We start from the raw sequence: 144,179 nt of genomic DNA, 5'->3' as shown, positions 1-144,179 counted from the left end.
CTCCTCAGCTGGTAGGCATCCAGCCCTCTCCTGGCTGTCCCTGGTGCCTTCAGAGATCTCCTGATGCTGGTGACAAGGTCATTTATGAATGCTCATTATGCTCAACCCTCTGCACAGATTCTCCAGGAAATACAAGCAGACTATGAGCATGATCGTAGTATATTTATACATTAGTTATTCTTTTAACCTTGGTCACCAGCAGTCTCCTGATCTGTAAGCACTGATCCTATTTATACACTGGCCCTCATGCTAATCGGTGCTGTACTGACCCAGCTGCCCTCCTTACTGGAGATAATGATTAGATAATCTAACTTGTCATCTTGCTTCCTGCTTTTAAGACTCAGAAAAGTATTTAAACACTGGCAGCTGGAAGGGCAGGCATAGTTGTCACCCTCACTGATGCTTTAAGAACCAGTTTTCTAGGAAACCCAAGAAATCCAAATCATTTCTTCCCTATTTGTTTTCTGCTGAGCAATAGCTGACATGGGTTACGCTCAGTGGAGAAGAAAGGTAACTCCTGAGACTGTAAAGTCACCTCTGGACCAAATTCAATTCTTGATGTCCATGGAAAAACATTTCCAGCCTGGACTGCACATGACCCTGCCCTGCACTAAAGTGACCCATGTGTAAAGGAGCCTGGGATTGCACTGGTTGCTTAGAAAAAGCTGATATGGAAATAATATAGAAAACCTTGTGGAACTGATTGAAATCATCCTCTTTGGAGGTAAGGCTATCTTCCCTGCTAGGGAAAAGTTATCTTCCATAACAAGTAGTTACTCCTGTCATTTTTTGCACCATTCACAGTTCTCCTTCCTTCCCCAGCAAAACATTGACCCACCCTTGAAGAGTAGCTCATCCTGTGCATGGAGAAGGAAGAGGTTCTGAGGCAAAAAGAAGCAGAAGACCTAGTCCTGGTGTTTGAGGAAGCCAAATTACAGCTCCCCAAACATCACTCATCTGTCAGTTTCCAACACTTTGCCATCACAGCCTGAAAGTTCACTTATCTGATGGAAAACATAAGAATGTAATCTGTACCTAGCTGCGTAGGCACAGATTAATTTAGAGCACACATGGCCTTTATAAAGAAAAGGATAGCCAAATGCAATTCAGTGGATGTATTTCTATTAAAACTCATGTGCCTGCAACTGTCTGGGTTAGAACATGCACAGGCTGACTGTCATTCCACTCCAAATGAGGTCATTTGAAATGGTACAACAAACATTACTAATGCTGCTGCATCATGCTGGGCTGTCAGACAGATCCCAGGGCTTTAATGCAACGCTATATATATATTTATACAGTTGCCCATGCTTCTTTAATTAAGAGATGCAAATGCTAGTCAGAGACAAAGCAGAAAATGCCAACACAGGCAGATCATGCTTCTGTTCACATTGAGGCGTTCACTGCTGACAAGATACAGCTGCATCAGCTGTTTCTTTCGGGGTTGTGTTTGGCTCTGTTAAATCCGATTGATTAACAGTAAATTGTCTGGAGTGATGTCATTTTCCAGGGGAGACAGAGGGGTAAGGTTGGAGGCTTGGGGCTATACCTGTGCTGCTGGACCTGGGCGGGGGGCTGTACTCAAGGCATGAATCCACTGCCTGGACTGGAAAAACTCACCATCACAGACAGAGGTTTGGAAAAGCCGCCTGGCATGGGACAGTCTGGAGGCAGCTGTCCCTGCTTGGGTCAAAAATTCCTGGCCCTGCAGCTGGGGGGAGATGAGGGTATGAGGGGCGTGAATGTAATATCCTTTCCAAAGCACAGCGTGGACATGCAGGATGGGGATACAACAAGCAGCCTGGATGAAACATGCTTCAGAGTGGCTGACCCTGATCTCCCTGCCTTCTCTTGGCTGGGTATGCGTGGTCATCTGCAGCATGTAGCAATGGGAAATGTCCAAGTTTTGGATGGCAAGGGGCTCGTATTTTCACTGCATGCTGTGAAAATGGGAAATAAAGGAAGAACTGAACTGCAACACCTTGGCAGGACATCCAGAAGCCTACCTGCAGGAAGGCTCGACCCTGATGCTGATGCTGAGCATCTCTGAGCCTGAAGAGGATTGGGAGCCACCATAGCTCTCCGGAAAAATCCCTGTTTCAGAGGCAATTAGGCTAGCAGTGCTTGTGTTGGCCCCGTTCAGATCATTGTAAAGAGGTGGCAGAATTACCTCAGCAACTAAAAAACCTTTGTCAGCGTACGCTGCCTCTACAGGTCTGCGTTTCCTGGGAGGGTGGGAGGTGAGGGTGGGGTAATGGGTGGTCAGCAGCCCTCGCTCCCGCCCCTCCACTGCAGAGTGGCCATCTGGGTCCCTCTCTGCAGCCCCTCGCTGAGGCTCAGACCATGGCACACCGTGTCCCTGTCCACAGCAGGTCATATCTCTCCCAGTCTGTGCTGGGAGGCATTGCTCTCCCAGCAATGGCAGTGTCCTCTGGTGTAGGCAGATCCTGCAGGTGCGGTGCCCCGATGTGCAGCAGTGGCTTGATGGACAAGTTGGAGGTTGATGTAAGATGACCTGGTTAACCTTTAGGAGATTCCCAGTGCTCCCATTTACTAGAACTTTCCCCAGAAAAATGCCTTCATGCCATTAGGAGCAGAATCACTGAGGAGCAGAGTGGCCAAGGGCAGCGACCGATTGCAAGACTGTGCACATACTTCACAGTACAGAAGTACATCACAGGGAAAAAAACCCCACATGTAAACAACTTGAAAGCTCAGAGGAGTCTACTTTAATCCTTGACAAAAAATAAAACTATTGCCTATCACAATCCTCCTTTGGCTCTGAAGTAGGATCTGGAGTGAGACCTTCACTATTAAAAACACCATCCCCCCATCCCTTGGCCTAGAAGGTTCACCTCTCTCACCGCTGCAGGATGCTCATATTCTTCTGTATGACACAGTTTAAAACCGAAAGACTAAATAGTCATGCTTCTACTTTCTCAGGGCCGTGTCTTTGTGGTAGTTAAAATAAATGTTGCTGATTACCTACAGAAGCGCTTCTTCTACCAAAACCACAGTGCAAGAGAATGGTGTTTTAACCAGAAGTCTAGTGTAGACAAGCCCTCGGTGTGAAGGCTTAAACCAGGATTCAACCCTGGTTGAATTTCCAGCCAGACTGAGATTTTTCACTCCTTTATTTTTCTTGTCAAATGTGTAAACCCTGCAGTTAATAAGCTTGCTTCTCCAGTCTCAGAGAACTCAGTGTTATCCTCTTGAAAGAGTCAAATCCTGAAGTGTTCATTTGTACTAAAACCCCTGTCAGTTTTACTTTGAAGCAATAGCACTGGGATAACGTTTGGTACCCAGGAGAAGACTAGGAGAAGAGACATTCTTCTGCCAAATTTAAAGTTTATCAGAATTGCTATGATACAGATTTAGAACAGAATGAAACTTTTTGGAAGATTCTGATATATTTAGCTTTGGCAAACTGTGCTGTTTTGAGCTGCCTGTTATTCCCCAAAGAATCCTGAAAGTAAAAGAGAAAATTGTTTCCAAATAAGAATAATTATAGCTTGCATAACACAGTCTTGCATTCAGTTACAAAGTCAAAGAAACCAATCAGGGCATCTCACTTGTACAAACAAGGTCTTAAATTGCAGAGAGGAATGTTTCACGATACCCCGAGTTTCACAAAATACCCGGCTTCATTTTGTTCTAAGTTTGAAGGTTCAAAAGATTCACAAAACCTAAACAATTCTCATACTTTTCCCCAGTCCCTTTTGCCAAAGCTCTGCCTGAAAGTGAATTGTGAAAGTTTTGGATAGAGAAAATACAGGTAAAATCATCAGAGTTTTGTCCTTGCATTTATCTGTGTTTACTACAAAGTCTTTAATAAGTAAATAGTTTTGTACTTTTTCTGCACTTGTTTCTTTCCTCTCTTTATTTATCTCATCTTTTTTTAGGCTCCACATGCTTTGGGGCATGGGTGCCCATGCTCCAAGCTTTTTTTTTCCTGAATAGCATCTGGTGAGATGGGGATCTCCGATTCTCTTGGTGCAACTGCAACACCCTGAATAAACAATAAAATAATAACCAATTCAGCAGTAGTTAGCTCTTTAGGGCAGGACACTAGAATACAGCCCATCCTAAATAACTCTGTCTAGACATGTTTTGTGAATAGGGCCTAATATGATAATTCTGGGGAATTTTCTTTCTCAAAGCAAAGGCTTGCGGAGCAATGCCCTCCTACTCTAAAGCGTATCTGCCAACACCCTGGGACGCTGTACTGCGGTGGCAATTATTGAAAAGACAGAATAGACTTGCAGTAGAGCCAGCAAATTCCATCCTGTTGAGAAGGAGGAGTGGCAGTCTTGGTAAGAGCCGGATCCAGATAAGCAGAACGGTTGCTTTTCAATAGCTGGCACCCGTGGACTGGTGCACTGTTACTCTACACTGGCACATATTAAACCCCAGCTGCCTGCAAAGGTTTTTCTAATGATGGCGATCAAAGACGTCCTTGCCTGAAGTTTTGCAGTCAGGCCGGCCAGGAGCCCGGGGCAGTGTGTGCGGTTAGGGGTGAAATGCATTGCAGGTCCTTCTTCTGCAGATCTGAGGTATGGTGTGATGTGACGACAGATCTGACAGCAGTTTCTGTGCTTATCCACACTCTGGGATACCTGGAGGATCTGCCTATTTAGAAACCAATTCACCATTTTTAGGTAACTGAACATCCCTGGGGAAAACCGTAGTTTCACCTCTCCAGACCTCACCTCCAGTTATTTTCAAGTAGGAGAATATCAAGATAGTTTCTCAGGTGCTGCCATTTCAAGGAAGGAGAAACGTTGGGTTCTTGCATAGTCTTGTTGGAATCCTGTAACGCAACCTACCATAAAGATAATCTGATCTGGTTTAAAAACAACTTCTATTTTTGCAGTGGTGATGAACCCACCTGTTGTGTCCACGGAACAAGCACTGAGTGACCTGCAAATCCCAGAGCCATTTGCAAGGCAGGAGAAATTTCCATTTACCTTTTTTTCTTCCTTTCTGCAAAGGTCAGAGACCGCAAGGGGTCACGACCATGCTATTCCTTCCACATTGGAAAGCCAACATAGGGATCAGATTCATCTTACTGATGCAGATACCCAGCATAGGTGTCTGGACAGAGGTGTCTCCCCGTGATTTGGGAGCCCAATGGAGATTTAGTTAAAATAGGTAACAGAATCTAGGCAGGGATCCAGCTAGTCATATGTAGGTGCCTGATATAGAGTGAGTTGTGTCACTTTCCAGACTACTGACCACGTTGACTAGATGTTTGATACAGTTATCTAAATACAGATGTGTAGCGGATAAATTGTGTGCTAGAAGTGTTGGCTTCACTGGCTGTGGAAGGAACCTAACCCTGGTGTTTTTTATGCAGAAGACATGTAGGGGTGGTTGGTTTGATGAGCTCCATCACAGTGAGAAGGGTGACAGCTCAGTCTCTATAGAGCAAGCAGCCACTACTGCATTATTTTGACAAACATACAGAAGGACAGACAGAGAGATGTTTGTCCCTCTCTTCAGATTATGATAGCAAGAGGTTAAGCTTCATTCTGAGTCATTCTCTGCCAGCCTTGTGTTTCTGTGTGCAACTTAGATAATTAGGGATAAATACCTCAGTTTTCTTGCCTGTTCCCTCTTCCTCCAAATGCAAGAAAAAAAATGCGTTTTGAACATCCCCGTGGAATGTTTTCAAGAGACAAAGTGAGTTTGGGCAGGGAACTCTTCACTGCCAGTGTTGTCATTTTCAGATAGTTTTATGAATTCCTGCAGTTTGCGTTTATTTCTGGAGGAAGGTGTTAAGGCACTGATCTGTTCCAACATGAGTAAGACCCAGGCCCTGTAGACACAGGTGACACAGTGTGCAGTACTCTTCATGATTTTCCCTGAAGCTCTGGTCACCACCAACACATCTCTGCTGCCTGCTGGGACATGGGGGTCCCATGCATCCACGCAGCTTCAGTGTGACACCAACAGCATGAGACCATGGCCCGGGCAACTGAAGGACCAGGACTGTGGAGCATACAGCACCTCCCTACAGGATCTTAAACCATCCACAGTCCTTCCCAGACAGAAGGAGCTTTCTGGGCACAAGCTGGATAGGTGGGGAAACCCAAAAGAGAGGATGACCCCTTGGAAGCGAATGCCTTGCTGGCCCACCCGGCCACATTTTTGGCTTTTGTATTTACAAGCTGTCTTAAAACTGAAAGCAAAACAACAGTGTGAACCCTACAGAAAACCCTCCTAACAGGGAGTGTATTGGTGAAGACCACTTAAAGGCAGAATCACAGAATCTTCATGGTTGGAAAGGACCCTTAAGATCATCGAGTCCAACCAAACAACCTACAACTAGGCCTTGGCTACAGCCAGGAGTGCCAATAAGGAATAATGTGAGACAAGCCCTAGGCAATCATTTTCCATTACCATTTTCTGCCCTGGAAGCATTTTACACTGAAAGTTTCCTTAATTGCAATGTACTCTGTGTTTGGAGCTGAAAACGGGAATTTATTTTGTTTGGGGGCCATGGCTCAGTTTGAGAATAAATTGCCTTTGAGTGGACACAGGAAAGGAGCAGGGTACATCGTGTCCTTCTGAGTTACCCCTCAGCTTCCAGGCCAGACTCAGGCAAGAACAATAAACAAGACCAAGCCCTGGTGCCCCTCCTGCACAAATTCCCATGGCACGTGATGCTCTCACGCGGTTCCTACCTGAGACTGGAGAGCTTCGGAGTGAGTTACAATGGCTTTAGTCAGTGCCTCCCTTCTGCCCTGCGCTGCTTGATCTTATCTGACTACACGAACGATGACGAAAAATCTTTTCTTGCAGAGGGGAAAGCATCAGAGATGTTAGGAAATGTGTTCCTGGCACTTCCGCCACTCCGTGGTGGGTGGAACGATTTAAAAACACAAGTGCTTTCCCTCTCTTACCTGGCTCCTCTCTTCACAAGGAACATAAACCTTGCTGGAGGGGATCAAAAAGTCTCTGAGCTGGAAATGCCTGAGTGTTTTGCAGACTCGTGGTTCCTTCGAAATTGTCTCCATGCTTGGGCCCTGGCCCTACTCATCTGTCAGCAGGACAAAACACATGTCTGCCGGCTTTTCCCACAAGCACAGTGAAGGTCGCTTCCCTCTCCCTGGCCTCAACTTGTTTCGGGTCAGATGAAAAGCTACTTAAGCTTGATGCTGCCTTTTTAATGCATAGGTGTGGGTTGGTTCCCAGGGAGCAATCACTTTGCCTCTGCGTTCTTGGCAGGGGATAAGGAAAGAGAGGGAGGCACACACTGGAGAGGGGCAATCAGCTCTGCAGGCATCTCTCTATTTACAAATTAGGAACATCTCAGCTAGGCAGGGTGAATCAGAGACTAAGGCAAGAGCTGCAATTATTTCACAGTAAATCTAACTTTCTCTTGGTCTTTGTAAGGCCCGTGACACAGACACATTAATGGAAACAGCCTCATTTTTGAAGCATGACAAAATCCTAGGTTTTGCCAGCTCCATCTCCAGTTTCTGTCTGTCAGGATGCTGGACGGCTGAGGTGAATCCTTCCATCCCAATGGCTTTGGGGTGCTGCAGACTGTTTAAACTAAACTTGGCAGGGAGGTAAAGGCTGCAAAAGTACTAAACCCAAGGATTTTAATGAAAATAGGTAGCCAGAACGAAGACAGAGAACCTAATAATGTTCCCATTGAGGGAAGACCTGTGCCGTGAATTCAGTCCTTACAAGGCACTAAAGAATTTAAATTAAAACCTGAGGTAGAGGAAAAGCCATACTAGAGCTCACAGACACTGAAAGTCCAACCACCAGCTTAAAATCAACAAATCCAGGCAGGTTCTGTCACCCAGGAAGAGCTTGTTTAGCCCTGATTAGAAAAAAAGGGATTTAGAAATAATAAATAAACTTTCTGTTCTTACCCCACCCATCTTAGGATCTACTAGAGGCTGAGATGTTCTTGTGTTTTCATAGATGCCTTTCACAATAACCTAAAGGCTTTGGGCTGCAGCTGCTCAGTCTTGCGGAAACATTGCTGGCGCATTTGTGATGATAAACACGGTATTATTAAAATGACTTTCTGTGGTTTGCCTACCCATAAATAATAAGAAGGTGTTGTGCTTACACAATGATTAATTTTTAGACCCCTTCGAGGAAGAAATATGCAACCTTATGGCTTCTACAAGTTTGGGGAAATGAAGAAGTCTGTATCTGTTCTTCTTTTGGAGAGAATGCATGAAAACTTGCTAGAAACACGTCTGGAAGAGTATGCTGAAGGAATTTATGGAGTCCTGAAGATGAAGCAAGATCACTTTACAGAGGAGGTTTTAGCCCATCTAAACTAAAAAGATCTGCAGGACTTCACCAGTGGATGGAAAGGAGAAGAAGCAAAACAGCACAGGGACCATGGTAGGAGAAAAGGTGGTCTTCTAGATCTAGACACTGAAGCTGCAGGCTAGTAAAGTCATTTAACAGGCAGTTTTACAAGGCATATCTGGGATTTAAAGAAGAGCCTCAGCTTTCCCATCGAAAAGGAGAAAGTAAAACAACTTTTGGAGAAGACTGGTGGTCTTAGGGCTGGATGCAACAATGCTATGGAAAGGTGCAAACATTTCTATGTTCAACTATGTTACATCACGCGGTGCGAAAGGGGATTACAGCTCCCTTGGTAAATGTCTGGTAAATGAAGTCTTTGGAGAAGTGGGCAATGCTCCCAGTCCTGGCATTTATTTCATTCTTTCCACCCCTGCTGATTCATCTCCTTTGTCCACCTAGCAGTCCCCTTCTGGATGAGGCTGCTGTGAGAAGGGACCAGCACAACGATCAAACCTCTTCTCTGGGCCCGCCTGTCTGGAAGGGGACATTGCTGAGGGTGTAGCTCCATCTACTGCCATAAAGGGAAATGTCAGTCCTCCACTACCATCTGTTTTGGGCCTTTCTGCTGATGTGTTAACTAAACAAATTGAATTCAGCATTGAAATGACTCGTTCACCTTTTTTTTCTTAAAAAAAAATATAAAAAAAATCAAAAAACAACAACAACAACAAAAAAAAACACACCAAAAATAATACTGAGCCAATTATCATTTCTGGACATTCAAAATGCCAGTGAAAAGGTTTCTGGGAAAGAAGAAAATAACAATACACAAACTCCTTTTGGTGCCCACATCTCCAACTCACCCTAGAAAAGCCATTTTACCTGTCGTATTTATCCAAAAATTGAAGAAAGTTCTGGAAAATCTGGCCCAAAGCACTGTAGCCTAACCTTACAGAAGAAATTTAAGATGGTTTGGTCATGGTCAGTGGGATGGGTTAGCTTTCAGTGGGTTAGTTTTCACCTGGTTTCTATCACTGAAAAGGTAAGGACTTAGTATAAAATACCATTTTGGTTCTCCTTGTAGACAATATGGAGAAGATGACAACTCCAGAGGGCATTTTGTCCTCCTAGTCTTGGATGCCTGGCTTAGGGTTTCATGGCTGTCCCTCTCTCCAAAGAGACATAGTGGTGGAAGCAGGAGCAAGAGATATCCAGAGATGGAAACAAGACCTTTTCTTTTTAACTGTGATAGTGGAAACAACTCACAAAGGACAATGCCATTGGAAAGCAAATATGGATTGGGTCTCTTCCCCTTAGACACAGTCTTTTGGACCTGGGTGTGAGAAAAGAGCTCTTGGGTTACCCAAGTAGAGCTGTGAGGGTCTGGAGAAGGGCAAAAGCTGCAGGCAGTGGGTCATGAGCAATGGGGCAGTGCTGGCGGGCAGAGTGTGCTGGATATAGATTGTCACAGCATTAATCTTGCCAAGAAAGCCAGCTGCATCTCTAAAGGCCCAAAACCCCCTATGACATGTCCCTGGTAGCATGATGCTGCCCTACATCTTGGTGCAAGTTCTCCATCATTTGACGTACTCCAGGAAGGGATCGGCAGAGATGGATCAGTTGCAGGGTGAAGTTCTTTGACTTGTTTTTTGGTTTGTTTTTTTTTTTGGTTGTTTCCTTTTCTTTATTTTCTTTTCAAATCTGAGAATCATTCTAATCTTTATCAAGGGCTAATTAATATCAGAGCTGTTATTAGTGACGCAAAGCCAGTGAGAGCAGAGGAGCTTCCAACAGTCCAGGAGAAAAATCTTGCCCAAGGATGTAATGCGGGGGATTTTGCTTCTAACACTGAAACAGGTTCTTGTCTGATTAAAAAAAACCTAGCTGGTATTTATTTGGCTGGCCCCTCATTTTCCAGCTCCTTTTTGCACTAGAAAAGGTGTTGCTGTACCCCAATAATGGTTTCATATCGCACCTGGAGCAACTTCCAGGAGATGCAAACAAGCTTTGAAAAAGGATTATTCAGAGGTAGGACAAGGAGCATGTGATCCAGGTGTGGCTGTAAGAAGTTCTTCTGAGGGTAAAATACTAAAGACCTGATGGAAATCTAAGCCTTTATCCTGCATCCTCTAAAATATGTGGAAAAAGAAGACCACAGATTTCAGCATCACTGGGACTCCTGAGGGACACATGCTATGGTCCCATTTGGATTCAGCGGTGGTCACTGGTAATACTTGTATTGATTACAACAAAAGCAGAAGCCAGTCTAATTTTGCAGAATCCAGGGACAGTCCATTGGTCACCAGAGACAATGACAGCCTTTCTGTTGACTTCACTGGGCTCAGGGTACGGCTATGAAAGCTGGTCTTGTGTTGCACAGAAAGGGAAGGGCTTCGGGACTGCATAGCTCCAGGGATTAGTAATAAACAAAGAGCCTTTAACTTCTAGGTCATTGCTCTGAACCCCTGCCAAGCTGCTGGTGAGTGAATGCTATTACCATTTGTACAGCAGCAGCTGATGAATGAGTTGGTCAGTTCTCGGTGTGGTCCTGGACAGAAAATATCCGTATCATTGCAGAGTCAGTCTTCTGTGCCTTCCTTTAAGAATCAAGAGGACTTGTGAGATAGACCATTTTGCTGCTGGCAGTATTCCCAGATGTACGGTATCTGCTGACAGGGAACACAGCAGCGCTTGACCTTTGAGGAAAGATGCCTCAACTTATTTGGCTGGCCGTTGATGTGGCTGGGACAACATATTCTTGCTTAGCAACCGGCCCACAGGTTTCAATTGGTGATAAAGCAGATTAAATGAGCAGCTGTAAGGACCTGAATTTCTGATCAATCCGTGTTGACAGCCGTGTCTCCTCCTGGATGATCCCTGTTGCTCTCTGTCTCTACACCAGCAAGTCTTGATCAACCAGAGCTGTGTGTCCGTCCTTGCAGGGCTAGGTGAGTCCTGGCTCCGTAGGACGCTAGGGAGAAGGCCAGCTCTATAGCTGATGGCCTTTGGGCTGGTAGTCATTTTTCCCTGCTCAGAGACATTGTGTACCTCCATGCTTTAGCCCTGTTTCATAGGATCATCAGATAATTCCTTCTGGCTTGTAGCCCAGTCATTGGATAATTCAGGCTTGTAGCCCACTCAGCCTCTTCACTGGGAAGGATTGGACATAGTGGTAGGACATGAAGTGCAATCATGCTATCGAGATGAATCACAGCCAGGCAGTTAGGCTGCTAATGAATTACTTTTTGGCAAGTGGAAGTTCAAATGTGTGCTTTTGCCACCTCTTTTCTACTGGTTTCAATCCCATCCAGGGTTTGCCCTTGCTGGTATCATCTGATCTGTGGCACTAATAGGTGAGCAAGATGGGGCACGCATAGAAAGGAGGCATGACCATCACAACTTGGGACTCAAACACCCAGTGCCTTATCTGCAGCACTATATGGCTTGAGGGTCTCACCCTTTGGCGTCAGCTTTCCTGTAACGCCAGGACCTGACCCAAATGCCATGATATGGGAGACTTCCAAGCGTATTACGATCCTCCCCATCTGTCTCTGACAAGCTAAAGTGGTACAAGTAGGTAACCCAGAAAAGCAGATGCTCTCTCAGACACCAGAAGTTCTCAGATTTGGTGTGATTTGTACCCCAACAGCTTTCCTTGGCCTACTTTTTCCTTTCTAAAAGCCAGTCTCCTGCTTAACAGTTTAAAAAAAAATCCAGAGCTTAGGATAAGTGAGCTGTGTGGGTCTCCCTGTGAAGGGCTTTTCTCACCACATCCCCACTCATGCTATATTGATTTTAAAAGTGTGGGATGTCACAGAAATAGGCACAGAAAGGAGGATGCTTGTGTGACAGTGGAAAAGTACCAAGTAATTGCAAGCAGCCTTTTCAGGAGGGGAAGGTCTCTCCAAACAAGCGACCATGAAGACAAACCAGCATAAAGAAGTAGACTGGCTATTACCAAAAGTCAAGGTAATTGCAGGGAAGGTGTAGCTAAGTAGAGGTATAAAGAAGGATAAGGATTAGACCATAGTATTCAAGGTCCATGCACTGAATTGGTGGACATCTGAGCCAAACTGCAATTTTCTGCTGCTTGGTTTATTCAGCTCCAAGCCCTGTTGGGGGTGACTTGATACACTGTCAAATTGCAAGCGATTCTCAGAGCCTAGCCTAAAATTATAGGCAATTCCAGAGAAGAACCGACTTTAGTAATGTGACTCTGTGCCTTATAGGAGAAGACCCGGAGTGGAGACTTCCAGGAATGGCATCAAGCCAGCTTGCGGGGGCTGAGAGGAGAAGACTGGTTTGGTTCATGTTGCTGTACAAATATCAATAACAGCTTGACAGTCTTCCCAGCATCACTGACACCTACCTGGACTGGAATTCAGATGCTACCAGGATGGCAACTAGAGGCACCTCTACTGACTCAATGGCATGGCCATGCGAGAGGGAAAACATTCAGGTTTTAAAAGGCAAAAAACCCAACGCCTGAGAAAACATCAAAGCCACATGTCTGCAAGCCGCAGCTCCCAGTCCTGCCACAGCAAAGCTCCCATGAGGGTGGGAAAGACGCAGATGTAAATGATCTACTCTGCACTGGGAAGACAAGAAATTCAAAGTGGGAAAGGCCTAATGCAGTGCTAGTCACTGCGACCCTCAGAGTCCAAAAACACAGATCAACCCTCTCCCTCCTGGTGAAAAGAGCATTTGCATTATGCTTTTTAAATGTGTCTCCCCAACGAGGAGAGAAATCTCCCTTTAGCCTCATTTTCTTCAGAAAGACGCTTACGCAATGCTGCACGTCCCACGAAGCACCATTGAACCATTTGGCTGTTTTTAATCGTACTCAGCAGAGAGGGAGACATCTCCTAGGAGCTTACATTCCCATGGATTTTGCAAGCAAGTGGCTGGGTAGAAAGAAGAATCTCTAAGGGCTTGTAAGAGCCTCTAATGAGGGGAAGGCAAAGTCAGCAGACAGAAAGAAGCCCCGTTCAAGAGCAATGGACACAGATCTGTGGTTCCAAAATCTCTCAGTCAGGAGCCCACGGGGTTTAGACGCAGAAGTCAGGCAAGGAAGGTTTTCGAGTCTATGAGGAATCAGATTCCTGTATTTTCATTAAATTTTTTTAGCCTGGCACATCTTTTTCCTAGTCACTCTCACATAATCCCATGACTCTGGGAGCAGCAAGTGGCCTGCTCCATCTCCCTGGCAGGTCATATCTCCTTTGCCTGTGCTCTTTTTGATGTTGGTTCAGCTTTGTCCAGTGGCTCAAGTCTCACATACATCAGCCATTAGATTTTCCTTAGAAAGGGGCAAAGAGCTGGCCTGGGAATTTACCTGGGAATTTGCATTGCACCCACGGTGAATTGAGAAGACTTTCCCAGATGCTGACCGCTGTGGGAACACTGCAGACACAGCAGATCTGAATTTGGTTACAGTATAATCCCGGGCAGTGCATTTTCTGTTGCTAGTTTTTGCTCAGCTCATATTGCACTTGCCATCTGGCACTTTCTGCATGGACTAATGAGGACTTTGCTGGGCATCATGGCATTAACCCAGCTCATCTAGGCAAGGAATGGTAGGCATCGTTTCCTACGGAGGCTTATCACAGGAGATAACCGCAGCGGTCATTGTCCCCTGAGGAATTTTCTCCCCTGGATGAGATTAAAGACGAATCCTTGATAAATAAATCATGGCATTTTTGCTCACAGCTCTCATGCAACGTGGGTTTAATCCTGCTCATTTGAGCCAGGCTACCAGAAATACATCTTAACTTGTCCTTCTCAGTAACCCAGAGACTTCTTGGCAAGCTTCATCAAGACAGAATCCAAAGTGGGCTTGTTTTGAACACCCTAAGTAGGAACAGTGTAAAGCTACATGCAAGGCTGGCTATCGGTGGATGGCAGCACCATCTTGTGTTCATTTCTGGAGAAGGTACAGAGACTGTTTTCATCACTGAACAGACTACAGATTCTCAATCTCCTTGGCAGCTCTCTTGGGAAAAATAATAACTATTGGCAAACCCTGGACGGACACAAGGCAGAGGAATAAAGTCTAGGCCAGGCTCCAAGCCTCCATCACACCCAGGGGCTCCAGCCAGCACTTTTCTTTTATTTGCACATCAGAATTGATTAAAGGTGTGTGCCGATCATATTCTGAGGGGTGCTTCAGTTTCATTCTCGTTCCTACCACATATGCTCTGGCAAGTCACTAGAACCACCCTTTAAAATCAGGTGTATGAGAATTTTTCCCACCTTGTAAAGTTCCAGTGCATAGAAACTTTGCATTATCTAGTCTGATGGGCTATAGCTGGACTTGATCATTACATGTTATTAAATCTAACCAGTAATTCCCTCCCAGAAACAGCTCTTGGAACAATAACAGACAGTTTCAGCCTGTTTTAAAAGAGACTTTGTACAAAAAAGCTTTTACTCCAGCCCATTGATATGGTACAATGGGGTTAATTAATGACTCCTAATATTTCACATTTCCATATTTGAATAGATCTCCCAAGCCTCTTCCCCCAAGTTTGTAACCTTTGTGTGTCTCCTGCCTCCAGGTTCCCCATAGGTAGGATCAAGTCTCGCTCATTTGCAGAACAGCACCAAGACGCATCACTTTTGCTGCACCAAATCGCATTGTAGGTATCTCTATATGATGATGGATTGGTGACAGAGAAACGGAGGGACTGAGACGTGTGCAGGAAAACAGGAGAACACAAGGAGGGAGCAGAGACCGAGCACCTCCTTGGTGTGTGAGATTTCACCTATCTGGTCAAAGAGGTTCCCAATATCACCTAAGCGTTTTGATCACCAGGCTGTCAGAGAAAAGGACTTAGGAGAAATGGTAGTAGGAAAGACGAATTCACCTGAATCATGGAGAAAGAGTGCATCATTTTCTAGGTGCCTGGAAAAAGTCTGCAGGAGAGCAGTTTGCAAGGCTCTTTTGGGTATGTCCATGTAACACACTGTCTGCTGGTGTGAAGCAATGGGATCATGGCACAGCTCTACACCAGCTGGGCAGGGCTCACTACAAGGTCCTGAGCCTTTAGGCCCTGCTCAAAGGCACCTTCCCAGGTTCAGCCTAGTGCTGGGACTCTGTTTCCCCATCCCCTGGCCTCACAGACCAGTATCTTTTGCGTTGGAAAAGCACCTCCATGAGAAAGCCAAGGATGTACCAGCTGGTCAGAAATGTGGGGCACTGCCAGATAAAATCTTCTTCAGTGAACCTATATGTATGAAAAAATTACTCCTAGCAACTTTTGTACATGCTATGTAATTTGTGTACATTCTACATCATTCTACATAATTTCTACCATGCTGATGCCTGGGTTTGGACCTAGACCTGCACTAGACATTTACAAGAGAAACCAGGTGACGTTTGGCCAGATTTGAAGCAGTGACAGATTTTCTGCTGATTACAAAATACTTATGTCATAACTGTTGTTTGTGAAAACTGCAAGATTAGAGACCATGTTTTGAAACAGTGATAAGAATAAGACCACGTACTATTATTTTGTTTGTTATGTGATCTGTTTTGAGGCATAACTAGGAATTCCCACGGTGGACCAGGTCCGTCTGGACATACCTACACCAGTATATACGCTCCATGTATACCTATGTAGATAGAAACTGGTCAAGTGCGCTGGGAACACTGCTGGATACTGTCCATGTTTGTGAAATGTTAGAACGTTCCCTGGCACAGATTTGGCCTTTTTCTACTAAGAGTGGCCCCCGAACCATTCCCACATTTGACAATTAGTCCAGTCCGGGGACCTTTCCCAGCTCGCAGTTTGCTCACAGCCTTGTTTTGGCGGCTGGCAGGTCAGTTACACGGAGCCAAGCCACGACATGTAGGGTGGTCCTCGTCCTCACGAGCATCCCCTGGCATACTTAGATCATTAGTGCGGATGGTTTTAACCCCAGTGCACTGGAAAGATGGGAAGTTTTACAATCCAGATGGAAAACAGGAGAGGAGACATTGATACAGGAACAGGGAAAATGCAAAAAGTAGCAGCCCTGTTTTGGGAGTGACCTTGTATCCACTCTCATTTCTTTGCATAATTTCAGACTTTCTAAACCGCCTCATTCTTTGTCCAGAAATATTATCCTCTGAGAAACCTGTGATTCCTAATCAACCTTTTCTAATGCAATCTCATTTCACCACCGCATCTGTACAAGTGAAGTGTATGTATATAACAGACTCGGCCACCTTTAGTACTCAGGAATCATGATTCCAGGCATAAAAATACCCCAGATTTACTACATCATAGCAATTACTGTCAAATAAGTACTGTGAATATTCACTCTAATTTCCAGACACACTCACAACTGATATTCTTTTGTGTTTACCTGCCATGCATATTTTAGCAAATGAGCTTGCTGGCAGAAAATTCCACTCAAACAGGTAATTAAAACAACTCATTAGGAAAGCAGGTTTCAAATTTGCCAGCCCAAAATACAGCTTGCTGGAAGTATGCTCTAAGTGTAACAGTCACCCAGGTGAGCACAATAAAGAATGCTGTGACCTACCTCAATTGGGCTCACAGTCTCACAAGGATGGCCAGCCAGCAATCACAAATCACCAAGCTTGGTCACTCAGAGCAACTAAATATCCCCTTAACTTCCTTGTTTTCTCAGCAAAACACTTTGCTAAAAAGCTTTCGCAGAAGGTCACAAAATTAGAGCTATTTCCAACCAAATGTTACCAGATCACAATTCATGTGATCTACGCCTACAGTCAGCCTGAGGTTGTGACAGCTGGGAAGTGTTCCTTGTGGAAGAACTACAAATGATTGAAGGGAATTAGGCAATAAATGACCACCAGCTGTGATTCAAGTTTGAAGAAAATTGCCTATCTGCTGATTCCAAGAACACAAAAGCAGGTAAAGAAACCATTTGAGAAGACCATTCGTCACACGTTCTCTGTCCACATTAGAGCAATTTGGTAAGGACCAGCTTCTTTCACAAAAGCTCTCCTCTTCCCTTTTCAGTATTCTGTGAACCTTTGAGGCTCTCATTGGACAAAGGCAGGGATATGGAGTAATGTGGCAATAAAAATGTGCTTACCGACTTGCCAGCCCATATTTGCTAACCGTCCAGCTGGTTGCTGCAAAGCAAAACTTGGAATAGCTGAGCTCTTACTGACTTTGTCATGAGTGGGCACGTTTTGGTGCGCTGTGTCCATACTAAGAAATTAAACTGCAAAAAACCTTCCTGGGCACTGGACTGCAATGGTTTGTTTACTAGAAAGATTTTTTTTTTTTAGAATTTTTTAAACCCTTGCTGGCTGGTTTTCCTCCAGACAACTTCCATCATCCAAAACTTAACATGGGGCAAAGGACAATTCCAAAGTCAGTTTTGATGGAACCTTTCTTGAGGGTGGATGGGCTGAGCTTGATGAAGGTGGCCAGATTGTTGCATGGGAACTCAGGACCGAAGGAAGGGCCCTGATCATGGTGACTTTCCTTTCCTTCTGTCTATTAATTTTGTTTTAAATAGCCCCAGAAGTTGAATAGAGCACAAAGAAAATTATAAGGTGAGAAGAAATTAGAAAACAGGATTGTACACCTTATTAAGCTAGAAAAGGAGGAGGAAAATGAAGACTGAAATCCTTCCTCTGCTCCAATTGGTTTCAATATGATATCTGGGGTTATCATATCTGGGGTTATGATATCAAGGGTATTCCCTTGTCTGTGCAGTCTGTCAGACTTGTGTTTTAGGTGGCCTTAATCACTTATCAGTGCTTTCACACTGGAGGTATAGTAGTCGTGTTGATAGAATTAGATCACAGTGTTTGACTTTAGGAGGTGTGTAATTATCCAAGTGAATGAAGTTAGGCTTGGGATCAGAGTGCTGTCCTGAACTGGAGTCATAGTCCCTGCAAGTCATCACGGCTTTAAGTCACGTGTCTAACTGGGATTTTCCTATTTCTCTCTGCCTTGCATGGGAGCTGCTACGGGTTGTGCTAGAAGGAGAGACAAAAAGCAATAAGTTGTTGAAGCTTCATCTTGCAGTTTTATTCTGATAAAGAAGAAAAATAGTTCTAGGAATAAACTGAAAAAAAAAATACTCCCTCCCCCTTGTGAATCAGAGAGAAACAGCCTTGAGGGAAAGGACATGACTTGTTTCCTTGGGGAGGTGCGACAGGAGCACAAGTGAAAGATGAGTCAAGACATGCTGGTTTCCTGTGGGTGCCTCCCTTGAACCACCAGGGTCTGCTGGACTTGGCCTGTCTCCTCACATCGTTTTAAGCACACGTATTGCCTTCTCATCAAAGGACTCTATCTGGACATCCCAACCTTATGTGTCAGTTGTAACCACATCAATGACCAAGGAGCTCCTTCTTCCCCAAATAGATGGTTTTGTGAAACCCTCTGGGATAGGAAAAGTGCGATCACAATAGTGTTATACTGGAATTAGGCTAATTTGACATCACAGGCAAAGATCACTCACCACCCCTGTCCCTGACACTATCTGTCGGCCCCTTCTTTCCTTTGTCAGGAAAGCACTGACACAGCAGTGTTTTGAGGAGATGAAGATGACTGTAGATGGGTATTTTCTATGCAAAGGGATTAAAGAAACAGCTATTTAGAGCCAGTGCAGCAGCACCAAATACGGTTGAGATTAAATTAGTGTCCTTGAAGGCTTTCTCTGAAATTGTGCTGGAAATGGATTGATTATGAGTCAGCTCTGTCTTGGAGAGCGTTCTTTCATGCCATTGTTTCATTTTGAACTTGTCTGTTCTTTTTGAGTCTGACTCAGCTATACACAAGGGTGATCTACTTGCAATGTGTTTTGTGTTTTTCTGTTTCAGAGAAAAAGTATCTCCATACTATAAAAAAAAAAAAAAAAGGCTGGTGCCATTGCCATGTGACTAAGTAGTTGTAGTTACAAGCAAGAGGAGTTCTGAGAGGAGAGGACATTTCTCTGGCACACAAGAATTAGAAAGTTTGTAAGAAGTTTTGTGCAAGACCAGACTTCAGAGCTGCAGGAACCTTCCGCTGCCTACAAGCTCAGAGTGACAATGACAAATTCTCTGCAATTTTAGCTTGTTTAATACTTCTTTTGATTTCATTCTGGTCTCAATCTGAGGAGAACAACTTCAGGAGAAACAAAATCCATAGACAAAAGTACACCTGTACCAAGTCTCAAACCACCATCCACCAGAACACTATGGGGAAGCCTAAAGTGGGCATGGACATGAGTCTTGGATTTAGGTTTACCTCTGTGCTCGCGCAGGGCTGTAAATAAAACAAAGTTTTTAATAGCTGAACCCTGGGAATTCATTATATGAAGATATAGCGCATCCACTACATCTAACTTTCACTTAAAGGAATATAAACATCTCAATATCCTAAAAACCAAAGCCATGAGATACAGTCTGATACCTAAATTCTACCTAATTCCATGAAACTCATCTTTCTGACTGGATAGCATCTCTGAAGACTTTAAAACACCACTGTGAAACACTAGCCACATGGGCTGAGGGGGATTTTAAGCTAATTCTGGCTTGAGTGACTTTGATCCTGTTTTTACCTGGGAGCCTGGGTATTTAAATGATTCGGTGATGGGATTTTGTGGGTCACAGGCTCTTCCATTGTCTAAGCACTGCTGGAAACACAACTGCAACAAGCCAGCCATGCATGTGGAAGGCAAGAGACACATGAGAAGGAACGTGATTCACAAGAAGTCAGATGGCAGTTTGAGCCCTCATTACATTTCCTTGATTGGGTTAAAATCTGGCTGTGCTCTTTTGTACATCCATAACGGGTCTGTCCTCTTGCTTTTCCATCACTGCACATGGCTTTTGCTGGTCTTTGATTTTCTCTGCATCTCCAGAATTTGTTTACAGACATCCACATTTAATGAGATTAATAGAAAATACTGAATAATTCATTTGAACAAATAATTGAACTGCAATGACCTTTATGTTAATAAAAGTGCCCCTTTCCTCTGTGCAAACACTTTAGCCTTCGCAAAGCAGGGAATTCACTGCATCTGTTGAATTCACAAGTGGTTTTTTTTTGTTTCAGTTTGCTTTGTTTTAAATAACTGCCCAATAGCTGGAACCAGCATTGTGTTCCTCCTGCTGACTCACTGGTTTCCAAAAGCTCTGCAACGAGTGTGACATCTTTAAACACCACAGAATATACTGTTTTATACTGTTTTCTTTCAACTGGACATAATCTGCAATGATTCAACTTACGCGAAAGAACCATGTGGATAGAAGTATCCCAACTGAACACGCCATCCTCCACACCTCCAGCCTCTGTGCCTTGCACCTGATGCACTATGCCATTAAAATACTATTTACTATGGCAACCCATAAAAAGACTTTGTCTTTGCTTCAAAAATCATGTAAGGAATGCAGAATTTGTCTGAGGCAAAATAGTCCATGATCACTGAAGTGAGAAATTCCAATTCTTGACTCTACTAGGATATAAAGCATATTGATACTAACTATAAAGTACTTATATAGGATACCCTGTACAGAATAGCACATTGCTTGGAGTTATAAAGAGAGTAAGGCCAAAAATCCATACATTAAAAAGTTCCTAAATCACTGCTAGGTAAAAGGTATCGAGATCTGAACCTTGTGGAAGGATGGGAATTCAGAGAAAGTAGAGGTTAATTGTGTGATTCTGCCATTTACTCTCTAATTTAGGACAAGCCTCTCCGTTGTGGTCAACATCAGTTCCTCGTCTGTAAAATGAGGACAGTATCATGTCATTTTTTTATGCACTTAGACCAAGCTCTTCAGGAAAGAGGTAATTTTTCATCCATGCATCTAAAGAGTTGAACACAAGAGGGCTTTTCTTCTGGGTGAGATTTCTAGATAGTGCTGCAAAATAAATAATCTGTGAGTGTTGTGTTTATGTGCAAAACCTTTTTATTTGCTTTTTTGAGACTGTTTGAGTGTTTGCTTGTAAAAGTGTCTGCGGAAAGTTAAGTTGTCAGGAGAATTGTTGAGAATAAATATTCATGAGAATACTCTCACTGCAAAGCTTTTGTGGCCATCTGTAAAAGCTTTTTTATTATTCAAACAATGCTGAGCTTTTTGCAGATAATTTGCCAACAAAAAAAAAAGTAAAGGTTTTTTTTTTCTCCTTTTTTTTTTTTTCTAAGAGACAGCTGATGCTGCAGTGGCACAGTCATCATCGCTGGTGTGTGATTTAATATCCAATATGTGGCACAAATAGCCAGGAAGGAATAATGAGAACACTACTGTCCTGCTATCAGAGAGACAAAAATATGTTTACACCAACTATTTTGAATAAAGAACAAATTAGTAAAACTACCACCTGTTTGCGAATAATTAAGGCAAACAAACAAACAAAAGATTCTCGGTTTATCAAATAACTTGTTTATAGTGGCAATTCCCTTTAATGTTGATGTGATGCCTTAATGATATTACACAGCATCCTTCTGCTCAAAAGGAAAATTCTTCATTGTGGGGATTTCCTTCTTTTTTTTTTTTTTTGATGTGAATCAGGAGTAACATGACTTAAACAACTTTTCTTTTATTAGTCTTCTTTTCATCTGATATTTGTGGTTTTCATCCCCATATTCACAGAGCATGTCCAAAGTGCTATGACTCTATACTCACCACACCTCCTTTTTAAAAAAGGCTTGACATCTCTTTTTTTATAGGAAAGTAAGCGTGCAGAGGTAATATTTGCCCTTTGCTAAGATCACCCTGGAAATCTCTGGCAAATATGGGATGGGGAATTTTACCTAAATCCCTCCCATATTGTTATTGTCACAAACCCATCTTTTCTGTTATCTTTATCTTCCTTCTTTAGAATCATAGAATCACAGAATCTTCATGGTTGGAAAGGACCTTTGAGATCATCGAGTCCAACCATACACACACAGGCAAAAAAACCCAAAAACCAAAAAACAAAAAAACCAACCTACAATCTCTGTCACTAGAGCATGCCCTGAAGTGAGAAATCTAGACGTTTCTTAAATACCTCTAGGGATGGTGACTCAACCCCCCCCCGGGCAGGCTGTTCCAGTGCCTGACCAGTAAAGTATTTCTTTACTGTTTTTTTTTACTTTACTAAATTTCAGTAAAGTAATTCTTCCTAGTACCTAATCTAAACCTCCTACTTTATGCTTGGAGATGAAAGGGAGGAAAAATTGGGAGAATCCCTCTGTTCTTAGGCTGTTTCCCTGCACAAGGACTTCTCACCATGGTTGGAGAGATGTTTGTGCATCATGAGGACTATCAAACTGACCCAGCTATGAGTTTTCTTATTTTATTTTTCCTATCCCACAAGTTAAAAAAATGACTAAAACATTTGGTGTGCTGTTGAAGTCCATACTATCCTTCAACAGTGAGTTCCACAAGTTAGTTATTCATTGCATGCAAAGTAATTTCAGAAAATGTAATTGTTTTTATCTTTTTTTCTTTTTTCTTTTTTTTTTTTTTTTTTTTGCTTATGAGAGCGTGTAGGAATTTTTGCTTCACTGCCCTGATCTGTATTCCAGCCTGTCCATATCTCACATTCCTAGGTTGTGGCTTCTGCTGAAAGTCCTGGTGTCAGATATTTACCTCTGCATTGTAAATCTGCTTGAAAAGATAGTCTTTGGGATCTCTTACTTTTTCTTTCAACGGGGATTTTTCCAGAGCACCTTGAATCTGTAAGAAATTTCGGCTGAAAACATCTCAGCAGAATCTGTTTATGGTATTTCAGCTTCTTTGAAACCAGTTGTTGAAAACTTTCAAAATGTCAGAGGAGCAAAAAAGGGATTTTCCTCCCAGCTCATCGCATCAAGGTGGGAAGAAAACAGGGAGCTACCTCGTGGCGCCCAACCCCACATCGTGGATGAAAAGCAAGGCTCAGCACAAATGGCTCAGATAGATAGTTCACTAATTAGGGGAGCCCCGTACGCTTTGAATCCCTGCTCTGGCCAGGCAGTTGTCTCTGGGGTGATGAAGGCAGCATGATCCCAATGTATTTCCTTCTGCAGCAGCTGTGATGAACACTTGAGGGAAACAATGTCCTTCTGGAGGTGGCATCTCCAGCATTTCAGGGGAAAGGGCCAGTCCTGCCTCAGTGTGGGTGCCCGGGTGCGTCTGCATGGGTGCGTGTCCTTGTCCACCTGCTTGCGAGTCTGTGGACGTGGCTGTGCTGATGAACCGACTCTTGGTTGTGGGTTGAGGTGGAGCTAAAACAGGTTAATGTGGAAACAACAGGGAATTGATCCCCAGGAAAACTTTGCCTTCTCCCACATGAATAGTTTGCAAGACCCCCTTTTACTAAAAAGACCCTGTTCTCCAGCTTGAGCTATCCTTGTAATTTTGAACACTCCTCACGGACTTACTCTGTCTCTGCTGCAGACCTTGTCCTGCTTCTGATTGATCGGCACAGACGTAAATCAGGAAAGCATTGCATTTACACCAGTGGTAATAGCCCAAACTCAATATAATTTTTCTTTCTCCAAATCTCCTCTTTGTTGCCTAACCTTAAAATTTTAATCTATCTTTTTACCTATCACGATCATTCAGAGTCATGACCATTTGGAGTAGCCAGGTACTGTGTGGTTAGTAGATGGAGGGACAGATGGGTTTTGAGCATGGACTTCACAATACTCTCAGTTCAGAAGGACTTTGTACGTCTCAAACCTGAGCCAAAATCAATAAGGGTACATTTCATCCATGGCTTTATACCATGCCCTGCTTTAGACCCCAATTTGAACGTCACACACAACAGAGAGAGTTTGGGCCCAGGCTCTGAATTTATGACAAAAAATAAATTTCCCTCTCTACTCGGAACAAATCTGGCTTGCACTCTGCAGCTCCTGTCCTCCTGCTCACTCCCCCTCATCAATTCTCTTTTCCCTTTCACACATCAGCTGCAAACATCTCATTTGGCTGGGATGTTGAAGGCAGGCTCATCTCTAGCAGTTCCAGACTGTTAATTCAATCAGCTCTTATATCAGCACTAACATAAGTAAGTGAAAAAGGCTTTTGAATTTCATCACCTTGTTAAAAACTCGGATAGATTTCTGGGAAGGATTATTTGATTTGCTTCACTAGGTTTTATAAAGGTTTGTACACAGCGTTTAAACTATTATTATTTACTTTTAACAAGCTATTTATGCCCTACTCTCAACTGCATAATCAATACTGCTCTCCCATCTGTTCAGAGATCCTGACATCAGCAAATTTCAATTCTCCGCTGACTGAGTAAAAAGGAAGGAATAATTTAAACACGGTGAGTGAATGAAAGAAAAAGAGCATGAGAGAGACCAATATGAACTAAATCTCCATGTCCAAAGATGGCCAGGCATTCAGGAATTGTGGATCCAACTCTTACACTTGCTGAGGACATTGCTGAGAGCATTGAAGGAAGATGCTGTGCCTTGGAATAGGTTGAAGTGACTTCTATACCTGACAAGAATAATATTTTGATAGCCATTAAAGCTGCTTGAATGAGTTTTCTTTCAAATTAATTTATTGAGACTTCTGGAGGTTTTTTGGCTTTTCCCTTGAGCAGTCCAAGGGGCTTCACCTGGGCATTTCCAGCTGCATGGCTGGCACAAAAGTAACTTCTGAAATCGTTTTGGCTAAATGAAGACACCCCTCTGTATGGTGAAAGGTGAGAGGAGCATGAACACCTTCATGTGCAGAGGGATGCAGAAGCACAGATGGGTGATACAAAGGGAAGGGTCCCAGTCCATTGCTGTCCCGCCATTGTCAAGGCCTCAGGAGATACCCAAAATGATGGGCACCAAAAGATTCTGGCTTAATTTAAAGTGGTGTAAATACAGAATAACAACACTGAGGTTTTCGGAGGAGGTCACTTGAAGATGGGCTGATTTCTCATTATTCAGAGATTGCAGGCCTAAGAAACGAGAGATTGGGGTGATATCCTCAGCCTGTTGGCGTTATCACCAAAAACATAGCCAGAGGTAGCACAGACATCACAGCACCTGGGTTTACTTCACAGCATTTTTAGCGCTTGCTATCTAGCTAATAAATACTTAGCACTCCAGGGGGAGACTCAGTCAACCCACATAAGAAGGATGCGGACCCATTGGAGAAAGTCCAGAGGAAAGTCCGTGAAGATAATCAGAGGGCTGGAGCACCTCTGCTATGAAGGCAGGCTGAGAGAGTTGGGGTTGTTCAGCCTGGAGAAGAGAAGGCTCCGGGGAGACCTTAGAGCTCCTTCCAGTACCTAAAGGGGGCTACAGGAAGGATGGGGAGGGACTCTTTATCAGGGAGTGGAGCGATAGGACGAGGCGTAATGGTTTTAAACTGAAAGAGGGGAGATTTAGATTAGATATTAGGAAGAAATTCTTTACTGTGAGGATGGTGAGACACCAAAATAGGAGACACCACAGCCCGGAGAAGCTGTGGCTGCCCCATCCCTGGAGGTGTTCAAGGCCAGGCTTGATGGGGCTTTGAGCAACCTGGTCTAGTGGGAGGTGTCCCTGCCCAGGGCAGGGGGGTTGGAACGAGATGGACTTTAAGATCCTTCCAACCTAAACCGTTCTGATTCTATGGACAGTAAAGTCCATGCTGACACTCTGCTGCCTCTACAGCTTACAGTTTCATTAGTGCAGGTTGTGATCTTCATGTTCTGATCTCACCTGGAAGGGGATTCTTCTCTCCTAACTCAAAGTAACTCGACTTTAGATGCCTACATGGGAGACAGCTCTCCTGGCCCTGTGATAGTCAATGGAGACCTCGTCAAAACAGCTGATGAGGTTTAGGGTACTAATTATGCGTGTATCTACTTAAAGATGAATTAACTTGTGTTATAAGTTTCTCTGAGAGTAATAATTAGTCCTTAGTGACTATGGAGGGAGCAGAGGTTGTACTTATTCAGGTACAAACATCATATATACTCTCTCATCTACATGCTCTTGTACATGTATAAATCACAGGTTTGATTTCTATGACACTTATTTTCATGTTACCTGGACTGCAAGCGTGTCACAGGCACAGACAGTATTGTTTGAGTCTTGGTGTTTGAAAGTTTTTTAGCATCTGTTAGTCTTGCAGGCATCTGGAGAGTGTTTTGTTCAACTTGTTTGTTAATCCCCCACTTGGGATGGGATGAACTTCCCTCTGCATTTGCCTCCACTTGCTAGACTAGACCCCAGCATTCCAATAACTTAAATCAGATGAGTCAGATGAGAGAAATATGGCTTGTGCTATCATGGAAAATATATTCCAAGGACCTAACATTAAACTCAGGTCTACAGACCCTGAAGAAAAGGGATCTTCACCATATTAAGCAAGGTTTGCATTGCCTGCAGTCACGCTCAAATAAAACCTCTTTCCAGACTGCTCTTCCACCATTCTGTTTTGGTGTCTTGCCAAGGGCACTCAATATCAGCAGTCTCAATTGAAGAAACACAAAATTAAGCCAAATCTCTAATAAAAGGAAGTGGCAGATGTTTGGGTCTGATTCCCCAGTGTAAATTGGACCTCATACTATGGACACTAAGAGTTATACCCGTGGTAAGGCATGGTAGAAAGCTGCCTCCATCTGAATGCTTAGTTAGTTCTTCCAATACTGAAGAACTTGATCATAGTTTCACAGCTATTCAGAGTCAGTGTTTGGTTGAGCACTGACGGCAAAGAAGAAATGTATATTTCAGAGAGCTACACCATAGCAATCAGAATTTATTATTTCTTTATAGCAAGAACAAATGCATCATTTCTCTTTGCAGTCTCAGCCTGCATCTTGAACTTTCCTAGTCACCTCCTCAGCTATGTCTAGACCCAGATTTTTTGCAGACTTTGGGTGCAGGATTTCTTGTTCTCCCATGTGCTCTTGTGCTGTTAAAGAACCACGTCATAGTTCCCAAGGGGTCCATCAAAGACCCTCCATTTGGAATATGGAAGGTGCTTCAAGGTGGTTGCTGCTGCCAAAAATAGTGGCATGAGTTGATACAGCTGTCGCCCTTTAGTGGTTAGTCCACATAAGCCTGTGAAAGCGTTGCTGCTTTTCAGCTAAGGCATATAATTGAAATCTTAAGGCAAAGGCTCATATTAGCAAGTTAAAGCCCTGCTTTTGGCCCAAAGATGGCTGGTTTCCAGCCAAATCTGCTGTGGTCTTTTGTGGAGCCTTCCTATTTATTCCTTTCTTTTCAGTCCACCCAAAGAAGGAGAAGCAAGTGTATGACTTGGTGTGGAGACGGCCCAGCACAAAGAAACAGCTAACGTTCTTCTTCCCATCTGAATTCCAGTGTCACCGGATCTCCTGAAGAACTAAAATGCATTATTAAGTCTCAACACCATCTTTCCAAGCAAGGTCACTTTGTGTCACTGCTGACTGCTACCTCACTGTCTCAAAAATGCCACTGTGGTTTGGGAGTTATTATCCTTATGATAACAGCATGCTCCATTTTCCCCATTTATCAGGTTTTTTTACTCTTTTCATTGTGCCTAGTATGACCATAGCCGAGTTGATTTGCTAGGTGTATTATTGTTTCTTTTGAATGCAGGTTGCTATTTTGTCCCTTTTTCTCCACTAGTTTGGCCCCACGACATTTTTGGGGAAGGAGGGAGGCAATGAGTGGTTATATCTCAAAGAATTTCACCCTAGTGGAAAATACCAGTGATTTAAAATAAATATACTCTCTGAGATATCACATTACCCTGCCGAGCTCATGTACAGCAGAGATAAAATGAGTTTTTTTTTTCTTTCCCCACCAGCTGAATGGAATATCAAAGTACACAATTTAAAGTAACTGTTAGAAAAAAGGTTATACACAATCCTATCAACAGAAAGGAGCTGAAAATTAAATGGAAATGATTACTGGAGAACTCATTTCCTTTGCTACTGGGAGGCTAACAATAATAACAAAAAAGTATTCAGAAGTGAAAGCTGAGATTCTTCCTTTGATGTCTGAATATCTTCTGTTTATGTTCCTTTAAAATAAAGGGCCACATCATAAATTAAATGTGATGCTTAATTTTTATTTTCTCTCCACTCAAACAGCATGCTTTCCTCCAGGTGATTATTAAAATAATGATTCACCTCTCCAGCTGCTGTATACTGGCAGGTTTTTGTCCAGGCAGTGGATTAGCATGTGTTGAGTGATAGCTGGGTCCCAGACAGACAGAATCCAGTTGCCTCTTGGAACAGAGATTAAGGGGTTTTTAATTTAACATGTGAAAATGTAGAATGAGAAAGAGTCTGTGCCCTTAAGCATTCCTGTAGGATCGTCTTAACTGAGCATTTCCTGTGATACTCAACTTATGTAGCCAAGCTTTCAACCCGCTTGAGCTTTGGAGGCAACATCATTGCTTTGATGAGAAATCTCAGCCTAAGTGATTGACCATACTCCGGGGTGCTACATATCAGTTACGGTGGGGCTCTGGATGGCTTTAATGACCAGTGCATCACTCTACCCACCACCCTTGGGTACAGTTGCAGGTTGAGTTGCACTGAAGCTGGAGAGCCCAAGCACACCCACCATATTAGGATGGACCCAGGCTCTGTTCTGGGAAGCCACATATGGGCAGAGCCTTGCTAGATCCCAACCCACCAGTGGCTGTCCCAGGACCTTACCAAATACTCCTAAAAGGTCTTCAGCTTCTTTACGGCAACAGACTGTGGGAAATGTCTGTGGTTTAGTAGCTGGGGGTTTCTAAGCTAAGCTGCAGGCAGACTACAACCGGGCTATATCCAGCCACACAGACAGATAGGCAGGAGCTTTTTGTTTTTGAAGTTATTAAGACCTATACCATGAGCCTGGTCTTCAACTGGAGTGCAGAATAGAAAAAAACAAATGTCACCCGTATTTTCAAGGAGGGCAAGAAGGAGGCTAAGGGGTCTACAGGCTGGTAAGCCTCACCTCCATCCCTGAGAAGCTGAGGGAGAAAATCCTCTGGGAAGCAATTTCCAAACTTGTTATGGGTAAGAAGGTGATTAGGAGTAGTCAGCACGGATTTATGGAGGGGTTATCACATCTGACCAACTTGCATAAAAGAGTTCTACAATGAAATTATTAGCTCGGTGAAAGAATGGAGAGCAGCTGATGTTGTTTATCTTGAGTTTAGCAAAGCTTTCAACATAGTCCATAATAGTCTTATAGACAAAGTGATGAAGTCTAGACTAGCTAGGTGGACAGTGAGGTGGACTGACCCCTTGACCGTTCCTAGCTCTAGTTACCAAGCCAGGATGCCACAACAGAGACCCGAGTACTGTGACACTCACAGCATAGTCATGCAGCACCAGTCCTGGGAGAACCAAGCCTCATTCACAGCCGGCTGAGGCAATTTTTACATTCTCCTTATTTATACAATGGCACTACTATATCTACATGAGAGTAAGGGCCCACGGAACCCCAAAGTGATGCACAAGGTGAGGCACAAACACACACAGGGCAGCACTTGCCTACTTTTCTAGAAAGTGGAGGGAGAGAAAGTTCAGTGGACAGCTCTGATTATGTGTCTTAGAATGGGATGAATCACTCTTAGACCCTTTCCACTGATAATAGAGGAAATATAGATGATCGCTTTGGATGCAGCTAGTTCAATTTTTATGAACTTTAAAGATTACATACTTTTAGACAATACTGGTTACTTGAGCTTGAATTCCATCCCATGAGCCTCTGTTCTGAACAACTTAAAGCAAAAGAGTATGAACTACATCCATTCAGAGGAAGAAAAGTCAAAGCCTAGCAAGATAGCTTGCACCAGGCCACAGGAGGTATGTACAGTAGAACTTGGAAATGAATCTAGGTCAACAAAGACTCAGTAGCACCTTAACCACAGGATCATCTTTACCATAAGACATGTCTCTCTGCAAAGTTGTGTTGAATATTTATAGTTCAACCCCACTGAGAGATCAGCTCAGCGAGGCCTTGTTGACCATCTCAAAAGAAGTTAAGGGTTTGCAATGATCTTCTGCACCATTTTCATGGAGGTAGACAAAGATTTCTGGCAGAGCTTTGCTTTGGATTTTTGACTCACCAGATCCTCAGATTCAAAATTAAACTGAATGTCCTTGTGGAGACTGAGAGCAAAGACAGTTGTCAAAAGATGATAAATACTGTGCTTTGTGCCTCTCTGGTTATTGCTGCTTTAGTGTGGGAGAACAGAAGATGCTTTTTCTTTGTTTCACTTTCCTTTTATTTTTCAATTATATCATATCCCTGTGTATATAAACATTAAGCTAATATAAAGGACAAAGGACTCCATCGCGCCTTTTACCAAACAGTAGAATAGACCCCATGATGTCAGGTACAGTCACCAGTGCCAGTTACAGAAGTGCCAGAAATACATTAATTCCTGCATTTCACCAGCTCGGCATGTGCTGTCTTGGCTGCTGTGATACAGCAAAGACAACAATTCTTAGTAAGGAAGGTAGAAAAGCTTCCTGTGGTCTGCGCTGAGACCTCTGCTGGCTTCAAAACACCGCAAGGCACGCTTTGGGGCACATATTGATTATGATCTTAGCTGCTGTAGGTGATACACTAGGCTAAGCTGCCATATCTTGGAATGAGAGAGCAGTTTAGGTCCCAGCTGTGATCTCTTGCTTGGGTTTTAGGTGTCTAAGGTACAGATCCAATAGCAAAGGCAGGATCAGACCTACTTGGAGGACACACTATTTGGAACTGTACTGTCAGACAGGGATTTTTGGTGATACCTTTCCACTGCAAGACGTGCCTGGTAACCACTGGGCAAAGTTGCCTTTCCTTTCTGCATGGGCGGCAAAGACAATGTAGGGGTGCAGGATGGAGCTTGGTTTTCCCTGTGGGAGAGGGACTGGAACACCTCTCTTATGAAGAAAGGCTGAGGGATTTGGGTCTCTTCAGTCTGGAAAAAAGACGACTGAGGGGGGATCTTACCAACGCTTATAAATACTTAAAGGGTGGGTGTCAGGAGGATGGGGCCAGGCTCTTTTCAGGGGTGCCCAGTGACAGGACAAGGGGTAACGGGCACAAACTTGAACATAGGAAGTTCCACCTAAACATGAGGAGGAACTTCTTTACCCTGAGGACGGCAGAGCATCGGCACAGGTTTCCCAGAGAGGTGGTGGAGTCTCCGTCTCTGGAGACATTCCAAACCCTCCTGGACGCGTTCCTGTGCAACCTGCTCTAGGTGACGCTGCTCTGGCAGAGGGGTTGGACTAGATGATCTCCAGAGGTCCCTTCCAACCCCTACCATTCCATGATTCTGTGATTCTGTGTTTCTGTGAGGCAACCATACCCCTGGGCTGCAGGCTGAGGAGCTGTGAGACCAACCAACCTCCTCTAGAAAGCAACTTGGGATGTTTTTGCAGGAGGGCTGAAATCAGGGCTGTCATTCACTTGTGACTCCCACTCATAGAATCATAGAATCATACAATCATTTAGGTTGGAAAAGACCCTTGGGGTCATCGAGTCCAACCATCAACTCCACTCTACAAAGTTCTCCCTTACACCATATCCCGTAACACCACATCTAAACGAGTCTTAAACACATCCAGGAATGGTGACTCTGACCACTCTTTCCGTGAAGAATTTTTTCCTAATGTCCAGCCTAAACCTACCCTGCTGCAGCTTGAAGCCATTCCCTCTTGTTCTATCGCTAATTACCTGTGAGAAGAGACCAGCACCAACCTCTCTACAATGTCCTTTCAAGTAGTTGTAGAGAGCGATGAGGTCTCCCCTCAGCCTTCTCTTCCTCAAACTAAACAGTCCCAGCTCCTTCAATCGCTCCTCATAAGATTTATTCTCCAGGCCCTTCACCAGCTTCGTTGCCCTCCTCTGCACTCGCTCCAGCACCTCGATATCTCTCTATCAAGGTTTGGTTTGGTGAATGCCAACGAGTAGGAATTTGTGCATTTGTTGAGTGAAGCAGCCAGACTGGAGAAAGAGCAGTTGGGTGGTGAGGACTCCCAAAACTTGAGCTGAAGCAGGTGGTGCTGCAGGTCAGACCCTGATGCTTGCAGATGCCATGCTCCTACAGCAGTGTTGTGATCCCACGGGGCTCTAGAACAGGATTGGGCCACCAGCGAATGAATAACCAAACCTGGCAAGCCCCATCTACTATGTCATAAAATGAACATTTTGTGGAGGAGGGTAAAAAAAGATGGGTATGGAGGCACCAGGTTTAGTCAAGGCAAATGGGCATCTCTCTGAGTATCTGGGCTGGTGCTCATTTCCGTGCGGGTGTTTGGCTTTCAGCCCTCACCAACTCCTATCTCTCAATCGCTGCCACCACAGGAAAACGTTTGCTGCTTACCACGTCACTCTTCACACACCACAGGCACAGCTGGGAGGGTTTTCAGGCTGTGGCATTCGTGAGACACACGGCGCACACGTTCGTGGTGGCTCGTACCCACCTCTCCCTGGCTCCCTCCCCCCATCCTCAATGGGTTTCTTTGTTTTTTAAGCCGAAGATACCTTGCAGTGAGAAGCAGGCAATTCTTGTGGTTTGCATCAAAAGCCCAACAGTAAGCCTAACACCATCTCTGCTTTAGCAGTTACTCTTCCATTTGTCTGCTTTAGCTATACGGGACCACAACTGGAGTGCAGAGGGCCCTGCCTCTGGTCAGAGAGATGTTAAACCCTGTTGCTCTTCAGTTACTTAACCACAAGGGGTGATTCAGCACCCGACTTCCTTAGTCTACACTCTTCTTGTGTCCCTGCATTGGTGTCAAACACAAACCACTGTGCCGTTGCAAAGAAAACACCCCTTAACAGTCATTTAGAGTGGGATAATGCCAATCTTCAAATGATTAGAAATGCAGTCTCCAGTCTGGATGAGGCCATCCAGGCTCCATCCATAGCATGTGGAGAGTCGGGCCCTCCCAGGACTCATCTGCTCCAGCCCCATTCAGGTGTCAAAGGAAGGTGACCTCAATCGCCTTCTAATAGTAACGACCTCTGCACATCTGTCTCTGTGACCCCTTTGAGATAACAGACCCCATTTACAGCCATGTCAGCTCCTGGTGGTGAAAAGGAACATTTTACTTTCTTGGATACCTTTGCATAGCACCAAATCCTTTTCTTTAGATACTGGTCTGTGGAGTAGTTAGTTGTGCAAATGCTTGCTGATCCTGTGTATTTATGGGTTGAAATTCACATGGGGAACATCCCCTAGAAAGCGCAAAGCCATTTTAATGGCTTTTTCTAAGCACCTCTGTTCTTTGCCCCCATTTAATCACTTCAATGCCCATTTTCCCATTGTACACAACATTTTATTAAACTGTACAAACAGCACTGGCATTTAAAAAAATTCATGCTAACCACTCCAATTAAACATGATGAGCAGCTGCACAAACTGTGAGCACAGATGCCCCCTGCGTTTCATACAGCACAAACAAGGATTTCATGAGAGTCACTGGACTGAAAACTTTTTCAGGGCGCTCCGCTTTTCTCATCGACATTAGCACTTCTGCTCTTGGTCCTGCAGGATTCGGTGCCTGCAGTAACGGCCAGCGTTATCCCAGCACTGCATGCAAGGCTGCGCTCGTTCTGTTGGGAGGTCCCAGTTGACAACCTGGTCCAGCAGAGCCAGAAAGGCACCTCTGAAGGCAATCTAATTTTGGGATGACTCACCCTCTAGAGCTTCTTTTCTCTGGGGACTGGAGGGGTTGATGCAATGAAGCTCCAAATGTATACACTTCAGTTAGAGCCTAACACCAACTTGGGTGACTGCCTAAGTCTAAGCTATTCCAGAATCCCCTATTTGGGCTTTGACTTAATTTTGAGCCAGCATTTAACTGGCATCTCAGTGACAAGCAGTAACCAGGAGGTTGTATCTCAGTAACAAGCAGTAACCAGGAGGTTGTACTTCTCTCCAACCTCAGAAAACAGTGCATCTTTATTTAAAATGATCTCACCACGAAAGGATCACAGAAAAGACTTTTTTTTAACCCATCTACATTTCCACAGACTGCAAAGGGATAGAACACACAGCAAAATGTCACGAGGTGAAGGAGACCTCACCTGATGTGCTGTCCTGCCCTGTGACTGTTGGGTGCAGCATGTTGACCTATGTCCACCATGCATGCCAAAGAAAGTATATCAGCCTTTGCAAGGACTGATTACAACCTTTCAAGTAAAATATGACAATGCTGTGACTGGAAGGCCAGTTTTATGATGCTTAAACAATGGCTGGAGTAAACCTCTTCCACCTTTCTCATGCAGTTTTAGGATGCGTGTGCGAGGACAGTTAAAGCTTTAGAACAGGGGTTCTTGAGGCTTTCTGCTGGTCTGCAACTTCCCATCCTTCCTGCTCAAGTGCTAAGTGTAAACCACTGGTTTTCTGTATTGATCTTGACACCGTGGCAACAATCCTCCTTCGGGTTTGAGTCCTTAGCTCCAGTGCCTGTGTTTGAGATGTACGAACGCTGGAATGGGCACCTGCAAAGTCTCTTTGTCCCAGTTCCAAAATTGAATCCTACCTCCTGTGAACATTATTTTTAAAGTGTGTAGGGAGTTAAATTGCTTCTTCAAAACTCCTGAGCACACATGCGCAATTCTGCACATGAACGAGTGGAGGTCACCTAAGCATCCAGCCTGAAGTCTTCCCAGATGTCCCCAGGCCTTGAGCAAACCACTTGTCCTTCAGAAGGAGGTGGGCTAGGTGAGAATTGCAGAAATGGGCACTAACGTCACCAGAAGCTCAAATATACTTGTGTTTTTTCTTACATAGAAACCAGAGGCACGGTACAAACTTTCATCAAGGTGTTTTTCTGGAGGGTTCTTGATAACAATAACCATACACAGTCTTCAGTTGGCAAAGTGTTACTCAAACCATTACAGAGAATTCCTTCAGTAAGGCAGACCTCAGGAAAATATTTTCTCCATTTTAGGGTTCACGAAAGAAAAGTTGCTGAACATATTTTGGTCCATGCTGTTAATCAGTGCTCTGTCGGCACAGGACAGTCTAGGTTTTTCATTTAGAAATTCCTTGTCGAAGTTGCTACAGTCACTCGGAGATTTCTTCAAGAAAAGGAAAAAAAAATACATCAAACCACTAATATTCTGTTCTTCATGATAACACTACTGGCCCTATCAGGCTCAGCTCAACCAGTTGGGAACAAGCTCAGCTCAGCCAGGGAACCCACAATGCATCTGTTCTGGCTTTTTGCACAATGATTACTTACTCCAGCCCAAACGATGCACAGTAACATGTCAAACTGCAGTGAAGTTCTGTCTGAGCTCTTAATATCCACCAACCAGTGCTAATTGCTTGCTTATTACCATCCTATCGAAGTAGTAATGGGAATAAATATTATGTAGAAGGCACTGAGCCTGTGGTCCATGGATTCTGCCAGGCAGGGATGTTACAGCTTTGTAACACAGAGGACTGGATCCATCAATTAAATAAAACTTGTGAAGGACTGTAAAATGGAAGTATGATGCACTTACCAAATTAAATTATATTATTGTTATTAATAGGACTTTAATCATTTAATAGGACTGTTAGTAACAGTCAGGACTATCCTGACTTAGCCAACCACCCGGTTACCTGAACTGCTTGTCCTTCCTTATCTTCTGCAGTGCAATGAGAGATAATCACTACAGAATGGGTTGCACTTACGTGGTTAAGGGAAAGTGTTTTAAGTTCCGTCCAGACCCCTGCTATGGTAACTGAGAAAGTGATGAGTAATTTATGGTTTCTCAGGTGTGGGCATGCCAGACCTGGGCTTATAGCCATCAGAAAGGAGTAGTCATGATGACCAAGCCAGGCAGCCCAACCGATAGAGGTGCATAGTTCACAATTATCTTTACAATGACTGGATGCTGAGACAGATCCAGACTGTAGATGGTTCCAGCTGCTTGTATCTGGTGTACACAACATACCAGAGAGCCCGTGAACAATTTAATCTGCATTTGGACATTTAAGTAAGAGTAAACACTTTCCATTCTGACTGCCCAACACCAAAGTCCTCCATCTACTTTCAGACGGAGAAGTTGCATGTGCTGAGCAAGTCCAGAAGATAACCCTAAAAGTTTGAGGGTGTTATGAAATCCTTAACTTGGTGCCTAAAACTGTTAGTTCCAACATGAAGTAGACGTTTATCCACCTTTAAAGTGCTGACTCTGTGAATCTAAACAGGCTTTGAGGTCTCTGACATTAAAGACCCATGTCTGAAGATTTTGGACAGTGCCCCTAAATAAATGGGTTTACAGCATTACTGTGGGTCCTGGCTTTGATTTATTGATAGCTGAAGGGTTTAAATAATTAGGGAATGAATGATTCAGGAACAGAAAGACATGAGATGGGTGGAAATGAAAGAAGATGCATCCTTACCACCCTCGGTTTGAAAGGAGGCTCCATCCTTCTTTCTTCTAAAGCCTCCCAGTTTATTTCTCTGAAAAAGGCATGCTGGCGGATGTTCCCTCTTGCTCCCAGTCTTCTTTCAGGTTCTCTCACAAAAAGCTAGAATGTTGAAGAAAGATAAATGCCTTAGTCTTTTATCAATAACAGTATATTCATTAGGACAGTCCTGCCAGATATGGTCTCAGACTTCAAACTCAAGCGTGGTTGGTGAGAGTGTGAAGACTCTTCTAAATTACAACACTTCTGAGTGGGGAACCAGTTTGCATTCTTAGCCTAATAGGCCAAAACTGAGAGACCTTGACCATGTTTTTCCTTTGCAGGACAGAGAGGACAAATTGATACAGCAGCAACAACATACGTGTCTGAGCATGCGAATATGTAACTACACGGGTGAAATATTTGGATCACACTTGGAAGCTTTTGTCTGGACAATTTCTTGTTACCAGGAGTTTTTTTACCGTTGAAATATAAGCATAATTTATGAAAATACTAGCCTAGCCTATGAGGAGTTGCATTCGTCTCCTATACCTTTGGACAACTGCAGTGTCTGTATTTGACCCTTTGTAATTCATAGAATAATAGAATCATAGAATCATAGAATGGTTTGGGTTGGAAGGGACCTTAAAGATCATCTAGTTCCAATCCCTATGCCATGGGCAGGGACACCTCCCACTAGACCAGGTCGCTCAAAGCCTCATCCAGCCTGGTCTAATTAATAGATAAAAATAGACATCTTAGGTGCAAAGGCATAAAGATGATTACTATCTCTAGTCCTGACAGAAGTACAGGCTGTTTGTGCAGAAAGATGGCAGCATATGTCCCAGAAATAGACATTCAAAATCTGTTTACTATAGTATGTCTTCCCGAACAACTGCTTTTGATTGTTTTCATTATTATCATTTTATCATGATACCTAAATATCTGAGCACTGTTGCGCACAGCACACGTGCCAAAATAATCTCCTGTTCTCCATTGTTTTTGCAGAGGAATGCTGTATGCTGTCCTGTCGTTTTGTAAATGCAAAAGTCAAGGTAGGGACTGTCAGTCAAATATGACCAAAATCCTGTGATGAACAAGTTATGTTACATCAGCCTCTGTACGTGCTCCCTGACCATGCTTCATCTCGAGTTAAAATGCCTAGTTCACGTTCAACATCAGTCCACAGCCCAACTAAGGGGAGGCAACTTGTCAGACTGGTTGTGACTTCATTGCATTTTTATCTTGCAATTCCAGAATAATTTGCATCCCAAACCAGAAATGCTACAATGCTAAATGACATGGGGCTGAGAAGGAGGCAATGATAAACTTGGTGTATTGATGGAAGGGAACCTAAAAGACAAGGAGGATGTCCATTAGAGGGAAACAGAAGAGTGCTCCACTCACAAAGGACACTGTGTAGGAGATTAAAAGGGCCAAAAAATCCAGATGATATGGTGTTACTGATTTCAGTGGGCTCTGCCACTTCAGGACACAGCTCAGCCTTTGTTAACCTGCTCTTTAGCTTAGTGCAAAGATGTAAAATATACTCTCATGAAAATCAAGCTGAACACCAAAGCAGTCTACCTGATGTCCTCATACCTCGGAGGCACCAGAACTGCTTCAAACCCACAATTTCCAAGGAAGTCACTGTAACCCTTAGTTTGAAGCCTGGCAGAATATCTTTTTCAGGAGTTAACATGCCTTACACCTAAAAGACTGCTCTGCAAATAAACTGATCTCTGCTGGTATCTGATATCCTGCGATCCTATTTACTAGATGTGAGGAGCCATCATCGAAGCTCAGGAGAAAGAAGACACAAAGATGGCCTTATGACTTAGGTCAGGTGTTCTTTGGGGTCCACAGACAAGAAAGTGACTCTTTCTGGTCCTAACAGACTACATTTGTTTCTCTGAACAACATCTGAAGATGTACAAATCAAAGATGACAGTTCTGGCAAAGAGACTTTCGTTTGATGCGTGGTAATTCTTACCTTCACCAAAATGTCCTTTGCATCCTTGTCAAGCCAGCGAGGGTAGAACGGGTTATCCATACGGATAGACTGGAAAAGCTCCTCTTCGTCTTGGCCATGGAAAGGCGATTGGCCAATAAGCATCTCATACAGGAGGACACCAAAGGACCACCAGTCAACAGAGGTGTTGTACTTCTGCCCCAGCAATATCTGCCCAAAGGGAGGAGTGACAAAGACAGATGCAAAATGTCTGACGTGAGTATTTCAACTTCAGAAGGGTGGCCAGACCCTGACCTTTCAACTGCTGCTTTGCACTGAGAGGGATAGCAGAGGTGCTTGCCAAGGGCTCCAAGTCACAGCCACACCTGGATGCCCAAACAGCCCTTCACACTACAGCTAACAGGTTGCAAGTAACCCTTCAGTTATTTGAACAAATCTGTGGCTACCAGAGAGATCTCAAACATAAAAAGGGAGGCAAGTCATCTTTTGCCTCTTCTCCAAGTTATCCCAAGGGTTCAAATCAGGCTTGTGAAGTCCAGGAAGACAAATGGTTAAGCATTAGCATTTGGGGACTGATTTAACTCACACAAGCTGGATTTTAAAATTACAGGTGTTGCAGTGTAAGGGTACTTTAGGACTATCAGTCCATAGAAATTGTGTGAATGTCTCCCAGCAACATGAGAGAAGTGGTTGCTGATCTGTCCTCTTAAGACCAACTGAGTTATAGACAGAGGAACAGGAATTTGTCTTGTGCCTTTCTGTGTCAACTATAAAGTGAAGGCTACATCCAATGTGTGGGGGCCAGGGCGGGGTGGCTGGTGTGACGACCTCCCCTATGAAAGGATGTGGCCTTTTCTTCCCCTACAAACTTGGCCAGACACTATCAAGTTCTCACACATCCCCTCCGCGGAAGAAAAATTAATCTCCCTTGCCTTTAGATATCTGTCATAGAGATACCAAGAGCTGAACCAGTTACTGTTAGCTCCTTTTATAGTCAAGGAAGAGAAATAGTCCAATTTTAGACATCCAGCTAAATATCTACTTGCTGTAAAATACAACCTCCTATTTTTCTCCTTTGGTTATCAAGAAGCATAGACAACTTGCTCACATACAAATATTTACATTGCAGATGGTACATGTGATGACTATGATGTCTAGGATACTTATCAGGATTTTAGAGCTGGAGAGGGGAATCGTTCATTTTAAGGCACAATCTTTACTCTTGAGCCCACAGCTTGGTTGCAACATGATACCCTATACTATAGGTATGGTGTAGGTATCAATGACAAGCCCTGGAGAAAACAACTCCAGAAAAAGGGAAAACAACTACCCAGATCAGTACATGTGAAACTGCCAATAGTTGAAAAATTATGATTTAGAGAGGTGATCTTTACCACTGGCTCAGAGGTACAGTGGAAGTGGGTGAGTAATTTCTTGACTGTTTTCATACATTGTCTTCATTGCTTGGGCCCAGATTCATCTTATTGCCTAAAAGTTATGTGTCTTATTAATTTAGTTATCCAGAGTCTCTCTATAGTCAATGGATGGAAAACACTAATTTAACTGATTTAGATAGGAAGGGATGAATTATCTTCTGGGATGCTTGTCCTTCTACAACACTATAAAATGCCATCTAATGCTTCATTTTTAGGTTAATTTTCTCACATTAGGTGAGAAGTATCTCCCTCTGATGTACCTGTACCATCGAGCAACACAGAACCTTAATATCAGAAGTCTAAACCCAAGCTGATGTAGAGTCCTCATGACTAACACAGCTGTCTCCAAAATCATCGAAAGAGGAGACTCAAAAATTACAAAAAAAGCTATTTGAATATAAGATGCAATATATACAATGTGTTTCACTCAGAACAACAACAAAAAAAAAGAATCAGCAATGTCTTCTGGATCACTTATAAACAAAATCATCCCAACCTTTCCTCCTGAAAAGACACATTATTTTTATAAGGCTTTACCTTTTAAAGTATAAAATGCCTGGAAATTGAAATTAAATGTTTTGTGGCAGTCAAAGAAAAGATTTATTAGCTTTGCAATTCTCTGGAAAAAAATAAATAAACTCAGCAATTTCATTTCAGGTTAAGTCCTTTTTTTTTTTTGGCAAATATTTTCTGAAATTAAAAAATTGCTTGTCTACTGACCTCAAGCCCCGTTATTTGCACGGTTGTAGCCAAGGTGCTGGGTCTGTAACAAATTACAGTGCTACCAGCTGCATTGAAATACTGACAAAAAGTCCAGTGCTTCTGCCTCTGGCGGGAGAGGTGATCCATAAACTCTAGCAGTGCTTTCAATTTAGAGGTAAAATGTTTTATATGCACTCATTGAATCTCTAAAATAAATGACGGTGCAGAAATAAAACTCTGAGCTATTTCAGCCTTTCTCTTTTCTATGAAGTAAAATCACAGATAATGGATTATCACTTGGGTCTCTTTTTTTTTTAGGATCAGAAAATATCTTTTTTCGTTGTTGTTAAAATAAAAGCATATTGAAATGTAATAAAAGACAATTACAGCTTGATTGCAGAGCACACTTACACCTGCTCTTAGGCAATACAAATCCAACTGATTTGAAGAGACCAGCCTTTGTGTCAGCAGTGGTGTAACAGAGATCAGAATCGGGCCCTTGGTGCACAGTAAAAGATCAATGAATTATAGTGGAGGGGCAAAAACCAAAAGCTTTAAAAGCTATTTGGAAAGTACCAATATCCATCATGAAAACACTAAAATCAGGAAATGGGATCCTGAAAGGCAAATCAATGGATTTCAGAGTGATGTTGGACATGATGCATGGACGACTCGTAGTCTCTGCTCTGAGCTGTAAAATGTTTTCTTTGTCCCCAATTTGCCACCTAATTAGTCAAAGTCTCTCCATAGTAAGATCTATCATTGCGTGAAGTCACCAGATTAAAGGAGCTTTCTCTTTTCTGGAGGGATCTAGTCCAAAATATCTAAATTTAGTAGAAAAAAAAAAGAAAAAAGGAAAAAGTTTCTGTCTGGGAAAAAAACGGTAAGAAATAAGGGGAAGGGCAAAAGCTCTTGCTATGGGCAAGCTGAAGTCTGGTGTCTGTGACCACCCAGTTTTATTGCATGGGTTCATGGAGGCCAGGTTCAGCTTTTCTCCATCAAGTATCAGTAGATATCAACTGCAGAAGGAGAAGAGGAACTGTTGGTATATTTTTTCATGGAGCTTGGAGACTGTCTCCATGCAAGCCCCAGCCTTCCTCAGTCAAGGGGACAGAACAGGACCTTAACGTGAGCTATAAGCTCTGCTTTGCCCTTGTTAACTCAAGCACAGCCTCCCCCTATACAACTCCATCATCTCTAATTTCAAAGCCTCTCTCACCAGGAGGCAATTTGTGGAGGCGTGTCCTCCAGGGATGGATTCATGCAGTGACATGAGGTGCTCTCGCACTGTACACAGCCAAAGCAGAGAAGCAGGTTGTCCAGAGCCCACAGTTAGCAGGTCGGCTCCCAGTTGTCCTGTAGACAGCAACACCTCTCCTCTGACTGCTGGCATTTAGAGGGGAAAAATCGGGATGCATGGCCACTCTCATGTTTATGTCTCCCAGCATCTCCATCCCTTTCACAAGCAGCTATTTGTTGTTTTTTACATCTAGACAGACCTTCATGCCTGTGCTCAGTTTTCAGGTTATGCCTCTGATGGCAGAGCCTTTTCAGAGCATATAGTGCCTTTTACAGCTCTGGGAGGACGCTCGTGATGCAGGCTGCGTTTGCAGCCTGCTAAGAATCTATATGAGTAAGAGAGAAGTCAAAACTTATGGGTACCATCCCTATTCAAGCATCAGAGGACATCCCAAAGGGAAAGTGAACTCAAATTTCTGCTGTATTGTGGACCCAGCCTCTCTTCTCTATATAAAAGTCATCAATGAGGAGGGAGAATCAGCTCCACGTGGGCATTTTGTCCCACCTGTCTCTGTTTTGTCTCTTAGGTTGTGTTGAACACCGTCCCTTAAAAGTGGCCATAGCTCCCCACTAGCTATTAAGGAGATCATTCAGACATGGAAGCCTACTTGTAATTATCTAGGGAACATGCTTCCCATTCCTCGTGCTGTTTCTGTCCCTGAATTGCAGGACCTACCTCTCGGAGCTTCTTCTGCCATGACTCAAACTGGATTAATGGTAAGCATTCTGTTTCTTGGTTAAGCCAAGCACCACTTGCTTCCCAGGCCCATTTGCACAAAAAATTAATTAGCCACAAAAATATGCAATGCCCAAATTAATTAGCCACAAAAATATGCAATGCCAGACAGGAACGTAGACTCCGAGTCAAACTGAAATCCAGTTTCTAGGCTGGAACTGCTCAAAGCAGGTTATTACTCTTTGCACCCTCCACCACTGACCAACAGTTATGTCTTAAGACATGTTCTCTGTCCCACAGCAGCTTGTTGTTCTCCCTGGATGACACACCTACCTCAGGAGCAATATAGTCAGGAGTCCCACAGAAAGTGCTTGTCTTTGCATCTCCAAACATGTTTTCCTTGCACATCCCAAAGTCAGCAATTTTGATGTGCCCCTCATTGTCCAAGAGGACGTTGTCTAGCTTCAAGTCTCTGCGGAGGAAGAGAAGGAAACCCCTCCTTTAAAGTGTTACAGAGCCACACACGTTATTTTAACAGGTCATGCTTATTAACTTGCTATTTGCATCTATGCAGTGCCTACATGTGCCTACAAAGAAAGGCTGCGGGCTGAATGAGGAGCTGCTCTCTTGGACTTCAATATCCCTCTTCTTCATTCCTCCTGGTGCAGCACAGATTCATTTGCTGGAGAAGACTACAGAAGACATCTTCTAAAAGCTGCCTCCTTTGAGGCTGCAGAGTAGTGAAGCTAAAAAGGGCATTGTGCCAGCTGGAGCTTCTGCCCTAACACAGCTTGGAGAAGGTGAGCAAGACGGGACCAGCTAATGCTCACTTTCTCCTTCCCTGGGAGTCTCTGTACTTTCTCTGAAGCTGCTGCCAGATCTCCCTCCCAGTGCAGGTTCTACAAATGTTGGAAGAGGTAAGGACCCGCAAGCCCTGAATGGCTTGCAGAGGGTCAGAATAATCCCAGACATCAGCAGAACACCCACCACCTTCCACTGTTGGGCTGCGCTACCTGAGCCCTGGGGATTTACAAAGCCCTTCGCACACAACTGCCAAGCTGTTGTCAGAGGTTTCAGCCTCTGAGATACTGTGGGATGAAAAAAAAGCCCGGAGAGAAAAAAAGAAAGAAATGCAGAGAGAAGGAAATAAAAGCGAGTGAGCTGGTGAATCACGGCCATTGACAGAGAACAAAGAGGTCGTCACGTGGGAACAACCTTTGAAAGAGGAGAAAAGCATGTAAAAAAAGAAAAAAAAGGCAGAAAGGAAGGAAAGCTGGCATGGCTTCTACGTTAATTTTTTTATATCTTACCTAAAAGTTCGGCTTTTCATTGAAATAATGACTCAAAGAGATGTTTGGAACAGTGATGTTACACTTCACCTGGGATGGAGGTAGAATTTGGGTTACCTGGTCTCAGAGCACCCACGTTCCTGCACGGCCTGTCCCGTGCTATCAACCCAGATGCAACATTTACTTGTGCCTACAGCTGAGGATACAACTGGTCCTTTCCAGCCTCTGCTGATTCGCAGCCTACACACATTTTCCACATCTCAAGCAAGAGTCCTAACCAAGAGGCTGCTACAGAGCTACCCTCCTGATGAGAACTGCTTTACAATGTGGGTTTTTTTTTTTCAGAAACGGCTTTTGACTCCCTCAAAGAAGATAATTTCTAATGAGTGATGCTCCTGAGATGATCACCTACAATCGCAGGGAAGATGGCTGTTCAGCCTCCCTCTCTGTACAAAGCTCCTCGTCTTTCTTCAGCCGGGTCCCAGTCAGGGTGGGAGACATCGTAGTGGCTACACAGAAAATTGTTGTCATGGGGCAACTGTTCATTGCTGCTAGAATATGGCCCAAGAAAAAGTGGGAGTCATCAATCAAAAAGAAATGTAGAGACAACCGAGACATTTGCCTTCCAAGCGGCAGACACTCGTGTTGTCACAATTTCCAGCTGGAATGACTTATTTTAGTTACACCATTGAGATCAATCTCTGGCTGCCAACACTGCTTTTATTCATCTGGTAGATCGAAGCAAAACAAAAAACCCATCACCTACAGTTCACTTTCATTATTTTGATGAGTCTCAAACTCATTGGCTCCAGGAATTGGAGTTTCTGCCAAAAAAACGCCTCGGCTCATTCATTAGAATTTAAGCCAACATTTCCAAATGTGGCTGCATGAGACAGAACAGCTGGATTCATTATTCTTACGACATCGCAAGTGATGTAGTTTCAAAAATGATTCCTATTCACTTTCCTAAGTGCTTAGTTAGCTCTGACTGCGATACTGATGGCCGTGAGTTCTCAACTGACCTCGTTGTCATTGTCTCCAATGAAAAAAGGAAGAAGGAGTAGGACTGGTTAAATCTCTTCTCTCAAAACTTGATACCCAAAGCAATGCCGCACTGATTCCTGGGAATGAGCTATTTTTCCCTATCACCATGCTACCCAATGTCTAGTTATCCCACTATGCCCATGTTTCCCAAGGCTCCAGACTCCAAACACCTCTCTCCTTTCATGACGAAACAGGTCCCAAGCCCTGACATATCACTGGTGTAGCAATTCCAAATAAAAATGTGAATTATAAACAAAATGTCAGCATTAACAGTCTTGCCACAAACTCACGATGTCCTGCAGATATTTTTAATCAACTCTTCTGAGAAGCCTGAGTAAAAATGACAGACGTGGCTAAGTGTTTTGGGCACTTCAGAAAATGTTTCCTTTCAGTCATCCAGAACAATAATTAGACCCAGAAACTTGCTGAGAGCCCAGAGATCATCTTCGCTTAATGCCGTTGATATTGATCTCATGTTTATGCAAACACCATCATTGGTCAATAAAGACTATAAATGGCTCCCACATGAGTACTGATAATGAATAATAAGGCGAGTTTATATGAATCAAAGCTTGAGTTTTAATGGGAGAGTGGATTGCAAACAAGCCATTCACTTTTAGCATTTGTTCTAATGTTCATACTACATGACAAACATTGAAATAAGCTCATTTTGGTTTCCGCAAACACCATTGCTTTAGTGAGCGTTCTCATTTGTTTGTGATAAGCTATTTGCTTCCTGCTTTTACAGAAGGCTGCAATGTAGTAACTCACTTCTGACATAAAGAGGAGCTGGACTAAAGTTCCTCAGAAATTCAGTTCCTCCTTTTGGCCATGGGAAAGCAGAATGTGGCGTGATTTTTGCAGCCCTTCTTGCTCCCAACTTGTTTCTGTCCTTTCATATAGGTCTGAAGCACATCACTTGTGCATTAGATCAAAGCATCCATGTATAACTTTGAAGCTCCTAGGGAAGTGAAGAGGAAGCTGCAGTGGGCAATTTTGCAGCAGAGGACTTCTCCTCACGATTTCATAGATTGATGCATTGTGGACTAAGTAACTTTGGGAGAGGAGTCTTCTGTCTGAGTGCAGCTGCCTGCAGTGTCCCACCTATTCACCACCAGCTCCCTGCGGAGCCCACTGGTAGAAACGGGCACTTCTCATACACACTCTAACACAGGTTTGATGAACGTTAAAAAGCCCACTCCTCTCTACTTACTACAAGAAAATCTTGGGTGGCTAGCTCAGACTCATGGTGGTATGTGAGATGAATCACAGAATCACGAATGGTAGGGTTTAGAAGGGACCTTCGGAGATCATCTCGTCCAACCCCCCTGATGAAGCAGGGTCACCTGGAGAAGGTTGGACAGGAACGCGTCCCAGTGGGTTTTGAATGTCTCCAGAGATGGAGACTCGACAACTCTCTGGGCAGCCTGTGCCAGTGCTCTGGCACCCTCAATGTAAAGAAGTTTTTCCTTATGTTCAGATAGAATTTCCCTTTTTCCAGTTTGTGCCTGTTGCCCCTTGTCCTGTCACTGGCTACCACTGAAAAGAGTCTGGCCCCATCCTCTTCACACCCACCCTTTGATGAATCCTGTCTAACCACAGAGCTGTGCACAGCAGACCTGTTAATAACCCCAAAAATAAGGTATATCACTGTCTCCCTCCTGTTGTTTCTTGAGCTGAGCTTGTCACCACTGTCCCAGGGTAACCAGCACAGCAGATATACCAAATTTCTCATGGCTAGCTTGACCTTATACATGACAAGGAAAGCTTAAACTGGGTGCCTAAGCTGGGTGCTATATGAGTGACCCAGTGTAAATGCATCAATGGGCTTGTTTTAATGTTAACTGAAATAGTACTGGATTCTCAAAAAAGGCTCAAAACTGCCTTTTCTACACTATCTCTTTGAAATAAACCAGCCAGACTCTGTAAAAAGGAAATCTGCATAGAAATGTAATACCAGTAAGTACATCCAAGCAACAGTCTCTCAGTTACCGTCAATGCTTGCAGGGAAAGCAGAAAAGGTTTAGCATATTAGACATTAAAGAGTAAAATTACCTGTATATTATGCCCTTTGAATGGAGGAACTGGAGCCCACATATGATTTCAGCAGCGTAAAACCTGAGTGACAGAAAGCACAAGTTAGAACGGATGCTTCCCAACAGGCGCTTTCAACTAGACCCAAAACAATGGAAACTTTGTCTCCACAGGAGCCAAAATTTCATTAAGCTCCCAGAAGGCTTGGAGTGTCTCCAGGAGGCTTGGGGTAACAGGGTTTTACAGGTAACTGATGGATGATGTGAGATCCTCGAAAGCATGCCACGTGGCTAACAGCCCAACTCCCACTGAAACCGCTTTGTGAAAACAGTAGGGATTTGGAGTCTAGTCATCTTCAGGGATTTAGAAGCCACACTGCGTGGCTAGCTGCCTTTTTTTTTATACATAACTGACTCTGAGGACATGTCCTTCAGTGCCTAAGGATGTCTCCAGATCAGCTGTGGAGCAAAAAAAACACCACCCAGCTCCTACTGCCTACCCTGCCTTACCTCAAGATATGGTCCCTGTTGCAAAGAAGGCAGACGGGGCGGTATCTACCCCTTATTTAGATATTTAAAGTAAATCAATGATTTAGAGTGATGAACCAGACTGCAAACTGCAAATTACTGCAAAAGAGCAGCAATAATTTGCCATGTTAATGTTAATGACAGGACCAGAGGAAATGGGCTGAAGCTGCGGCAGGGGAGGTTTAGATTAGATATTAGGAAGAATTACTTTACTGAAAGAGTGGTCAGGCACTGGAACAGCCTGCCCAGGGAGTTGGTTGAGACACCATCCCTAGAGGTATTTAAGAAACGTCTAGATTTGGCACTTCAGGGCATGCTCTAGTGGCAGAGATTGTAGGGGTTTGGGGTTTTTTGGTTGGGTTTTTTTGGGGTTTTTTTTGTTTGTTTGTTTGTTGGGTTTTTTGGGGGTTTTTTGGGGTGTATGGTTGGACGCGATGATCTCAAAGGTCCTTTCCAACCATGAAGATTCTATGATTCTATGTGCAGTAGCTGCTGCACAAATGGTGGAGCGGTCCCAGCAATGGCACAGGCAGGTGGGCATCTGGGTTTGGGGAACACGGCCTGTCTCCTTGGCTTGTCAAACAGACCTCTTCACTGCTCACATTTATGACTTGCTTTTGAAAGACGTGAACTAGTTAGCGGCTGGAGTCTTTTCGAGTTTGAGATCTTTGTTCTCAACACAGCTGTGCCTAAAGGACACCTTCACCCTGCTGCAATGAAGCAGCATAAGGCTGAAGCCATTGCACGATGATAGTGCCCTCCCAGAAGGGAATGTAAGTATTGTACAGCTCTGCTGCCTCAGTCTTCAATGCGTTGCCCCTTAATTCTGAACATCCAAAGGCTTTTGAAAAAATCATCAAATTAAACACTGATTTAAAAGTGGGTTTGTTGGGTTTTTTTATTTTTAAATTATTAAATAGAAATTAATTCCTATAGTGGCTTCAATATTGACTTTTAAATACCTTTTGCTTGCAGAAGGATTAAAAGCACATTTCATTTATTCTAATTCTTCTATTTACTTTAATCAAAGCTTAAAATAATTTTTTAATTTTCTGTTGGTGTATTAATTTTTTGTTTAAATTTACATTTTTCACTTTTGATAGGTTTTAGCTCTTTTTTCCCCACCTTGAACCTTAAAGGGGAAAATCCCATTACTTCTAACAAACAACAGCTTCACCTTTGATCACTGGATTGGGAACCTCAGCTCAAGCAGGTCCTGCAGCTTGGCTACAGGCCACCCAGTGCTGTAAAGAACAAGATATTTGGTTTCACAGATGGCTGAAAATGCATCTATGGGATTTCTTTGATGGTGGTTAATCTGGGGTGGATGGGTTGGGTCCACAATGTCATTATTGATGCCTTCAATTATGGGCTGAGCAAGAACCCAATAAGTACAACAAAGAGAAACCCCAGGGCTGCTGTAATTCACAGCACACACCTATAGGTTGCTTTAAAAATGACCCTTATCCATGGGCCAGGTAAATAAGGTCTTAGGCATGCTTGGGGGTCTTGGATCTCAGGTGGATTGGATGGTCCTTCTGAAGCCCCTCTCTGTTTGAGGGTTTGCAGTCCTGGGAAAGGGACTGATAAAGCGAGCGGGGCAGCCTAAGGGACAGCTTCTACCTAGCTCAACTCTTGGCTCTGAACAAATGTTGGAGGGACTATGCTGAGTTCAGTGCAAAATACAGGAGCCAGGTCACAGGCTAGAAGGAGGTCCCCGGTTTGCAGGCTACAGGAAAAGCCTGCAAGCAGATGCAACGCTGCACAGGGTGTAGTAGCATCTGTAACACTTCCAGACAGAAATAACTTCCCTGGTTGACCAAGAATACAAAACAAGGTCACGTCTGACTGAAATCAGATGTGTGGATGGGCTCTAAAAAGCCTTCTGTGAGACGGGAAAGAGGACAGGGAGAGGAAGTGACTTGCTCCAAGTCCATCATTGAGTCAGGGTGACGACCTGCCTGTTTTGTTCAGTTTGGAGAGAGCTGGGATAGAGAGTGATTCTGCTTCCAGCACAAGCACTGTCTCCACTTTGCAGCTGGGTAAGCTGCAGACAGGTCAAATGATTTGCCCAAGGTTTCCTCTACAGGACAGTAGCAGAACTGGGAATAAAATCAGGACCCTTGGTGTCTACAGCTGCTGCTTTTGCTTTGACCATGTGTGCATCCTGCAAGCCAAAAGGTAATAGTAACTTCTTACGTTGCTCTGGGAAGGTCGAACTTATGACAACTCTGGATATGGAACATGAGGTCTCCTCCATTGAGGTATTCCATCACAAAAAAGAGGTTCTCCTAGAGAATGAGACAAGATGACAATAAGGGGTGGGGAAGGGTGAGATAAAAGTGAAAAAAACCAAAAACAACAAAAAACAAAAAAACCCCAGCCCACCCAGAAAACACTCAAAAAGAGGAAGGAAAAGATTACAGTGAGGGTTTTGGAAAGAAAGCAGTTTCTTTTTCAGATTCCTCATTTCTCCTCTTTGTTCTCTAAGCCTGTACTCGCCCTCCCTGCTCTGATTTGTATAAACAGCATTAGCAAACATTGCAAATCCACTTAATAACCAGCTGGTGCCATTGATTTTTACCAGCAGACCTCAAGGCTCACTCGAAGGGGATGAGTAACTCTACAGTGCCTATACAACAGAAGCACAGATGGACAAGCTTCCTGGGGGAATAGTGGAAGAGGCGGAAGTAAATCCCAGGTCTCTTCTGTTTTCCAACCCAGTGCATTATCCATCCAGTGGAGTCATCTCAAGCTGGTGTTACCTGCATTCCTCCACACCTTCTGTGGAGGCACGTGGGTCTGACTTTTTCAAGTTATCAGAGACACTGGTCAGAGGCAGCAATCCCTTTTGAGCACATGCTTGATTTTAAGCCTGAAAGCTGCTCTATTAAACAAGGCAAGACAAAACTTCCTAGCAGGAAGATTCATGAATTAATCATCTTTCTGGTTGCCCGTTGCGTGCTTGCATATCAGAGAAGCCTGGAAGAAAGATGCAGTCCTTGACCCCAGTTGCACGCAACTGTCAGTGATTCGACCAGGTCAGGGGAAAACTCTCCTGCTGATAGGGAGGAAGGATGGGGGGACTCTCTCTACTGAATAAAGGGCAGATCCAATGACCAACGTTTCTTTTCCAATCCTTGATGTACCCTTGCTGTTCATGAGCCATAGCTTCCCCATCAGGCCCCCAACAGAAGCTGGAGGCTGATTCAGACCAATCCCTTCCACATTGAATTGCACCTACAAAGCAGGAGGAATGACTTTTTCTGGAAGAAGAGTATCTGTGCAATAAGTTATGCTCCCAGTTTAAACTTCCGTTTCAGGGATCTCAGCTTTTGTGCATAAATGCATTGATAAAATGAAATGGATGTAGTATTATTTTTTTCTCAAAAGCCTCTCTCTGTTCTGTGTGCATCTGAAGTTAGTCATCCCTATTCTACGCTAAAATTTATTAATATCTTCCCTTTGTTGTGTATCGCTGATTTTTTTTTTGGGGGGGGGAGGGGAAATAGAGTTCTTTTCACTTATATTTTTAACAGTTAAAGACGGTCTTTATCCATAAGATCTAATGTTAGCATCTCTGGCAGCAAGCCAAAAGCTGGCTATTTAAAAAAACCCAAGTGTTTGTTCCTTTCAAATAACAGCTGTCTGCTCTAATTTGTGCAATTTCTTTAGCCAGATCCTTTTAATTGCAGTACTCTTTTTTAAATGGATGTCTGTCTGGAAACCCCACCTGTCATCCGAGAAGCACAGGGCCAGATCTGGCCTCCCAGGGAACAAATACAAATTTTGCCAATAAACCAAACGGGTGCAGGTTTTCAGTTTGAAGGTCTTGCATCTGTAGAGGTCTGTGCATATAAGTCAGTTTAAGCAAGTAAAAAGGCCAAATAGAGATGGGCAATTTAGTACAGAAATGCATAAATCTTGGAAGCAATGGGAGCTCAGGAGCCTGTTCAAGAAAAGACTTGAACAGATGCTCTTTGTAAAGTTACACGGGGCTACCAAGATGATGAGGGGGCTGGAACACCTCTCTTATGAAGAAAGACTGAAGGATTTGGGTCTCTTTGGTCTGGAAAAAAGACGACTGAGGGGGGTCTTATCAATGCTTATAAATACTTAAAGGGTGGGTGTCAGGAGGATGGGGCCAGGCTCTTTTCAGGGGTGCCCAGTGACAGGACAAGGGGTAACGAGCACAAACTTGAACATAGGAAGTTCCACCTAAACATGAGGAGGAACTTCTTTGCTGTGAGGGTGGCAGAGCACTGGCACAGGCTGCCCAGAGAGGTGGTGGAGTCTCCGTCTCTGGAGACATTCAAAACCTGCCTGGATGCGCCTGGATGCCTTCCAACTCTGACGATTCTGTCATTCTGTGGAGGTGATGAGGTTTAGCCAACAACAGACCAGTAGCCACATGGATCACGCTGGGACAGAAGAAACCTCACGGGTCTTCAAATGGGCCAGATTCAGCTTCAGTGTTTCCTTCTCTCGGGAAGGAGAAAACCCCTGGGTTTCTCTGGGAAGTCCACTGAGTTTGGCTACACCTTATCACATTGGGGGCTTTGGCAGCACCCTTCTGCCATCTGAGGAAAGAAAAGCTGGGCTACCTCTCCGATTGACATCCAAAGATCATTATATGAACTCTGTTGCTCGACTGTCTAAAGCTATGAAGCTGAAGGCTACAAACTTGACTTAGGCATGATTAACACTGAAGTTCATGGTCTACCATGTTCTATAGAGTGGTACATAAACACTACTGAAAAGAAAGATGGCATCACTTGGACTTTTCTGCTCTGAGACTTCGACATTCCCCTTGCTTCTTACGAAGGTCAGTTGTCTGGAATGGCTCATGGAGAAAAAATGCTCGAGATCGGCCCTAAGTATGTCATTATGAGTAGTGAGATATAATCGAGCAGTACAAGCTGCAACAAATTATTTGAGACAGCTTCCTAAACCTGAGATCTACAGAGCCATAGAACATGTTAAAAATGGGAAGTGGCAAAACCCATACTTGAAACCACCAAAAATTCAACAGTGTGCTTGAGGTTAAAGGGTTAGAACGGCACAGAGGACGTGTTTGCAGACAGGCTCCGACCTACACTTCCTCTTTTCCTGGGAAAGTTATTTGATGGCTCTTGTCTGCTACTGCCAGGCTCTGAAGTCTGTCAGCACCCGGAGCAGGTGAGAGTGCATTAAGTGGGTATTTCTCAAGATGTGGCAGCTGGGATGGCATGACTTTATCATGCCCTTATCTCCTGCAATGGTCCTAGCTCAGGGATGCTAAGAAAACAATCAGGAACGCTGTTCCTCATTGCTGAGACCTACACATCTCTGAACAGGCTTGGGAAGAGCCCCTCACCTTCACTATGAGAGCATCCTTGGGTAGAAATGCTCAAGTCAGACTTCTGGTTATGGTTCCAGACTTGCACAAGAGAACAAAATCACACAGAACCACAGAATGGCAGGAGTTGGAAGGGACCTTCGGAAATCATTCAGTCCAACCCCACTGCTGAAGCAGGTTCACCTAGAGCAGGTTGGATAGGAACGCATCCAGGCGGGTATTGAATATCTCCAGAGAAGGAGATTCTACTACCTCTCTGGGCAGCCTGTTCCAGTGCTCTGGTCTTATAGCAGAGTTTGGGGCCATCTTTTACAACCACAGAGCTTAAGGACTGTAAAGGCATTTCCTGCACTCAGTGATGGACACTGCCCCAGGTCAGCTGGCACTAGTTGTCTTGAGGACATCCATATGTCAGCCATTCCCTAGTTCTAGGTCATCTTCCAGGGGCCGTCTCCATTGTAACAGAGGAAAAACGACAAACCCCTCTGCAGGAGGACAAAACAATGCTTCTACGGGAGGCAGAACTGTGCAGCTTGATGTTGTACAACACGCAGTTAGACACACACGGGTGTGCATCCTGCACACAAAATAGCATGGTTCCCTAGTCAACTCAATCCTGCCAGGTGCTGAAAGACTTGGTTACTGCAAGAACTCCATTTCTTGCCCCATCAGTCCCTCTGTGGTTGTGCTGAGCTGAGCTCCCCTCTGCAGAGCCACCTGCTCTCTCTGCCTCTCCAGGATGTGGCAGGGATGGAGTTAAACCAACCTGCTTCTGTTCTGCATGCAACTGCTGTGAGAATGAATAGTCACTATCAGAGATGCTTTCAACTTTATAAACAATGAGTATAAAGCAGCCAGCATTTAAATTGATCTTTTGAAGGTACATCCTATAACAGGCTCTTAAAATCCTCAAACCAGCTGGAAGTCCTCCAGAACACTTTTCTGCAGAGATTTTCAGATTTTGTTTTCTTTGCATTTGAAAGCACTTGCATACATACAAATACATAATTTAACACCATTTACCAAATAGCAAAAATTCTTCTTCCAAGGGCTTCCAGGAGGATAAGTATCGGAATAATTAATGCTACAGGACAGTGTGGCTTTACCCTTATTTAGAGCAGTTGCCCGAGCAAATACCGGAACATCTCTCTTATGAAGAAAGGCTGAGGGATTTGAGACTTTTTAGTCTGGAAAAAAGACGACTGAGGGGGGTCTTATCAATGCTTATAAATACTTAAAGGGTGGGTGTCAGGAGGATGGGGCCAGGCTCTTTTCAGGGGTGCCCGACAACAGGACAAGGGGTAACGGGCACAAACTTGAACATAGGAAGTTCCACCTAAACATGAGGAGGAACTTCTTTCCTGTGAGGGTGGCAGAGCCCTGGCACAGGCTGCCCAGAGAGGTGGTGGAGTCTCCTTCTCTGGAGACATTTCCAAACCCGCCTGGACGCGTTCCTGTGCCACCTGCTCTGGGTGACCCTGCTCTGGCAGGGGGTTGGACTAGATGATCTCCAGAGGTCCCTTCCAACCCCTGTCGTTCTGTGATTCTGTGAAATGGCTTCACTTGGAGAAGGCTCCTTAATACATATTAAGTGACCTAACCCCACTGCATGCCCATTGAACTACGTTGGCCCTTGCCAAGAGAAAGGTTTGACACCGTGCGATTCCTGCAGCTGATGCTTGCCTCACATTTTCACGCAGCTGAGCCCAGCCCAGTCTGCGTGCTCATGCGTGCTCATCATCCATCTATTTTATTTCATGGGATAGATGGGAGCCAAAGGCCTCAGCCCTTCTCCACCACATCACCGAGTGTTGCAGTCCTATCACAGCATCCCATCCAGTGGGAAAGAAAGCAATACACGGTCCCCTTCCCTGTGTCTACTCCCAATGAGAAACAGCTAATGCAGGCTCACTCCTTTCTAGTAGGTGACCGTAGGAGGTACTAACATTGCTATTTGCACCACCTGGGGACTAGCAAAGACAATTTGTTACAGATTAAAGCAGCCTCAGGTTTAATTTAGTTCTCTGGTCTATCTTCTGGAGATGGCAGCATTTCTTACAGCTGTCAAATAATTCAGTCTGGTCCCTGATCTCATGATTTATTTTTTTGTTCTAATCTTTGCACTGTCAGCATTTTTGACTGCATGTTAAACTGCTCATTTAGGATGCTTACCTTTGTGTGCCCATCTACTTGGTACAAAGCATATGAATATATTTATACGCATATATAAAAATATATATGTATACATAAAGGGGCAGACATGGCTGGCAATAGCTCCTTTCACTTGAGTTCTGGGATCCCAGGAGCCTTGTTCACAGCTCACAGCAGACAAAGTACGTCACTCACAGAAGTAAAATGAGTTAATGTCAGCCCCGTCATGCAAGAGAAAGTGGCTTTCCCTATCACTACTGGGTGGGACCTCAGAAAGAAACTAATTTTCTCAAGGCTGGATAAAAATTTCTGTGAAAATTTGGAAATAAAAAAAATCACCAGACCAAAAACCAATCAAGAAGTAGTCAAATTTGTGAAACTTAAATATTTCATCAGCTGAAAAATAGGGGCAAAAAAGTAATGCATTTATTTGAAAAAGTCAGCTTTTTCAGGACAAAGAACTGAGCAGATACACTGCAGAGTTTTTAAAATCTCAGGCAAAGCTGAATGTGTTTTGGGCCAATTTTCCTCAGAGCTGGACAACAGGAAGGCAATTAGAACATGTGTATTTAACATGTCGATCACCCATCACTTAAAAAAACCCCACGCTTGTGAGCTGGGCCCCTCTTTTCCTTGCCAATACACTCCACCTGTTCACACCACATGGGCTGACACCACCTAGAAGTGTCTTGTAAAGACTTCATATTTTTGATGTTATAATTACAGCTGTTCACACCTTCTCTGGCAGAATCTTGTTGCAATCCCAAAGCTCTGCTGAGATGCTGCCGTTTCTAGTGAACCATGTTGAAATCTGGGCCAGGATTGAATGAGACCCTGCCAATTTTCCAGCCTGCTGCTTGCAAGAGGGAAAATCCTCAAAGCCTCCCTAAGCTTCCCAATTCTTCCTCAGCTTTCCCATCAGATGATTCACATATTTTTTGGCCAACTAGCTTTGAATCAGATGTTTCCAAGATGACCTATGCCCACAAAAATAGGCCAGGTTGGATGGGGCTTTGAGCAACCTGGTTTAATGGAAGGTGTCCCTGCCCATGGCAGGGGGGTTGGAACTAGATAACCTTTAAGGCCCCTTCCAACTCTAACCATTCTATGATTCTATGATTCTAGATTATGTCTCCCAAATGGCTGAACACCAAGGCATGGGATGGTTTGTACATGGGAAAAATCACCGTGATGCCTTGAACTCTCTTCCTTAGCCTTCCTTCCTGGTCAATGCCAAAAACAGGGTACTGGCTACAGAGATATCTGGTCTGACCTCATAGAACATCTCATCTTATGACAAGATTTTTATTGCGCTTTTAGTTTAGTCCACCCACAGTTTTCTTGAGCTTCAGTGGTTCAGCAGTGCTCGACGTCAAGGCTTGCAACGTCACCTCCCTGCAGGATGACTTCTCCTGCAATGCATCAGCATCCTGCAGCTGCGCTGTGGTCAGAGAGGATTCTGCATTGCCTGGGGAGGACGTGGGCCTGATCCAGGCTGCTTAGAAGGTCCATGGCGCAGCTAAGAAATGGAGCTGAACATTGGACGTGTGTGAAACCCGCATGCGCCAACCCACATGCTGTGATTCAGGTCAAATAATTCCACCCTGTCCCTCTAATGGCAAGACAAAGACAGAAGAAAAGTGAAACTTCCTTTGGAAAATTTTGCAGGAATTGCAATTTCCTCCAAGGAGAAAATGTAATGAGAAATATCCCAAAAATACTCATGGAAAACAATTCAGAACCTAGGAATTTTTAAATTAGGGTCACACTTCTTATTTACAATCCTTTTCTCCCTCCTGCCAGTGTAAGAGATTTTAAAGTCAGTATTAAGCACATTAAAGGAACAGAGCATGTGAAAATGGCTCACCACCAGGACTTTGAAAAGTTATAATACATTAGTAAAGCAGAAAAGAAACAGTTATATAGCATTTGCTTTTAAATTGCAATAAAGATTACTTCTCTTTTGGGTTGAGGTAGTCTTCTGTGTTGCTATTTTGTGCTACAAACCAAAATGCCTCAAGACTTAATTTGCATTTAGGTAAAGGGTGTGAATAAAAACTTGGTCAATGAAGTAAAGAAACAGTTAGAATCAAAAGCCACTTTCAGAAAGGGAAAGCCTACTCTTATCACAGAACACCAGTGAAATGCAAAAAGAATAAAACATAAGCACTGGAATGCTATTCACTGTTTTAGCATTACTAATTTGGGGATTTCACAGAATTATGAACATGTTTTTCCTCCTCTTTAACATAACAGTGTCCCTTTAAATCTAATAAAACAGAATAGCTCTCTGAGCTTGTTGTTAAAATACACGCCATATAATTATCTCTGCTGAATATCTGGATACAAAGATTACTGCAGTAAAATAAAACAGTCAAGTTCAAAAACAGGTTGGGGAAAAAAACCCACCATGCATTTGAATTTATTCTCATGTAGCAAAACACGACGAGTTTTGAAAGCACAGATCATTCAGCCTCTGCAGGAATAAAAAGGAGCATTAGGTGCCTGGTGCCTACAAAAACCTGTCTGAAGGGCTGTCAAGCTTTATATATTTCAGCATTCACTGATTACCTGGGTTGAGGCCAAGAAGAAACTCATCCCAGAGCTCAGAGAACTGTCAACAAATTATATGACTTTTTTTTTCCCTCTGGAGACATGGGGACTACTGAGGTTCTTGTTTCAGTGTAGGAATATTCCTGTTTTTACTGTCCTTTGCAGAGGCATTCAGTACCTGAAGCAACTCAGAAATCTTGCAAGCCAAAGCATTAGAGATTCGGAAAGCCATTGACACACGCATTTCTGTTTGAAACTACTTATCTATCCAGCGATGCCTTAAAAAAAAAAAATGAAAAAAAATCAATTTTTCAATTGAAAATTCAAGTTCGCAATATTAAAGTCCAAAGAGGGACTACACAGCAGTGCCCTGGCTTCTAACACGATTGCTCTAAAAGATATTACAACTGAACCACGCTGTCCTTTGAGCCGTGAAAGACTGTCCACAGCTTGTCACAGCTCTCCTGCTCTGAATGACTTTCACGCGTTGAGTGATTGCTGCTTGGCTTGCAAAGGTCAGAGGAGAAAACCATAAGCTCGAAATCAATCACAGCCCAGAGCGGCTTTGGCCTGGGCAGGCCCGTCCCAGCTTCTCTGTCTCTGTACTTGAGGGCAAAATGGAGAGATCAAATAACTTTAAAGTGGCAGTGCTGTCTTGGCATGAAGATGCTTTCTGTATGTCAAGAGGACAATAATCTGATGCTGCCCATAGGACAGTGTAGGAAACGATCACTTGGGTTTTTGAGCCTGGCACCCATGTTTTTTTCATGCCTTTCCTCTCCAGGCAAGGATCCATTCCCAGGACATGTTGTCCTCACCAACAGTCCTGAAGGGGTTAAACGTGAATGCCTGGGCTTAGTGTCACACCGCCTATGGCAGGTCCCAGACATTCCCTATTATAAATTTAATGTCTTTAAACAGGTGCCGCATCCCACGGGTGGCTGATATATACCTCAGAGGTTATATTTGTTTCTCCTGACCCTGAAGAAGCACCAAGCTTCTTGCTGAGCAGGTTCCAACCTCACACCGAGCTGTAGTTTGTACCACTAAATCATAGAATCATAGAATGGTTTCAGTTGGAAGGGACTTTAAAAAGCATTTAGTTCCAACCCCCCTGCCCTGGGCAGGGACACCTCCCACTAGACCAGGCTGCTCAAAGCCCCATCCAGCCTGGCCTTGAACACCTCCAGGGATGGGGCAGCCACAGCTTCTCTGGGCAGCCTGCTCCAGTGCCTCACCACCCTCAGAGTAAAGAATTCCTTCCTAATATCTAATCTAAATTGCTTAAAATGGTTACCCCTCATCCTATCACTACACTCCCTCATAAAATCCCTCTCCAGCTTTCTTATAGGCCCCCGTCAGACACTGGAAAGCCACTATATGGTCTCCCCAGAGCATTCTCTTCTCCTGGCTGAACAACCCCAACTCTCTCAGCCTGTCCTCACAGCAGAGGTGCTCCAGACCTCTGATCACCTTTGTGGCCTCCTCTGGACGCACTCCAACAGGTCCGTGTCCTTCTTACGCTGGGGGCCCCAGAGCTGGACTCAGCACTGCAGGTGGGGTCTCATGAGAGCAGAGTAGAGGGGGCAGAATCACCTCCCTTAACCTGTTGGCCACGCTGCTTTTGATGCAGCCCAGGATGCAGAGGACTGAGCAGGGATTGGGAGCATCTTAACAAACAGCCTTGAGAGAGCGATGTTCCTCTGAACTTGAGCTCTGGGATAGCAAACGTCTCTCAGGAGTGACTTGGGTAGGTTGGACAGACAAGACAATCTCTCAAATTTCCTTCCACCATTTTTTCTATGCCTTGTGTGTGCTTTAGTGTTAAGATGATTGGTTGTGACTGGAGAAAAGGCTCTGGAAAGCTAATCAGTTAGTGGTTTGTTGCCATGTAGGACCATGAAGATATATACATTATTTAAATGTCACTTCAATTTTGGTTTGGAGTCCTAAGCAGGATTTTTGGGTAAAGATGCTTTGTGCTGCTCCTCTGAACAGCAGCCTTCACCACTAGTGGTCCTGAAAAAATCAGGAAGAGTCTGATGCAATTTAACAGTAACTGGGGGAAAGGAAGGTTTGTAAAGTGAGTGACATCATGTTTATTCTTTTTAAGCAGAATTTCTTGAGCCAGCTCTGATCCAGGCTAGTCACTGCAGCATACCCCTTCACGGTCCAAGAGGTTCAGATAACACCAGTGTGGGCAAATCTGCACCGTGACTTTTGCGCATCCTCAGCCCAGGGTACCAGGATGCAGATTTTAATAGTGGTGCATAGTCACCTCAATCAGTCTTGGATGCCGTAATCCTCAAATGCACCCTTACGTTAACGTGGGGAAGTCAGATGAAATTTCTGGAGCCACTTCCCAAGTGGTTAACCTGAAGATCCTATCCTTTAGCACCACCTCATGTCCAAGCTATTCCCTAACATCTAGCAGACTTAAACACTTCACCAAGTATCCGTATCTCAGCAAAGCATCCTCACCCTACGAAGGAAGTTGACAGATCCTTGTCTTACCTTGGTCTGGAACGTACAGAAGACATGAGTCAGGAATGGGTGCTCCCAAGCTAAGGAGAGGACTCTCTTCTCCACCATCGTACATTCAACGTCATCATCCATCAGCACCACATCCTTCTTCAGGGCTTTCACAGCAAAATACTGGTCTGTGCTCTTCAGCTCTGCGAGGAACACCTAGGGTGGAAACAGCTGCTCAGAAAGAGCAATGGTCTCCTCCCAGAGCTGGCCACACAGCCACACAAGGATGGGAGCTGACCTCTGGGGAATTCACTAGGGTAAACCTTAAAAAAGCTGATGTTTAAGGCACAATTCTGCCACTTTGTAGACTTCTAGTTTGTTCCCCACACCTGAAATAGTTTTATGAAGCTGAACCTTGGGAAAGGACGAGAAGGTCCCGGTGGTTACAAGAGCAGGGGCTACAGGCCATACAGACAGGACGTGTCAGAGACCCAAACATTTCTGACAACAGAAACCATCTTTATGCAAATGCTTACAAGATACATTTCCTGTTTTATGACTTTAAATAACAAAGCACCGAATATTGCTTTGTCAACATGTGAAATGCAAATGCCCTGCACCAGATCCTCAGCAGGTGTAAACTGATGTCCACCAGTAGTTAGACTGATCTATATCAGATGTGACTTTCTCCCCTTCCTCCCAGTTAACATGAGACCTGAGCAGACAGGCTGCTTCGGCAGAACTTCTTCTCTGAGAAGAGCAAAACACATCCCAGAGGAGTTAGGAACTCTGCCTGGTTTTACGGGCAGGGAAAACGAGACAGAGAGCAGCAGAGAAGGGTTTTTTAGAGACCGCAGAGCAAAGAATTCTCTGCTGGAAGGCAGTGCCAGTCCTGATCTTTACGCTAACAGCCTGTTGACACTGTTTCCCATAGACTGAATAAATACGTAAGATTCATCAAAGAGGTCTTTGAAGTTCTCTACCAGACACTATTTACTGAGTAAGCTCAGACATGTTTTAGCCTTGACAAAGGTTTTATTTACCCTTTTGGCTACTGCTGCCTTTCACTTTGTAGCACTAGACAGAGAGTAGACTCCCTCTGTCTCTGCAGTGGATGACCAGAAATGCTAACAGTCCTGATGCTGCAGGCACCCTTTTTGCCCTTGTTTTTGTGCAGGGCACTGCCCTCCTGGGAAAACTGGGGAACGTGGTATATCTGGGACTTGTGCTGTGACTTCCAAGGTGCAGGTAGGCAAAACTAGACCTCATGCAGAGGGGGCTTCCTCATGGGTCTGGCCCTCGAGCTCCCAGAGCTGGAGAGACACCTCAGGCACTGAGATCTGCACACCCTGTCCCCTTTATGGGGAAGTGAATCTTGCTCCAAGCAAATAAGGGCGTCAGGAGCAACACCTACACAGGAAACTTGTGGGCGAGGTTTGTTGCCGAAGGGCATGAAATAGCCCATCTTCTTCACACCCACATGGTGCACTGCAGAGAGATGTAGATGTTTGCAAGCTTGGAGAGTCCATGTTAACCCAGGGGGCTGAAGCAAGGTATAGAATCTGCTTCCATGGGGTACTGAAGACTTGAGTAGACAAGCCCCTGAGCAACCTTATCTGATTAGACCTGTTTTGAGCAGCAGTTTGGATTAGAATCATAGAGTCATAGAATTGCCTAGGTTGGAAGGGACCTTTCAGATCATCTAGTCCAACCATCAACCTAACTCTGACAAAAACCATCACTAAACCATATCTCTAAGCACTACATCTACCTGTATTTTAAATACCTTCAGGGATGGTGCCTCAACCACTTCCCTGGGCAGCCTCTTCCAATGCTTAATAACCCTTTCAGCGTAAAAATTTTTCCTAATATCCAGTCTAAACCTCCCCTGGCACAACTTGAGGCCATTTCCTCTTGTTCTATCACCTGCTGCTTGGGAGAAGAGACTGACCCCCATCCCTCTACACCCTCCTTTCAGGTAGTTGTAGAGAGCAAGAAGGTCCCCCCTCAGCCTCCTTTTCTCCAGGATGAACAATCCCAGCTCCCTCAGCTGTTCCTCATAAGACTTATTCTCCAGACCCCTCACCAGCTTCATTGCCCTAATGATTAGATGACCTCCAGAGATCTCTTCCTTCCTATGTAAATGTTTTTATGATATCTACGCTCTTGAGTCCAGGTTAGTCTGGGGTGTAGAGTTTGGGGTATTTTGGCTTAGCTCTAACTCGGATGTCTCAGCTGTGCTTCCCAGGCAAAGTGTAGACACGCCAAGTGTTTTCAAGTTTTGGAAAGCCAACACAGCAAATATTTCACCAGTTTAAGAATTGGCTGCAGCAATTGCTCCAGCTCACTTAACAGGCAAAAAGCAGCCCTTTCTTTAAGGCACAGTTTCCACCTTGGAAAGGTTTGGGATCTGAGCAATGTGATACATAATGATAGTCATTCTCCTTCTTGGCTGTGAAAACACAATGGTGAGTTCCTCTGAAATTGCTTCATGCAGCTCTGCGCTGGCACTGAGTAACACGAATCCCCTTCCAGGGGACATCTGCAAGAAGGAGGAACAATCCACAATTCATCAAGATTAATGAATCCACTGAAAACAGGTGGTTCTTGTTTCAAAAGTACAAATTCTTGGCTGCTGCAAAATTTGCTTTACGCTCCAGCACAGATCGGAGCTGGGAAAGAGCAGTTAACGTTCCCAGCTGGGGACCTGCTGCTCTAGACAGGGGAGGTGATCCACACTCAACTTTTCAGCTAATGCTTCCGCCTCCCTCTGAGCTTGCTCAGGAGTAGCTGCATGAAGGGGGACAGCACAGAGATCTTTCCCACCAGCAGCTCTCTGTGGATGTCCAGGCCCTGTCAACCTGCCCAGAAGGTTTCACTCAGCTGCTTTCCTCTCTCGCCATGGGTGCTCATAAGACAGCAAACTCATGGGGCAGAGGGAAGGGCAAGGAGAATCTTCATCTTAAGCAAGGAGAATCTTCATCTTAAGCAAGGAGAAGACTGGATTCAAGACTTGGCCATGCCAGATCAAGGGTTCTTTGAGGGCTTGGAGATGTTTTTTCTGAAGTGGCCTTCAAACCACATGCTATATAGTGCCATGATAAGCAATATGCAGAGCTATGCAGTGGCATCTAGTCCCCTGATGCTTACCTTGCCAAAACTGCCCTTTCCCAGCATCTTGTGTAGGACAAAATCTTCAATGGTTAGTTTTAGATGCACTTGGTGCTCTTCCTGCTCCTGGGGCTGTTGTCCCAAGTCTGACTCTATTAGAGACTCCCCCTTCGTTGTGCTCTCCACCGGAGTCTCCCAGGAGATGCCCTGTGGCTCTGCAACACACATCAAAGCATTCAAATAAACCCCTGGAAATGGTCAGAAAATCCCCAGAACACTTGCAGGTATTGTGTTTAGAGCTTTAAAAGGATATTTCAAATAAATGAAAATGTGGTGGCCACATCTACTAAGTAGTTTGGCTCTGCTCACACATTGTTTTCTCTCTGGAGGAAATTTTACTCCAGTGTAACTCCACCTCCTTCAGTAGCATTACTCCCACTTTACAAACTCCATCTGTCTTTCTGTTTTAAGGCAGAAAAACATGACTAAACCATTCATTTCTGGCCACCTGTGTTCCTCATTCCTACTTGCTGGTTGCTGTTATGATGTGGTCCCATTTCTTTGAGGCCCTTTCAAGACTCTTGCCAAAGCTAGCATGTGAAACAGATGGGACAGCATTTCCGTACTGGGTCCTTGCTCTGAATGTGAGGCTCTGATCAAGTACTCCAGCTGTCCTGGAGTGGAACTACTCAGAGTGGCTTCAATACTCCGTTCACTTGGATGCACATGAACTTCTAAGAGATCCTGTCCCTAGCTGGATTTATCCCATGCACTCAAGTGCATGTTTGCTGTACTGTCCTAAATTGATGAGCAGCAAAAACACTACTCAGCAGACAAAAAAACCCACAGCTAAACCAGATGTGAAACCATTTGGGGCTTTACAGATTCACATCAGCATGGCCAGTCCTACTTGTAGAAAAGAAAGAAAATAATCTCAGATGGGGACACCATTTATTTCCCCCTGGGGGCCAAAGAGCACTATGCCCTTAGCTCAGATGTTACCAAAACCAGCCTTTGAAGCTCGGTAGCATGGTGCTGCACAGTACCAAACCCACAGCACTGGTATAATGTGGCTCTGCCATGCTTTAATTGGTGCTTTAACTGGTGCCTTCTCACATTTTGCCCTAGGTCCAGTTTCCAGGATATTATCTCCACACAGGGCAGTATTGACTTGCATTGAGAAAGTGGATGATGGTGGAGCCTGGGGTCTCAGCTTGACTTTTGGTTAGGGTTGGAGCTGAGGGTCCACTGTCCCAGTCCTTGCTAGGTTTAAATATTGATGCACTTGTGTTCCTTTTTCCCCTCCCCTTTCTGGTAGATGCATTTCAGAGCTTGTGGAAGGCAGAAAAGCATTGTGTCAGTGCCATGACAGGTCTGCTGCAGTTATGGTACACTTCTTGGAGGGGCATCATGAACCTTTAAGCTGGAGGGGTCCTGAAATGGCCTTTTACGTGGGCCGCATGGGTCTAATGAAAGATGGTGACATTTTTGCTCCTAATATCCAGAATTCTGTGACTCAGGCACAATGCAGAGAAATAATGGATCTCCCCAGGAGACTGCAATTTTTGTTTAAGGTCACTGATCCCCCAGTAACTTTGTCTAAGGTCTGTTAACCAATGGTCTTCCCCAACCTCTCATTCACCCTCCTAAATGTCTTCTCTTGTAGGGCTGTAGATCAGCTCCTGGGTGAATGAAGTGGGGACCTGCAAATGGTTTTCAAACCCCCACCCAAAAATATGAAATCAGAAAGAGAATTGGCCATGGTGATCAGAAGGACTCCCAATCTCCTGTTTAGAGCTTGGTTTCTCTTTAAAGTTCTCAGATTTTATAGTCTACGAGTCCCAAGAAGGGAATAAATAGATTATTGCCGGTGAAGGTATGAGGTGCTCAAGTAGCAGGTCAGAAAGAGAGTTTAAAGCTGAATGAGTGGTGGTTGGTGTCTCATGTCACCAGATGTTGGGATGGCATGGGTGGCATGGGGGAATTGCAGGTTTATAGAAAGGAAAGGAACCAGGTTGAGATCTAGGGTATCTGCCATGCCCAAGTGATGTGGCTGGGAAAAGCTCTGATATCCTGGGATGAGAAAGGGCTGAAAAGATGCATGAAAGATTCAATGGCTAATAAATTCACCATCCTTGTCACCTCCACCTAACCACATACAAACAAAAAGATTAACAAAGCCTACTGTTCCATATCACTAGGGGAAACTACCTTTTTTTCCTGTTGTAGATGCTGGCAATGCCTGAAGCGGTGTTACCTCCTTCACAGGAACGGGGAAGCCAATTTCAAGAGGTCCATCCCTGGAGATATGTTCAGTGTCACGCTGACAGCGAGCCTGCATTCCAGAAAACAACAAATTACTTTTGAGCCAAATGTCATGTTCTGAGCTTACAGACACTGGCTTCTGGGGGTTGGAACAAGATAATCTTTAAGGTCCCTTCCAACCCAAACTGTTCTATGATTCTTGAGTGTGACTGTCACAGAAGCCAAGATCTAGAAGAAGTCTTTGCTTATGAGAAGAGCATCTCTGTACCTAATGTTTAAGGGTTTGGTAACTTAGAGGAAACCACAGTCTTCTGTGAGACGTGTGGGAGTGTTAACAGCTCTTTGTCCTGCCAGTATAGAGATCCCCTATTTTGGAAAGGGGTCTGAGTCCTTGGCTATCCACACAAAGGGCATTTTAATTAAAAACTTCCTTCCCAATAGTCCTCTGAAGAGAAATCTGGAAAAACACTAGAGGCTTGAGCATGCTGCAGCCTCATCCCTACACAGAGTCTGGATGTCACCGTGTAGGACTCCTTGTACCAGGATGTTGCAGAAGGAAAGAGTTTGTCTGGATTCAAGGGTGATAAGACAAAAGCATGAAAGATAGTTCCTCTGAGGGCTACTAAACACTAAGACTCCACCTATGGCTCAAGAAGTCCCCGAAGTCTAAATCCCTGGAGATTAGAAGAGTATTCTGGGGAAAGTATCTAGTGTTCACCCTTTTCGCCTCTCAATGGTGACTCCAGGTATACAGTGCAAGGAACTGTAGGGAGGCAGCAAACAGGAAATAGAGAAGCAAGAGCAGAAAAAAATCCTCTTTGGAGGTTTGACAGCACTACCTATGACATAAAGGTGAGAAATATGCAGAGCTAAACCTGGTAGATAGCGCCTTAGGAACATACGGATGGAAAAGCACCTGCTGTATGGATGAAGGTGTTGCCTTGAGATAACCAAGTAACCTAAATATGGAGAAGTAGGTACCTATGGATTTTGTCCCTCTCTGAGGTTACTGAGGAGCTGAGAGGCATCCTGACAATCCTGATTTTGAACTAGAATCTCTAAATTCTTATATGGTTTTGGGCTTACAACAAGCAAATTTTCCTTCTTTTAATGCAATTTTCTGTGTTCATACAGTGTTGTTTATATGACTGTAGTATCTAGACCCTCTCCCCAAGGCCCAGGTCTCTTCATGAGAGTCCATGACCCTGGGAGTTTCATTCCAAACAGATCAGAGTCACAGGACACAACCTCAATTAGGAACATAATGTAACTACAACTGTACTGAATCAGAGCAAGCGTCCATCCAGGTCATGTTCCATCTGCAACAGGGGTCAAGCAGACACCAGTTAAACATATAAGAAGAGTGCAGGCATGCAAAGTCATCTCCTGAGAATATTCTCCCTATCTCCAGAGATTTGCAGCTCAGAGATTTCCCAATTCAAAGGAAGCACTTTTCTATTATCAGAATTAATAATTGTGTTATTCCTGAAAGGATTTCTCTTCTATGAACACTGGAGATTGTCACTTGGATCCATGAAAACTTTTGGCCTCCACAAAGTGCTGAGATGAGCTTAAGTACCTATTCTATGAAGGATCCATTTCCTAGTTTTTTTCTTTCAACTTGCTACCCACAGTGACTTAATGCACTTATTTCTTGCACTGAAACAAACATTGAACAATTGATCCTCCTTTCTCCAGGTTACTCAAGACTTAAAGTATTTACCTGCTGGGTGCTCTCTATCATTGCCAGAGCTTCAGCCATTAGCTTCTGGTTAACTCCACAAAGGTTTGCTACTTTTGTCTGGCACTTGTGATGGACATTCATGCTACATGCTGAAAGAAAGAACAAGAGGTGTCAGGACAGCAAAGGACATCTAGGCTGTAAAGGGTTTGGCATCAGGTTGGGCAGGAACATGTGCTGCTGTTGGCCAAGGGCAGAGATCGGCCACATAAACAGCTCAAAGCCTGGGCACCATTTGTGTCTCACAGGATGGCACTCAGGTCGTTTTCTGGTTCTCTACAGAGATGAAATTTTTTTATATCTTCTAGGCAAAAGGTTGCATTAGCCTTTGCAGCTAAAGTTACCAAAACTCTACAGTTTATCAGCTCAGAGACAAACCATAACCACAGAATAGGCTCTCCCTGTTGGTATAGAATTATGAAGATGGTGAAGTGTCTTGGGTCCATCTGATAGTGGAAATAGAGCATGCAAGTTGATAATAGGAGTGATTTTGGAAGACCAGCAGTGTCACTGAGATGTTCTTTGCCTCTCCGGGAAGTGATTTTTCAGCCTCATGGACCACATATCTTTCTGTATCCTGACAGTTGTCGTCCTTGAAGAATGATCCTCCTTGAAGAATGGTTCTCTTGACCACTCCTTCACCACCCCGGATGCCATCTCATACAGGGCTTGTAGAGAAGTGTGCTAAATGAGATTTGGCTCTTCAGATCACACCCGTGTAAAGACAACAGCACACTCCCATGCTCAGCTTGTGCCACGTACATCAGGGACTCACCATCACACTTCAGTCCCTGCCGTGCAAGGCCCCAGAGGAGTGTGCCGCAGTGATCACAGAAAGTCGGGCTCTTGTAGTTGTAGACTTTGAAGCGGTGAGGCATGTCAATCTTGAAGCGCTCTTTATGAAACTGCAAGAGAAAAGCCGTGTTGGCAATTCACTCCTCTCCACCTCAGCTCTGCATGGAAAACCAACAGCCCCCAGGCTTGTACCACAGAAGATGGAATTTCTACTGACATGCTTGGGTATGACCATCAAGAAAAAACTACCTATAACTATCACTCAGATAAACAAAGCCAAATATTGATACATGATGTCTGTGGAATTCAGCGGGAACTGGGTAATTTAATACCTGGGCTTGATTTATCTGACCTGATAGCTGCTTGCATCTCAGCTATGCACCCAGAGTCCATTAATGCTCAATGGAAGAACAGGGGTACTTTTAAAAATTATTCATCCCATCCTGAAATGGATGTCAACATTAGTTTTCATGAATCACGCTTTGGAAGACCCTATTTTTCTTCTTTTGGGATCTAGGGAGTCAAAGGTGATGACAAAGTTGGATAATTCTACCCTGCAGATGTCAGAAGACAGGTGAGGTAAATCTCATGTCTAAAGACTGTAAAAAGAGAGCGGGAGCCAGGATGGGACTGGAAGCAAACAGAAGCTATGGGACATAATTAAGAAAAAGGGAATAGTTCTATCAAGAGTTAAAGTTCCACTTTTGCCCTCCAAAAGAGGTTTATTATAAACTGATACGAGAAAAATAAAATAAATAATAGTGGAGATACTAGATTTTCCACTGACTGTTTGGAAATCTCAGATAAGAGAGAGTGGGATGTTAAAATACTGCTTTGAAAACTCAATGTGACGTCCTCCCTAACATCGGATAGTGAAGAATTTCCTCCAGTAAATCTCCACCTCATGTCGCTCACTTCCCTCTGAGCTGTACTTCATACATTAGAAAAATGTCAGTTCTGATTCAGCAACTGCTTATTCAGTGGCTGCATTTGGGTAGATCACAAGTAGGAGGTAATGAAACCACTGGGAACGTAAAAAACAAAGGGCACAGATCAGATCACACAGCTTTTTAGTTCAGTAGCACCTTTTGCTTCATCAGAATTTGTTTTACAGCGATAGAGGAGAGATTTGAATGACACCCAAGTTTTTTTAAAAGCAGACAAGTAATAATACATACCATTGTTTCTCTGCTATTGATTGCTGATCCTGTACATTTGGCTATTACTTTATCAATGCACTTCTTATGAATGGCAGCATTACATTCTGAAAGAAAAAGTATGTCACGGTGTTAATAAAAAAATACCTTAAGAAAAGATCAAGTAAAAAATGATAGTAACAAAAAAAACCAAAAAGGTTTCTTACGTCTGCATTGATAGCCTTGTTTATTCAGACCCCTGAAATAAACAGAGAAACGGTTAATTCTGAATTTTCTGAAAGCCTCCACAGAAGAAAGGGGAGCAACGTTTATGAAAGAAACAGAATAAAACACCTTTACTTTTTATCAGTCTTTATAGAGCTTCTCTAATCTAAATATCTTCATTCAATCTAACTGTGGAGTGATTCTCAGCGGTTTTCACAGCCTTTTCAGCACATATTCACATTCTGAATTTCACAATAGCCAAACAGCAAACTGGGCTGATGAGAAATGTCTGTGCATTTGGCCAAAACCAAAAATATTTATAAAAAATAAACAAAAGTTAAAGGGAATTTTCACAGTTGCAGGTACGAGTAATGCAATAACTCCACATGTAAGATGCCAAGGGTCCAGTCCGGCTGCCTTTGCCGACCGCAGGAGCACAGATATTCACTGGAAAAGCAGAACTGGTCTCTTAAAAGGGGAAAATGCATAGATCTGATTTCATTTACCATACAAACTCATGACAGACAGAGCAGAAAGTGGGTTGTGGAAAGAAGGTGGCCGTGAACTCGTGACACTTGACATTATGGATTTTGGCCTGTTTGATGGCTCCCCTGCGTTGGTGCAAGGAGAAAAAGCCTTCAGTCTCACAGTCAGCCAGGTCCTTTGCATCTGGGGGAAAGGAAACAGAAGATTTATTAGGGTACCCTGTCCTGATTGGGCACCCTAAGAAAATGCAGCTGACAAAATACTAAGTGACTGAAGCCGATGATGCGCTCACAGGAAAGAATATTTTTAAGAAATACCATTTTCTGAAACCCACACAAGGCTTGTTTGGATTTTTTTTAATCTATCATTCCTACGGGGATACCAAAATTTCTTTAAATTTGGGACTCTGAGCTCCCTTGAATATTCATAATGCTGCTTTTGAAATGCAGACCAGAAATTTCCCAAGGAGAGATAATTTGCGGTTAAACATAAAATTCTAACTTTGTATAGCACTGAAGAATCATGCCCTAAAAAAGATCTAATTACATAAAAATTAATATTTATATATATGCACAAAACCACACATGTGTGTAGATATATATATAAAAGTGGGTATTCAACTGAATCCTTTATGTGCGCATGTATGTGTGCGTGTGAGTAAGCATGTATGTATGTTCCCCGGATTTTCTTTTTCTTGTTATTTTTCCATGCCAACAATTGCTTTGCGGTTTGCTGTGTCTAGACCATTATTCACAGTTCACATTCAAACCTTTCAGAAGAGCAAACAAACCCATTCTGACTACACATAGAATCACAGAATCTTCATGGTCGGAAAGGACCTTTGATATCATCGAGTCCAACCATACACACACCAAAAAAAACCCCACCCTACAATCTCTGCCACTAGAGCATGCCCCGAAGTGCCACATCTAGACGTTTCTTAAACACCTCTAGGGATGGTGACTTGACCACCTCCCTGGGCAGACTGTTCCAGTGCCTGACCACTCTGTCAGTAAAGTAATTCTTCCTAATATCTAATCTAAACCTCCCCTGCCACAACTTCAGCCCATTTCCTCTGGTCCTGTCATTATTCACTTCGGAGAAGAGGCCAACACCGACCTCTCTCCACCCTCCTTTCAGGGAGTTGTAGAGGGCAATGAGGTCTCCCCTCAGCCTCCTCTTCTCCAAGCTAAACATGCCCAGCTCCCTCATCCTCTCCTCATACCCCCACACGTGTGCACTTATATATGTACTTGTGTCTAGAAACCTAGATAAGCACATAATATCTCACACTCAGTCTCTGTTTTGTTTTACTCATGCATTACACAGCAAGTTATATAGTTATTCTGTGGAAACTGCCCCCCTGTGTAATCTGATGCTGATCTCATTATTTGTAATACAAACACAACTCACACTTTCTATACTTTGGCCTCTCTGATATCTTATAACATATAAGGAGGCAACAACAGCCTATACTATATTAAAGGCAGGAATGGATGAAGAAAATATCTGTACGGACATGCTATTAGCTGCTTACAATACTTCTGTATTTCTGTAAATGGAAGGTTCTTCTAGATACCTACAGCATACAGCTTCACCCCACATCTGTGAAAGGCAGCAAGAACTTGGGCATCAAAGACAGGAGAGTAAGACTGAGCATTTGGATTGCAACCCACTGTCTTCAACAAAGCGAAATGCATTTCATGTGGACATTGAACTCTGCAGGTGGGATTTGGTTCCCAGTGATGACGTGTAAATGACGGTGTGTCCCTTGTCCAGGGTGACTAAACCACTGCCACATCCCTGGAGGTCGAGCTGGACCAGGCAATGGAGCCTAGTGAATGACTCGGTTCACCTTGCAGCAGAACTCTGAATTTGATCAGGTTCTTTTCCTGTTTTGCCTAGATTGCTCTTGATCTTAAAAGCCCAACTAAGACGTATACTTGGGTGTTGTCAATCGTAAATTATATCCCAGCCTTTACATCTGCCCTATAATGCACACCGTGGCACATGTTGCATGCATATATACAAGTAGAATGATTTCAGAGGAAACTGGCTCCTTATGTATCTATTCCATCTTACTCAGCGTAATGAGAAAATCTACCAAAATCTGCCTTGCAAATCACAGAGGAACAGTCAATCTTCATCCCCACCATACAATAAAAATTGCTTTTCTGCCATGTTCATTTCCAACCATTATGATAGTTCCTATGAATAAATCAGTAATAACACAGGCACTGCTTTCAGTGAAGACACCGTGTCTGCCCCACATAACCAGAAATCACATCTATCAATTAACAAACAAAATCACTTGCCGCTTATTTCCAGGAAGTATCTTGCATTCATCAGCATTCGGCCTTGAGGTTTCAGTTCTAGCTGATTGAGATAAGTGAAAAAACAAGAAAAAAAGACCAGTGCAATCATAAAATAGTCATTCAAAGAAGCAACAATCATTTCAGATGACTCAAGCTATCTCCTTTTCCCAGTGGGAACTGACGAATGCCAATGAACGTTAATTTTTGGGTTGCCCATACCCGCATGGGACAACAAGGCAGGGTAGGAGCAACTATAGAGAGAGGAGGCTAGATCACCTCTTATCAAACTCTTGGAGCGGCATGACACAAGAGATAAATGTGACTAAACCACAGAAGCTGCACGCAGGTTTTTAGACCCCAGATTAGGACCAGTATTATCTATACAGACAACCTGTCATTCTCAGTGGATCTTGCAAGGGGGAAATGGGAGTACCCTGAAAAAAATCCAGCCAACTTAGGTACTTAAAAGACGCTGAAATCTTTTAGAATTTTGGTTCTGCAAATCTCACTTGCATTTCAGTCAATGTGAGTGATGCTACAAGCCTGCTCAGGCATTTCTTGGGCCTTCCCACTGGACCTGGAAATTCCCACCTATGTGAACCCCCATCCATAGGTGCCTTTGTAAATCTGGATCCGCTCCCCTAGGAATAAGGAGGCCTACATTCAAGGATTTCTTCAGCCTGAGAACAACAACTGTGCCTTCCCCCATCCACCTCCAGCACAGTCTGAACAAGGTTACCTCCCCCTTCCAGGTGAAGCACTTTCTATGCACATAAAAGCAAGAAAAATGTTATTTTCTCCCCTCATGACCCTTGCAGGATGGGATATCTGGGACCACCCTCCCTAGGTTGTGACTTGTATCGGGCAGTAAGTGGACAGAAGATCTCGGGAGCTGCTACCAGGCTGGGACACAACAGGACCGGGATCTCCCAACTCCATTTGACCTTGGGTCTGTTACTCTTGCTAAAAGCAAGAAGCACCCCAGCCTATGTGTCTCCTCTCCTCCTCATCAGACTGCTGCCTCCCGTTGCTTTGGAGCCTGGGGTTGGAGTGATGCTGAGCAGAGCCTTTTCGTTTTCAATTCCATCCCTAAGTATCTCAGTTCCTTCCAAGTTTTGTATTAAATGTGCAAATCTCTACCAAATCTTGCTCTTAGGTCTGTTAAGTGACCAAGGCCTTTTTGATTTTTCTACCCTCTGCATAACCCAAGCAGCATAGCCCGAGAACTGGCATGAGAAATAAAACAAAAAAGAAATTCCAGGAAATTAGTTTCTTTCCAAATGCCTTTCCACTTTATTTTTATTCATGACATGGCTACAGAATACTACATGTTAAAGACTATTATTAAGAACTTTCTTGCTTGGACTACCAGGGAACACAACCTTACATTTAGCATCCTTAAGAAGGCTGTTACTTCAAATTTACTCCACTATAACTCCAGTGATTTTAAAGGAGTTCCTCTGGCATAGCTCTTGAGTCAGGCAACTGTGCATCAAGTACTTGATATCAGATTAAATTTTTAAAGCTCTTTCCCCAGAGCAGATAAAATAATTCACATTTAGCCACTCATATTACCATCTGTTCCCAATGGGTTTCCTAAGCGAAGATGATACGTGGGCACGTGAATCAGAATCCTTGCTAACAGATGGCATATGTTTCAATATAACAGCACCAGGTAATACAAATGTGCCATGCTCTGTTTTTTTTTGTTTTTTTCTGATATTAAGTCTTTCCTTCAAGACATACCCAAATAGACTCAAAACGTTATTCTTTGGATGGCAGCCCATTCCTCCTGCCCTGCTGGTTCCAGTCACAGCCTGGCATGGACACAAGGTGTTCCCCTGCCCCACAGCAGCTCCCCATCACATCCTGCAAGAGGAGGTAATGATGCTCACCCATATCTCCGTCTTCCCATTGCTCTTTTTGCACCTCTCCGCCAGCACCTTGAGTTCCACTGTGGTCTCTGAAACCATTTCGGCACTTTTGTCCTTGACAACGATGTGCATGACCCTGCCGTTGTTGATATGGGCGTCAAAAGTGCTGTTCCAGGGTGGGTACATGGTGGGCTTCTTTTGCACGTACACTTGGCCATTTTCTGTCAACAAGAAGTGATTTGGATTGACTGGACTTGCTTCTTATCTGCGCTAAGGCCACCACTCTACAGTTCCTGAGACAGATCTGTGTTATTTACCCACATTAAGGGCTCTCTCCTGGCATGGTGTGTAACGGACCATGTTAGAGTGTCTTAGGAGATTATGTGAAGGGAAACCTAGGATGGGATTCATCTTGCTTAACTTTAGGTGTCTACAATATGTATGCCCATATCTGAGCTGTCTGAACATTGGCTCTGTTCGGAGCCAGTGAAGAGGATATATTCAATATAAATCAATGGAGTCAGGGTGTGTTCATTTGATCAAATAGAGACATCTACCTTAGAAAAGATAATTTCCATCCTTGACTCCATTAACTCTATTAAGTAGGTCTCAAACATAGACTCTGACACCAACGATACTCACATCTGACCAAGGGAATCTCATCCCAGATAACCAGCTACATCTATCACCCGTCCCGCGACAATGCAAAATGAGACTGGTTTGCTTCAATCCCCACAAAACCTGGGTGCACTGAAGGTGCTGCTGGAGGTTCAGCTGGAGGACACATCCAGTCAGTTGCTACATCTCAGCTAACTCTGGGATGAACTTTCTTGCAGACCTGCAACCACATCCACAGTGATGTAGAGTTTTCAACCTACCAAACTTTTCCTGCACTTTTTCCTCATCCATTAATTCCTTTTCCTCCACAGCAGACACATCTTAAAGTGGTCATGGGTAAAAAATGGGCACCTCTGAGGCCTAGCATTAACTTGCAGAGAGTTATCTCTAGTTAAGTTCTCTTTGAAAAGAGTCTCAGCCGGTTTTATTTCACACAGCCTGTTTTAATTCATACAGCCCTGTAAAAGTCTCAGATGCTCACTCAAGGTAAATTCTATTTCCCAGTTGCCCTCTGCAAATTTTCAGCCCATCAAATGCTGAAGCTGGAGATATAAGAGAATAAAAAGCAGTCGTGTGAGCGGCAGACCTACGACTCCTGTCTCCTCAAGTCCCTGCTCTTTTTTCCAATAATCCCAGCCTTTCCCTCATCCCATGCAGCTGGAAAAGCCCATGCAGCCGATACCCTGGAATGTGACAGGTGCTGGAGAAAATCCTTCCCTAGATGGGAGGACTAATTCATGTTTCTGTCCTCTGCTCAGCTTTGATTTACACAAGCTGGAATTCAGGGATTTCTGAAGCTTGTATCAAACCTCCAGGATGGATTAGAGTTGGTAAACAAGCTCCAAAGTTCTTGGAGGCAGGTGAGGAGAAAAAAGGAAACAGGGATTCCTGAGTGTGTAATATTCGTCTCAGGAAATGAGAGAACGTTTACTGGGGAGAGAACAAATATCAGGGCCGTGAGATTATAACAAAAATCTCCCTTCACCACTAGGTACACTGGTTTCCTATGAAAGGAGAAACAACTGCCAGAGCCACTGACGTAAACTATACTCACTGGATAAGTTTAGGTTGAGAAAGCAGCTTCCTGAGGAGAGCCATGCAGGATCCTGCAACCAATATTGACTCATTGAAATTTTACTCCACGAGCCAACACCTGGCTCTTGGGAAGCAGTTTTGCACTTGGGTCACAGAATCACAGACTGGTAGTGGTTGGAAGGGACCTCTGGAGATCATCTAGTCCAACCCCCTGCCAGAGCAGGGTCACCCAGAGCAGGTTGCACAGGAACGCGTCCAGGCGGGTTTGGAATGTCTCCAGAGATGGAGACTCCACCACCTCTCTGGGCAGCCTGTTCCAGGGCTTTGCCACCCTCACAGGAAAGGAGTTCCTCGTCATGTTGAGATGGAACGTCCTATGCTCAAGTTTGTGCCCGTTACCCCTTGTCCTGTCCCCGGGCACCACTGAAAAGAGCCTGGCCCCATCCTCCTGACACCCACCCTTTAAGTATTTATAAGTGTTGATAAGGTGCCCCCTCAGTCGACTTTTTTCCAGACTGAAGAGACCCAAATCCCTCAGCTTTTCTTCATAAGAGAGGTGTTCCAGTCCCCTCATCATCTTGGTAGCCCTTTGCTGTCCCCTCTCCAGCAGTTCCCCGTCCCTCTTGAACCGGGGAGCCCAGAACTGGACACAGGACTCCATCACATAACTTCCACTGGAGCTATGGTCCACTTGGACCATCATCACTGGTGACATAGTAGAACTGAGCAGAGATCATCCCTGTAAAATCACTTCTTATCCTTGTCCTGCCCCGTATGGCAAGTGCTTGAGCAGCTAAATCTTAGGTTCAAATTCAGTTTCCCCAAAGGTCAGAGCACCTCAAGCTAAGGTGAATCTGCCTCTATCAGTTAACCGTCTTTTCACATACAAAGATTTAGGCACTCACATACTGACCTCATTGTCTGCAGGCTTAGTTCATACCCATCAAGCTTGCAAATATACATACAACGTGCTCTTTCAACAAAATCAGACAAAATCAGACATAAAAATCAGACATAAAAATCAGACATAAACTTCCCAGCATCACGGAGAACAGAAATCCCAGTAAGGACTGTTATTTCTTTGCTACATCCGTGAAACTCCATGGACATGAAACACAGCACTTGGAAAACAAGTGCTTTGGTTTGCATCGCGCTCCAAAACATACGGCTTAAATAAACAAACCCTGGAATGTGAACGAACTGGCCAATATATGGGATCAGACAGTTACCCCCAGCACATCCCCGCTGACGTCTGTGGAATTCCGCCAGGGATTAATCTAACCCTGGGTTCCTGAAAAATAAAATAGCATCTGTCTTTGCTCGGGCAGCAGCTTCCACTGTGGCTGGGAGCACTTTTCCTGGAGGCTTGCTGAGTTCAACCATGGAGCAGGATCTTTCATAAAGCAAATGTCACCGAGACAGGTGGTGAAATGGCATCGGGCCAGTGGCTTGTGAAGGCAGAAGCCATTTTTAAAGGGCAGATTTTTTTATACCTCAGAGGTGCCTATGATCTCTGAAATTGCTATAACACTTGTAGCTGGATGGAGGTGTGGTGTGGGTTTTTTTGTTTGTTTTGGGTTTTTTTTTTTTTTTTTTTTTTTTTGAGATTATATCATAAAATACCAGGGTCAAAAAATAAGCAAAAGGAAAAAAACAAAAAGGCTGCCCCAAGATCTTTCCTGAGCTTCTGAAATTCTTTAGGGTGGCCTTATTGTGACACTCCTGTGTCCACAGATGATGTGCATTACTTCCAGACCCCTGGGGACCTCTGTCCCAATGACTTATCACAGCTGGCTGACAAGGGACAGCCTTTAGCGTGAACCCAAAGCCAGAGTCAAACTCCCTTTTTTCGGCAACCGAACGCATTTATCATCTACCACTGTTCTGTTTGTAAAAAAACAAACAAACAAACAAAAAACCCCTCGCACTTTGCTGATGCTAAACAGGGCATATGTTCAATCCATAATAGGACATTGCAAAAGTTGGAGCAGAGTCATCTACCAAACCGGTTCCAGCAGAGAGCTTGCAGGAATTTGGGACTGGATCTATCCTGGATTCAGCTCTGGGTTTAGGCACGTCCTGCCCTGCATTCTGCACTCACTGCTTTATAGCAATCATTTGCCCTGAAGGAATCTTAATGGCCACATGTCAGAGCACAAGACTGAGAGTCAGGACCGTCTCCATCTCTTAACAGCTTTGCAGCTGATTCACTCCTGCTCCTTGGCCATGCCACTTTAGACAAAATTTGCATATCAGGACATCAATATACATTTTTTCTTTTTTTAAATCCTATTACCATTGAGTAGCATGGAACTCCTCCCACTAGACCAGGTTGCTCAAAGCCCCATCCAGCCTGGTCTTGAACACCTCCAGGGATGGGGCATCCACAGCTTCTCTAGGCAACCTGGGCCAGGGGCTCACCACTGTCAGAATGAAAAATTTCTTCCTGATATCTAATCTAAACGTCCCCTCTTCCAGCTTGAAGCCATTACCCCTCATCTTATGTCCTGAGATCTTCATTGCCTTTTGCCTTCTCTGAGGCTGTTTGAGCATGACAGCTTCTCAGGATGGTCACGTTGAAAGCATTTCTGGCATTTAGTGTTGGGCTTATCTCACTGAACATCAGACGTGTAGCTCTGAGTGGACTGTCTAAATTGCCCTCAGAGTCAGTGGAGAGCACTGGGCTTCCATAGCGTGTGATTCATCACGCCCATTATGGATGTCTTCCTCAAGATGAGATGAATCCCACCACAGAAATCCCTGTTTGTTCCTCTGGGCTGTGACACAAAGGTAGACAACTAGCTCAGATATTGCTATACTTGAAGTAGACTGGAGATATAGGGGAGATGGATCCCACCATGGCCTCACCTTGGCTTAGTCACCTTAAGGTAAGGTTAGCCATCTACACACCCTTAGACACCCTCTACCAGCAGCAGATTAACACCTCCCAAGGGTGATTCAACCTACCCTAAGAAGGGAGTCTGAGATGAATCAGTCTCGGGAGTTTCCTGCTGCTATCACTGACATGACGAGGAGTCCCTCTGGATGCCCTACCATGCTCTGAGCAATGGCTAGATGAGTGCTATTACACCTCAGGGAACAGAAATCTTCCAACAGAAAGATGTCATTTTTCCTATATTCAATCCCACTAATGGCAAAAAGTTCCCCCAAACACATTTTTTTATTTCTTGTTGGTAGAGGTATTTTTTATTATTATTATTATTATTATTATTATTATTGACTCTCAGGAGCACAAGAACTATATCCCTTAATTAGTACATTTTTGTTTGTAAGATGCCAGAAAATGCTTTCAGCTCTGTGTAAGAGAAATAAATATAGCCCTGTGCTGACCAAATATATTTTATTCACTTTTGAACTGACAAGAGACTTCAATTTGAGTTTTGGCTTTCAAAGGCCTCAAGAAAGCGAAGAGCCCAGCTCTGCACAAAGCTGAAATAGGACATATTTTCCGTAAAAAGGGAGATCTGAGGGATATCTTGTCATGCAGTATTTTCTTTCCTTTTGAATTTACCAGTCACCACAACTCCCATAATCGTATAAAGTTTAATTTAAGACAAGACAAAGTTCAATACGATAAAAGCTGACTCTTTTTTAAAAAAAAAACAAACAGGCAAACAAAAAATGAAATAATGAATTGCTTTAAAAGTCTAAAATTTCTTTTTTTAAACTACTTTAACATCCTCTAGAGGTTAGAGTAATGGGGTTTCTCAAGGTATAAAAAGGTATTTTTGGGTTGAATAAACTTAAAAGAATCACAGCAGTCAAGTTAGGAATTTATCAAAGATTTAAGATAAATAACAGCCAATATGAGGAATTCCCTAACACTGAAGGGCTTGATCTTCATGATTCTTGAAAAGCAGAACTGAAGAACTTTTCATCCTCTCACTGGGACTATTTTAATGCATAAGACGTATAAGAAATGTTCTCCCAATGAGGACTCATCAGGGTTGTTCAATCAGAAAAAGTGCGCAACAATCCGTATTCCCAGACATGAAAAACAGCTTAGCAGGAGGTTTCGCTTTCAAACATTTTACATAGTACAGCAATTACACGGAGAAATTAACTCTCTCTGCAAAGACTGAGGCTGTTTGAGAGCTATTACTTTTAAACGGTGAAAGTTGCTGGACCTGTCAGTTCCTCAAAAGATGTGACAAACAAAGACAGCCCCCCCAGGATATTTCTAGGACACCCAGATTTCATCCATCTGGTGTCTCACTGACAAACCAACAACTGCTCATAGAAAAGTGAAACCCTATACAGCTCAGCTCATCTGCTCTGTCACATGCTGGGACCTGTAATTCAGCTGATAATAACCCCAAATTGAAGATATAGATTTGTTGGGCATTACCTTAAAATCAGGTTGTCTTGCAGGCCATGCCAAACCCAAACTTGCACTGTGCTGAGACACAAAAAGCACTTCATGATCCATTATAAACATTTACCGATGTGCTTCCTACACACCAGAAATGACACAGTAAAGCGCACAGGTCTTATAAAAGCTCACATGCATATTGAACAACCCCCGCTTACCTGACTCCACGGCTTCTTTAACCATCACTGCGCAGTAAGGGTTAATCACCTCCCCCTGGGATGGCAGGTAAGGGCCACTGTCATAGTTGGATAAACCAATACGCAGAAAAGGAGACATGACAAGTCCTGTGTCAAACAAAAGACAGGCGATATTTGGGAAGAGTCTAAAAATTCCCTTGGTTTTAACCAGCCTCTTATCTCCGTCGGACAGGGGTACGCCGGCCGTTAGTTATCCATCCAACTGGAGACTCTCTGGCTTCCTCCACTGTCTCACAAGATGATGGACTGACCCAGCGCTGCTTAACGTGCATAAGGTAGCGTAACTCAGCTGCCGGCTCAACCACGTAGCTGAACTCATCGCAGGGCTGGAAAGACCCACAACAGCAGTTTTGACTACTACTGACTTGACGCCAGCTGTCGGGAACAAGAATGACAATACACAGAAGCCAAATCGGGACTTTCTTGGCTGGGATAACCTCTGCTGCAATTTATGTTGAGTCACGCGTTCAAGAACCCCAATGCTATGAGAATAGAAAGGGTTTCGGGAATACAAGGCTGTTGGAAGCCTGCAAGCTGAACACGAAACTGTGAAATAACTGCGTACTATTTATATACACCATGGAAATGATCTCGGGCATTCGACTGCCTGGGTGCTGACCCATATTCATAAGTGAAGCTATAAAGAGAAAGTTCAGCTCGTATGAACCACACTGTGTAGAGAGTGGAGCCAAAAAAAAAAAAATGGATCTCAGGATAATTTTAAGCAGCTGAAAACAGAAACATATAAAATCAAGATGCCAGGAAACACAACAAAGCCTTTGGGTTGGTCTTCTCTGCAGGCTCTTTCAGAGCTTCCAGAGAGAAGATTTAGTGAAACCAGAAATTATTAACTGCTATAGGTGGTGCCCATCATTGTGCCATCTGGGACCAAGATTTACCACACAACTTTTATATCAACTTCTGAGCATGTCATTCCTGGCTCCCCTTTTAGCTAAAAGGTAGCAAGAGGCACTCTGAACTCAGCTGCAGATGTCTATGTCTTGGATGACCAAAGTTAAAAGACATGAGTCCTGTCACCAGCTGTTACCTGTCAGGTATATTGACAACAATATATTGTTCAACTACAATGTCAAAAATGTGAATGACTTGTCGTGTGGGATGCAGCCAAAGTCTCTTCTCCTTTTTACACACAAAATGCTCTATCCCAAGGGCAGCTTCTCTAGCCTCACACAGACGAAGATCCAGATTCACTGCTGGGAATGGCATTTTCTTACCTGTAAATGGTATTTTCCTGATAGACAGGTTCAGTCTCTGGCTAGAGGGGCTTATCTTTTCATCACAGTTGTGTACAACATGGAAAGGATTTTCTCAGCCGAAAGAATGAGGATAATTGCTCCACTGGCTGGGCTGACTTTAAAACTTGGTCTCTCTGTTCAAGGAGACAGGAGGCAAGACCATCAAAGAGAGAGGGAAACTTGAGAAATCAAGATGTTGCCCCTTGCTTGAATGTCTTCTCTCTTATCCAACAGTGTGGAGCAACAAGTTTCCATCAGTCCCCTGTGTCAAAGTCTAGGGCGACCGTAAAAGTCGGAAGACCTTTTTATTAGTACGTGGTGAGGTTGCAGCAGGTTCTTGTTTTGCTTGTATCCTGGATATGGTGAGAACTTCTGCTTCTTCCTGTTTTATAAAATGAAGACAAGCAGCTACAGTTAGCACAGGGACTGAAACACCGACTATTCTGGACTGAATATTCAGAAGCACTGAGCATTCACACTGTGATGCTTTCTGACACTTTGGCAAACCGATGGTCCATGCAACAACAGCAGCTATTCTCTGATAGAGATTTCAGTAGGGGAGGTTTCCCAGGAGGTTCCCCTAAATTTGTTACCCTACATAAGGCCAATCTATACAATGGAGAGCACAGGAAGACTCTCCTTCCCCTTTGAGCTCCTGGGGAAGTTAGCTAACAACCAGGCTGAATTTTCAGGAAACAGTAAACACTCATAAACCCTCTTGGACACTGCACTTCAAAGAGAAGAAAACCATCAGGTTTGTGGGGAAGACAGGCTAGGAAGGAAAGAGAGAAAAAAATCCTATGGCTCATGTCTACTATTTCTCCCTAGGAATGCAGAGATCATGGGCCACCAGCAGCTATCAGACCTGCTCTGAAGACTGTCCAAGGACCTCTTCATTTGGCATTGCCCTCAACTGGGAAAACACCAGCACTTCTGCAATTTTACAGAAGTCAGTGGCAAAGCACCTGGATGCAAGAGATTAGGACAATCCTGTTCTCCTCTGGATGAGAGCAGCATATCTCTGGAGGGTATTTCAGAAACCCATTAGCCAAGTGCCTGATGAACTTGCTCTGGAAAATGACTTGCATTTAGATATTCCAGCACAGGTAGCTCTGTAAGGACGGGAATTTGTGGCACTGCACAATAATACGGTGAATAGTTTATGAGTGGTCCGTGGCACGAAAAGGCTAAAATTTCTGCCTGGGCTAACGGAAGCAGAGAAATCTGATCAAATTAAGTAGGCAAAAATCTCTTTAACAGGAAGAAATATATCTGTATATATTTCCCTATTCTGTTTGATGCAACTGTTTAGCCATTTCCTTTGTTTCAAAAAATAAGAGGCCTACTTAGTCTAAAGACAAAATGAAAAACAAATCAAAGGGTCTCCGGCAGCAGAAACGGAAATCCAAGTAGTTTCATGTTCTGTCTGTGCAATGTAGCATCAGTGTGGAAAGCTAACAAGAGCCAAAGACTCGGGCCAGCAGTCAAAACATCTGCATCATGCCTCTTTGTGTGAACAGAGATGTATTCTCTCCACCTCTACCATACTCCACTAATACTTCTGGTGACTGCTGGGCTAAAGAAGATTGTGTATCTTCTTCCAAATCCCCCATTCCCACACCCTTGGCTTTAAGAACCTATTGTTCCATGGATGGGAGCAAGAGAGAGAGCAGGGAGAGCTGTAAGCACTCCCTTACCGGGACTTTCAAAACTCCTCTTTAAAAACTCAGGGTGCTAGCCAGAATTACTAGTCAACATGCTGGGCATCTAAGAACAGGACTGTTACCAAAGGAAGCCAAAGGTTTTTTGATCACTCGTCAGAATTAAAATCTACTAACACTATTGGCTCAAGTACTAAAGAAACAAAATTAGGGCTAAAAGTTTGAGCCTGGCATTCATTGCATTTCAATGAAATCAAGGTAGTTACAACATAGTTAAAAGCGTGAAAGCGTCTTGTTCTGCTAAATATTCACATCACTGCTCCAAAAATTACTGGTTGGATGTGCTACAAAATACCTGTTCAGATCTGTGGGTCCACTCCCTCAACAGTGGCATTTAAAACTTTTCTTAGTCTTAAATGCTGGACACCCCTTCCCTTCCCTCCAGTGCAATATTTCATTTTCGCTCTGTGCAACCAAGCACTTCATGAACAGGTTTCACAGAGAGGTTGTGGAGTCTCCATCCTTGGAGGTATTCAAAAGCCATCTGGATATGGTGCTGGCTCCAGGTGGCCCTGTTGAGCAGGAGAGTTGGACAAGATGACCTCCAGAGGTCCCTTCCAAGCTCAACCAGCCTGTGATTCTGTGAAAACATGGGTGGGACAGATCTCACCTAATCCTACATGTCTACACCACCTCTGTCTCCATGTGAGGCAGTTACCTGGGCTCCTGAGAGAGGAACAGAGAGAAACTGGCACCCTCAGACCATGAACTGGACCCATTTTAGACGCCTCTGTTTGTTAGCATGTGATGAACTGGTTTCTCTCCTTTGAGAGCAAAGGGGAATGCCTGGGGATCATCTGCTCGCACGGAGCACCTCCGCTGCAGAGATCTGGTTTTGGTCATATTCCTCAAGCCCTTACATTTCAAAAAATCCCTCGCATTGTATCAGATCGAAAAGATTTATGTTGGGACTTCACATAAACCAGTCCACTGCATGAGATGTTCTGCAGCCACCAGCAAACTGGCAAGAATTTTCTACCCAGCTGCAAAGCACGTAGGTTTGGCACACCTAGTGTTAGTGCTAGCAAATCAGCAGCTGCCCATATAAGCCTTGTAAAAGCTGGCTAAAAGCTAGCTAAAATCAGAGTTTACTGTTGTACCAGCCTCATGTGAGCACTCTGCCCTGGGGTGAATTTCTTCACCCTGTCCAATAAATCAGGCAGATAACTGGTTTCCTGCTTCTCCCTCGCTGTCTTTCCTGAAACCACCTTGGCTTTGGCCCAAACATCTGTTTTCCAGGTCATATCTCCAGCGTTTGCCACTACAGGACTGCTACTTGGCTCACATCCACAGCCATAAACAATTAAGGAACAACACAACTCGGCTCCAGCAACGGCTTACTGTAATAGCAGCAGTTTAATTTAACACTAGAAGCAGCTGCATTGGATATGGAGAGCCTCTGCTTAATTTCCCAGTGGAAAGGATACTATAAGGTATCTGAAAACTAAGGATGAAATGCATCTTCCTATTAAAGGGCCAGCTGGAACCTCTTCTCCAATAAAGCACCAAATACAGTGTAATTGGGGTTCAGCAACACTGCACCCTGCTTCGCAGGCACGGGGGAGCTTTGCCCGCTCCAGAGAATAATGCAACATATGGAAATCATTGCAGATTATATTAGGAAGTAATAAAGTCCTTAATATCCTTAATCAATTGTGGTTAAGGAGAGAGGAAGAAATGAGCTCCTGCTCCTAGTCAGTGGAAGAACTGGGTTGAGGACAGCTGCCTTTTGTGGGATTTATGCTTTTGTGTTTCGCCAAGTGAAAATAGATGCATGCATGATGGCAATTTACTGAATGAGGGCCAACTGAGAGAGGAGGGGAAGTATTTCTGGCTTTGAGATGCTGCTTTCTTAATGTCATCATACTCTCATTTTCTAGAGGGCAGAGGGAATATTTCCAGCTCTCTCCTCTTTTTGAGGCAAAACTGTGCATGCAAAATGAGTTCATAATCTAAGGATCACCATCACCAAGAGAAAAAGGAACCAGAAGTTATAGCTGAAGGGTATGAACTTTCCTTCACCCCCTGAAAGCCACCTCCCAGCCAAAAAGGCAGGTCCTGATCCTGCAAATATTTGCATAGATAGCTGGTGGAGACCTGCACATGAGCATTAGCTCAACACACCTCAGGGTCTTTCTGTAGATTTCAAGAGCGACAGTGAATGCCAGCAGCGATGGCCGGGGTCCCTGTCTCTGCCTGCTCACTCCTCCTATCCCACAGGCCGTACAGTAGGAAACAAGGATCTAAATAACTCCCTTGAGTGACTTTCATTTTGGGTGCCTGTACTGCCTGTTATTTCAAGGCCAGGTTGGATGGAGCTTTGAGCAACCTGGTCCAGTAGAAGGTGTGGTCCACCACAGGGTGGCTGGAACTGGATGATCTTTAAGGTCCCTTCCAACCTAAACCATTCCGTGATTCTATGATTCTCTGATTCAATGGAGATCAAAACAGTCTGTTCATAAAGGGGGGAGTTCAGAAACCCTCTGAGTGCCATACAACATTCCTCACACTTTTCTTCTATAAGGGTGTGGATCAGGGGAGGAGGAGAAAAAGGAGGGGAGTTTGCACAGCCATTTAATTTCCCATCTCTACGTAGTCAGCCAACTCATCCACAGCATCTCACAAAGGTGGTTGGAGGGAGAGGGCGAGGAAAAGTGGGACCAGCAGTCTCTGATGGGATTGGTACAATACCAGACTCCAGGCGACTAAAGAGCCCCCCAAAACTTCATGGAATTACTTGATTTCAAGCATAGGTGATGCTCTCCGTGCAAATCCTTCCCCATGGCTTTCAAACACAGAGGAAACAGGCAAAGCATTTCTTCTGCCTTGTGGAAATGAAGCTTGCAGAATTTTCTGGGGCAAATGGCAGGGATGGGAATGGACATTTCTCTTTAAAAGTCTCTGGGACACCTTTTGATGCTGTGTTTAGTGCAAGTCATGTGTATCAGTAACAGGACCTGATCTGTTATATAGAATCATAGAACGTGTTGGGTTGGAAGGGACCTTTAAAGGCCATCTAGTCCAACCCCCCTGCAATAAACAGGGACATCTCCCACTAGATCAGGTTGTTCAGAGCCTCATCAAGCCTGGCCTTGAATGTCTCCAGGGATGGGGCCTCCACCACCTCTCTGGGAAACCTGTGCCAGTGTCTCACCACCCTCATTGGAAAGAACTTCTTCCTAATGTCTGATCTAAACCTTGCCTGCTCTAGTTTAAAGCCGTTGCCCCTCGTCCTATCGCTACCTGCCCTTGCAAACAGCCCCTCCCCAGCTTTCTTGTAGGCCCCCTTCAGGTACTGGAAGGCCACTATAAGGTCTCTTCTCTTCTCTTCTCCAGGCTGAACAATCCCAGCTCTCTCAGCCTGTCTTCATAGGAGAGGTGCTCCAGCCCTTTGGTCATCTTCGTGGCCCTATATAGCATACATATAGTGTACAAACACGGCTGTTGGTACTCTGCTGAGTTCATGTGGTTTTTTTCCCCATTACATTTGTTGTGCACAAGACAAGATTGGAGCCTGAGGTCTATTTTCAGATCTTATATGTGATTTAGCTACAGTGGAGTTAACCCAGATGAACAGATTTACAGCTGTGGAAGGGTTGGTATTCATCCCACTGGGGAAACTGCAAAAAATTGCTGCTGGGAATGCCAGTGGTCATTTCATACATCAACAGACTCTAGGAGACGTCATCTACAATCATTCCAGCAGATACATGCATAGCTGGGTCTTAAAAACAGGGAATTTGTGATTTGCCATCCTTAGGTCTCCACATAACAATTGCTTTAAGTTGACCTAAATGCAGGCTGTGTCCAAAGACATGGTTCAGCTTTCCACCCCATCTCAGACTGCAGGTTTCCAACCTCTTCGAGGAGTCCAGTGCCTGTAAGTGGGATGGAAACAGAGTTCTCTAAAAGCAGCCCTTCTTCTTTTCTTTACTTGACAAGCGAGTTTGCAGCTGCATCCATTCCCAGATTTGACTGACCTGACATGGACGCAGGGGCCCACACTAAGCAGGAATGATGACATGGGGGATGGTATGCAGCAACTGCATTTTGGTTGGGATAGAGAGACTGAGAAATCATGGTCTCACTGTCGGCGAAGAGAGATTAAGGGTGGATTCACATGAATATACGCAGACAACTGCAGCCCTCCTACGAGCCATCACCCCAGCTCCCATCATACACAGTAAGGAGATACAAGTACTTGTAGGGTTGCATCACTCATCCTAAAGGAGATATTTAATATAGGTTAAGTCAATCCCATCCTGGAATTTCTATTTCCCCACTATGATTATGTCTACCCCAAAGATGCCCAAAATCAGGTAAATTCTACGAATGATGTTCCGATGACCAGTGAAAAGGACGCAGATTGTAGGGTTTGATCGGGGAGCAGATGGATTCATGTCTAACAGTTATGATAACTTGAAAAGACAGTGAAATACAACTGGGTGGGACCCCACACATCCTGCCTGTCCAAAGCCATCTGCTCTGAAAGTCACTCTAGAAATGGAAAGAGGGTCTAGTGCACAGGGACACTCCTAATTTGCTCATATACAAGGAGACAAAGTCTCCCATCAAAAAGAGAATCTTTCAGATATGCCTTTTGTTTTCCAGTAAACAAAGTGAATTTATCTCCCACTGGAGAGGCAAGATTTTTCAAGATAAAATCCTTGTTATTTCTGTAAACTGGAAAGAGAGGCAGAGCAGACCCACCAAATCTCTATTGGGAATAAACCCCTCCAGGTCCTGTCCCCGAGGTTAGGTCATAACCGTTTTTTTCTCACATTTGATGAACATTTGTCATTTCCGGTCCCAAAACAAAGCAAACTTGCACCCTCACCTGTCCCACCTGAAACATGCACAACTATTCAGTTTGCTGTCCTTTGTAAATCCTTTCTTTTTTGTCCATTTTTTTCCCCTTTGGGTTCAGATTATTAAAAGCAACTTGTTGGTTTTGCTTTCTTATTTTCCTAGAGAGCTTCTGGTTAATTTAATTTCCTGTATCACTCACTTTCTGAAACACTTGGGCCACACAAACTCAAAGGAAATGTTTTCAGGATAATTATCCCCATTGTATTTATTTATAATTTTTAATACTGACTTCTCTTTTCAGGTTTTAGTTGCCTTCTAACAAACACAGGACAAACTTGAAGCAACAGCACCGTTTTTTAAACACTGCAAAGAAAGTGTTTTCAATGAGATTTTCAATGTAATGAGGGAGAAAAAATATCTTGAACTGAGGACCCAGGGAACTACAGGCCGGTCAGCCTCACCTCCATCCCTGGAAAGATGATGGAACAGCTCATTCTGGGCGTCATCTCAAGGCATATGGAGAAAAAGAAGGCTATCAGAAGTACTCAACATGGATTCACCAAGGGGAAATCATGTTTGACTAATCTGATAGCCTTCTATGATGACATGACTGGATGGATAGATGAGGGGAGGCCAGTAGATGTGGTCTACATGGTCTCCCCCAGCATCCTCATAGGGAAGCTTAGGAAGAGTGGGCTTGATGGATGGACAGTAAGGTGGACAGAAAACTGGTTGAAAGACAGAGCTCAGAAGGTCGTGATTAGGGGCACAGAGTCTAGTTGGAGGTCAGTGAGGAGTGGTGTTCCCCAGGGGTCAGTACAGGGCCCAGTCCTCTTCAATATATTCATCAATGACCTGGACGAGGGGATAGAGTGCACCCTCAGCAAGTTTGCCGATGACACAAAGCTGGGGGGGTGGCTGACACACCAGAAGGCTGTGCCGCCATACAGAGAGACCTGGACAGGCTGGAGAGCTGGGCAAAGAGGAACCTCATGAAATTCAACAAGGGCAAGTGTAGGGTGCTGCACCTGGGGAGGAATAACCCCATGCACCAGGACAGGTTGGGGGCTGACCTGCTGGAGAGCAGCTCGGTGGAAAGACACCTGGGAGTCCTGGTGGACAACAGGGTGACCATGAGTCAGCAATGTGCCCTCGTGGCCAAGAAGGCCAATGGCATCCTGCGCTGCATCGAGAAAAGTGTGGCCAGCAGGTGGAGGGAGGTCATCCTCCCCCTCTACTCTGCCTCGGTGAGGCCACACCTGGAGTGCCATGTCCAGTTCTGGGCTCCCCGGTTCAAGAAGGCCAGGGAACTGCTGGAGAGGGTGCAGCAGAGGGCCACCAAGATGATGAGGGGACTGAAGCACCTCTCTCATGAAGAAAAGCTGAGGGATTTGGGTCTCTTCAGTCTGCAAAAAAGACGATCTTATCAACACTTATAAATACTTAAAGGATGGGTGTCAGGAGGATGGGGCCAGGCTCTTTTCAGTGGCGTCCAGTGACAGGACAAGGGGTAACGGGCACAAACTTGAACATAGGAAGTTCCACCTAAACATGAGGAGGAACTTCTTTCCTGTGAGGGTGGCAGAGCACTGGTACAGGCTGCCCAGAGAGATTGTGAAGTCTCTGTCTCTGGAGATGTTCAAAACCCTCCTGGATGCGTTCCTGTGCAACCTGCTCTAAGACAACCCTGCTCTGGCAGGGGGTTGGACTAGATGATCTCCAGAGGTCCCTTCCAATCCTACGATTCTGTGACTCTATGAGACAGCTACAATTTCTCTTTCCCTTTGGCCTCTTGTTTATTAGCCCAGCAGTTCCTGTATTTCTGTAAGATTTTGGCACTGGTTCACATTTTTTGTTGGTTTGAGTTTTGTTTTTTTTTTTTTTTAAATGACACAGGAGGAGTTCGCCTCAAATAATTCACCACCTTGTATCAGGATGGTTGTTAACGCACTGAACTTCCTGCCAGTGCCAGCATCTGCACCTATTTCTTACTTTCTCTCTCTTAAAAAAAAAGAAAAGTCCCAACATGGGGGACAGGACCATAATGGGACATATTAACATCCTTCCTTCTGCAGGCATAGTTTCATGCCTATGCCTAACCTTGTTCAGCAGTAGAGGTATTTCATGTCTATATTTAATCTGGAAATCTAAAGGTATTTGGACCCAGAATCATGGAAATGTTGGGCTGGAAAAGAGAGCTTTTCTCATCCCTCTGCCTCCTGTCAGACTAAGTCTACATCACCCTTGACGTATCTGTCTAGCCATCTGTCAGGAACGAAGCTTCTTGTGTGCTTGGTGTTACCACATACTCCTCAAAAACTTGGACAATTTTGTCACAGAGGAGCCTCGGATTGTAACTGCAGTCCACATTGGACACCCACACCTTACTTCTGTGTGACACAAAGGAATTTGGAGGTGTATTTTAGGAAGCCAATTTTGATCTAGAATTGCTCCGTGTTTCTCCAGAGCTTGTCCTATTATTTAAAAGGAATTAGTGTTTTCTCCTCCTTCCTCTCCAGCACTGTACATTTCCTATAAGGCACAGCAGATAGGAACTGCAAAAAGATATCTGACTGCTGGATAACTGCACTTTAGGCACACCAACAGCACGGGCCCAGCTCTGGTCCACAGCCCTCAGCTGTCTTCTCCTTGCCCTGAGGTCATAGAATCATAGAGTTGTCTAGGTTGGAAGGGAGCTTTCAGATCATCGAGTCCAACCATCAACTTAACACTGACAAAAACCATCCTCCCAGTAAGTCTGCAGAAAGCTCTACCCCTGTAAGAGGCCCAGCTCACGCTTTATGATGAACACTATCATGGATATTTCAGATAATTCAGTCTTCTTCACACCCTCACAGTTTCATGTTTATCCTGCTAAATACCTTAAGAGCAGAAATACTTGTTTTGCACAGCAGACGCTGGCAGACCTGCAGCTTCTGCCTTCGTTCTCTGCTCCATTAGTCTTTGTTGCCATGGCTTCACCAAAATCATCCCAATAAGGTTTGGGGTTTTTTTCTGTTTCCGTACATCTCAGGGCTCCCTTCTGCAGATGCCACATCTGTGCCCTCTCTTGTCAATACCATCGCAACACCAACCTCTATGTCTTTCCCACTCACAACGCCCCTGGTCTCCAGCCATCTCCGTAAATAAACTCTGACATATCATTCTCTCTTCCTCAGTCAGGCCAGATCTCAATTTAAAACCACATTTGTATTTAAATAAGGAAGTTCTGTCTCCAGTTAGGCTGAAAGCCCTTTTCCCACTTGTAGTTTGGTGTCCTGTTCTCAGCGTCAGATGCTCAGGTGGGTTCCTAAGAGACCTTCCATCTCTATCTTTTCATGTATTTCCACCTCATTTACCATTTAGCTCCCACCAGCTCCCTGAGAGGTCATTTGTCAACCACCTTCTTTCTGTGCTTCTGCCCTTAGGGATCCCCCTGACTGGGAGGATATAGGACACAGAGTAGGTGGAAGAATGAAATACAAAACACAGTCAAAATTCATTTTAGCCTAAAATGCTGAGAATCCATTTTTTGGGGGGTTGGGTTTATTTTTTTCCCTTTTTTTAATATCACCCCCTGGCTGCATAAATAAACCTTCACACCACGTGAAGAGCTAAGTCATGATCATGGAGGCAATGTCTGCCTCCCTTCTCCCTAAAACTCACGCTGTTTTCCCTATTAATTAGTTCCTGCTGGCCCCTGAGCTCAGCCCAGAGGCCCACATAAAACAAACGAATGTTCGGTCCATCCTACACTAGCTATCTCGGTACTACTGTGGCTCACGACCCCCGGGAACCATGAAGAGTTCACCTCAGCATCACTCTCGCAGCTCAGTTAAGCAGCACAGGGTGCAGGAAGATGCCTGTCCCTCCTGCGCACACCACTGGCCAGAGAAAAGCTCAGTAACACAGTCATATATTCAGGTGCAACAGTACAGGTGGTCCCGGTGTGATCACAAAATCCTAAAGAGGGACCATCTCGAACGCTGTGTCACCTCAGTACAAGGGTATGAGTTACGGCCGCAGCAGCGCTCGCAAAGATGCAACAGATGATTGTTTATTTTAGACAAATGAGGTCCCTTTTACTATGATCAAAGCATTGACCAAAGAATTCAAGGCGGTGCTTTGCTCTAGAGACGACAAAAGTTTTAATCAGTTACCACCCTTCCTCACCACTCCCAAAAGGAAGAAAGTCCCTTTTTCTGAGGTGATAGCATAGCTGTTGTCTAACATAGAACCGCAGAGCCAGAGGGACTCTGCAAGTGGGAGCTGTACCATGAAGAGGCATATTGGTGGCTACTAGGACTTCACCAAGCACATCAGTACTGTGTTCCAAAGCTCATTCAATTAACACCACGTCCTCCTTGTCTACCATGCCCTCTGCTCACTTCTCATCCACCACCACGGCCTCCTTCTGTGTGACTAGCAAGAGAGGTCCATGAGCATATAGAATCATAGAATCACAGGATCATAGAAGTGTTTAGGTTGGAAGGGACCTTAAAGATCATATAGTTCCAACCCCCTGCCATGGGCAGGGACACCTCCCACTAGACCAGGCTGCTCAAAGCCTCATCCAGCCTGGCCTTGAACACCTCCAGGGACGGGGCAGCCACAGCTGCTCTGGGCAACCTGTTCCAGTGCGTCACCGCCCTCACAATAAAGAATTTCTTCCTGATATCCAATCTAAATCTCCCCTCTTTCAGTTTAAAACTGTTACCCCTCTTCTATCGCTCCCCTCCCTCATAAAGAGTCCCTCCCCAGCTTTCCTGGAACCCCTTTAGGTACTGGAAGGGACTCTAAGATCTCCCTGAAGCCTTCTCTTCTCCAGGCTGAACAACTCCATCTCTCTCAGCCTGTCCTCGCAGCAGAGGTGCTCCTGCCCCCGATCATCTTTGTGGCCTCCTCTGGACTGACTGCAACAGCTCTGTGTCTTTCCTGTGCTGAGAACTCCAGAGAAGTACTCCAGGTGGGGTCTCACCAGAGTGGAGTAGAGGGGTAGAATCATCTCTCTCAACCTGCTGGCCATACTTTTTTTGATGCAGCCCAGAATGCGGTTGGCTTTCTGGGCTGCAAGCACGCATTGACAGCTCATGTTGGGGCCCCCTCATATGGGGCTGTAGCTGGTGTAACTGGCTTCTACTGCCGGGGTCCTCTGCCTGAAAAGGGACCGCAGTGCCCAGGAACCACCCTATGGCAACTTCTCCCACAGAGATATGGGTCGGTCTATTGATCCTGACACACTTGAGGTCTCCTTCCCTCCCTTCTTTGCCCAAACAAACCAATATACGGCTGGGATCCCTGACACCTAGTTTTAGAAATTTACTCTACTACCTACTTTGTATACATCTGCACATGGATTATTCACCCCCGGCTCCCTTCATAAATGACAGAAAGAAAGAGACCTGCTGGGTTTTCAATTTCCATTATCTCCATGTAGCTGACTAAAATGGGTCAAATGCCCGGTGACCTCAAATGCCTCTTTCTCCTCACAGCCAACAAACAGAGACCAGGCAGCTAGTTCAGGTGGAGATGTCTGTCTGGCATCTGGGCTTCTGGGACAAGAGGGCATGGCTCCCAGCCATGGTGTCTCACCAGCCAACAATTAAGCAAATTCAGAGATTGGCTTACAGGTCTTTGTCTGCATCAAACAAATTAACTTATACATGTATTGCAGCAGACGACGAATAAGCTGAGAACACAGTGATGGTCTACAGCTTTGCTTCAGTACAAGAGACTGAACCAAAAGTCACCGAAACCTTTATTTTGCTTTCTATGGGATTTGAATCTGGTCTATAAATAAGGCAGAAGTACAAAGCTAATAACTAGGAACTGGAAAAACTGACATAAGCCATACAACTGAATTTTCTAATGAAGAGATTTGGTAAAAGCACCGTCCTTTCCAAGTTCTCTAGAAAATACATTACAAAAAACCACCCTGCTTTGATGAAGGGGGGACAGGGAGAAACAGAATCATTTTCAAGAAACTTTTTCTATCTAATTTGCTCAACTGTTTTAATAACAACGGCTGTAGTTGCCCTGACAAACACCCTCCCCTTGTACGAGGGGGAGGAGGGGACAGAGGAGCTGAAAACGGAAGCTGGAGGATGCATGTTCTTTACTATTTCACCAGTGCTATAAATCAAAACATAAATAGCAAGCGTTACTGAAAGGGTGGGAGGGGAAAACCTGGGTAAATTCAGCTCTCAACACGCTCACAGTCCTTCAAGACAAAGAACAGAGACTCCCACATCAGCATTTGTCTCTCTGGTTTCCGTGGATAAGTAGGGTACGACCTTGTCTAAATCCCATTCACAAGCCAGAACAAAGCTCCGTAAGCTTCAGCTGCTCTTTCTGTTCTCGACGTATCAGGCACAATGTGCCTCCTCTTTCACCCAGACTGATTCTTCTCCCACTGCAGCAATTCCTGACTTGTACATGAGAAGAGGAGCAGGCTCGCCAGCACATAGAAACTCCGCAGCAAAATCAAATGACCACATCAAAAAGCTCCTCAGAAGAAAAGGCTTGAATCCAAGTGAAAAATTAATCATCTGCAAGTTTAGTTTTGAAACCAAATAGAAGTTAAATTTCTGCTCCCAATGCACTTGCAGAAGTCCGGAGTGAGGTTCATGGGGATTTACGGCGGTAGATGATCCCAAAGCTTGGCCACTGTCCTGGTGCTGTCTGTGAAGTCCCTGAGTATCCCTGTAGATGGTTATCTGCTATTTACAAAATCACTGGGTCATTAAAAAAGACCAAGCTGAATTAGTGCTTCACTTGTGCCAATGCAAAGCTGCAACAAGCCTGCACGTTTCAGGAAAGTTTACTCCAGCTTTACACGTGTATGTTTGCAAATAATCCTACCGCCAATACCATTTCTCTCTCTTATTTTTTTTTTTTAATTAAAAATAAAATTAAGACCACATACCTGGGCAGTTTATTTAGGCTACAGGTTAAATTTGGCCTCTCAGATACAGATATTTAGCTCACAGTGAGGCTACTGCTGCTGCATGTTTAGTCCCAAGGACAGAGCTGGGTCCAAAATATTGAGTTACTGCATCAATGAGGACAGACAGAGACAAAGCATACACCTACCAAACTCAAGAAAAACCTTACTGTCAGTCCAAAGTTGTGAGTATATTTGTCAGAGAGGTTCTTCTCTCGCAAAACACCAGAATAACTTCACAAAACGAGCCAGCCGAAGCCCTACAGCCACTCTGCTCCAAGAACACATCCTCTTTCACCCCTGATCCCTGCGTCCCCAAGATGAGCTACGTGAAATCCCCACTCTCAGCAAATGCCTGCGTTTATAGCGGTGCGACAGCCCTTCTGCGTCTTGGGATGGGCTGGGTTTATTTGCTTTTCCAGAAAACATGTGGTGCAATGGCATATGAGGGAGGGACTGTACTTCCTGGCCTGGTGGGGGGTAGCTGCTCTGCAATGATGTATCCAGATGTCACGACAGAAGAGGAATCTGTGTCTGACCTAGAGCTATTGTTTGGTTTTAAGTTGTCCGCTGTGCTGTTACTGGGTCTTTCAAATGCCTCAGAGGAGTCCAGAGGAATCTATGACCTCATAGATGACCTCTTAGGGCTGTGATTTAGTCCACAACACTTGGCCCAGGCACAGCAGTAAGCAGCACGTCCATGCTGGTGACCAGGGGAAGCCATTTCTTCTCACCTTCTCTGCTGAGGTCCAAAACTTGCTATATGCAGCACACAAGGACAATTCATTGGCTACAGGCCTTCCTGAGGACAAGGTCATATCTCCTTTCTGCCCTGTGACCGGCACATATGCTATAAGTGATTCTGGGTCATGAAGGTCCTACTAAACCCAAACTAGGCATTTTGATCTGTGGAGTGATCTGTTGGGATCAGCAGTGTGTGGACACCCACATCTCACACCGAGTAGACCAAGATATCTTCTCTGATCCCAAGAAGAAAAGCACATCCACCCCTTAGGTATATCTCCCTTCCTTGAAAGGCCCTCATCCATCCTGCCTACAGGGAACAGTCCCTATCATACGCTGTCGCTGCTCAAACAGGCCACAACCAGATATGGGACTGTGCTGACACTTAAATGGTCTTGCTGACTGCAGCACAGTGCTCAGCCCTGTCATTTTATTAGCATACCCCGTAACTGCAGACACACAATAAAGAACAGGACACGCTTGCTCTCAGGCAGGAGCATATCCAGTGGCTCACACCAGCTATCAAGTGGAGCTGGAAAAAGCGGGCAGCAGGTCCCAACCCTTTGCTTTACACCAAAGATGGTCCAGCAAGGAAAAGAAATATCACTGGGGGAACGTGACCGGGCATCGTTGCTGGGACTCGGTTTGAGCTACATAAGATGAACATTTGGGTTCACTAAGTTCACCTGGATCTCTAGAGACGTCACTTTCCACCCTGAAAATAAACACTGGCTCCGTATTGCCCATAGGTGGGAGTTTGAGGAAAAGGCATGCTTGCACTACTGCAGAATCTGAGTGGGTCCGCTCTGGTTCTGGGGCTACAAGGCCTCCTTTCCATGAAGAAGCAACAGGCAGAAAGCCTTATGCCTTGGATAACGCCTAACAGGAGATAATTAGCAATCTGTCCCAGGCACTTTTTCTGGAGGTGTCTCTTTCTTCCTTACAAGGAGCAAGGAACAAGGATACTCTTGTCTTAGCTGTTCTGGTGAGGTGTGTAAGCATGAATCCTCATGCCCAGGAATGATGCCAAGAGCCAAAGCTTCAAGAAAACTAAAGAGTACTTCTGTACAATATGCTAGACCTAAACACAGGTGAATCTCTAGCTTGAACCTTCACCCTTCTGCAGTAGGGAGGAATGTACTAGCTGCCCCCAGCCCCACACCCACCTCTCACCATATACCTATCTTCTACCCACCTTGTTGTAACCAGCACCACCTTCTCAGCCTGTCTGTCTACACAGGGTTTTTCCCACCCCAGATTGCTGCGGTGAGGAGTCTGAGATCTACCCTTCCTCCTCCACTCAGTGATCCACTTCTGCAGGCACGCTCACACCTTCTCCCATGTTGCCACCAGAGCCTGGAACAACCTTTTCAAACCGGTTTCAACCATCATTTTCCTGCCTTTTTAAATGATAAAACCCTCCATGAGCTGCAGGTGGTGAGCCGGTGGGTTTTGTTGCCATAGAAAATTCTGTCAAACATATTTGATATAGAACCACTTTTTAAACTAAAAAAAAAAATATAAAAATTAAATATTTTCTGAAGTTATACTTTTTTTGCTCTAGGAAACTGAGGTACAAAGTCTGAAATGTTTTGATTCAACCAACCTGTCATAATGCCTCATGAAAACTACAGATAAGGTTCCCCCATATCCTCATTCCTTTCTGTCAACCAGGTTTATCCACAGGACCACATCTTCCATGAACACTATTGCCAGGGACACTGGGGATAGAGTCTACACTTTTCTGCACCACATAAAGAGGTCATGATGCATCTTGGAAGCTCCAGGAAATCAACTCAATGGAAAAGCATGTTCCATCTCTCAACTGAACTCCTACGACACACAATAACAGCATTCAGAATCAAAACATTTTTGTTGTGGACCAAAATATTTCCACTACAGAACTAAACCAACCTGAACATCTTCTGTGTTTTGGAATGAAAAAACACTTTTATTTCTCTATTCAAATATCTCTGTTTGAGCAACCTGGTCTGGTGGGAGGTGTCCCTACCCAGGGTAGGGGGGCTGGAACTGGATGATCTTTAAGGTCCCTTCCAACACAAACCATTCTATGATTCTGTGATTCTCTCGTCCTCTAAAACCAACTGGATCTGTAACCCTGAAGCTTCCAGCTTAGACCCTGATCTAAAACCTTACCTGGGAGCATGTCACTAGGCCGATGAAGAGTTGTGATTTTGCAACACACAAGGTTGCAAGACTTCCTCCTTCCTTCCATCTCCTTCTTTCACCATTTCCATTTCCATATGTATCATGCTTTTGCTACCTTTGCTACAAGTCATTCTTACATACACTGTAAACTCCTTAGGATGAACTTTTTTTACGCATTCATGCGCTATCTCATCCTCAGCTCCTGGTCAGGGCAGTCGTAATTATGGACACAGTCCTCCTACTGTCATGTTTGCTGATAATTATAACGTGCTAAGTAAGAAATATTTTTATTGCCACCTTTGAATTCCTTTATATATCATGGAAGGTGCTCCAACCATCTCTTATAGGCACCTTTCTGAGGTCACATCCATTTTTTTCCTTTAACAGTTGATGGTCTGGCAACCCTGGATGAAAACTTCTTATAATTGCCTTTTCTGTTTTTCTAGTTCATAATCACTGGGGATAAGATGCAGAGCTTTTTTCTTTTTCTAAACTCAGGTGTTCATCAGGCATTACTGATGAGCTGCAAATCAAAAAATTATGCCATGAAAGATACAGTTTCTCTGTAAAGAGTGTCTTCTGCTCCTGGAGAATTGGTGTCATCTTCTGATGGAGGGGCAAGAGTGCCCTGGCCTTGAGCGACAGAATGGGGCAGAATGATCTTTTCTGCTCTGTTTCGTTTGAAGCCTACACACAGCCCCAGCACCACTGTTCAGTGAAGTCCATGGCCTGGTTTGTGGATATCCTGAGGTTTTTCACATTGTTCTGCTGGCTGAGATGCCTCTTTTTGTCCATAAGCACCTCCCAGGCAGTTCAGAGCTACTTTCTTCACACTCTTTATTCAAAGCGTGGAGGTTTTACCCCTGTTTTATATCCAGGTCCAGACTGACATGCAGGTCAGGTCCATGACAGCTTAGTGACAGAGTGTCAATCAAACACTTGTAGGTTAGAACACCTGGCCATGCAGGAAAAGCATTGCCGAGGACACAGCGCAAGGCGTTCACGTGATGAACTGTACCCATGAGCCCTTCTCTTCCCATTGACCTGGCAGGGCGAGGATGCCCTAAACTGGTCTCAGCATTAAGTCTCCCTTCACTTCACTGAGGAAATGGCAAGTTCAGTAGGTGTAACAGAAGTCACAGAATCAGACTGAGCCCAATACACAGATGGCCACAGGATTCATAACGTCCCTGTTCTCTTATCAACTGGAAATTTTTTTATCTTTTAGGGTTGGTATTTCCTATGCGTACGCTCTGACTATATCATATCTCCCAGAGATAAGTGGGACGTTTGTACTTGACAATGATAAGGCAAAGGTGATACACTTCTTTTGAATGAATGCCAAGCAAATTAAAAGACATAATAATTGAGGTAGCTAATAACAGAAGACCACGCCAGCCCAAACCAGGTTGAACATGATGTGGAAAATGACCATTCACAAAAACCAGAATACTATTATGTAGAGCTTATCATCTGTCAATCTCAGGACTCTTTACGACTCAGATAAGTATCAAGAAATCCACTTTAGAGATAACAGAACCCTGCATCCGCACCCCACACATGGCACTGTGGCGAGAGAGATACCGTACGGTTACGTGAAAGCTGCACCATTTTCTTTTCATCCTGCCCTGGGTACATCCTATACAACCCTACACTTCTTCCCTGCAGTCTTTCTGCCCAAAAGGTCCAAACAAACACAGGAAAGGATTCTTACACATAGGTGGAACTAAAAATATCACCAAAATGAGATGGCAGAATTCAGCCCCAAAGCAATGGTGTTGCTCCAAGGTACGATGCAAACCAGAGGAATTATCCGTTGCTAAAACGGCTGTGCATAATTTGAAAAGCAATCTGGGCTCATTCCACACACATCATCAAAGTTAATAAACATTATCTTTACTGCTGGATGCGATCTGGTTGTCGGATGTGTCTGGTTGTCTCCAGCCCGCCTGATAAACCACAAAATTAATACAAACAAGCAACGATACAGAAAGCATTTTGCAATTGGCTACAGAGAAGGGTTTGCAGTTTACACTGCCTTTGCCAATGTTTTCCTTCCAGCCGGGCCTACAACCAGGAGTCAGATGCTCTGGTTCGGATGCAAGTGAAGGCAAAGAGAGAGCAACACCGCGGAATGGAAACAAACTGTCACGGAGAGCTCACAGGCCTTCTGATGCCAACCATGAACACGATCCGGTGAATATTTCTATGTAAGAACAGGCAGCACATGAGAAACCCTGCGAGGGAGCTGTGCATGAACACCGAGCTGTAGGTACCTGCGACTGCAGGACCAAGGCTCTGGTTGGTCCTACGGATGATTTCTCACATATAGGTTTTGGATGCTCATGCTACTGCACTGATTTTCTCTGCCTTTTCTATTTTGAGAATCACTTTTTTGAAGCTTAGGCAAGGAACAACACTCTGCTTACACAAATCCTGGCTTCAGCAAAAGTGTTTTAACTTAGATCCATAAACACATACATAAAAAGCCAAGAGCAGCTCCTATGAAGCAGCCCTCCTGACAAAGCCTTGGAGGGTGCTTAGTGCTTCATCCATCCGAGGCTGCTGCAGAGCTCTTTGCGATTGAACCCAGACAATAAGAGAAGAAACCAAAAAGTTGCCATCAGAAGTTATATTCACCACATCACCTTCTTCAGAACTAAGTGAGAGGATGTACAGAGACTAACCTGATTCCAAGGAGGAAAAATAAAAACTTGTCATGCTGGGAAGCTAAGCTGCTTTGGGGCTCTCCTTCCCTCCATCCCTGCTCCCTGGTCTCTCCCTCTCAGCCTTTTCTTTGAGCCCCTCCACCTCTGATGTGATGATGAGGCACGCGGTGTATCCGTGAGAACCTCTGAGAGTCAACTGAGTGACTTTCTTTGAAAGGAAACAACACTTGAGGCAGAAAAAAAATAATTAGTTAGCTCCACCCTGGCAATGTAATAACTCTCTGTTTATAGCTCTCCTTGGTGTGAAAAAAAAAAAAAAAAAAAAAGAAAAAAAAAAGAAAAATTTTAGCCAGTGTAGCAGCATGATTACAAAAACAGCCTGGGTACAGGGGGGCTGCTGAGATGCAGGACGGAGGTTCAGCAGAGGGATCTGCATCTTCGATAGGGCTTTAGAAAAAAAACCCTAAGGACACATAGAAGTGGGGAGAAAGTCTAACTAAACTCTGCATTGCCTACGGCAGTGCAACCGCGGCACCATCTTAAAGCAGGGAGTCTTTCAAGCCAGAGACCTCTGCAGAGGCTGAGCATTACTCGCTTCATCCATCATGTGTCCTCACAGGGGTTGGCCAAAAAGTCATGCGAAGAAAACGAGGGGTTCAGCGTGGCTCGGGGAGCTTTGGCAAGCGAAGGCTAGTGGACATCAAAGTCTGATGCCCAGCCTAGATACCAAAAAAAGAGACAAAGGCAACAATTCAGAGCCCATGCCGGGATCTAGACTCAACTCTGATGTCAGGCATTTGGGCAACGGCAGCTCGGTGGGACTGTGAGCTCCAGGGGAGCAGCTGCCTTAGGAGGCCATCAGCCTCCAGCTGAATGCAGCCCTGCTCCACCACAGGTGGGACAGGGACCTCCCTGGAGCAGGTGCTCCTTGCTGGTCCCTCGTCTCAGCTCCTAAAGGATGTTCCCCAGAAACTCAAATATACCTGGCGGCCTCAAATGGCACGTGGAGTCCTTTCTTCAATCACAAAGAAGGGTAAAGTAAAAGAAATATAAAAAAAGCACAGGTCCAGGACTTCAAGAATTTGACTGTTCAAAAATGCAAAAGTCAGAACGTTGCCCTGTTCACCGCAAATCCACAAATAGTTCTGCTCCTCCCTCCCCCCTGCCTTTTTTTTTTTTTAATAACAAGTTCAGTGAAACTTTATCTCTTCCTGCCCTACTAACCCTACTAAATAATCTGCTATTAGCATGACTCAATTGAGTGGCTTTCAGCTGGTGAAGTCATTTTCTTTGCTACTGTTGTTTCATCGGTGGAAATGAAAAAAAAAAAAAATAAAAAGCCCTTAAAAAGCCTTCCACGCCTGCAAAGTACCACAATACTGGAGATTACAGACAAGTACTGCCGAGAAGTTAGTTAGTTGCATTGTAGTAACAATTAAAAAAGAACTGATCGCACCCAAGGGTTTAACTTCATTAGCGTTCAACGTGCATACAGGGAACAGAACCCAGCTCTCAAGACAGAGCAGCCGGGCTGGGTTTTCGAGTCCCCTCCTTCAAAAGGAAATGCAGCTCGCAACACTCGGCAGCGGAGGAGGGATGGAGACAGTTCATTTCTCTTTACCGCTCAAATCTGCTTTCAAACTTACACAGCGCTACTTTGTAGAACATTACAAATTCGACCTGAAAATGATATACCCAGCTACTGAGATGCAATATCTCCTCTAAAACTAGACTTCTATCTGGCTGTCCTATTACATACTGCTGTAACCAAGAAACACCTACAAAACATCACAGAATCTAGCAGGGGAAAGTATTTTCCCTCTCTGTTTTCCCCAGTTTGTTTACTGTGTTGAATAACACTTCGGTTATAATCAGTTTTCATTGTTTTTCTCCTTTCCCCCTCTTCTTTGTATTGCATGAGGTCACACGGGAGACATAACAACACTTTTTTTAAAGACAGGAAAATGTGATTATGAAACCACAAACACTCGCACATCAGGTGTAGAACCTGAAAGTAATTTAAAATCTTCATATAAAAAAAAAAAAAAAAAAGAAAAAAAAAATAACTGGCTGGGTTTCAAGTTGAAACCTTTACGATCCCTTAACGAGCGCGGACTGCGAGCTGGAGCGGAGTGTCCTGAACCCCAGGTAAAATGAGACGCCAACGGTACCAGAGTGCCCCAAACTTCCTCGCCGTTGCTGCCCCGCTGCGCATCTTCTGCCCGTACACAGCTTGCGCCCCCCGCGCTGCCCTGCGCGCCGCCCTGCGCGCTCCCTCCGCTCCGCGCACCGCCTGCGCGGCCCGAACAGCGCTTCCCTGCACACACCTTGCGCGCACCGCACCGTGCCCCGACCGGCGCTGCCCCGCGCACCCCTTGCGCGCCCCCTGCGCCCGCTCCGCCACATCCCCCCGCCGCGGGACTCCGCGCAACCCACTCCGCTCCCTTCCGCGGGCAGTACCTGCTAGCCGCGCAGCTTGGCTAGTTCGGATGGTTTGGGATTAGCCCGGGGTGGTTCAACTCGGCTTCGGCACGGCTTGAGCGTCCCCCCGTTATCCTCCGCGCAAACTCGGCGCTGCTGGGCTCCGCCCGCGCAGCCCCGGCTCGGCGCAGCGCAGCGCTACCCGCTGCGGCCGCCCCCGCCCCGCCGGGGCTGCCCTCGCCGTCTCTTCCTCCTCCTCCTCGGCACCACACCGCCCTCCCCTCTTCGCCCTCGGCCCCCCCCAGCCTCCTCCCGTGTTTGCCTCCCCCACCCCCCCAAAATAAAAAGCGCCCGATCTCGGGGGGCTTGGTGCTGGCTGGGGGATGAGCATCGTGTCCCACCATGCGAGGGACCCCGCTGCGAGGACCCTTTTGCCGGCGGTGCAACCGTGGCTGCAAAGAAATGCTCACCAAAAAGAATGAAATAATTAGGACAACCTGATTTTTTCATATTTTTTTTTTCAAGTGGTTTTTTCAAGTTGAGGAGCCTTGTTGTTGTAACGAGCAGTAGGGGGGGAGATTGCTGAGGGGTGCAGAGGGGAAGTCAACAGGGAAGTCTTTCCTCTTTCATCTTAGAATCATACAGTCATAGAATGGTCTAGGTTGGAAGGGACCTTTAAGATCACCAAGTCCAACTATCAACCTAACACTGCCAAAACCACCACTAAACAAGGTCCCTGAGCACCACGGCTACCCGCCTTTTAAATACCTCCAGGGATGGAGATTCCACCACTTCCCTGGGCAGCCAGTTTGAATTTTTGACAACCCTTTCAGTGAAGAATTTTTTCCTAATATCCAATCTAAACCACCCCTGGTGCAACTTGAGGATGTTTCCTCTTGTCCTATCACCTGTTACATGGGAGAAGAGACGGACACCCCCTGGCTACACCCTCCTTTCAGGGAGCTGTAGAGCGCGAGAAGGTCTCCCCTCAGCCTTCCTTTCTCCAGGCTGAACACCCCCAGCTCCCTCAGCCACTTCTCATCAGACTTGTGTTCCAGACCCCTCACCAGCTTCATTGTCCTTCTCCGGACACACTCCGGCACCTCAAATGTCTCCCTGTCCTATCGTGTTACATTCTTGTGCTTGAAACATCTCTCTTCCAGGCAGGTCCAAGCTCAGACCGGGTTGTTGTATGAAGCAAGGCCAGGTGGTACCTATTCTGTGCATCTCTTTCAGGGTTTGAGGGTGTCAGAGGTGGGTTTTGCCTGGGACATTCCCTGGGAGACCTTCTCAGCTCCACCAGTCTTGTGGCTTCCTCCTGTGCTGTAAGATTAGTTGTGATGATGGGGCTTGTGGGATCTGGAGGAGGAAAATGGCCTAGGAACCTGGGACAGAAGGAACAAGGAGGAAAAGAAACCCCAGAAATTTGAGGTATAAAGGGTTTTGGAGAAGACCATGAGAAATCCTGCAGGAGCACACCCAGCCCTGTGAGTCTAGTGGGCTTTGCTGCCGCTAATGGTCAAACAAATATGATTACAGTTATAGCAGGGGAACCTGCAAATGTCCTTCACACCACTGAGGTACCCATAGAAGACATGAGTCTGTGTTCAGGTACCTTCTGTGGGTCCTAAAGCTCTGATGAAGAATCTCAAAAGTTGTTTGCCTAAAAGGTCAATACACCATTAGAGGTGCAGAACATGCCACCTGCCAGACCTGTGAAAGAGATGTTTCGTTTGAGATCATCCAAATGAGGTGTTGAGAAATTTTTAGGACTTGTAAGTGTTCACTTTGAACAGGCTGGGATGTTTTTTTTATACCATTGTGATTATTTTGCCCTTGCTGCTGGTCCCTAAAATGTAAAGTGTGCATTAAAATAAAGAAGGGAGGCAAGGCAAGGCAAAGGGAAAGGCTGCTGGGATTTTGGAAATCAGGGGAAATGAATTCCTTTCGAAGAGTGGTTCTCTCCTATTTTCTGGAACAATTTGAGATGGGTATAATGCCTATTCCTGTTACGAGCAGGAGAGAAAAAGGCATTTCATGAAGCAGATGATTTTGCATTTTAATTACTCACACACCATTAACTTACATACCTATCCTTCCTGTCTGCATCAGAGTGTGTTATACTGGGGAGGCACAGGGTGTGGTGCTGATACTACAAGCCTGCAGAAGATGTTCTTTCATCCCAACTGAAGGTGAGCTGCAGATAATTAAAATCTCATGTATTTCATAGAATCACAGAATGGTTTAGGTTGGAAGGGACCTTAAAGATCATCTCGTTCCAACCCCCCTGCCATGGGCAGGGACACCTCCCACTAGACCAGGCTGCTCAAAGTCCCGTCCAACCTGGTCTTGAACACCTCCAGGGATGGGGCAGCCACAGCTTCTCTGGGCAACCTAGGACAGTGTGTCACCACCCTCACAGTGAAGAATTTCTTCCTAATATCTAAATCTACACTTTTCCAGTTTAAAGCCATTACCCCTCATCCTACCACTACATGCCCTTGTAAAAAGTCCCTCTTCGCCTTTCTTGCAGGCCCCCTTCAGATACTGGAAGGCCACTATATGGTCTCCCCAGAGCCTTCTCTTCTCCAGGCTGAACAGCCCCAACTCTCTCAGCCTGTCTTCATAGGAGAGGTGCTCCAGCCCTCTGAGCATCTTTGTGGCCTCCTCTGGACCTGCTCCAACAGGTCCATGTCCTTCTTGTGCTGAGGACTCCAAAGCTGGACGCAGTATTTCCATCCCAAGCTTAGGTTTTCAGCTCCAGTGTTGCTGATGCTGTTGCTACGATTTGCACAGGAACGTGATAGTTGGAGGACCATCATGTCCACCTGCACAGATTGGCTGAGTGCAAGCTTCAGGCATTGTAGTGGTGTACCTCCAGCTGCAATGCAGCCCCATGGCCTGTCCCCCATTCACCAACCCCATTGTCCCCTCTACGTACACCAGATTCCACCCAGGGGACAGAGCATGACACAGCAGCTGGTTACACGAGGGTCACTTCACCTATAGGAAATATTGCAGACCCACAAATAGTTTGGCTCAGGATTAGTTTCTGGATATCGCACACAAAACAACCCATCGGGCCACTTAGCTCCCAAAGCGCCACAGGAAACCAAAAGTCCTTAAAGCTGCATCTTTCTGGTGGAAAATATCACCACAAGCCATCGTGTTTTCTTTCCTGTATTTGAAAACCACCCACATTTTCAGTAAGAAAAAAAAAACAGCACAAAATCAAACTGATTGAGCGTTTTGCCTGGGCAATGGGCCTTTCTGAAGAGTTTCATTCTCAACATATTTGGCCTCTGTTGTTTGGGTTTTAGGGCTGATTATTTGCAATTTATTGTTAATTTAAAGAGGGTGTGGGGAAAAAATAACAAGGGAACACGTTTAATAACTTCCGTGAAAGAAGTTATTTGTCTTTGCTTTGAATTAATTGAAACTCAGTTAATGAGTCAATGTGTTTGAAAAATAAAGAAGAAAATATAGCGGGTTAGGTCATTTTCAATGTTAAGGTAGCACTAAAACTGGGCTTTTTATTTCTTCTTTTCCTTCCTAAAGGTTTCCATTTCTGCTCAAAGCGTGCACAGCATGTAACATGAGGTTTATATTTCAGTCTTTTCTAGCATAAAAGAAAGGGCTTGGAAAGGACCAGAGAGGTCACGTCACTTCATCCCTTCTACTCCGTGGTGGGTCTGACACTCCCCAAACCACCCATTCCCGAGAGAGTTCTGTCCGCTTGGCTGTCACACACTTCCAGCTTGGGAGCTCCCTGTCCTCTGCAGAAGAGGACAGGAAATGCAGTGAGCAAATCAAGTCACTTGCAAAATACTGTGTGACGGTGCATATCTCCTAGGCTTCACCAGAAAAGCTTGAGTAATCATAGGAAAATCTTTCCACAGGGTCCAGTCTCATTTTACTTCCTTGGAACTCTTTGACTGGAGATATGTATGGTCCCTTTCTAGCTATAAAGAGAAATAAATCAACCAGGATAGTCCTATCACTGGTGTTGTTGCAGTACCCTCCAAGAGTTTTTTGTTTCATACCAAGGACCAACGGAACATATGATGCAAAATGCATTCCCAGTCCATAAAGTTTGCTCAACCATGATTTTGTAAAGTTTCAAAGCCTTTTCTCAGTCCCTCTTCACTCATTTTGGGCTCGATACTATGGTTTGTCAGCAGCTGTGAGCTGGTGGCATTCAAAATAATCAATTTAAGCAGATGCATAAAATGCATTTTAGGGCACAGGTTGAGGGAGGCAACGCCGCTGCCTGCCCTCACCTGCTGGTTCCCACGCTCTGCCTCCCTCCTGCCTGTGTCCTGCCTCCCCACCCTGCGTTATGGCTTCCTCGCTTTGCTGACTCAACTGATCCCCTCCCCGTGCTCTCAGCCAGAGCAGCAAAACGGTCTGGATTTAAAAAAAACAAGCAAAGCAAAACTGAAAAAGAAGAAAAAGAAAAAGAAAAAGAAAAAGAAAAAGAAAAAGAAAAAGAAAAAGAAAAAGAAAAAGAAAAAGAAAAAGAAAAAGAAAAAGAAAAAGAAAAAGAAAAAGAAAAAGAAAAAGAAAAAGAAAAAGAAAAAGAAAAAGAAAAAGAAAAAGAAAGAAAAAGAAAAAGGAAGGGTTGCCCTTTGCCTGTAACAGGCGTCATTTTCACAGGACATGGCCACATGAAGGGCTAGGTGAACACAGCGGTGGTGGGGAAGAGGTGGGGTGGGTGGTGGAGGGGTGGGAGCGAGTGAAAACCTCACCTCCCCAAGCCAACACCATAGCCAAAAGGTTCATTGTGTGTGACCACATGCTCTAGTTGACACTGCGTGAGAGGTGCGGTGTTTTGAAACTGCTAGAAAAATACAAAGTAATTTGTGATTGAAAGCTCCTCTCCTTTCCTGAAGAACAGTCCCCCATGGCTTGTGTGAAAGCAATACCCCTTCACTGGCTTCTGCAGAAAAACACCGTCTCTAGCAAGTCTCCCTGAAATGGGCATCATTGAAATGCTGTTGACCACCCTTGGAGACAAACTGCCCAGTTTGGGGGTTGCGGGAATGCTGGCACACATATTCTGCCATTCCTAGCTCCTTTAATATCATTAATTAATTGCATGGGGAAATCTGAAGCAAAACCAACAGCAATCATCTTCGCTTTCGGGAAGGACTCTTGATCAGGGAGGGGAGTGATAGAAAGTTAACGGTTTTAAACTGAAAGAGGGGAGATTTGGATTAGATATTAAGAAGAAATTCTTTACTGTGAGGGTGGTGAGGGCACTGGCCCAGGTTGCCCAGAGGAGCTGTGGCTGCCCCATCCCCGGAGGTGTTCAAGGCCAGGTTGGACGGGGCTTTGAGCAACCTGGTCTGGTGTGAGGTGTCCCTGCCCATGGCAGGGGGACTGGAACTAGGTGGTCCTTAAGGTGCCTTCCAACCTAAACCATTCTATGATTCCATGATTCTATGGCGTCCTTGGAGACATAGTCACCTTCTTCAAATTTATGGGCTCCAGCAGCCCAGCTGGTAAGGGCTCTTGCATTCTATCTAGTCATCGTGCACTCATAACAGGTTTGAACCCTCCTCCCAGGAATCCAGAATTTTATTATTCTATTTAATTATTATCTGTGCAGTTTCAGCAGATAGACAGTCACATATTCCTATTTTTCAAATAAAATAATTTGTCAGAAAGAGCAATAAGACACCATGGTGTTACTACAAATTTGGATCTTAAATGAATGCTGTGTCATGTAACGGTGAGGAGTTGAGAAGTTTTGCATGATAACTTTGATTCTGGGTTATACGCTGCCGTAACTCAAAGCAGTTTATCACTAGTATTTCAGAAGTGCCGAGTGTCCAACACAGAAACCCCTTGTGCCGGGTGCTGTAGAAACTCCTGAAAGGGACCAACTCCTAGCAGCAAACAGCCTCCTTTTGCAGGGCAGGCTGGAGAAGGAAAGCCCAACAGAACAGGTTGTCTAAGGCAGGACCGAAGTCTCTCATATCTATTGTATTAGCACCTCATTGTTTTTAATGTATGTATCCTTATTTTGCCCTAAAAAGGAACAGCTTTCCCTCTGTTATAGACGGGAGACTGAAGCCTAGGGACACAGAAGGGCAATATCTAGCTCTTGGGTAATCAATAACACATCCCCACACTATGAGTCCCCAGGCATCTTGTCTCAAGGTATCTTTTGCACTTGGACCTGTGTGGAAGGCACGTGGTGAGAACTGACAGGTCAGGCCTGGCAGGGGAGAAGACGGATACTTGTCCCATTGGAGAGCCTTCCCTGAGGCATGACGTGAATTAATGCCAGAAGCAGCTCCAGCTGATGAAGACTTAGCCAAAGGAAGAACTGATTTAGCCTGGGAAAGACTCCAGCAGCTGTGGTATTGGGTAGATATGCACACAGCCGCTGGTGGAGATGTGAGCCCCAAGCGGACTCACCAAAAGCCATATGCAGATGCTCATTAGTGGTCTTCACGATCTCAGTAATGCTTTTTCCAAGAAAGGCTTTGAGAGAAGTCAGCAGTGGTTTAGCAAACGGTGCTGTGAAACCAAGACATAGCTGGAAAGGTGTGGTGGGCTCAGCTCGCTAAACCCTGACTCATCCTGCTCTGCCTCCCTCCCAACCCAACTTGGGGAAGCTGAGCACCCCCTCACTCCGCTGCCATCCCACGACTCCACCATGTGCTGAGGCCACGCTGTCACCTTCTTGGTGCTACAAAATGAGTGCTGAACTACCCCCTGTGTTTGGTTTGCACCAGTGACACCCCCTAGCTGGGAGCAGCCAGCCAAGAACCACCCTCTTCTGTATTTTTTACCTCTCCTCTATAAGCTATTCATAAGCAGGCATGAGCCAAAGATGACTTGTGAAGGTCTTTCTTTTATTTCTGTGAATTCTTTCTGTTTTTCTCACATTAGCTCGCCTGATAATTCTTTTGAATTGGCCTATTCAAAAGCAACAAGAACGCCAGCAGACGGTGTTGTTTCCCAGTGAAGTTTTGCTAATAATGAATTATTCAGTTGAGTGCTGTGGTGTGCACGCTCCTTCTAAATTTCCCAGAAAGCTGTCTTCACTGCAGAGTTAACGTAAGCTGGGGTAAAGACAGGCTGCTGACGGTAACATTTCAGACCTGACCTCCTTGTGGTGAATATTTTGGGTGAGGAGTGGGTTTGCTGGCTTGCTTTCTTTTAGTGGTTAAGGTGAAAGGTCAAAACTTTTTCTTGTCGGCGCTATGAAAACGTCTGATGTGAGTGCATTTACCATCAGTGCGGGCTGATGGAAACATATCGGGCTCTGATTAAAGGGAACCATTGTCACATCCTTTCTATTACGGCCACAAAAATCTCAAAATGATGACTTGCCACAGTAGCCTCTGTTCACCAGAGGATTCTGGGTGTCCAGGATACTTTTTCCATCAATGACCTCAGCTTTGGGACACCCAGCAAGAGACCTGATGGACTCAATTTTCAGCAGCATGGAAAAGAATAAGATTAGATGGTGTTAAACTTGGTGGCCAGGAGAGCTGGTCCTCAAAGGCAGATGCTACAGAGAGCTCAGCTAGGATCAGGAAGAGGAACTTGGAGCACTGTCCTAAGCAATTGCAACGTTAGGAAGGCAGATGGACAGTAAGGTAAGCCATGATCCTCTCTCTTTATGTCACCGGCCACAGCTAATGGGATCATAACCCACTTAGGTACCCAAGTGTCTGCAGCATTACTAGCAGGAGTAGAAATGGGATTTCAGTGAGGGAAGAAATAAAAGGGAGATCCCCAAGCACCTCATGGCTGTGGCTTTCTATGCGCTCTCTGTTCATTATTACTCTCCTGGGAATGACTGAAGAAGACCCCATCAACCCCTTAGAAACAAAACTCTCTGCTTCATGTGATCCTCATGTTCACTGTGGTCAAGGAGTCTGGCAGGGTAGAGAGAGGCATCAAAAACTCCACACTCGAGTACTGAGACCAGAGGAGAAAAAAGAGAAAGAAACTAAGAACAGATTAGTGCTGTAGGTGACCTTCAGGAGCCTGTCTAAGCCATGGAACATGGGAAGATGACAGGGCTGCCATAGAGGGGCAGGAAGAGCACGCGTACAGCATGGTGATGATTCGGGGCAGCACACAGTGAGGACACTTGCTTTGGGTAGGTGCGAACGAACACAGAGGATGTTGCCTCACTTGGGTTGGTTTCGGGGATGCCGGTGCTGCTGCCTGCCTTGCAGTACAGTGCGGAAATACCTGAGCACATTTTGAACAAGCTCTTGTAGCTATTTCAAGGAGTTGCTCTGTGACAGTAACAGATGTGGGGGAGGAAGCGCTGATTGATCATATCAAGAAGTCGATATCTGTGCATTAGATCACAGTCTTCGTAGATTGTCCTTGCCACTACAGCAGCAAACATGCAACTTTGAGATAACCTAACAACTGGCTGCAAGTCCTCTGGACCCCAGCATGCAATAAAGCCTGGGCTGATGCGTCTTCCATGCTCTTGTGTGTTGGTAAATGGAGGAAAGCCATGGTACTACTTCGTGATCTAGTAACATCTCTGTTTAGAGAAGGTCAAGATCTGAAGGGTGAAAAGACCCTGGAATATCCTTCCCTGTAGGACATCACGCTGTAGGGGCCTTTCACTTTTACCCCATCCACCCAGTTCTGGAGCATTCACTTATTATTAAAAGTCATCACGGTAGCAGTTCGGGCTATTTTGTCTCTGGAGGATTTGGTTTGAACACTTTGCTTTTCAGACAACAATAAACATGACCGTATATGAATAATTTTTTTACCTCCGGCTTCATTTGATTCATAGAGAGAGCTCTTAGAAAGGATTAGATGGCTGGAAGCCTGCTTGATAATGCCTGCTAAGGAGAGGAAAACCAAAGGATGGAGAGGAAAAGCAAAACTACAATCACTTTTCTGCTCTCTGATCCAAAGCGGTTTATCCTGTGATTTCCTTCAGGTTATATAAGAACAAGCTCAAATGTACCCTGAAATTAAATGACTGTATCATAGAAGGTCCCCCGTGCAGGAGGCAAGTGCAGCACTCTAGTTGTACTTGAAGTCTATTTCGAAGGCTTAAGTGGGACTTCAGTGATAAGTAGGTTTTGTGTTTTATCTTTCAGTACAGCCTTGCAGATTTGGACTTAATCCAGGTGTTGTGTAAGGCATCAAGGTGCTATAACACAAAATGCCTCAGAAGTAACAATTGAAAACAGCAATTCTTTTCATTTGTGCTTCTGGTTTGTACTCAAATGCTCTTATAATTTCTGAGCACTCTTCCATATACAGTGGCATTAGTCAAAAGTCCTTTTCCAGGTGAGGGAATCCAGGGCTCCATTTATTAGCAACAAAAGAGACTTAATTCTCATGAAGTCCCAGAATGAATAAGGTTGAAGAACCAGAGGAATCGTGCAGTGACAAAAATTATTTTAAAATGTCACCGCACATAACCGAGACAGGAATGTCAGGCCCTACCCACCTACCCTAGGAAATGCAGGGGCTTGTTTAATATTCATTGTGGGCTTCCCCTAAAAGTCAGTGCATGTTTAAAAATGTCACTGCACAAGCTATCAATTCATGTTATTTCTTAGGCCATTGCATGTTCCGTAATGGGGAATCAGCTCCATGTTGCAATTGGAAGGTCAAGTGGTACACAGGGCCCTGACTTTTTGTAACATCGGTACACTTAGCACTGAAGACTATGCATCTGGTTTTGTAATTTCATTCTAGTAGTGTCCCTCTCTTCCCCCACTGTTCTTTTTGATTTGAACCTTCAAGCTCTTTGAGACAATTGTCACTTCTACAGGTCTGGACACGTTCTAACACGGTATCTTTTCTTCACGGCCAGTATCAAGATGCTAGTGAAATATGAATGCTAAATAATATCTGTGATGATAAGGCAGTATATATTCCCTTTAGGAATTATATCTTTGGCTTCTGAAATGTATGCAGAATTTCACTTTCATAAAGAACTGCCAGTCTAATTCAGATCCAACTGGTCAAGATGGTAAAGTCAAAGAGACAGCTCCTCGTAAATCAGAAAAAGTTCATTGACTTGAACAGGGTTGCACTCATTTAAACCACAGTAGGCACACCTCCAATCTTTTTAGAAGTCCGGATCAATAGAAACACTTGCATGATTTTAGTTCAGTGTCAGTGAAAGGGGTTGTTTTTTCTGAGTCTCTGGGGACAGGCGGAATGTGCTTGTGGGAGAAAGCAAGGTGGTGAAATGTCTGGAACCAGAAGTTATATGGACTGGTCTGTGTTTGGAGTTTGCTAAGATGCAGGCTAAAAGCTAGATTTAAGAGGAAAAAACATGCTAAACATGCTTTTTAAAAGCTAGAAAATTTTGAACAGTGAAAGCATTGTGCGTTAATCTAAAGGCAAACAAACAACAAAAGGCAAGGTATTAATACATACAAATCCATATTCATACATGAAATCATAGAATTATTTAGCTTGGAAAAGACCTTTAAGATCTTCGAGTCCAACCGTAAGCCTAACACTGCCAACTCATATCCACGTGTGATCTGCAGGCGTGTTTAGATGCAGAGCTGTAGTAAGGGCTTCGTCTACACAGGGTATCAAAAGAGCCTACGTATATATACAACACCCCCAGACACCCCAGGGTTTCGCCACAAGTGTCTGTATCTACGACCACAGAGAGGGCAACGAGATGCCCAGATGACAAAGAAGAGCTGCAGTAACAGAACGATCTTGTGTCCCATCTGCCTATGTGAGTATTTATACATGTGTATATTTGTATTGTCCACCAGACTCACTATCGGGTTTGCAAATATTCTGCACTTGTCCAGGCATTGGAAGAGGGGGGACAGGCTTTGCAATACCAATGACATGACTGAGCCAGGAAAGCTGTTTCAGGATGTTATATACCTGTACAGCCATTTTTCCCTCTCTAATGTGAAAGAAGCGTGGAAGCAGACACACCGACTCTCCCATGCTTGAACCTTTAAGCCTTGCTTCAGTGCCTCAGTACTGTGTCTGAGACACCATCAGTCCCTCAGCTGAGAAGACTTATGGACACAAGGAAAATGAGAAAAATTGCAGAGATGGGCACAGAGCTAGAGACAAAGTAGCAGAGCTTTCAGAAAGTGCACATCTGCATTTGTGGGAAAAATCTGGAAGACACGGAGCAGGAGGTGGAGAGGATTGAGAACTGCAGCACCATCCCAGCCTGATGTTTCACAGCCATTTGCTTACCACTTAAAGAGAGTTGATGCAATTTTGCTTTTGCTGTTCCTGCCAGGGACTTTGAGGCTGTGAAGGAGGTGACTGCTCCCGTCTGACCTACCCAGGTGTCCCCAGACATCACATCTTGTTCTCCAGGTTCCTTGCAGTAGAGATGGCACTAGCTCTCCAGCTGACCAAGCAGAGGGCTGTCACCTGCGTGTTGGAGGAGTTGTACCACTGTCTAACTTCGCTGCCAATCCGCTCACTAGCCACAGCCTGGATCTGGCCTTCCTTATACCTAAACTTTGAGGTATCACTTTTATTCTTGCACAGGTCTCTTTGCCTGTTCTTCGCCAGGCTGCTCTGCTGAGCCCATGAGAGAGCATTTGTCCCCCTTGCTCAAATAACGTGCTTTCCCTCCCTGCGACCACTTTGTTCAGTTTGGGTAGGGAGTGGTTTTTCTCTGTTTGTGCAATACTCTGCCGCGTAAAGGGAGAAAGGGGAAGCGATCACTTGTGACCGAGCACAGGGCACTATAATAAGCAGAGGGTGACGATACACGCGAGGTTCAAAGGAAGGCAGGAAGCGCTCGTTCGTAGATGAGTAAGTTTTATTCTAATTCATGTGACATATGACTGCTTTAGTCTGGGGTCAGGTGGTGGCATCCTAGAGTGGTGAGCAAACTGAAGGCCACAGCAGAATAGAGATGGATAACGAGGGTATCTCTGTCCAACCTGACAAAGGTGCAGTCAGGTGTCAATCAGTCTTCCAAGGCAGTCCAGTGATCAAACTGTAGACCGCAGAAAAACCAAAAGGATCATTTTCCTACGTTTGTGTGTGTGACTTTTGCTTTGAGTGCTTCTGCGCTTAATATGACACACACAGAAGAACGGAGCAGCCGCTGCTCAACCCAGGGCGGGCAATTGAAGTGAAAAGTCAAGGTCTTCAGCTGCAAATTAAAAGTGATTTGATGATTGCCTCCTAGTGGAGAGTGTATAAGCCAACAGTTTCATGGGTATTTCTGGAGTGCCATCCAACAACATAATATGGGACATGCTTGCTTCTGGTGGGTGCCTCAGATTTTACAATAATTCAGGCAACATCCTTGACATTAGTAAGAACTAGTTATCATGCAGGCAGTTTCAGTTTCACTGTGATCGCCTTATCTGAATACAAATCTGAACCTTTGTCAGGCATAGCTTAGGACACAAAAGTATCTAACATGCTGTTTATTGCTGTACCACCTAATCGTGTTTTTCTAAGATATTTTTTCACTGGCAGGTTGTTGGTTTACTGCTTCCTAGGGTAGAAGGAAGGTTGTAGGTTTACTGCTTCCTGGATTTGCCCTTTGCTGTCATGGATTTGAGTGTCATCAGGGTCACTGGGACACGTGAACAGTCCCCAGTGCAGCTCCAAGGAGGAGTCTCAGACAACTCAAAAGAGCTTTTTCACGCTCTCAGCTGCTGTAAACAGAAAATAGCGATGCTATGCTTTGTCCTGGGTGAGGCTCCTCCTTTAGAGATTATATGTCTTTCATTATTGTGGATTAGGAACCCATTGTGCCTGATGCTGTGAGTTATGAGAGATTCCTGACTCCAGAATTTGAATGTCAGATGTCTAAGTCCAGCTAATCACCCAGGGTCAGTGGAGACACACAGGTGCGCTGCGAGTGGCCTCACATATAGTATGGGTTTGAAACTCAAAATCTTCTCTCTTTAGGTTAAACAGACGTTCACGTCTTTCCATAGCTGTTGATCTGAAGTGTATAATTCAGAAGAGAGACCCTACAAGGTGGATTTTAGCTGAACAACAGCTGGAAAGTGGCAGCTGCGTCACAACTTGGGAAACTGGCAGCTGTTGAGGCTGAACCTGCAAACCCACAAGTTTCCTGGACGTAGACTGGATCTGGAATTATTCATGCAATCACAGCACTAATAAGCTGGGCTTCATCGTTCCCAGCAGCAGGTTAGCCTGCTGATGGAAAGAAACCAGCAGCCGCAAACTCTTTCTACTGGATATAGTAGCAGATGAACAGTTCCAAAAGGAGTTCCCTGTTATAGGTGAAGTTAAGCTCCAGTTTGGAGTGAAATCATCCCAGTAGGTGCATAGGTGCATTCAGATGATGGAAAATTTATCAGGAGATTTTTGACCAAAATTTTGATCAAACCCAGACACTCCCACCCTGTACAAACTGAGAGCAAATGTCTCTTCTTTGAGCATGGAAAAGCCAACATTTCCAATGGCAATTTGTTATTGGGGAGTTTGTGGGCAGTTTTTTATTTTTATTCCCCCAGGATGGAAAAAAAATAACAGTATAAAGCTATTGACTTTTCAAGTAATCCTTTTTGTCAATATAGGCCAAGCAGGTTTTGACTTCAAAAAATTTATAGAGATTTGTGCACCTCATTTCAAGTGTCATGCCACGATCTTGACTCCACGCTGCAAGTTGTTTAATTAGCCACATTAATCCACTAAGTGATGGCAAAATGTTTTGTAATGATGTCTAACTGGGGCATTGCAAAGGAACTTTGTTGTTTAATTAGGAGATAATTGATAGTGCAGGGAGTAGCGGGTTATAAAAGGCATTTGCATGTCAATTGGGCTTGCGCTGAGCTCAATACAATAGCTTTTAAACGTCCCGTTCAAATTAATTGCCATTATTATGGTACATAGATTTAAGAGGGGCCATTATTCATGAAAAATTTTATTTTAGCATTCCTTTAGATCTAGCTAATTAGATGTAGGGATAGTGAAAGGTACCTGGAAGGAATGGAGAGGTGGTGAATTAGCCATGGTGGTTGCACTGACTGAGGAATCAGTTCCATGAGGGAGCTTGGACATGGAACTTTTGAGCCTTCATCTTTCTACTGTTTCTAATGTAGCTGTCATTTAGGAGCCCAAATACTCATGTGGATCTGGGCTGTGGAATCCAGGTAGGTCCTTCGTGCTGAGGATCGTTGTGTCTTGGCTGAGATGGTGAAGCCTGTCAAAGTCAAGGTCCTCTTTTAGTCATTTCCACCATTGAATAATTTTGGGTGAGCTAAACCCTCCCAAAGTCGGGTTTGCCTTGGCGTTTTTTTTTTTTTTTTTTTGTTTTTTTTTTTTTTTTTTTGAATCTGTGCTGTTATTTCTAGACCCCAAAGTGCTGTTTCCTTCAGGTACAAATATCTCTCGTGAACAGACTCAGGCTGGTGTAAATCTATGGTATGCAAATCGATGTGATGTAAGAACATCTGCTCTGCCAGCATGCTAATGGGGGAAGGAAACGGAGGGATCTGAAGTCCTGTGAACTTTCCAGGTAAACCCATTGCTGTGACGATGTGGCCACCCACCTCTAGTTGCCCTCACCATATCCCCATTGTTGGTAAATGTGGCAAATATAGCGAACAGCTGGGACAGAAATGTCACTTGTACGGTTAAAGGAGCAGTGGGTGGTTATAGTATATCTGCATTTAATTCTTGTAGCTACTGGAGACTCGATGATCTCCTTCTCCTGATCACTGAATTTATCTGATAGCTGTGTCTCCACACCTGACTTGCCCACTGGGCTCGGCGGAGACCCTGGGTGCTGGCAGATCTCTGTGCTCCTCTTAGTCTTATTTCTAATTTGTTTCAGATGTTTTATTCAGCAAGATCCCAAGCCTGGAGCTCTGGACACTTCATGAGGTGTAAGATACAGACTCCAACTTTTAGGCTTGGGGCCATTTTCTAGTTATGAGACAGATGTTATTTGCATATACTTTCTTGCTTCTGAATGATATGATCCTCTGAATTAGCATAGGTCTAATGAAGAACATTTATTTCAGGGCATTTTCTAATAATTCCCAGCTACATTTTATAGCAGATATTATGTTCTAACAAATACCCTCTGTAGAAACATTGCCTTCCAGTGCTTCTTAAATCCTTTAGTGGGTGGAATATGATTATAAGGAAAAAAAATATGTAAAATATGCAAAGGTTAAAGCAGACAGTTGTTTTGAGGTATTTTCAGATCTGAACATCTTGATCTTTGTGATAATTTGTATTCAGACATGCTGTTTGCTACAAAAAAAAAGCTTAAAATAAAAGTTAGTAAAATCCTTTACCTTGGGGACTAGCTGGTTGGCTGTCAAGTGCCAGACTACTCTTTAGCTTTTCTTGGCATTTATGTTTACTCGGCTTATCACTGGCTGGATTGCACTTAAATGTCACATTCTCAGGAGAAAATGCAGCTGATTTTGTAGCAGGGTGCCTGGACTTTAAGGGTGCCAGACAGTTGCTCTGTCGTAGGTGTCTAGTGGAATTTTGGATGTGCCTGTCTATCATGCTATCACGCTCAGCTTCTAGCCACACATCCAGAAAGGCAGAGGTCCTATGTAGCCAGGCTTATCTGAATATCTCTGGTAGCCTGGGCATCTCAGATGGCTGCAGGCATCTAAGTTTAGGCAAGTGAAACAAGCTCCAACTCTCTCTCGTGAGAGTTCAATTGATTAATGATTGCTTTAGGAGCATTCCACTGAAATACAGGAATAAAGAAGGCAATTACATGATCCATGTTCTTCACTGAAATGTTCATCTCCAGGTGTTTCCCCACCCTTATTGATCATAGCCTGCAGTATCATGTTATCATTAGTTTTCAGATTTCATAGAATCATAGAATGGTTTGGGATGGAAGGGACCTTAAAGATTACCCAGTTCCACCCCCCCTGCCATGGGCAGGGACACCTCCCACTAGACAAGGTTGCTCAAAGCCCCGTCCGGCCTGGCCTTGAACACCTCCAGGGATGGGGCATCCAAAACCTCCCTGGGCAACCTGGACCAGTGCCTCACCACCCTCACAGTAAAGAATTTCTTCCTGATATCCAATCTAAATCTCCTCTCCTTCAGTTTGAAACTGTTCCCCCTTGTCCTATCGCTCCACTCCCTGATCAAGAATCCCTCCCCAGCTTTCCTATAGCCACTTTAGGGACTGGAAGGGGTACTAAGGTCTTCCCAGAGCCTTCCCTTCTCCAGGCTGAACAACCCCAACTCTGGGGTTGTTCATTTGATGGTCTATGGAAGAGAATCATACCAACTCTCTCACTCAAAGTCTGTCTGATGCTCATTGAAAATGCAGATTATGGCTTGGGTTCATATGTCCCTCCTGCTTTCCAATCTTATACCTGCAGTTAGAAATAAGAATGTTTTCTCAGGTTTATCCAAAATCCTGCAGCACAATTCTCCTGGAAGGCAAAAAATTCATTGACCAATTCTCTGGCATCCAAACAATGCTCTTAATCACGTCTGGTGGAGATAACATCCTGTCTTCTTTTGGTTTTTCACTGATGATTTCTACCATGATATTTTATGATTAGCCACCTCCCACGTTCTAGTCAAGCACACTGGTTTCCTCCTCTCCCCAAAACTTCGACTGCTCTGCCTCCCCCTCAAGGAAATGAATATTTGATGTTGGTGGGGGAATTGTTTTAAACTGAGGAAGCCGTGGGCTGCCCAGATGTTGGCAGACTACACGAGAGCTGTCAAAAGGGGTTTTCAGGGCTCCTTCTCTGTAACCACCCCCTGCAGCTACTGTCCCATGAAAGCAGAGCTGGAAATTGCACAAATTAATTTGTTGTGTGGCCATGTGATGTGGAGAACAAAGCACCCAACTCAGGAAATCCGGGGTCTTCTTACCTTCGACAGCACAGAGCAAGTTCCCTGCCTCAGTTTCCCCCTTTCCCACAGGAGGATAATGTTGCATTGGGGTGAGTTATTTCCAGACTCACATTTTAAGGAAGAAAGAAGTCATTCCATGAATTACCTGTGGATTTGCTGCAGGGGACTGGTTTCTTCCACCCATTTGCAGGGCCCAAGCAGCAGCACGGAGGTTTCTCTTGTGTGGATTCTCCAAGGTCTAATAAGGCTGGTGTTTACACTGCAGCCGCTGCAGGTGAAGATGAGTTTCCATTTTCTGCCGTCTGCCTCTTTCTGTGAAACGTGAAATACTCAGAGCCCTCAGTCTGATCTTCTTGAGGCTGTCCCAAAGGTATGGAGCAAGGGGCAGACACTAGGCATGGCTCCACAAGCCTTATTGCTTTGTGAAACAAGGGTGAGACATGGCACCAAGGACGTGCTCCAGAAGAAGTGTTATCCTGGAAGACTGGGAGGCAGCAAAGATGCCTCCCTCAGCAATGTGCAACACTGCAATAAATCCCAGAGCTGCCCTTGCAGACCAACAACCAGACAATACCGAGAAACTAAACACTGATTTAATTATTCTAATGATTTGTTTCCATTGTTGCAGGATTACAGGTCCCCTTATGGGACTGGGCACAGTGTGCTTGGGACTGAAATTAAAATCAGCTACACAGGTCGCTTGGCTTGTCTTGAGGAACCAAAGGGTTTGCATGGCCAAAATGTGTTATCATAGCCAGAGGTGGCTAGAAACCTGGGAGAACAACTTTGGAAGAATAGAAATGACTTGGAAGAAGGAACTGGGAGTCAGCTTCAGCATCTAAGGGGAGTCTTTGGACCACAGATGGGGCAAGGAATAAAAGGCAGCTTTCTGCTGTGGACTGCCCTTACCTGGGCCTCCAGGAAGATTGTTTCTTGACCAGAATCTGATCCTTTCCAGCCTTTGATCTCAATGAGGTTGTTGCTGTATGGAGAAACACCTAAAAATATTAAAAACACCTATATTAATCCCTGATCCTGCACCAGTGACTATATCTAGACTGCTAAATCAAAAAGAGCACAAATCGCCTGCCCTGGGACTGTTCCTGTCCACACTACATTGCACTTGGCCCTGGCTCTTCTTCATGACGTATCTTATGTTCCTGTGATCCTGGGACAGGTTTGCTATCTGCATTGTCTTTATTGTCTCCATACCTTTATTATATCAGTACCTTTATCTGGTTTTCAGGTCAAGGTCACAGGAATAAGGCTGCAGTGGAGCCTGCTGGAGTTGTACTTCATAGCAGGAACCTGTCAGCAGATGTTTGATACCTTGGGATGCGGCATGAGGTCATACTGGTGGGCATGAAGCCTGCAAGCAGCAGCCCACCCCTTGAGCTTATTCCCTGTCCCTCTTTCATTTTACAGCATCTGCGGAGCCAGGAGCCATTATGGGAATGCTCCTTGCAGCCCATCGGCTTGATGTCAAACAACAGAAAACCATTTAGGAGAGGGATAGACGTGTGATAGACCTTTCTCGTACTCCTTCAGCCACCTCTTCAGCCTGGAAATGAGTCCAAGGGGACTCATTTTGTTCCTCCTCGGGCTGCTGTTCCACACTTTATCATCTTTCTCAACCTTCTCTGCACCTTCCTTTAGCTGTGAAGCAAAGCTCTCTCTTTCATGTTTTTATACAAGTAAGTAAACACAAGGCATGAAAGACGTGTTTACAGAGAAATCCTCCTTAATGTATTATTCATTTGACTTTTAATAGGAGTGTTTCTGTAGCCCTGATGTCCTGAGGATGTAAGTAACGCAGGGTTTGTAGAGAAAGGTAATGTTTTTATTAGAGCAATGGATAGATTCAGGGAAGAAAAAAAATTACCAAGTTGTGGACATAGAAGCCCAGCTTAAAAGTCTTTTGGAAAAAGCTTTTTATAAACAGAAACTCACCTATGTTCCAGCTGCTATCTGGAGTCGTACAAGATTTGACATCTTTCCCCAACGCCTTTTTTCAAGAGAGAAAAGAACATAAATGAGAAGCTCAATGGAAAGGTTAAAAGATGTGCAATGCTGTTGACTACCGAGCTAATTAACCTAATACAATCTTGTCAATACAAATTGCTGGGAAGAGGCGTTTCTTTCATTGACAGGTTGATGTATTTTGGTTTCCCTTTAACCCGCTTTCATGGACTTACTCTACAAGAGAAGATTACCTGCATCAAAATAAGACTGTCCATTTGTAAATTTATACTAGTTTTACTCTGTTGATTCCACTTTGCACCTTCAACAGGATCACAGTGGTGTCCTCATTCTGACAAACTTTAGGCCTGTGGATCTGAATTATAAACATTTCTGAAGTTAACAATTCTGGCTTGTTTTACCACTCTCGCCCACAGCTGACCAGTGGCTTTCGCTACAGAGATTGCTAGAATAGTTTAAAGCAGTGCAGAGGACTGATTTCACAAAATCGGGACCAGTCTTGCCATTCATTCTACCAACTCTGCTCCAGGGATGGGAATATCTGGTAGAAACAGAGCAACAGGCAGGAAGAGATGGCAAGATCTGAAACACCGCACAACACACAGCTTGATGCTTTGTGCCGCTTCCAGGGCTGCTGCAGCAAATAAATCCCAGTGACTGCAATCCCCTTGGGCTCCTGTGAGTTTCTGAATCATCCGGAGATATTAAATTAAATGAAATAACACAGGGGGAGAGGAACTGAAGAGGAAACCAAAGTATTAGGGAAATGCTTTCAACAAAAGCTTAGTTTGTTGCTTGAACAGTGAAAATGCAGCCAGACTGGATGCAATGGACAGGTCCCACTGAGCACAGACTCCATGTGAAGGGAAAAGCTGCTGTTTTAATGCGGCCTGGGAATCCTGTTGGTCTCCAAGGTTTATTGAGGAGGAGGCCAGAGGATGGTAACAAGGATCAGGGTGTAGGGAACATGTCCATGGAAAAAGATGGAAGCCATTGAGGATGTTTAGATCAAGAGAAGTGAGCAGCAAAGCAGCACATGCCAACAGCTTTCAAATAAGCCAACAGTGTGGCTTTCAAATAAGCCAACAGGGAAAAGTGTGTCTTTTCTCTGCGTCTGCTGAGGACAAGACATCTTGGCCTGAAATTGTAGGAAGGGCTGTTTGCGTTAGACATTTGGGTGTACTTTCTAATGCCCCTCTGAATCATTGCTTTTTAAGAAAGATACCTCCAGTGGCTTCCTGTGCTGACCTTGCTTTTGGCTGTATAGGGTGTCCCAGGAAGATAAGATTGCTTCAGTTTGGCTGATGGCTGTGGTTTGACTGATAGCTTTGACTGATGGTTTGTATTGATGCCTTGCCTCAGTTTTGTCCTGACCCTAAGTGAGATCTTCAGATTGCACTGCAACTGAAATAATCCTAGTAACAATAATATTTAAAAAAAGATACTTTTGTAAGAACTTTTACAGGGAGACTTCTGTAGAGTTTGTGACTGAGAAATCATGTTGAACTTTTCATCTCATATTATTAGTCTAGACATTGAAAAAGCTTTTTAATGCTAGGACTAGTGGTGCATTGGAAAAGCTTCATGGGGAAGGGATGGGAACTCCAATATTTATTTCTCTTTTCAAAATAGCTTAAACAAACACTTACTGAGAAGGTCTTGGGTAGGGCTGATCTTGTGATAGAGGGATGGAGAGGATAATCTATTAGTCTCCTGCCAACTCTGTCTCTTGTAAAGATACCTCCTCTTTCCAGCCTTTTGGATATTATACTTTTAATGAGAATCAGCAGCCTTTGGGGAGTGCTAAAATGAAACTAAAGATCCATGTGTATTTTGGTTTGTGTTCTTGGGTAGAGATTTCCTGTGTCTGCTGTGCAATGTATCCAAACCAAAATCAGGTGGAAGAGTTGCAGCTGGCCAACCACATCTTCCCCATCCCTTTGGGTCAGCCTGGACACTTGTCCTGGGAGCGAGCTCCTGAAGACCACCAAGTCTTGGATTCACAACTGCCAGACATATGTGTCACAAGGCTGTCAAAAGATTTTTTAAGTTTGTCCAACAGTTAAGCCTGACCTGCAGTTCTGAATGTGCTCAGGCCTCATTCCAGGTCCTCTTTCCACTTTCTTTTTGCAACTAGTATCAGCTGGTCCATGTAAGTCAAGGTGATTACATTGATGTGGACCATGAGTGGAGTGTGATGCATAGTTAAGGATAGAGTTTTCACTCAACATGAGCTGGCAATGTGCAGTTGCAGCCCAGAAGACCAACCATATCCTGGGCTGCATCAAAAGAAACGTGGCCAGCAGGTTGAGGGAAGTGATTCTGCCCCTCTGCTTTGCTCTGGTGAGACCGCACCTGCACTACTGCGTCCAGCTCTGGGGCCCTGAACATAAGAAGGACATATACTTCTTGGAGTGGGTTCAGAGGAAGCCACGAAGATGATCAGAAGGCTGGAGCACTTCTGCTGTGAAGACAGGCTGTGAGAGTTGGGGGTGTTCAGCCTGGAGAAGAGAAGGCTCTGAGGAGACGATATAGTGGCCTCCCAGTATATGAAGGGGGCCTACAAGAAAGGCCTAGAGGGACTTTTTACAAGGGCATGTAATGATATGACAAGGTTTACTGGCTTTAAACTGAAAGAGGGGATATTTAGATGAGATACTAGGAAGAAATTCTTTACTGCGAGGGTGGTGAGACACTGTCTCAGGCTGCCCAGGGAAGTTGTGGCTGCCCCATCCCTGAAGGTGTTGAAGGCCAAGTTGGACGGGGTTTTGAGCAGCCTGGTCTGGTGGGAGGTGTCCCTGCCCATGGCAGGGGAGTTGGAACTGGATGATCTTTAAGGTCTCTTCCAACACAAACCATTCTATGATTTTATGATTCTATGACAGAGCCATCGTGACGCCAATAAAGCCAACACAATATGAGTGCTAGAAGGGACTTTGCAGATACACAGCAAAGGTTTGTGCCATACCTGCCCTCCCTAAGTTTCCCTTATGTGGTGCTGCATACGGTCCGCACACTGGGCATATCTCAGCCACATAAGAAAAGCCTTAAACGGTGCAGGGATGTAACCGGAGGAAGGTGACAGTGGTCATTTTGGGGATTGCTAATGTACAACGTAACAACACAGTGCTCAGAGTGAGCTGAGCTCTGCATATCTGTTGGCAGCTTGGGCTGCCGTGGAACCCAGGAGGCTGGATAACGCAGAGCTGGGCTTATGCAAAAGCCGTGTAGATGTCGCTCCCAGATCCTGCAGGACGTAGGGCCAATGAGTCCATAAAATTAATCTTATGGGCAAACAGCCATGAATGCTTGCCGCAAATGCAAATCACTCACTTTAATTTATTTGTTTTTTCATGCCTCAGGTGATAAGATTAGGTCAATGTTGCTTATATTTCCTGTCACACAAAATGCAATCAAGTTGAAAACCAACCTCGAATCAATCACTCTTGTGAGAAAGCTTTGAGGAATGCATTTTTGGTGAGACAGTCAAGGGTTACAGATGCTACAAAGGAAGAAGGAAGCCTGACTTTCAAAAGAGTAGAGGAGTTTTTATAGAAGCCTCAAGTTACACCATATGAAGTTTAAAAAAAATATAAAAATGTGTTCCCAGCTGAAAAGTCTGGGAATAAATGAAACTAAAATAAACCTCTTCAGCTTCACGCACAGAGGAAGGTTATTCTTCTCTCAGTTGCTCTACTTTCATGCTGGTGTAACTCCAACTAATTCATGTGGGTTACTTCTGTTTGTGCCAGCTTTGGGGAGGAGAGATTCGGGCCCAAGCGCTGGGTTACTGATTGACTCATCTTTTCCATTATGAAGAGAAAAACAGTGAATACCGTTTTTAAAGCAGAATCTGGCTTTCAAAAGGCAAAATTTATCTATCTATATATACACACATATGTGTGTATGTGCTTGTGTATGCATATATATGTATGTGTACATTCTTTTGAACTTCGCTAGAACACAGTAGACCCTGGTGGGTTTTTTTGACAGGCTCCTGAAATGCGCCACGTAAAGAGAATTTATGTTTGAGGCAGATCTCAAATGTGAAATTTCTGAAGACTGTTTGACAGCATGACATGCCAAAACAAAACTGATGATGCAATCTCTAAAATTACCCGGACAATGGCACATTCTGGTAACTTATTACTCATGTAGGTTTTTGAGTATGTATGAATATTCTTCTTATTTTTTTTAATGCAATAATTCAAGGGAAGGCTGTTTTCCAGCATATTTATACAGATATATGAGGATCAATTCAGACTTCAACTGTTTGGGCTTATAAATCAGGCCTGGAGACCATGAACGGCCCATAATCTTTAAAAAGCAAGAAAGATGTTTCTATGAATGAATGTTGCCAATATTTATGTGTCCACAAGCTTACTGGAATAAAATTGCTCAAGTGTTTGCAGGATGGAGCTATTAATTAAATAAGAAGTAGTATGGGGTAGCGTATAGTACACTGCCTTGCTATCTTTCAGTGTTCTAGCATTCTTGGAGTATCACTTTATCTTTCCTTCCTTTCCTTCTTTGACAGTAAATACTTATGGGGAAAAAGTGGTGCATTATTATATGTTCTTCCTTTGCAAAAACGATCCACACTGAAGGCAATTATAACCCTAAAATACTGAAGGGCATTTGCTGTGACGTGTTCACTGGCTCCAATGATAGGAACGGGACTGGGAATAATGGGTTTAAACTGCAACAAGGGGGAATTAGGGCAGACACTGGAGATAATGCTTCATCATCTGATACTGAGAAGCTCTGAACAGGTTGCTGCAGGCACGTTGCAGAGGCTTCGTCACTTGAGGTTTTAAGAAAACATCAGGCAAACTTGCACGTGTGCAAAAACTTGTACGAGATTTTAATCAGGAATAAAGAAAACTTACATAGAGAACTGAAATAGGTCGTGTTGATCCCACCTGTATTGTGTTTGCGTGGCAAGGTTTTGGTAGTTGGGGGGGGCTACAGGGGTGGCTTCTGTGAGAAGCTGCTAGAAGCTTCCCCCATGTCCAATAGAGCCAATGCCACTGGCTCCAAGACAGACTTGCTGCTGGCTAAGTTGGAGTCCATCAGCGATGGTGGTAGCACCTCTGGGATAACATAGTTAAGAAGCGGAGCAAAGAACCTGGGCAACAGCCACCAGGAAAGAGGAGTGAAAGAAACAACTGTGCAGACACAAAGGTCAGTGAAGGAGGGGCAGGAGGTGCTCCAGGTGCCAGAGCAGAAATTCTCCTGCAGCCCGTGTTGAAGACTGTGGTGAGGCAGGTTGTCCCCATGCAGCCCATGGAGGTCCACGGTGGAGCAGATATCCACCTGCAGCCCACGTAGGATCCCACACTGGAGCAGGTGGATGCCCAAAGGAGATTGTGACCCCATGGAGAGCCTGCACTGGAGCAGGCTCCTAGCAGGACTTGTGGCCCTGTGGAGAAAGGACCCCATGGTGGAGCAGTTTTGCCGGCAGGACTTGTGACCCCATGGGGGACCCATGCTGGAGCAGTCTGTTCCTGAAGGACTGCACCCCATGGGAAGGACCCACATTGGAGAAGTTCATGGAGGACTGTCTCTTGTGGGAGGGACCCCAGGCTGGGGCAGGGGAAGAGTGTGAAGATTCCTCCCCCTGAGGAGGAAGGAGCAGCAGAGACAACGTGTGATGACCTGACCACAACCCCCATTCCCCATCTCCCTGCACTGCTGGGGAGGAAGAGGTAGAGAAAATTGGGACTGAAATTGAGCCTGGAAAGAAGGGACGGTGGGGGTAAGATGTTTTAAGATTCAGTTTTTATTTCTCATTACCCTACTCTGATTGTATTAGTAATAAATTAAATTAATTTTCCCCAAGTTGAGTCTCTTTTGCCCGTGACCGTAATTGCTGAGTGATTCCCTGTCCTTATCTCCACCCATGAGACTTTTGTTATATTTTATCTCCTGTGTCCATCTGAGCAGGGGAGTGATAGAGTAGCTTTAGTGGGCACCTGGCCTCCAGCAAGGGTCAACCCACCACACCACCCTGGGACAAATGATGGAGGAGGTGATCTCTTGACCTCCTATTTTACTGTGATTCTGTGATTTCTCTGAACACAGACTTGTACCACCTATAAGTCTAGCTTTATATTTTTCTGTAAATATTTTTGTACAGCACAAATAAGAGCAATTACCGTAGATAAGAAACACAGCGTATTTCAGTGGGCTACGTAAGGTTTCAACCCACATTGCATTTAATGGAAATTATGCATTTGAGTCACAGACCAAACAACGGCATAGAAAACAAAAGGTGTTAGAAGACTGTCTGTACATTTGGATGTTGTAGAAATTTTTAATTATGGCTAGCTTAGCAAAAGTTTGCTGTTAGCCCATGAGTGGTTAATCCTGAGTTCAAACTCCTAAAACTAGTTACAATAGGCATTTTTAACAGGGCAATGGGAAAAGGGCAGTGCATGAAAAATACATTTCAGTGTGTAAACTACTTATTCACTTACTGAACTTTATGAAGTTTCTCTCCTGACAATAAGAAAGAGTTTCTCCTTTTTGATCTTAATATATTGGGTGATTTTCTGTTTCAGAAAAACGGGCACTAGAGAGGAAGTAGCACCATTAAATAGACATGATCAGCAGCACTGAGGTCATATTTAAACTGACATTGAAATAGATTGGCCATGAAATGTCAGAGACATGTTCACCTGAAGTCAAACTAATTCATGTTGAACATGTCCGGATAATCAGAGTTCAAACCCTGGAAATGCAAGACAAGAGGAAGGAAACCCAAGCAGTCCTCTTAGGACAGGGCTTCCAGAAATCCTTTGGAGCTGCTGGTGGGTTTTTGTGCCCACGCAGAAGGTGCATAGTAGGAATAGACTTCATGAAAGTCTGAGTGTCATCCCCTGAAAGTCAGGCTTTGATAAGATTCTCATGCTGAGTACCCAAAAATGAAGCTTCCCAAAACACTGGCAGCTTATCTGATCTTGGCTGATGTGCTGGAGATGAAGCCTTGTGAAGATTAACTCTGCAGGGATTGATGAGCTGGAAGATGCCCGAAGGAATGAAACTCACTCCTCGGCTTTGCAAACTTTCTAGAGCCTTTCAGACCTTGATTTATCAGCTGGCAGGGCTGGTAGGCAGCTTAAACATTATTCCAGTGGCAATCTCATGTACACGTGTATTACACATAGCAACAGAAGTCAGGTCATGAATCTCATTTCAGAAACCAGTAACAAGCCAATCAATACACTAAGTGAGTTCTACACATTTTTTTTCACCAACAATGGAAGACATTTTCCTGGAAGCAATATTCTTTGTGTACTAGGACGAACACAGAGACACATCACTGAAAAGCACCAGGTATGAGCAAGACACCTCAGGTAGCTTTGGTTAGCTTACCCCTAAATAAAGGGAACAAAGAGCTTTGCATTTCACAAGCTCTTGTATGACAAGCTACCATGAACTGAAAAACATAGAGACGCAGACTATTAACCAGAAGTAGCTAATGTATGATAACACACCACTGCACAATAATTCTCACGTGTGAAAGTATCCCAGTTGCACCATGTGAAATAATTGAAACTCAGACCCCGAAGAAAGTGGGGCCCTGGCATATTTCTTGGGAGCGATTAATGAACACTTCATGGTATAAGGAGTAAACTAAATTAATTAAAAGCAGTAATACAGTGCTTGGAAGATGAGCCCAGTTATAAACCCTAAATGAACTGCCCCTTTAGGGAGAGAGGGGAGCCACTGCTTCATATTGTATCACTGTGTTAAATGTGCTGCTGAAAGGAAACTGTCAGAAGGTTGCTTTATTTCTGGCAGCAGTTGGTTGTAAAACACTTTACGCTTTTAATGTTTTTCAGCTAACTCAGGCAGAGGAAGTTAACTGTGAAAGTGTGCAGCAGGAATGGAAGGAGTACTGTACTCCACATCAAGACAAGACATGTGAGAGTGATGCTTTAAAATAGCTATTATCAAAAGAAGCTGAAAACACAGAAGACTTTATGACCAATCTAAGATAGAAGAGAAATTCTTGCTTTGTGGGAAGCTAGATCCCTTGATAGGAGATCAGACTGTGATGGTAATCAGGAACTAAAAAGTCAGAAATAGAACATATAGGCAGATTAAGAATTAACCCTTGACAATACAGTTAGGATGCATTAAGGAAAAAATGGGAGACAATTCCCTCAAGACTACAGGCAGAACTTGAACATCATGAAGCCTCATGCACAGCTAAGGATGTAATAAAGGGTTTCCAGTGCCATCAACACTAGTGGCAACTGGTGTTTCCATCCTTGCCTGCAGTTTTGGGTTGTCTATGGGGCCACCTAGAAGCATCCCATGTAAGCGTGCCACAGAGTTTATGTGGATGACTATTTGATGTAAGAGTTGTCCTAGTTTAAGGTAAACCAGAACCAAATTTCGTTTCAGTAATTTTACTTTTCAGTTAAGCCTCACATGCCTACATGAATCCCATGGAACAGTAATATTAGATTAGGTGAACACTTGTGAAAAATAAGCGTGTTGGTAAATCACCTTGTTCTCAAGGCCATACCCAAACGTCTCCACAGATGTGATCTGGCAGCTGGAATAACTAACTGGAGTGCTACCCTGTAGTGGTATCTAACCAACACGGGATGCAAGCTCGTGTAAAACTTTTCAGAAGTTGAACAGATTCATTATAGAGTCCCAGTATTACCTGTCCAGCAATAGTACAGATAAGATGCCCATAAATACTTCCAAGAAGGTTCATGAAAACAAGAACTCAATTCAAATCAGTAGTAGGTCAGAGCAAGACTTGCTGTTCATAGACTTTCTGTAGTTGTGGCTTTATATTCAATACCTCCTCATAGATTTTTCTTCCACCACTTTATCTAGTTGCTTTTTGCATACCAGAGACATTTCAATATTCACCACATCCCACGCGGAGAACTACGTGCATTGGCCTCCTGCAATACTAGTATTTGCCAACTTCGCTACCACCATCAGCGCTATTATTGCACAGAAGATCTGAAAAGCCAGTGACTCCAGAATCTCACTGAACCGTTTAACCGAACTTTGATAGTTAATGAATACTTTTCAGCATTTACAGTTCTGCTTTCTGTTAGTGCTGACTTTTTTTACTGTTACCACTCTACTATTGTTATTATGGACATATGGGTGTGGGAAAGGAATATGTGCAGAGCTATGTTTCTAAGAGGTTTTGTTATGAGCAAGGTGGACCCAGGAGTGCAGCTGTAACCAGGACCTGAAGTGGGTAGACCTTTGCTGGATTACTTAGCTCCGAGTCACTACTGAACAAATATCTTCCAAAGACCTCTCAGAACTCTCTTGTCTCTGTCTCCTTCTGATTTCCGCAGAAAAGTTATATCTCTTTCGCTCAATAACGTGATTTCCAAAGTCATGACCTTTGTCAAAGCACCTTGGACTGACTCTGTGATTCTCCAAAGCATCTCCTCGTTGCGCAGCTGCATGGTGCAGCAGCGAGGAGCAGGGCTCTGCACCACACTGTACAAAACCACAACCAACCCCAGCCCTCCCTCCACCCAAGCAAGTGGGATACCACGCCGGTGATTCTGGGGGCTGCTCCCTTGTCCGCACTCTGTGAGAACCAAGGCTGAAGTGGAGAAGGGCTTTGACCTCCCAGCTGCTCTCCTGTCTCTCCAGCAGCAACGAAAAGGAGATCGAGTTGAGTTAAGATGTGGCCAGAGATGGGACAGCCATTAACATACGGGCTCAGTAGCTGAAATTAATAAAATAAAAATAAGGGAGGGGAGTGAGAGAGGATTTCAAAGGAGAAAAGCATCGAGGGGCGTTCTCTGGAAATCAACAAAGCACCCCAGAGGAGGTTGCTTTAAGTCAGGCTGAAATGTTTTGTTCCTCCCCGGGTTCAGTGGTTTCTTTTATTTCCCCTGTATTTAACCCCCTGTATGTTAGTGTTCATAGCTAGCTCCACTTTTCAGAAGAAATAGGCAGCTTAAAGTCCCAATGTTTCATTTTGCAAAAGCAGATATGTGGCATCTTAACATTTTTATTCCTTTTTTTTTTTGCAGGTTGAGTTTCTTTGTTGAATTCTGCATAAGTTGCCAACTACTTCTGGCCATTCTAATTTTTTCCTTCATTCTCTTCCTTGCATGCTTACGCTCGTCAGCCAGAGCCCATCTCTCTGTCTTCTGCTAACCCACCCCACCAGCCTCGGTCACCACTTCTCATCCTGTTTGGCGTTAGGTTGAACCAGCACCACCTGGCATGGTGGCTGCAAAGGTCTGGAGGGACCTGAGACTGGGGCTGAGAGTCAGTGTCCCTTCTGACACTGACACGTGACGGTGGCCTCTCATTTCTACTCTTCAAGACTGCCTTGAGACCATGATTCCCAGAGCCAAATGAAATAACCGATGTCTGTGCAAGGTGCATCACAGCTTGAGTCCTTGCAAGCAATAAATGGTCCAGGCTGCTTTGTTAGCTGCTTGGCTTCTCTCCATGGAAGAGTTTGAGATGGGATGCTGTGCTGAGGTCCAGCATCAGCTGCAGGGGCAGGAAGGCATCTCCCCCTCTTCCTGTATGTTTTTTGTTGTAATGGGGCAGTGCCTCTCCTGGACATTTGGAACAACGGATTTGGATCTCCTCAGGTCTGACTTTTCCACAAGGTCGAAATCCTCTGACCAGGCCTCCATGAGGGTGGTCCTTCTTCAGCTTCCTCATAAACAAGTACCATAATCTTTGATTTTCCTTCTAGGAAAAGCAAAAGATAACGCATCACAAAGTGCATTGGTTATGAGAGCAGCTCTGTTTCACCTTTCACTCTGGGTGCCTCAGAACAGCCCTTTGATGCCTATTTCCTGTGGCACATGAGAAAAAGAATAGATGTATGGGTACACATTTTTATTGTTTTTCTTTTACCCTGTTTTTGACGATTCGGTAGCACCTGTCAGACCCCAATAGTCTTCCCCACTCTGCATTACCTTTCTCTGGGGCGAAGGCATGGGAGGGAAGATGGGAACCAACAAAGAGAGCCCAGTTGTGGATTCACTGGGACTTGGGGCAGCTGCACCTGGGAAAACTTCAAACTTCCATGGACCAGGGCACCAGGAAGTAGCTGGGACTGGCTGGGAGACTACGGATTAACCGCTCAGGAGGTTTCTGCTTTAGTTTATTTTCCTGTTTCCTGGGCATCTCTGAGGGTGAATGAGTCAGGGGAGGTGAGGGAAGAGTGAGAAACCCTCCAGCCTCTGCCTCCCCACGGAGCCCAGAGGAAGAAGATATTGTCTCTGTGGTTAGAAAACCAGACGCGTCAAACGTTTGCATTCGAGTCCTCAGAACAAAAAATTGTCACACGAGCTGTATCATAGCTTGCGGCAAAGCTTTATCTGCTGGGCCCACCAAGGGTTGGTTTGAGGTGGGAAAAAGTGACACTCAAATGCAGCTATTTGTCTCCTGCAGAAGGACCCTTGCAAGTTTTTCCATCTTGGGGGTTCAGGGGTCTCCCCTTGATCACGGCAGAGCAAGGGCTGAGCACCAGCCCTCCCTGATGTGCGGCCTGCCAGTCTGGAGGAGAAACACAGACGACAAGAGCAAAGTAACTCCCTGAAAAACAGACTTTCTGTTTGTACCTTTAAGAAAAAGAAATGTTCAGTGTTTTTTTTACTTTTTTTTTTTCATGGGTGAAATTCAAGTCCTTGATGAACCACTCTGGGCTGGCTCTCTGCTGATAAATAAGCATGGTCTGGCATGCAATCACTTTTCACTGTGGGTAAATATTTCAGCACATAGACTAGAGGAGCACCCTTCCCACCACACTCCCTAACTGCCAGCTCTGCATAGACCTGTTCAGTGTCCCAAATGCATCTTCTCCATGCTGGTTTAGCACATGAGAGGTTGCTCTGTCTTGTGTGTCTTTCTTGACTTAGACATGAGACGGGCCATGCCAATGGGCGTGGGGACAGAGAAAGTGTCCCGACCCACTTAACTCACTGCTACAGGTGTAGCTCTGCATGTTGTCTTGGCTTTCTAGGGCCTCTTTTAGGTCATTCCCTGTACTTGGTTTCCTTATTGGTACTCTACATGACCCAGGACAGAGGGAAGGGCACTTCCTACCCTCAAAGTTTTCTTTAGACAGCTAATGGTGGTATCTGGTTGAGATGCCTGATATGCAGACAAGGTTTGCTCTTAAATGTGCCGATGAAAACAAAATTGGCACTTTTTAAAAAATTATTTCCACCCAGGCTTACTGTTGGGGCTCTGAAACAAAAACTGCAGGACAGAGTGCACAGTGTTTGAAGTGGGCACGAACCGTCATGTTTTGCCTCAGCAGACGGTTCCTTTACAGGAAGCAGCCACAATTTTTTGTTCTGTAGCCGAACAGATCACAAAAACCCTCCCCGCTCTCACCTCACTCATCCATGTCACTAAGCAAAATTAAAGGAACCATTTTCTAAAGCCTTTAGGGGGCTTGAAAATTCAACAGGGACCATTTTGTAAGTCCCTGTTGCTTTTCCCCCTTTCTCGCGCAGTGTCCTTGCATACGGCAGCAAAGCAGTAAATCCATTCTGGCCATTTGTGAGGGAAACATCAACTTTTTAGTGGCTGGACAGTTACCAACTCTCCAAAGTCACTGAGTCACTTCGCAAGTTCTTTTATTTTCCTTTGGTGGAAATGACACTAGATGTCCAAACCATCTGCTGAGTTTTATATCATCTTTCTACCTAACTGTGGTTGTCACAGCGTCATGGTGTGAGACTTGGGCTGCAAGGCTGAGCAGTGATGGGTGAAGGCTATTAGCGCTGTTTCTTTTATTTTTATTCTATCAAAGAACTAATCCAAATTGTTCTCTGGTAACAGCTGCTCAAATAGAAAATGTTATATAAAATCAAATGACCACAACAGCTCGGGCCCTAGGATCAGAGCTCTCAAATGCTTCCTCCAGGTCAGTAATTTGGGTTTATAGGGGAGGAAGCAAGTCACCATGCACAGATTTCCAGGTTCAGCCCAGCCTGGGTGTGTGCAGTACAGAGCACAGCACTGCTGATGTGGGGTGCAATGAGTGCTTCTCCAACCCAGCACCCCACATCCAACTCAGACAGACCCTTTCTTTGGATTCTTGGGAAGTTTAGGATGCTAGTTCTGTTTCTGTTTGAGATTTTCTTCTGAGCTTTACCACACAGGAAGAATTGAAATGCAAATATGAACATGAACCACGTTGAACAGTCCAGAACAACCTAAAAGCTGTGATGGACTTGTCCTCTATGTTTGACAAATAGTATCAAACACACATAAAGGAATATTAAACAACTTTTAAGTGCCTGATACTGTGGCCAGGAAGTAGTGGGTTAACCATTATCAAGGTAGTGTAAATCAGCATTTCTCAAACATATGAATCTCTTCAAGACCATTCGTAATAGAAGACAATGTAGGAATGGAGCGTGCTTTGCTTAACAGATGTTCCAGATGTGGATCCAGCAAAGCTGATGGACACAGATGAAAACGTTAGATGCTTACTGAATTTAACAGCAAACTTAACAAGCCTCCTGAAATGGGCACTGAGGTATCTTAGAGATGAGCAAGAGGAATTTATTTTTCCTCTGAAGAAAAAATTTCTAGGGAAACTGTTAATTGTTAAATGTCAGTCTTATGATTATACAGGTGTCTGAAGCACCCATGTTGATTCAGGTGTGTAGGTTAAATGCATATGTTTGATCTGTTGATAAGCCTAAATCATAAGCAAAAATATGATCAGGCACAGGATCACCATTTCCATCTGGTCATCAGTCAGAAGAAGGGAGCATGTGCAAAAGAAACACAAAATCTGATCAAGTCACTGTCAAGTTGAGGACAGACACTTGGATGTTTGTGGATCTAAATTAACATATGTTAAGTGTGAAGGGTGCAGTCATTCTTGAAAAGACCCAGTGACAAAAAACTAATCAAATGACAGTTATAATGACTTGAGCCCGAAGGGAGCTGTTATAATAATTATGCAACGTACAGAGGATTGTAATAGCAGGGCCTCACCCGCTAAAAGATGAAAGGATCATGTCAAGTGGAAGCATTTGAATTCTAAAAGATGCTACAAAAGCAAAAAGAGAAGAGCAGAGGAAAGCAGTGCCAGGAATCAATTTACCTTAAGTAGTATTGGCCCCGGCGGCTGCATAGCTTCAGCTGTTATTTGAGTTGAATGTGGGTTGCCTGGTGCAGCGTGTGAACAGGAAAAGCAGCTCCAGCCTCAGACCAAAAGTACTTGTGGAGGGTGATCCAGGTCCGCAGCTGGGGTGGCTGGTGGTCTGAGTGACCATCTCTGACGGTCAGGGTAGAAGATTCCAGTTTCTTAGAACATTATTCTGTGAACGACGTCTCATTTTATCCTCACATAGATCATCTTTGTCTTGCTTATGCTCGTACTTGCAATGTCCCTGAGTGATGTTCCCAAAGAAAAGGAGGCTCGAAGTGCACAGTGGAGTGTGGAACTACTCTGAGCATTAGCATAAAGAGGATTTCTCCTAACATAATGCTTATTTCTTAACTTAAGACAACCTTCTTGATTTTGCTCCACCTATTCAACTCTGTTATATGAACTCACTGTTGCAGCAAACAGGTGTCGTGGCAAGACAGCGTAGGTAAATTCCTTGATGCACAGTTGTGTTTTCTTATATAAATTGAAGCAAAAGTAGATCGCATGAACTAAGGATCCACATGCTTCAGGCAAGGTCTGTGATAAGCTTAAAGTTGATGTGCCCCTTGTATTACCATATATTTAATTACAATATGATCATCATATAAATTGAGAACTTTGTAGGGAAAGCTGTGCCACAAATAGAATCATAGAATCAAAGAATCATTTAGGTTGGAAAAGACCCTTGGGATCATCGAGTCCAACCATCAACTCCACTCTACAAAGTTCACCTTTACACCATATCCCTTAACACCACATCTAAACGAGTCTTAAACACATTCAGGGATGGTGACTCCACCACCTCCCTGGGCAGCCTATTCCAGTGTCTGACCACTCTCTCTGTGAAGAATTTAGAATCATAGAATCATAGAATTGCTGAGGTTGGAAGGGACCTTTAAGATTATTGAGTCCAACCTTTAACCTACCCTGACAAAAGCCACTTCTAAACCATGTCCCTAAGTGCCCCATCTACCCTTTTTTTAAACACCTCCAGGGATGGTGAATCCACCACCTCCCTGGGCAGCCTATTCGAATGTTTAATAACCCTTTCAGTGAAAAAATGCTTCCTAATACCCAATCTAAACCTCCCCTGACGTAACTTGAACCTGTTTCCTCTCATCCTATCACTTGTCACCAGGGAGAAGAGGTCAGCCCCCATCTCTCTACAACCTCCTTTCAGGTGGTTGTAGAGGGTGATGAGGTCTCCCCTCAGCCTCCTCTTCTCCAAGCTAAACAACCCCAGCTCCCTCAGTCGTTCTTCATAAGGTTTGTCCTCCAGACCCCTCACCAGCTTTGGAGCCCTTCTCTGGACACGCTCCAACACCTCAATGTCCCTCTTGTAGCAAGGGGCCCAAAACTGAACGCAGTACTCGAGGTGGGGCCTCACCAGTGCCGAGTACAGGGGAATGATCACTTCCCTAGTCCGGCTCACCACACTGTTCCTGATACAGGCTAGGATGCTGTTGGCCTTCTTGGCCACCTGGGCACACTGCTGGCTCATATTCAGCCGGCTGTCCACCAACACCCCCAGGTCCTTTTCTGCCGGGCTGCTTTCGAGCCACTCTGCCCCAATCCTGCAGCGCTGCATGGGGTTGTTGTGACCCAAGTGCAGGACCCGGCACTTGGCCTTATTAAACCTCATACCATTGGTCTCAGCCCATCGGTCCAGCCTGTCCAGATCCCTCTGCAGAGCCAACCTACCCTCAAGCAGATCAACACGCCCACCCAGTTTAGTGTCATCTGCGAACTTACTGAGGGTCATTCGATCCCTTCATCCAGGTCATTGATAAAGATATTAAAGAGAACCAGCCCCAGCACCGAGCCCTGGGGGACACCACTTGTGACCGGACACCGACTGGATTTAACTCCATTTACCACCACTCTCTGGGCACGGCCATCCAGCCAGTTTTTTACCCAGCGAAGAGTACACCTGTCCAGGCCATGAGCAGCCATTTTCTCCAGGAGAATGCTGTGGGAAACAGTGTCAAAAGCTTTGCAAAAATCCAACTAGATAACATTCACAGCTTTTCCCTCATCCACTAAGTGGGTCACCTTATCATAGAAGGATATTAGGTTTGATAGGCATGACCTGCCCTTCACAAACCCCTGCTGACTGGGCCTGATCACCCTGTTCTCCTGCATGTGCCGTGTAATGGCACTGAGGAGGATCTGTTCCATGACCTTCCCAGGCACCAAGGTCAGACTGACTGGCCTGTAGTTCCCCGGATCCTCCTTCCGGCCCTTCTTGTGGATGGGTGTCACATTTGCTAACCTCCAGTCAGCTGGGACCTCCCCGGTTGTCCAGGACTGCTCATAAATGATGCAAAGTGGCCTGGCGAGCACTTCCGCCAGCTCTTTCAATACCCTTGGGTGGATCCCATCCGGCCCCATAGATTTGTGCACCTCCAGGTGCTGAAGCAGGTCCCTCACCATTTCCCTTTGGATTACAGGGGCTTCATTCTGCTCCCCATCCCTGTCTTCTAGCTCAGGGGTCTGGGTACTCAGGGAACAACTGGTCCTACTGCTGAAGACTGAGGCAAAGACTTCATTAAGTACCTCAGCCTTTTCCTCATCCTTGAGCACTATGTTGCCGGCCCCATCTACTAGAGGACAGAGATAATCCTTAGTCCTCTTCTTATTGCTAATATATTTATAGAAACTTTTTTTGTTGTCCTTGACAACAGAAGCCAGGTTTAGCTCTAGCTGGGCTTTGGCCCTCCTGATTTTTTCCCTACATAGCTTCACTACTTCTTTGTAGTCCTCTTGAGTGGCCTGCCCTTCCTTCCAGAGGCCATTGATCCCCTTTTTTTCCCTAAGTTGCAACACTAGCTCCCTGTTTAGCCAGGCCGGTCTTTTTCCCCGACGGCTTGTCTTCCAGCACATGGGGACAGTCTGCTCCTGTGCCTTTAAGACTTCTTTCTTGAAAATCATCCAGGCTTCCTGGGCTCCTTTGCCCTGGAGGACTGCCTCCCAGGGGACTTTGTCAACCAGGCTCCTGAAAAGCCCAAAGTCCGCCCTCCGGAAGTCCAAGGTAGCAGTTCTGCTGATCCCTCTCCTTGCTTCTCGCAGAATCGAAAACTCTATCATTTCATGGTCACTGTTCCCAAGACAGCCTCCAACCTTCACATCCCCCACAAGACCTTCCCAGTTTACAAACAACAGATCCAGCAGGGATTTTTTCCTAATGTCCAGCCTAAACCTACCCCGCTACAGCTTGAAGCCATTCCCTCTTGTTCTATCGCTGATTACCTGTGAGAAGAGACCAGCACCAACCTCTCTACAGTGTTCTTTCAAGTAGTTGTAGAGAGTGATGAGGTCTCCCCTCAGCCTCCTCTTCCTCAAACTAAACAGTCCCAGCTCCTTCAATCGCTCCTCATAAGATTTATTCTCCAGGCCCTTCACCAGCTTCGTTGCCCTCCTCTGCACTCACTCCAGCACCTCGATATCTCTCTCGTATTGAGGTGCCCAGAACTGGACACAATACTCAGGGTGTGGCTGATGTGCTGCTGACATGCTGCTGACACGCTGCAGAGGTCTGAGGTCACCGACTTTTCAGTTTGGGAAAAAGACAGCATGTTCTTCCTAGGCACTTTCTAATTTTCTTAAATACATGCTAGATTTGTTTTTCTTCAATTTTATAGTAATAATATGTGTGGTTTGCTTTCCCTTAAACACTGATTTCCCTGGTAGCAGACAGGAATACTTTACTTCAAAGTTTTTGATCCTTTAGTCTATCATATTCATCTTAATCCATGGGGATGATACTCCCTAACATCTGGGGCTCACAGCGCTACTCCTAGATTTCTAAGGAGAAATGAAATGGCTGTTGAACAGGCAAAGGACAATGGAAATAAGTCTGGGATGTGGACTTGAAGCTTCAGCAACACGGGAAAGGACAATTTCATAATTGAACATCAGTGACACTGAGGCCAGAACCACCTTTTGGATCTGTGTTTTGACTAAGGTGCACATTCTCTTAACCTATTACCTTCCAGAGTAACTTTGTGATAATTTATCCCACTTCTTTGAATAATGCATCGAGTTTTCCCTCCATAGCTCACAGTTGATGAAAACCCCTTGTACTGAAAGGGTCTGACTCCCTCCTAGCTAGTGCTGTGTCAGAACTAGCCTGCAGTATACATGTGACAGCAGATAACAGCCAGTGGCACAAGCCTGGCTCAGGGAAGGACTGATGTCAAGTCCCACTTGGATTGGTTCTGGATTGCATATCCTACCGTAAAAAAAATAGCTGAAAATACCATTAAAATCTCAGTCTGCATTTTGTCTCTGTGGTTTCCTTTAACATTTCTTATTCTGAGCACTATTAATTCTGCTAATTTCCAGCTGTTGCTTGTTGAGATGCATGCACTCCACTCAAGAAACAAATGGTTATTGTCTCTTGGCCACAGTACCTAGGAATTAAAGGATATTTCCATTAATGATCTATACCAAGGCTTTACCACTACTTGACATATGGTATAATTTATCCCCGTTGACAAAAGGAACTGAAATCAGCACGATCATTTTATAACCTTATCCTGTACCTCGTATTAATGCATAAACAGTGACACATGAGAATTGTACTGCATGACATAAAACATACATCAGCATTGAGGGGATGTGTCTTTGTGTTGGAGGGAAGCTTTTTTTTTTCTTCAGGGAAAACTGCTTTCCTCACATACAAATCTTGATGAAATAAGATCAAACCACCTGGGCTGGAAAAACAAACAAAAGTTGTAATACAGAGAGCAAAAGGAGACAATGCATATTTTTTTGGTACTCTAAGAGATGGAGATGCTCAGCTTTAGGGATCTAGAGTGCAAGTGCCAATCTATGAGTTTGATGGATGCTCAGCATCCACTATTGTCCGTGGGGACTTAGCACAGGCAGTCAACAGAGCCTAAAGAGAGACTCACCAGTGACCCAGGCAATAAGATAACATAGACTATTAGTGGCCTCTGCATTAGGATTCTGTCACACTTCTGGATCAGCAGCTGGAGTCCACATGAGTCCCACAACTGAGCTGTGCCTCATATCCCTCTCATCTACAGAAGAAATCTCAGCTAAATAGTGCATGCATGGACCTTCACATCTCTACAGTGTGGGAGGAATGCAGCTCCAGATTGAGGCAGTTAGATTTGAGTGTCTGGAATTGAATCTCAACTGAATTTTTATAATTGTATGGTTATATAGGGCCTACAGCAAGGACCTGCTCATGAATCAGCTTAATTCTGGAGTAAAGATGTGTAAGAATCTTGTTATGATGATAATTTCTGGTGTAAATACACTCAGTTCCTATGCTGCAGAACTAATTGAACTAAATCAAGCATCCAAGAATCTTATCATTAAGGCTAACTTAGAGCTCCCTGTAACTTTTATGGAAAGATCTGGACCAAACCTAGAATTTTTGGGGTCCATTTAACCCATTAACAACTGAATGTACACTGAATGGTACTTAGCTGTCTGAAACATTGTGTGGATTTTGGCTTGGAGGAATAGGAAGATCTTTCTTCTTCTGCCTTGGTTCACATATGTTCTAAATTCTTGCCACCTGATTTAGTGAAGATCCCCACTTTTCATACAAAAGTTACCTGAATGCTAGACACCACCATCTCTACAGGAAGAAAAAAGAAGAGTGACCAAGTTCCTTTGCCATCTTTGTCTTGAATCTAGACAACACTGAGCCATCTGCATGCATTGGTAGGCTGGCTGCTCCTGGAAAACAGAGTCATATCCACCTAAGTTCTGGAGTCCTTAAAGTAACATAAAAGCAGGTGAATTTCACCTGGTTTAATTTTTCTTGGAACTCCAGACACCGTTTGGGAGGCTAACAAGAAGAGGGATGTTGGCCATGAAGGATGGGATTTGTCTGATCAAATTTAGGTTTTTATTTTACGAGAAACAGGTACCTCTAGAGCACATTCAGCTCTAATGCAAGTATGTAAAACAGGTCAGATGAATCACATCTTAAAAATGACCACATTTTCCTTTAATCACAAGTGGGAAAAGGGGGACTAACACCTATAGGGGTGATAGTAGGTGGGATGAATCCTGCCCTCAATGAAAATTAAGCCATTTTAGCTTTTTAGCTGATGAGACACAATGTTGATGTTCCATACATCGGGGAGCATATGCTGTATGGGACTGTCTGAAAAACATGAGGCCTTCATGATTTACAGAATGCAGAGAGACACAGCATTACTGTCTTGTGTATATCTGTGTCTAGGTATTGAAATGTGTCATCTGAACTTCTAGTGCTTTGCTCTTCTGCACGCTGTCTTGATTTTTTTCTAACTTTTTTTTTTTTTAATTAATTAAAGAGATTTCTTACTAGCTTTGGAAGGAAAGGAAGGCAGGCTGCAGAGCTGGACCCACCTGAGTACTTCTCTGAAACCTGAATTATCGCTGTAGGTGGGAGTAAGCCATCTGTCTCCCTGACTAGTGAGACCCATAGATAACCACAGATATTTGCCTACAAACTATGACTCTCCCGCAAGGTCCTTGATGGATATGAAAGAGCTCAGAGGGTCGTGATTAGGGGCACAGAGACTAGTTGGAGGTCAGTGACAAGTGGTGTTCTCCAGGGGTCAGTACAGGGCCCAGTCCTCTTCAATATATTCATCAATTACCTGGACGAGGGGATAGAGGGCACCCTCAGCAAGTTTGCCGATGACACAAAGCTGGGGGGGGTGGCTGACACACCAGAAGGCTGTGCTGCCATCCAGAGAGACCTGGACAGGCTGGAGAGTTGGGCAAAGAGGAACCTTATGAAATTCAACAAGGGCAAGTGTAGGGTGCTGCACCTGGGGAGGAATAACCCCATGCACCAGGACAGGTTGGGGGTGACCTGCTGGAGAGCAGCTCGGTGGAAAGACACCTGGGAGTCCTGGTGGACAACAGGATGACCAGGAGCCAGCAATGTGCCCTTGTGGCCAAGAAGGCCAATGGCATCCTGCGCTGCATCGAGAAGAGTGTGGCCAGCAGGTGGAGGGAGGTCATCCTCCCCCTCTACTCTGCCTCGGTGAGGCCGCCCCTGGAGTGCTGTGTCCAGTTCTGGGCTCCCCGGTTCAAGAAGGCCAGGGAACTGCTGGAGAGGGTGCAGCAGAGGGCCACCAAGATGATGAGGGGACTGGAGCATCTCTCTTATGAAGAAAGGCTGAGGGATTTGGGTCTCTTCAGTCTGCAAAAAAGACAACTGAGGGGGGATCTTACTAACACTTATGAATACTTAAAGGGTGGGTGTCAGGAGGATGGGGCCAGGCTCTTTTCAGTGGTGCCTGGAAACAGGACAAGAGGTAATGGGCACAAACTTGAGCATAGGAAGTTCCACCTAAACATGAGGAGGAACTTCTTTGCTGTGAGGGTGGCAGAGCCCTGGCACAGGCTGCCCAGGGAAGTGGTGGAGTCTCCGTCTCTGGAGACATTCCAAACCTACCTGCACGCGTTCCTGTGCCACCTGCTCTGGGTGACCCTGCTCTGGCAGGGGGTTGGACTAGATGATCTCCAGAGGTCCCTTCCAACCCTATGATTCTGTGATTCTGTGGTTCTGTGGTAGGCATCTTTTTGGCTCTCACCCTTTTGGTACAATATAACAACAACAAAAAACATCATTACACTGTTATATAAATCTTTTCAGGGCCTTCAGCTGATGTTATTTATGTTGCTGTCCTGTTTCCCCACCTGAGAGTGCAATGTCTTGGGACTGCAAAAAGTGGGAGAGTGACAAAATGTTAAAATGCAGGATTATTTCTCTATCATGAAGAATTACATACGGTAGGACTTTCTGGTTTGGAAAAGAGGTACCAGAGAGGGCATCTGGTATAAATGAATGAGTGGCTTGGAGAGGGGGAACAGGGAACAACTTGTATCTAGTTTTCCTAATACTAAACCCCAGGGGAGGAATCAGCATTACTGTCTGGTTAGTTCAGAAAAAAAAAAAAAAAGAAAAAAAGAAAAAAAAACCAAACATATTTCTGCTAGCAGTGTGAAGTGCAGCTGTGAAACTTTGCCAAAAGACAAGGGGATGCTAACACATGCTTTCAAAAAGTGATAGAACACATTCAGGGAAGGAAACTCTATTAAGGGCTTTACTTACAAAATCATCCTGGTAGCTGCTGAAAGCCCAGAGCAGCAAGTTGTCAGGACGTTCTTGGTTTTCTTCTTCTCTATAAATCTTCTACGGCCATTTTTGGAAACAGAACTTGATTAAGCAGACCGTCACTCTGATGTTATACAGCTTCATGCTACTTCATCACGGATAGTCTGTACTCGCAACAGCCATGTGTAGATGAGATTTATGCACTGTGAAGGAGCCCTCTTG

At 44.5% G+C, this 144,179-nt stretch overlaps 1 protein-coding gene across 2 annotated transcripts; it reads right to left on the bottom strand.

Moving 5' to 3' along the window:
* Positions 1 to 33,241: 33,241 nt before the first annotated feature.
* On the bottom strand, positions 33,242 to 103,159 carry PRKCQ (protein kinase C theta). Of its 2 annotated transcripts, none has more exons than XM_063323672.1 (19): positions 102,967 to 103,159; positions 81,431 to 81,833; positions 80,157 to 80,521; positions 73,974 to 74,173; positions 72,079 to 72,139; positions 69,784 to 69,946; positions 69,280 to 69,311; positions 69,095 to 69,180; positions 67,897 to 68,026; positions 67,104 to 67,213; positions 65,327 to 65,450; positions 63,155 to 63,330; positions 60,047 to 60,220; positions 49,690 to 49,781; positions 46,985 to 47,047; positions 42,930 to 43,068; positions 38,505 to 38,693; positions 36,506 to 36,634; positions 33,242 to 35,190 (listed from the first exon to the last, which is right to left on the bottom strand). In XM_063323672.1, exons 3-19 carry the CDS (start codon positions 80,272 to 80,274, stop codon positions 35,035 to 35,037), a joined length of 2,142 nt encoding a protein of 713 aa, XP_063179742.1. In that variant the 5' UTR covers positions 80,275 to 80,521; positions 81,431 to 81,833; positions 102,967 to 103,159; the 3' UTR covers positions 33,242 to 35,034. The 2 variants fall into 2 exon arrangements, with proteins under 2 accessions (XP_063179742.1, XP_063179741.1); XM_063323671.1 differs by having other exon boundaries at positions 80,157 to 80,282.
* Positions 103,160 to 144,179: the final 41,020 nt, after the last annotated feature.

Source organism: Chroicocephalus ridibundus, chromosome 1 (genome assembly GCF_963924245.1).
Source record: "Chroicocephalus ridibundus chromosome 1, bChrRid1.1, whole genome shotgun sequence".
NCBI lineage: Eukaryota > Metazoa > Chordata > Aves > Charadriiformes > Laridae > Chroicocephalus > Chroicocephalus ridibundus.
This window is presented reverse-complemented; position numbering and strand designations above follow the sequence as displayed.

Bases quoted from the DNA above. Each gene is read 5' to 3' on its own strand.
- PRKCQ (XM_063323672.1), bottom strand. From the start codon at position 80,274: ATGTCTCCTTTTCTGCGTATTGGTTTATCCAACTATGACAGTGGCCCT. The intron at 60,221-63,154 runs GTAAGCATCAGG...TTTCCACCCTAG, and splicing joins GAAAGGGCAGTTTTGGCAAG to GTGTTCCTCGCAGAGCTGAA. The intron at 38,694-42,929 runs GTAGGTGTGTCA...CCCTTTGGGCAG, and splicing joins CTGACTATATTGCTCCTGAG to ATATTGCTGGGGCAGAAGTA.